Source organism: Limanda limanda, chromosome 15, assembly GCF_963576545.1.
Source record: "Limanda limanda chromosome 15, fLimLim1.1, whole genome shotgun sequence".
Lineage (NCBI taxonomy): Eukaryota > Metazoa > Chordata > Actinopteri > Pleuronectiformes > Pleuronectidae > Limanda > Limanda limanda.
Window position 1 is genome coordinate 4,567,387 of NC_083650.1, and position 144,179 is coordinate 4,711,565.

Here is a 144,179-nt window from a genome sequence, read left to right on the forward strand (position 1 = left end):
CATGGGATGTTTTTAAATATACAGGCTGTGATCCAGATGTGTCTCTGTAGGATTTGCAGCCGTGAGGTCAGGCGTTAATGTTCAACTGAGACCTGGTAAAGCTCGTATCTCCTGCAGGACAACGATTCAGCAAATATAAAGTCAAAAAAAGTGTTTGTAAACTGAAGAGGCAGCACACGTCTTTCTGTGGAGAAATAAAATCCTTTACTTCCAACATTAGAAATCACTCAAAGTTGCACTTAAGAGCTGCCCTGGGATGGATTACCGAGCGAGGCAGTGGTGAGACGGATCGTATGTCAGCTGCAGTAACGGTAGGTCCACAGGGTTAACAGCTTAAAGCTTCTCTGATGTGTTTTCAATCACATGGAAAGTAAAGCGGCGACTGAGAATGGCGGATAAAGGGGAGAACGGAGCGTCGAGAGAACACAGTGTTCTCTGCCGGGTTCAAACCCACGAAGAGGAGATGAGCCTGATTGATCTCGAAGAGAAACTGGGACGAGACAACGAGATGGAAAAGAGACAGAAGGTGGAGGGATGGAAAAAAAAACATGAAAACACAGGAGAACCCGTTCTGGTTTTGCTTCTGACACATTTCAAATATGAATTTAACTTTAAAACAACTTATCGTATGTCGACTGAACTCTGTGTTTGTCTGTCGGCCGCAGTTGCTTCAGAATAAAAGCCTTTTAGTTACTATCAACGATTAATGTAAAATCCTTCGATAGACATTTTAATTTTACTTAATTTATGACTGATTTATGCTGGACTTCATGAGATGGTCACATGTTCGTTAAAACCTTTATATCAAGTTTCTACAACCAAGGCTACGATATGTTTTTAAAAGTAATCATGGTTGCTATGGTTACGCCTGCTGTCCACACTACTCCGAGTTTTCGAGAACGTAAAATAAGAATTTTGTAAACGCTGCTGGTCTCGTTTTGGTTTGAAAACCCCGGGTTGTGTTTCAGACGTCGCTCCTGGGTCAAGTGGGGCTCAGTAACTTATTTCATTTTGGATTCGGACAGAAAATTGCAGCTGGAGCTGAAGTTGAAATCTCGCAGATTCGTCCGTCCTACTAACCTGCTTCACTCTTTCATCTCATCTGGTCATTTTCAATTCCATACATTAAATACCTGCTTTATTTAAACCAATTCACAGCCTCTAAAAACCCATCAGCGCTGTGGATCAGTGCAAACAGGATAAATAATCCACACACAATCAATAATTTACTCGGCAGGGTCACAGCTTTGCATCATAAACACTTAAGGCTTTTTAAAATCAAGTAAATTGAAATGAAAAAAGACTTATCGTGAAAACAAAGGCCTGTTGTGACCATGAAGATGAAGCTGGTTTATGTGAAAAACTCCAGTCAAACCTAGAAATTATCAAATCTGGAGCAGAAACTGATGTTAGGAGATTTTACTCAGCGAGTGAAACGACTTTTCTCAGCTGTGATAACTTTTATAATAATAACAATAAGAATGGGACAGTGTCAACAGTGACTCTTGGACCATACGTTATATTAACTGTGGCTCAGACTCTCAGGTGAGAAAACTATGAAAAGTGGAATTTAATCGTTCACCTCAAGTTTATTGTTTATTAAAGACAGAACGTTTTCCAGTAACTGACGAGTCATCAGAGGAAGAGGAGCGTTCACTGATAATCAGACATCTGGAAACTATGACAATCACAGAGCAGGAAGAGCTCAATCAATGAGACACACACAGACACACACACAAAGATGATTACACACACGCCAACATGTGCACTCACTGTACATGTACACATACAAATATATATTATATATATATATATATATATATATATATATATACAAAGTATGTTTACCTGGAGTCACGTAAATGAACTACAGTCCAGAGACACTGAGGCCATTTCCTGTTTCACAATCACTAAACTAAACCACTTTAACCGTCAGTGACGATAAATACAAACACAAACTAATGGTGTCTGAGTCACGTGGTCATCAGATGATTATTTACTCAGATACCTGCCTCTGAACTTCAGCTCCGAACGTTAAAAAAATCTATTGATTTCGACCTAAAGTTAAAGATCTCATATTTAAACCGATGGAGAAGGGGGCTTAGCTTCATTGTCCAGGATGCTCACAAATAAAAATAATAAATGAACAAAGAAGAATATATCTGAAATTTACACTAAGTTGAACTTGAAGGAGTCAGATGATACATCGATGTCCCACATTGGCATATCTGACGTCCAGAGGCTGGTCTGACTCAGTGTTTGTGTTTGATCAGCCTCTCACATCTTATAGAATGTTTATCTATAAACTAACTACATGTAAAGTGAAAAAGTACAGTACCTGAGTAAATGTACTGAGTTACTTTGTAAGAATTCTCTTGTGTGTTCAGGTTCATCAATAAGTCAGAAAACTGAGATTATTCAGCTCGAGTATGAACATGAAACAGCCTGAGAGACAGTAACACACACACACACACACACACACACACACACACACACACACACACACACACACACACACACACACACACACACACACACACACACACACACACACACACACACACACACACACACACACACACACACACACACACACACACACAGATGTTCTGAAATCAGCCTCAAGGGACGGAGACATAAATAAGCACACACACACACAGACACACACACGGTTGCTCATTTATGTGCTGTATGAGCAGATACACTCGTCTCACACACACACACACACACACACACACACACACACTCACACACACACACACACACAAACACACACACACACACACACACACACAGAGGGCGTGATGACACACATCATGTCATATCTAAACAGAAGAAGAATTATAGGCCAAGAAATAACAGATGATTCCTCTGAGGCGAAAAAGAGTAAATACACACGAGTACAAATCACTACAGGTTCTACTGCATACAACTTGATCCTGATGACATGTGTGCGTCTTCACATAAGATCTGACACGACCACGTTCACTGAACATCTGTCCAAACGTCTCCATCTCAAAAGAACACCTTGCTCCTCCTGGACCTTTCCTCTGGTCACTGATCTCACAGTCGGACTTCAATTAAAATGTAAATCAAAAAAAACATTATTTGTCCCCAGAGGGCAAGTAGAGTTAGTGGTTATCTTATAGCTTAGCATAGCTTAGCATAAAGGGAGGAAGCTCAGGTATTTATCGGCTCCAGCTCTGATTGACAGCGATGGAAATGTGACAATTGAGTGTGTTGTGACGTCAAATCAACCTCGAGGATCAGTCTGTGACATGACTGGTCCCAAAATGTGAAGCCAAAGAGTATCTATCACCCCCTGGTGGCTGCCTACAGTATAGGTCATTAAGCCCTCCTCCTCCCTGTTATCAGATGGGACATGGACCAAACAAAAAAATCAATGTACGCATTAAATAAATGTTTGTCAAAGATGCTTTCTGTGATTTTTGCAAATTCTTATCACATTGATTGTTCAAGTGTTTCTGATCACTTTGGTTTTTAATTATATGATGATATAAAAACAGATTGAGACGTCATGATTGACAGCTGAGCCTTTCTTTGGTTTCTACTGTTTATTAACTCTGATCTCTGTGATGTCAAATGTAACACACCCACGTTTAAAAAATATCACACACACACACATCTGAAACACAACCACCAAATAACCAAATGTAATTCATCCTCTGAAGACCATGAACTTCTCAACCAACGTTTGAGAACTGTTCTTATTTTGGACCAAAGTGCTGGAACTGCAGATCAATACTGCACACACACAGACACACACACACACACGCACACACACTCTGGCTTGGTGCCAGTCGTACCCGCCGTTAATGAGCAGTGAAGCACTGACCACCAATGGACTGTTAATCAAATCAGAACTGACTCAAACAATGGACGGTGCTTCTGATTGCACACAAGCAACCGCACACACAAAGTCGCACACACGGTTACACCAGGGTCTAATGAAACAAGATGGCCGCTGCTGTGGCATAAACACAGAGGTCATTGGGTGTGTGGAAGCTGTTGGAAACAGTTGGGTTAAAAAAATTAAAAGAACAAGAAGAAAAGAAGCTGTATGGGGGAGGTGACCGGGTTGATGGGGTGGGTGAAACCTCAAACACACACACACACACACACACACACACACACACACACACACACACACACACACACACACACACACACACACACACACACACACACACACACACACACACACACACACACACACACACACACACACACACACTCTTGGGGTGTGTGTAGGGGCGACTCTCTTGCAGACGAAAGCGAAGGTGCTGCTGATGTCGTGAAGCTTCCTCCACTTTTGGAAGCTTCAAAATTTCACGAGCAGCATCACATGAAAACGGAAACGGTCCCAGGACACAAAATGGCGTCTGAGGGGGTTGAAGGTGCATTATCGCCATGGTAACGCTGCACGAGGTAGGTGACACTGCGGCCGCCTGACGGTTGTGTTCGGTGCTTTTGGTAAAGGCAGTTTTTCTGCTTGTGGAGGTTCTGAGACGCGTTGAGGTAAAAACTTGTGTTTCTGTTCGTGGATTTTAAGACGCTGTGACGCTGATTTGGTAAAAGACCAAAAATAACCGTCAACTAAGAAATCATTATATTCTGCCACAGCGGTGAGATTTTCTCGCCGGCTCACACACAAATAAACAACATTTTTCTGAATTTTTGCGCATGAATATTCTCAATTTCTTTGTCGCCACGACCAGAAATCTGCAACTACTGATAAAAATTTATATTTTGCAGCTGAAAACGTGTAAATGTCTCACAGAGTTTACAGCTACTATGTACTATTCCATGTTTAAAACCAGACTGTGCAGGTTTGAACTGCTTCATTTCTGTCATAATAACCATCAACCAGCACCAACACTGTGCAGAGGAGGAGTTCAGTGATTTATTATTATTCTAATGCGTCACGACCACGTCAGATTAATTAAACTTCTATTTGTGAGCGTTCACAGCATCCGACAGACGACTGCTGCACTTTAATGGATCTACGTTTTGTCTTCATTTCAACATTAAATATTAACATGAACACAACTTTAACTTGAAGTGATTTCAAATGATGAATTTTAATCACAATGAATGTGTAAACGAGTCAAACAGGCTGTTAAAGGAACAAAGAGCTAAATATGATCAAATTTTGCATTTTTAAATGTGGTCGTTTCTTGTTTGACCAACGTGAAAAGCTGGTTTTGAAAGGAATGTGTTAAAAAAATTTAAAACAATAAAACAAAGTTAAACAATATTGTATGTAATTGTGTCTGTTATATTTTAACAGCACCGTTGTTTCCTCTTTTGTAGAAGAATGAAAATAGTAATATTGAAAGAGAAACATTTCTTAATGAGTGTTTGTTTTTTCCTATGTTGTGGGAATTATAGGGAAATTTCCCATGTCATTTATTAGATAAAGCCACAATTTCATCGCTGAAATCTTCTCTCATTTTTACTGTATTTAAAAAACATTTCCCTATTTTCGAACGATGTATTTTGGATTTAGTTTTAAATATATTATTCTGATTAACACCAGTTTAACATCCTTTGTTCTTATTATTTAAACCACAGTTTAATGATCTGGTGTAGCTTTAACTTTGCATTTGTGTTTATTAGATTTCCTAAAGAAATCAAAAAATCTGTTCAAAATTAGTTTTAATAAATTTGGACAGAATAATTTTTTATAGGTGAAAAATGAACCTTTATAATAAATATATTTTATTTTTCTCAGTGTTTCTTACATCACGTCTCTAAATAAATGATGCAGAAAATACTTCAACATTTGTTTATCTATCTTCCATTTTTTTGGTTCATTTACGATTTTATTATCCATAAATTCTTTCAGTGGCGGTAAACTAATCTTTGTTCTGAATTAGATTTTTTTTATATTATAGATTTAAAGATGCGTCTCTTTACAGTAAACACAGTGTAAATCTAATCATTGCGCTGTTGTTGTAAAAAGATGCAGCGCTGCACAACGTGAGAAATAACCATCGTCCAAAACTCTTCAAAATGATCTGAACGTATAAATCTTATAGATAAACTCAAACATTTCAGGTTTGATAAATAAATGTTGTTAAAAAGAAAAAATGAATCAAAGATGATCGAAGTTGGAAATTGACCCTGAAATCTGGCTGAAAGTCTGAAAGACAAATAACAAGGAAATAAAACGTATATATTTGTATAATAAAAGGATTCTCAATCATCGTTTGAGTCAAAATGTTTTTTTTTTTAAGTTTACGAGAACACAAAGCAGAAAGAAAAAGACGTGACTCTGCTGAAATGACAAAACAAAATGATGAAAATGTTCAGGTCCAGTTTGACGAGACGTCTCACGGTGTTTCTGCAGCTGAGTTTGACCAATCAGAGCGCTCGGCTGAGCTGGCTGTTGTATAAACCTCTGTCAGGTGATGTAAATGTTAGAATCAGTTTATTGAGTAAAAGCTGTGCACATCACAGACCACCTGTCAATCAAACTGTTGGGGGCGGACACAGTGACGTCATCTTGATATATTTATAATAATTATTTATCATTGATCTACTTATGTAAACAGTCTTTCTATGTTTAGTGGATTTGAACAGCAGGAATATTGTTCATAACATACTGTTATATAATGATACATGCATAAGGACATTCAAAGTGTTTAATCACGTTAAATATTGTAAATATAAAGACATATTATCATAATTTATTATAGTTACATAAGTAACATTGGAGCTTAATACGACTTAATTATCATCAGTTGTAAAAGTTTATTCAGTTTTTAAACACCATTCAGCTTTGACATTAAAACACGGAACAGAATCTAATGTTTAAATCAGTATTATTTAATCATTTGGAAACACAAACGACAGAAGAGACATTTTGTTATTTGGGACCAAAACTTAAGACGTCATTTGTCGTTTGGTTTCTTTTTATTTTCTTTAAACTCAGCATCTGATGTCATAAAAAAAATACCTTTTCTGTCAAAGGTCCTTTTATTTGTCAATAAACACCTTTAAATAAGTTTTTTTTTGTATTATCTTTTTTCAGTACGAATTTTCAAGTTGAATCTGTCAAATATGAAAAACAAACAGTCAAACACACTGGATCAGAGGAAACTATCTGCCCCCCCTGCCCCATGTCGCCCCCTGGATGTCAGAGAGAAGAAACCTCAGTGTTAGAGAGACAGTTCTTCATTTTTGTTTTATAAAGACACTGAGCTGGTTTCAGTTTCAGTGGGAACGCTGATTTTATTCTCAGCAAATATTTATGATCTGTTTGATCAGAGGGAGAATGGAATATTATTAATATTTATTTACTTCCAACTGGAGCGAGACAAGTTCAGGGACTGAGATAAATGTGGGTGAACAGGACGTCAACTGGAGGTTTTCTAATAAACGGAAGGGTGTAGAAATATTATGATTCACAGAACTGTTGATTTGTTGTTGGATGAATAAATAATCTTTTATATATTTAGCAGTGGCAAAAATGTGTTTTAAATAACTTTACATAGGAGTTCCTACAGTAATACTTGTTTTGTATTTATCTCCTGCTGCTCCACTTCAGTCCACAGTGACATTTTATAATATATTTACTTTATTTATGTGGATTTACTGTACAGTTTTTCTCTGTTTATTGTGGTTTTAATTTACATATCTTCACACTCCCTTTTGTGTTTTTTTTATTACACTTTAGACCTGTAATATATGTTATGGTATATTCAAATATTATTATAATATGTATTAGTATGTAAAAGTTTAAACTACTTTCATCCAGTACATTTTCTATCTTCTGTTTTCTGATATTGTTTGTTTCAAACTTTTAATTTGCATGGTGTATTATTATTTTGTGAAACAGGTTAAAGATTACGTAGCAGTATATAATCAACAGCTCTGCACGGCTCCAGTCTGTAAACATCTCTAACGAGTAATAATATGTTGTATCATACGTCTGATATGTAAAAACGTACATGTATGTGCAGGTGACAAAGGAACCAAATTATAAAGTACAAATAAAGTCATGAAACCGTTTGAAAACAGAATCATGCGGCAGCAAGAAATTCATCCTTCGTCATGATGATAATCAAGTTCGTGAAGAAGATAAAGTATTTTTGTGTCTGTTGGGAAATTTGACAAACATTGAGCGACATGCAGGAAGCAGCAGGATTGTGGGATCATGTGTGACGACGTATAGGCTGAAAATCCACATTAACTCGACAACATGTAGAGTGTTTAAATGAGCAGATTAAGCCTGATTTTACAGGTGTAATCCAGGATGTGTGTATGTGTGTTAGTATATGTGTGTGTGTGTGTGTGTGTGTGTGTGTGTGTGTGTGTGTGTGTGTGTGTGTGTGTGTGTGTGTGTGTGTGTGTGTGTGTGTGTGTGTGTTGGTGTATTTGACAAATAAACTACACTCACTAGAAATAAAATCCGTACAAAGTCAAAACAAAAACCCTAACCCTGCGATCGAGGGAAAATGTTTTTTAGTCCCAGAGCAACGTCGACTCTTTCTTCTGTTTCACTGTCGTTTGCTTTGAGGACGATCAGGAACTTTTTCAGAGACTCGTGTTGCCGTCTGCTGGAGACTATGAAGATTATTTGTTTCAGTTTGTGGCTGTGATCTGTTCATTTAGTGATTGTGCCATTAATGCAATATATTCTCACTACCTCAGACAGACAGACAGTCAGACAGACAGACAGACAGACAGACAGTCAGTCGTCCTCCTGCAGACAGTCCTGCAGGGACTCTACTGCCCCCTGATGGATCCCAGACAAAATAAATCAACCATAAACATAAACATATGAACCCGGAGCAGAGCAGACACAACATTACAGCAGAGTTTAATCCTTTCATGGACATATTATGAGACAAATGGTCTTTTACAGATTGTTATAATTATGACTATCTTTATTTTACAAATCCAGTTATTTTCCTGAGAGGAATGTGATTTGTTGTTTCATCATTGTGTTGAGGAGCAGAAACCTAAGAGTTTGAATCTGTTATTATTACTATTATTATGAACAAGTTATAATGAGATGCACATATAAACAAATCTTGTACATTTAATGTTCTGTATAAAAGTTAAACTATTTAATTTTGCCGGAATTCTAGAACAATGTGGAAAATATGAATGTATCTGCTGGAGCTAGAAAAATAACGAGGATTTCTATAATTTGTTTTGCCGATTGTCATTTCATCATCGCTATGGTTTCGTCAGCGTCTGTTTTTCATGTGCAAAGTTTTAATTGAATGGACGAATGTGTAAATCTGTACGATCGTAGTTGACTTCATTATTTTGTATTAACATCATCTTTGAACGAACGGTAGATAAACAGGTTTCACAAACATGTTAATAAAAACATTTTACCTGAGTTGACTTCTTCATCACGCACCTGTGCATTGCTGCCATGTCGGCCATCTTGGATTGAAGGTGTTAGAGTGGCTGTTGATCCCCTGACACTGCCCCCAGGTGGTCTGGAGACTCTAATGACCCAAGACAGAGTTTAATTAACTGACTGTAAATGACAGAGTTAACTTAGTGGCAGATTAGTGTATTATAAGTATGTATAATAGATATATATAAACTATAGTATATGAAATACATGAATCCTACAGATAAAATCATCCAGGTCTGTATTTGCTTTTGATAATTTAAATCATTCACATCAATTAATTATTATTTTATCTCTTGTTTTATCTTTAACTTTTTGTTTGAGGTCACATGTCTGATAATTTGAGTTCTGCCTCCATCTCCTGGTGCAGTGCATTGTGGGTCAGCAGTTCTGATCAACATCAATCTCTACCATCAGGTGATTTTGGTTTGACGACACAAAAACTTTACAGAGTTTCTGTCTTACCTCAGAGGAGAATGTCCGTCCTCTCCAGCCAATCAGAGAGCAGCTCCTGACTGGACCGACTGGTTCTGCTCGGTCCGAACTTCCTCCAGCTTCTGCTACTGCAACACAACTGAAGACACAGAGAGGAGGCTCAACACATACACATACACACACACACACACACACATACGCACACACACACACACACACACACACACACACACACACACACACACACACACACACACACACACACACACACACACACACACACACACACACACACACACACACACACACACACAGAGCGAGAGAGAGAGAGAGAGAGAGAGAGAGAGAGAGAGAGAGAGAGAGAGAGAGAGAGAGAGAGAGAGAGAGAGAGACAATACGAGTGTGTAAGTGTGTCTCTGATACAAAAGAAAGAAAGAGGCCCAGAAATGAGAGAGGAATGTCTTAATGACTATGACTGGGTTTGTGTGTGTGTGTGTGTGTGTGTGTGTGTGTGTGTGTGTGTGTGTGTGTGTGTGTGTGTGTACAGTACAGATTATATTAGAGTCATGATATTAAAGCGTTGAACAGAACAAATAACGTCTGAGACAAACCAGTGGTGGAGATATGTAAAATATAAAGTTTTTTGCTGAAGACGATAGACAACAGATCACAGGTTCATTCAAATCAAGGGGGTTCATCCTCTGGAGAGCAGAAATGTGAGGATGTGATGAAACAGAAACTTTTTTTTACTTTTATCAAAAACAACAGGAATAAAAGACTGAAAATAAAGTATGAATATGTCTGTATTTATGTGAAGAAAAGCTCTGAACTTTTGTAGAACCTTCTGAAATATGGAAATGAGTAATAGTAGCACATGTGGTACAGTATGAGTTTGTGTGTGTGCAGGTTTTGGGACGGGGCTCCGTTGTTTCTGCCGTCGAGTCGGAGATGGAGACAGTTTGGCGGGTAGCCAGGACGGACCGGGGCCCTGAGACGTCCTGGAGAGTGACCTGCTGACCTGCCTGTCGCTCTGCATGAGCATCTCTCACACACACAAAGACACACACAGACACACACACACAGACACAGAGAGAGAGCGAGAGAGAAGCCAATGGGGTTAGTCAAGGGTGGCAATAAGCGTCTGTGTTTGCGTAGCTGGCTGATTGTCTATGAGCAGCTCTGACTGTGTGTGTGTGTGTGTTTGTGTTAAAGGTGAAGGAGGCACTTTGTGTTAAACTTCTCTCATGGCTCCCTCTCTTGGACCAGTCACAGCTCTACAAGCAGCTCCAGTTTTCACCTCTGACATGTTTGGATGGATCTTTATGACTTTAAAATAAATATAATTTTCATTTAAAAAGACACAACACACTTTAGAATTACCCACAGTTCATTGCAGTACGGCTCAAAGTGTCTTTGCTGACGCAGTAAGAAAATAAAGTACAGTTCTGAGTTCAAGTCACTTATCACGTGTTTTGGTTCTTCTCCATCATCAGTGTAACAAAGGAGGCGTCTGATTGGTCCAATCCCAGACAGAGTCGTGAAGGACGACTGTATCTTCAGAGACGTGAGCCTGCAGCGGACTGTCTGGACGAGACATGACCTCTAGCTGTGGATCTGTTCGTGAGGGAATCTGCAGTCGACTGGAGGATTTGTTATAGAGCATCAAGATACTGAGGAATAATTAAAGAACGAAACAGGAATATCAGGAGCAGCAGGGAAAAGTCAACTGTAATCATTTATAACAATCAATACTTGAGGAATGGATGTGGATCAATCGATCAGTGTTCGATTAAACGATCAGAGGAAGAGAAGTGTGTCTTGATCTAAAATTAAAAGTTCTGGAAACTTCCCAGTGAGTGAGTGGACGTGTTGATGAGGTTTCTAACATGTGACGGATGTGAAACTGGAAGAACACAAATATCTCAGGATAAAGAAGAAGAGGAGCCATACAAGTAGAAGACGAAAACTTTGACTTGGAAAGACGAAGAGATCCTAGAGCGTTTGGTGATGAGGGCCGACGCCATTGTGGATGAGCTGTAAACAACAACACTGATCTTTCCACAGCAGAATTGTTAAGTCATGTTCTTCTTCATAAGCGAAACACTAAGTCCAGACACGACTTTGTTCTGGACCATCAGGTGACATCACCCTGATATCACAAGTCTCAGAATCATACAAACTCCTCCTCCATGACGATGTGGATCCTCGTCATCATCACGTCTCATCCCCGACTTTCCCAGACAAGCGGTCTGACCTTGAAACCCGAAGATATCCAGGTCACATGTTCATGTTCCTGACCTCTGGGCAATGTTTACCCCTTCTCTCCAACCACTTACTCACACACACACACATGGACAGACACACACAGACACACACCATCCCCCTCTCGGCCTTCTGGCAGTTTGCTGTTGTATGGAAACACAGCTAACCTGCTGCCCTTTAAGTGTTCCTGCTAAACCAACCAACATCACCTATTGTTAGAGGGGGGACGACAACACACACCAACACACACCAACACGCATGCACACAGACCAACACACACCAACACGCATGCACACACACCAACACACACCAACATGCATGCACACACACCAACACGCATGCACACACACTAATGGCATACACACACACCAACACGCATGCACACACACCAACACGCATGCACACACACCAAAACACACCAACACGCATGCACACACACCAACACACACCAACACACACCAACACACATTCACACACACCAACACGCATACACACACCAACGCGCTTACACACACCAACACGCATGCACACACACTAACACGCATTCACACACACCAACATGAATGCACACACACCAACACGCATGCACACACACCAACACACACCAACACGCATGCACACACACCAACACGCATTCACACACACCAATACGCATGCACACACACTAACACGCATTCACACACACCAACACGAATGCACACACACCAACACAGACCAACACGCATGCACACACACCAACACTCACCAACACGCATGCACACTCACCAACACTCATGCACACACACCAACACGCATGCACACACACCAACACGCATGCACACACCAACACGCATGCACACACACTAACACGCATTCACACACACCAACACGAATGCACACACACTAACACACACCAACATGCATGCACACACACAAACACACACCAACACGCATGCACACACACCAACACGCATTCACACACACCAACACGCATGCACACACACTAACACGCATTCACACACACCAACACGAATGCACACACACCAACACACACCAACACGCATGCACACACACCAACACTCACCAACACGCATGCACACTCACCAACACGCATGCACACACACCAACATGCATGCACACACACCAACACACACCAACACGCATGCACACACACAAACACACACCAACACGTATTCACACACACCAACACGCATGCACACACACCAACACGCATTCACACACACCAACACGCATGCACACACACTTACACACATTCACACAAACCAACACGCATTCACACACACCAACACACACCAACAGGCATGCACACACACCAACACGTATTCACACACACCAACACACATGCACACACACTAACACGCATTCACACACACCAACACGCATTCACACATACCAACAGGCATGCACACACACTAACACGTATTCACACACACTAACACGTATTCACACCCACCAACACGCTTTCACACACACCAACGCGCATGCACACACTAACACACACCAACAGGCATGCAAACACACTAACACGTATTCACACACACCTACACGCATTCACACACACCAACGCGCATGCACACACACCAACTTGCCTTCACACACACTAAAGCGCATGCACACACATCAACACACATAAACACACACACACACACATACACCGACAGGCAAGCTCACACACCAGCATGAATGCTCATACACCAACACGCACACCAACAGACATGCACACACAATAAACATGCTCACAAACCAACCGGCACATAGGCACACACACACACACACACAGTGATTACAACTCTGATTCAAAGTGTTTCTGTTTGAACTCTGAGGATTAAGTCGCCGACTTTAATGTTCCCGCAGGGCTCAGTGTGTGTGTGTGTGTGAGTGTGTGCATGTGTGTGTTTGTGCGTGTGTGTGTGTGTGTGTTGGATTAGTCTCTATTTGAAGTGTGAGGTCTGATCTAATCTGCAGGTCGCTGTAAACAGATGCAGTGATCCTGTCTGCACACAGTGTTCACTGCCATCGTTACACAACACATACACACAGACACACACACACACATCTATTGTGAAGTCATGTTCTACAGTAGATGATGCTAGAAAATCTCTGATTCAGTTATTAACCCAAACTAGAGTATCTCTCCAGATGTGACCAGAGATCTTCTGACCTCCCATGTTTCTATCAGGCAGATTCCAGGTGGAGTGTGAGTATGTGAGATTCCCTCGTCAGTCCCAACTTCTCTAAGCTCACGACCCCTGAGTTACTTCTCCTTCCGCGTAATGAAATAACTAAACACTGTGCTAGGTGAGGTGGTGAAGCAGTGAGGGTTGATGGGAGTTGTAGTCTTCTCCTGGTTAGGATTCCTTCAGTGTTGATGGTTCAGGACGTTTTTATCTGGATTCTCCTGAGAGGTCTCTTCCTCTCCTTCCTGTTGAAACTCAGTGTTTCTCTGATACGTCTCCGAGCGGCTGTGAGTTGAGCTGCTGCTAAAGGTTGCTCAGCTTTTCTCTCTGAAAACTTCAGATCCAGACGTCCAACGAGTAAAATTTTTCATCTGCCTCAAATATAGAGATGAAAACCATCAAGATCTAAAAGGTGCATCGTACAAATGTGACTTCAAACTGGATAATTGACTCATCGTTAGGAGGGAAACTTACATATCACACCTTTAGAGATGGATATTGTTCAACCAGGCAGAGGACAGTAACTGGTGTGGGAATCAGAGTAGAGAACCTTCGGAGAACCCTCGTTACTTGAGATGCAACAGCTTTTCAATCGCCACCGGGCCTCATGTGTTGTTTTGAGACGTCTGACAGGTCGAGTCAAAACAGAGCGAGCGAGGGAGGAAGACGGGAGACAAGGGGGGGGGGGGACTGAAGCTGCCGGGGAAGTCTAAGGACGAGTTACAGGTCGTTCTAGAACAAAGACGGATGTAAGTAGTTTGGGGAGTTTTAACATAAAAAGAAGGGGTCATCAGATAATTACTGATGAAGTTCTGAATAAATCATGTTTTTAGATACTGGATTTTTCCTTAATATTAGATTTTTTTGGAGGAAACAATCAGTAATTTTAAATCTTTTGCCTTTAAATGATTTAAATGAGACTTAATAATGTATAGAGGAAAAATGTGTAAATGTGGAGAAACAGATTAATTTTTATAGTTTATATTCCAAAAAGTGATGATCCACCTATTTACTGTTTAATAATAAAACATATCATTACACGTGTCAACTGAACACTTGAACTTGAGCAGGTGTATTTCCACCAGCAGCTGTTTCCTGTTTCCTCCTGGTCGGGTGGCGACATGGACGACCTCTGCAGAGCGAAGCCTCAGCGTCAGGCTGACCCAGAAAAACCCGAGACGCTGCTGCCCACATCTCGCTGGTTTTCCGGGGGATTTTCAGCACAGATTACAAAGGCTCTACCCATTTGTTTTGTAACAAGCAATATGAAGTCAACACTAATACAAACACCGCTGCTCCGAACTTTAAAATGCCAGGGGACCTTTTCAGAGGCTTAGAGCCGTTGAGCACATCCATCGTTAAGCTGCGAGGGCAAAGTACTTCTTTGATTGTTTGTTCAAAATCTCTCCCAAAAGCCACAGAACAAAAACGGACCGAGGATTATCCTCTTTTACAGAGGAAATTAAATTCTTTAGACGAGGCACTTAAACAGGTTTCAGAGTGTGCGTGTGTTTGTGTGTGTGAGAGATTGTGTCTTTAATAGGAGCAATAAACATTACCCCAGGACGTTCAAATTCAAGTAGTCAATCAACCATATAAGGAGAACAAAAAACTATAAGTTTGATGATCTGCGACTGTATGTAAAGAACATCAGTGACTGTTTATACAGACGATCAGTGACTGTATATAAAAGTTGATCAGTAACTGTATATACAGATGATCTGCGACTGTATATAAAGACCATCAGTGACTGTATATAAAAGTTGATCAATAACTGTATATAAAGATGATCTGCGACTGTATATAAAGACGATCAGTGGCTGTATATAATCAGATCTGACTGATGAACAGGACAGCATCGGTCCCCATATGGAGAAATTCCAGCAGCTTTCTGATTGTTTATATATATGTGTGTTTGTTTGGTAAATGTGTCTTTGTGTGAATCCAGAGACGTTCCCTCGTCCACAGTTGCAGCGTCTTCATCACACTTGGAACAAATCTTGTGAACATCCTCCTCATTAAACCCTGCAAATCCAAGTTTCTCTCACAGTAAAATGTTTGTATTTTTCCCCTCAATGGATTTTTTAACAGAATCCGGTGATCGATGAGTACTGGTCTGGAAAAAGAGGAACTTGGGCCCATTAGTGTTTTTCGGAGACCAGGCGGGTTCTTCAGTAGCAGGGTCAGGAGTCCGTTGGCCTCCCGACACGTTGCAGCTCTGCCGGCCTCGGAGCTGTCTCCTCACCTCAGCCTCACAGAGCGGCCCGCAGCGCCGCTCATTCATTTGAATATTTTCTGGGCTGATGAGGATGCAAGGGCGGCAAGCAGCGGCCAGAAGAACAACTTGATCACGGGGGACAAAATAATGACCAGACGCCGCAAAGATGCTTAAGTGTGTCAGACGTTATTATGCAAGCGAGGCGGCATTTGGCTGGCACACAACAAGAGGGACGTTGGTTGGTTTACTTGCCAGCGAACATCCGGAGACAAGATCTGAAGCTTCCGTTAAACTGGGTTTTCTGTCCATTCAAATGTCCTGTTAAACAATTTGAAAGTGTTTGGACAAGTGACTTCTTTAAACTTCAGAGTACGGGTTTAATAAAGCCATGATTTGATAATAAAGATATTTTAATTGTTACAAATGCTTTGTAGTCAGTGAGAAAACACTGAAAACTGGTGATTCTGAGCGTTTTAACATCCGACCATGAAACATAAAACCCCTCAGCAGGTCAGGTCATGTTTCTGTTCTCCGAGAAAACAGAATATCTCACAAAATTAAAGACAAGACTGAAAACATTGAAAATATAAACAGGAACGATCCAACAGAGGCTGCCGTTTCAGAGGCAGCCATGATTTCCAAGAGACGACATGAAAGCTCGTCAAATCATCGGCTGGACCTTGATGCCGCCGCACCATCTCTTCTTCACACGTTCCAAATGAAAATGGCATAATGGATTTCCATTCAAATTCTATTTGAGAGGATAAAGAAACAGACGATGAGAACAAGCTGGAAAACATCTTTCAGGAACCGTTTTTTTAATAAGCACTTTGCAGTTGTTCCTTTCAAACCAACATACATGGAATATGACTCATCAAGGCTGAGCGTCACTGATTCAACAGTTTTAACACGTGATCTGAGAGAAGAGGCGCCGGTTTCCTTGTGATTTGTCGGGTAACTTTAATGTGAATCTGTGGTTTTTTGATGAGAAAGAAACCAGAAAACTTAAGAGGATGGAAACAGAGTTCAGTGACACTATGCCCAGTTCAGATTTAAATATAAATTAAAACATCACTTATCGACACCCATGTCAATTATTCAAAACAGCAGAGAGAAAAATGTTCAACTATTCTCTGACCAAATTATTATATAAATCTGCTAATTATAAATATTGAACCTGCAAACGTGATACAATGTAGAAATAATAAATGATATGTAAGAGCTGCTTGTATTTCGGATCTAAAGTGATGTTCAATGTGAGAAACAGTTGATTAGGTTTAAGTTTTACTCATTGATTGAAGCAATTCTGCAGTAAAATGGCAAATTTTCAAAGTTTACTTAAGAAAAAGAGGAAAAATGGACCTGAATCCCAAAATGAATCCCCAAAAATGTAAGTGGAAAGATACTTTGAAACTAACTATCATCGGTATCAAGCCAGAAACTTTAAATTTTTCAATTTGTTTTGGTTTAAAAACATCACTGTTAATGTGTCATCACCTTGTCTGACCTTTGACCTGCCACCAATTGAGGAGGTTAAATCAGCTGTGATTCACTTTGGTCGCCACATTTAAAAAGTCAAGCTGCATTTTTTCTTTAACAAAAAGTTGGAATATGTGAGAGCAGAGTTTGTTTCTTCCCGTCAAAAGTCTCAGACCCATAAAGATTTTCTTTCCCCAGCAGCCAACCACAGTCGACCTCTTGGTCCCTTTGCCAATAAACACGTCCTCTCAGTTTCTTCTCTTATTAGAGATTTTACACCAGAACTTGAGAATAATTTTTCGTCTCTTAAGTTTTCATGTTGTTGTCACATCGGGAGGAAACACTGCAGCGTCAGGAAACAGGAAATCAATCTCATCAGAGTCTCAAGTATCAGAACCTGGAACAGGCTGTGGAGAAACTTGATCAGGAATCAAGCAACTTGTTTGGCTCAATCAGGGTCGGTACTGTCTGTACTGTGAAGCCGGAGGGTTGCCGGTTCCACTCTGGAATGGGGCCGTGGACCCTCCGAAGGCAGTTCTGTAACTCTGAGAGGAAGGCACTCCGCCGGCACCCACACCAAGTCCAAACCCAGCTCCCGGACCCTGCACGCCAAGTCCCTGCCCGCCGCCGGGCCGCGCCAGGCCTTGATTCATCATCCCTGTGTAGGGAGAGGCACCGTAGGCGAGTCCCAGGCCTCCGTAGGGCCGGTGGGTGTGGTGCCCCGGGGCAGGCAGAACCACTGGCTGCACGTTCCTCCCCGGTGTGTCGAAGGAGAACTCCGGAGGAGGGCTGGTGGGCTTGGAGGGCGTGGACGTCAAATGGTCCAGCTCGCCTCCCGAGGACAACTGCAGAGGAGGCAGCGAGGAGACGGTGGTGTAATCTTCAGTGGCGCCCAGTGGAGGAACAGAGGAGGGGGAGGAAGAGGCGGAGAGCGCCCCGGTGAGGAGAGGTCGGGTCCAGTCATCTTTAAAGATCTGGACGGTCAGCGTGGAGACGACCGGCAGCAGCCGGTTGGTGACGTGAGCCAGAACCAGCTGCTCGTTGGCGTCGCGGCGGATACGAACATGTGCGGAGCCGGCCTGAAACACAGAGGAGCAGGAGGGGGGGGCAGAATGTCATGACAGGCTTTACATGTTGATTTAAAAAATAATAAGACTTTTGAAAAATAAAATGTGTTTTAAGATCTTTTCATAAAAATACATTTCCTACAAGTTAATTTTTTAACATACAGACTGATTTTTTTTTTTTGTTGGGACTTCTTTCAGCGGCAGATTAATCCACGTTTGGTGCTCTAGTGAGTATGTGGGGCAGCAGGACGCAGAAAGGGAGTCAAAATTAGTCTTGCGTATCCAGAACTTCGTTGGTGAGTGGTCTGGCTGCTCCCATTGTCACTCTGCGCCAGGGCTTGTTTATGTTTCTTTAAACTAATCACTAATCTTCGTGGGCGGCGTTTGGTGCAGGGCGCAGCGACAGTTCCACACACAGGGGCTTGGACGCCTTTGGTGGGAAATTAAAATCCACACAAAGGAAAAACAATAGTTGATTGTCTCTGTTAAAGCTTTGTTCTGCTTGCAGTGAGCAAGTTGAAGTTTGGAGGTTGTCGTTATTTCACTGCAGCAAAGACGATTTTCACAACAGGAAGCTGAAGAGGCGGCTGGCAGGATTTACACCCGCGGTCTTCGTCGCTTGAGTCACACACGTCACAGATTTCATGGTTTGGACAACAGAGATCTGAGGCTCACACTGTAGATGTAACATTTACAGATTCTGCTGAGAAAATGTATGTTCTAAATATCTCAGAGTGAATCTTCTTTCCGTTCGCTCATCGTCCTAATTCTGTTTTTCATCAGCGTCTCCGTGAAGACATCAAATTAAATAAACATCAAAGTGACTGGAGCACGTCCGACCTCGGAGTCAGACCTTTAACTTCTGAAATAATGTTACGCACATAACATCGCTCTGTCCTCGTTTCCTAATTTTACCGCCCTCATGGGAATATTCAGTCCGCAAAAGGACACAATGTGCACACACACACACACACACACAGACAGAGGGAGTCCCCCCAGGGGTAGAAGTGCAGTCAGGGGGTCAAATCAGTTTGGACAGCTGCTCTGTTAGCAGTGGGCCAACAACCAACAGTTGTGTAACTGCAGCAACATCAACGACAACAACAACAGGAGCAGCATCGATTACATAAATACAAACAATGATAACTGCAGCAGCAGCACACGCTGCTCCACCTACAGGCAGCTACACGAAGGACTGACTCTAGCGGACAACGCTTTATAAGACTATTTATATGACTGATTTATTCCGTTTATTGTCAGTTATTTGAAAGTTTAAAAGCTCTTTCACACCTTGTTTAGTTTATTTAGTTTAGTGCGATCTCCCTAAATTACAATGTGAAACCAAAACTAGGGATTTCAAGGGGTGGGTGAAGTGTTTGCGTCAACAAACAATTTACAGGTTTCAGGGGAAAACATCGCTTAAGCCAAAGTGACCCCTTCTTCAGACGTAATTAAACAACAGAAAACACACATCGTGCCTTCACGCCCCTCGCCTGGTATCATCCAAGTGTCCGGAACCCCGACAAACAAATTAGCCTTCAAACCGTTTCATCTACGCCGTGTTTTAAACCTAAAAGTCTGCTACCAGAAGTAGCGATGCTAGCGACGTACCTATGCTAACTTAGGCGAGAGTGTGCGCTGTTTTCCGATGTGTCCGTGTTAGTGAACTATCCCTTTAAAGCCTGAGGACGTTTTCAAACCCAAAAGTTTGACTCAAGCTTCATGTTTTTGTTCCATTGTTTCCATTTGATGTCTGTAAAACACAGGACTGTAAATCTCTATAGTTGGTCATTGACATTTGATACATGTAAGAATCATCATCTGATTTATTAACTCCATCAGGATTCGGTCTGAAATTCTAAACTAAGACACTAATATTAGCATCAGGAATTAGGCTTCAAGCTCAATAACTGTCAAGTCCTGATAACTGTTAAAATAGTGACGGTTGATAGTTTGAGTTTCTGCAGCGAGACAGACAGATGTTGGTGCGTGTGTGAGTGCGTGTCTTTGTGAGTGTGTGTGTGCGCGCTTCCAAGGACCTCAGCCGTCCTGAGCCAGCTGGGCTTGTTCGCCGTCGACACAACAACGTGCAACACAGACAACGACAACGACTCAACACAGACGACAGCAGCGACGACAACAACAGTGTTCCCTCCCAAAAAAAAGAGAGAGAGAGAGAAGGGGGGGGGGTTATATCTCCGCATGAATGACTTGTTCCTTCTTTTCGTCTCAGTGAACAAATCCCTGCAAATCGTCGCTCTGAGGGGGGGGCGGGGGGTCAAACAAACACAGACACAAACAAAACAAACAAACTAACAGGAGGGGGGGGGGAGGATAATCACTGGAGAGGTGTTAAGATGGAGAGAGAAAGTGGGAGAGAGATGGAGAGACAGAGACGGAGAGAGGGAAAGAAAAATAAATCAAGAGAGGGCGAGCGAGAGAGTAAGAGAGAGGACAACAGAGAGATGAAGATGGAGGATTTGTTTTTAAATCCACTGCAGCAGGTGAACATTAACGGTTTTAACAAACATGCCCCGGGGCCCGAGAGGAGTAGGGGCTCGGGACACGGCTCCGAATCGCTGGGTTGTACTTCAATTAAATACCAGAAAAAAACGTGTGAGAATTTTAATCCCACAAAAAAAAACATTTTTTATTTCAGCTGAAAGATTTTCTTGAGCAATCGACCGATGATCAAGTCCGGGCTTTTTGTGTGTTTGTGCAGTTTGTTGTCACACTGTATTGTCGAGTGTACACAGGTGCTTCAAGGCGCCTGTCATGTGTTTTGATGTGAGCAGATTGATGCACTTTATCTCTATCACTTTGTATGTAACATAAAAAAGTGCCACTTGAGGTGTAAATTACATTACTTTTCTAATTTTGGTTGCTCAACATACCAGAGAGCCGAAGCCGACGGTCCAGAAGTGCTCGTTGCGAACCTCCAGCACTCCGTCCAGAGTCGACACCTGATTGGACACATTTAACAACAATTAGCCATTAAGAAGCAGTCATACATTTCACATTCTTAAGCCTTTTCAGGAGTCACATCAGGAAAATGACCTTTTCACTACTTCATGTGTGTTTAAAATTCAAAGCAATCAGTTAAGAAGTCACAGCACAGTCACACAAACACGGACTCACTTCTCTCAGCAGTTTGTCGAGCTGACCAATGATGTGCGAAGGCGTCGTCTGTGCATGAGCGAAAAAACACAAGATTAATCCTGTTATAATGCGACTGAGTTTTGTTTATTGTCAACAACAGGGAGAGAAGTGTTTGTTTTACCTGCAGCAGCACTTTGCCGCTGTAGACGCTCATGGGATACATGGTGCCAAAGGTCATGAGAGCAATGGCGATCGCCGACGCTGTGTCCATGCCGTTATAGTTACTGGAAAAACACACAAACACACACCGGGCACAGGAAATAAATATGTGGGACATCAAGTACTTAAACAATAAGGCCAACCACTGCCAGCAGGATGATTCTCTAAACGTGGAAATGAACACAAAAAACATTTTGACGTGATTTGTGGTCTTTAACGTTCACAACTGACTGGTAGTCGTTCATCTTTTAAACCATTTATTTCAGTTTTATCTTTGACAAAACATCCAGATCTCACTGCTGCTGCAGAGAGGCTTTTTGCAGTTTTGTAGAGTGACAGCATTAGACTTTTTTGGGAGGAGATGTGTGGAACCAGTTGTAGATTAGACACCAGAATCGTGAAGGTTACGGTTAATCTGTGTCTCGTGAGACATTTTGTTGTTTTCCAGCAATTAAATAAACTTTAATCTCTGACAGATCGACTCCTGTAGGATTCAAAGACCCGTCTGGTATTTTCCCATCAGGATACATGTGGAGTTCGGTGCAGATAAAAATGAGCACAGTTTAAAGCAGTGAGAGTTTCCAGCTGTGAGGGAAATGTGACATCCCATAAATTTGGGGATTTACCAGCAGAGACAGAGAGAAAATTAATCCTCACTTGATTTCTATGAGCATGTAGGTGATGCAGAGGGACAGAGCTCCGGCCATGTTGATGAGGAGGAACGGGTTCATACGAGGCAGCAGAACGCTGCTGAGACCTGGAACGATTCCACACAAACTGTACACGTACACGTACACGTACACACACACACACACACACACACACACACACACACACACACACACACACACACACACACACACACACACACACACACACACACACACACACACACACACACACACACACACACACACACACACACACACACACAACAAGAAATAGGATTAGTGCACATGATCATATCCTGACTTTTTCTTTAATTCAACTGTTAATGTTTCAGAAAAAAGGGAATAATAACAACTTCATTAAATAACATTACAGATCTCATCAAAAAAGACAAGATATTTGGACAATAAAATGATCAATGTAATGTTAATACAACCGGTTCGTTTCCACACAAACTGAACATTATAACTATGATGAAGGTAGGCTTTATCACAATTATTAATATTAATATTCCTAGCTCCACCAAGTAGCTGAGCAGTACAAACTTTTCTTTTAACTTTAACTCTCTGTTACGTTTGTCAGATTCCGTTTCTAATCTTTGCATCACTGAGGTCAAAGGTCCTCGGCTGTACAAGAGTTTCAATTATTTTCCTTCTAACTGCAGTGAAACAAACTCAGGAGCATCTATGCAGGATCGTGTGCGTCTCCTGCTCTAAGCTGCGGCTTGCATCAGCAACGAATGTTTATGTTTGTCTTTAGGATTAGGCCTTTAACCCGATCACACCATCATAATGTACTTTAGGAGACGCCAAGTGGAGTTGATGGGATCATTCTTGTTTTGTTTCTAAGGTCGACATTGGGTTCAAGCTCTGATGAACCTCTGCTACGTTTCCTCTTCTTCTCCAGTGAGAGCAAAATATTGTAAATCTTCCCTAGAGGATATTTGTGTCCGTTAATTCATGCTCAGACAGAAAAAGGTGATGATTCCTGCTCAATGATGATCTGTAGAAGAAGGATAATTTCTTCTTCTCACTCAGGTAAACAATCATCTCAATTCGGAAGCTGTTTTCATTGATTCATCTGCAGGTAATTTTCACAACCAGTAACCATTTGGATAATGACCAGTCTGCCGTTGAGCTCAAACATCTGGCTTATTATAAAACCCCAAAGAGAGGGCGGTCCACTCAGCTCTGTGTTCCAGGAACCAATGAGTTTCCAGTGAAAACATCTCTGAGCACATGGGCCCTGCTGCGTCAGACCGACTCTCTACGTCAAAGGTCAGTTATGGAGTTGAGCCCAGTCGCAAACACGGAGAAGAGCTGTGATGCCTCGATGCTGGAGGGTGTTCGTCATTAGATTATTTATAAAAATTATAGAGACATGTCAACACGTAATTAATGTCACACAACAAGATCCCAGTTTTACTTGGATTAATGACGAATGCCTATGTGTGTAATCACAGTTTTATGAGTCACTATGTATTTTAGGATCTTCACAGTTACACAACGGAAGAACTGATTTATGAAACTATTCGAATTAAAATAGACGGAAAATAAATAAACGTATTCATTGTTTCATATTTATATGTAAATACGAAGTACGAAAAGAAAGAAAGACAAAAAGAAAGAAAGACAGAAAGCCAATTGATCTCATAATCTCCATCGATGCATTGATATAATTTGACATGTGACCTTGTGTGTGTTTGTGTGTGTGTGTGTATGTGTGTGTGTGTTAATCCAGACAGAGAGCGAGGGATTAGAGCAGAGGAAAACAATCACTTGATACTCTGTCTGTTGGCTCCACACTGGACTCAGTGATGAACAGAACAGAAAAATAACTGAACTGAACTGAACTTTGACTTTATAACGCTTTTTTAAAACTTTAGAATAAAATGAAAGCCTTACACGAAGGCAAGTGAACAAACTGTTCCTGAAAATGTTACACATCTCATCTGATAGATTTCATCATTCAATATCACAGGAAAATTAAGATGAAAAATGTTCATTTATCTCTAGAAATGTTATTCGTTTTTTGTCTAAAGGTGACTTGACGAGAAACAGAATCAGGATTTGATAATCGTCCAAATTTGCTAAAATGTATCTGTGTCACACTGTCAATTTTCTACTTTAAAAAAAAAAATCTGTCTTCTCCCCACTGGCATCTTTCACAGTCTTACACAGACACACGCACACGCACACACACACACACACACACGCGCACACGCACACGCACACACGCACACAGGCACACAGGCACGCACACTCAGCTCTGGCTTCTGGCTGGTGAGGTCGACAGAGCAGCCTGCTTTATATAACCCAGACCCAGCTGAGGTTAAGTGCGGACAGGCCGTTACAACACAGACAGCAACACACAGACACAGTGAAGGAAACACAAGGGAATGCACATACACACACACAGACACGCACTGAGTTAGCAGCTCAGTTGGTGCAGGTTACTCGGGTAGACAGCCTGGAGAGTTGTGCTGCAGAACTGAGCTGTAATTGGCTGAGAGTGCAGAAATGAACAGGACGTCCCAGCCTAGTTTCCACTCTTTGACTCAGTGTGTGCGTGTGTGTTTGTGTCTTTGTGCGTGTGTATACAAGTGTGTGTATGAAACGATATGTCTATGTATACCTTCACTCATCTGTTAGGGGGTTAAGACTTGGTTAAAGGGTCATTGTTAAATTTAGCTTTAACATCATGGGCTGGACAATGCAGTGTCCTCATAGAGACAGAAATGCAGCTCTGTGTGTGTGTGTGTGTGTCTCTGTGTGAGAGCGCTGCACACATCATCCATTTGAGCTGCGATAATACACAGTGGGATGTAATATTCATGACTTAAGTCACGACACTGAGCCTCAGTCTGCAAGTAAGAGCTGGTCTACAAGTTACCATGACGACGCAAAGAAGGAAGGAGTCTTGACGTGTGGACTCACATCTTTTATTGTATTATTCCTTGTCGTGGTAATTTATGAGGCTTTTTCAATCATCATGCAGCAACTCGGTGAATAAAGCTTGTGAGAATACAGCGAGACAGTGTCAAGAGAATTCACCGCAAGCGACAGGACACGTCAATGATGCGTCTAACACATGACTTCATAAGACTGCCGGCTGCTTGAGGCCCAAGTACAAGAAGAGCAGGTCTAACAACATGGCCACTGAAGTCCCTGGGTAATTTGATATCTTTAATTTGATATCATTAAAACTTATAAACTGATATTTCTGAGCTGAATTTGTTCACACGTCGCTCTGGTTCACAGGTTTAATAACAGTTCATTATGATAAAACCAACATGAAACCGTATTTTACCTCTCTCAATTTAAATATTGACGAATCACGCTGGTTTTCATGATATCATCTGTTCCACTTTCATCCTCACTGGTTCACAACATCCAGGAATTAACCCGACCTGCTGACCTGAAAAGTGAGCACCTGAGAGGTGATCTGGCTGAAATCAGGGCTGGAGTTACAGTGACCTTTGACCTGTAGGGGGAGGTGGGCAGAGTGTGTGTGTGTGCTGTTTGTGTATCGTATTTGTGTGTGAGTGTGTGTGTGTCACTGTTCTCTGGGAAACAATAAGAAAACTGATCTTACACATGTTTCTGAGAAGCTCAATCAATGATCAATCTGTTTCCCTGCAGCCGCAATCAGACCTCAGCCGACCCCGTAACCCTGAGACCCCCCCACGTTCTCCAATGGTAACCTTTGACCTCAGAGGACGGCCATATGTGCATGCGCACACAAACACCTGGACGCAGATTGACAGTGTAAGCAGTAACACATAGGACGGACAATTTTAGCAAAGTCAGGAGTGTAGGAGTGTGTGTGTGTGTGTGTGAGAGTTGTTGACTCAGTGTAAGTGGATCCTTCTGGTTCCGACCTGACATCAGCTGATGTAGAGAGAGAGAGAGAGAGAAAATGACTGAATCTGTGTTTTTACCTTCGACTCAGATCGGCCACATGTTCCTGAAGCCAACTGCTGCTCGCCGCTAGAGAGGGAGCGAGAGAGGGAGAGAGAGAGAGACACTGTTAATGTCCATCACACAAAACAACAAGAGACACAAAAGTCTAACACATCTCCTCCACGGCTTTTGGAAGTGTCTGGATTGAAGGCGTCTCCAGAAGGTTTCAAATTATTCCACCCAGCACATTTTTTCAGTTTGGTGCAGTGTTCAGACATATTACATAACTTTACCTCAGTTCCTTTAATTTTTTATTAAACATGAAACCCTTTTGGTTATTATCACCAGTAGCCCCACAAACTCCATTTAGTAGAAAAATAAATGTATATTTAGTCTGACGCTGCAGCTATTAAGTCAAATTGTCGGCAAGACAGATACACCTGAAAAAATTGATGGTGAGGACATTTTGTCTGATAAAGATGGAAAATATGGAAGCAACGTATTTCTTCTACACACGTGGAACCATAAGTCTGTCTGGGTTCTGCAGTTGTTTCATAAATCATGCCTCTTTTATTCACACGTCACAGAATCTCTCTTGAGATCTGTCATTTTGAATTTTGAGCATTGAAAATTTGTATCATCGCAACAGTCATCAATCAATCCGTCTATTTCTAAGCAAAAACAACATTTACAAATTAATAATAAAATAACATGAGATGAACAAAAATTGATTGAAAGGCCGGGAACAGAATTATTTTTTCTTCAATAACAGATGAAGCTTTTCTTCTGTTCGACTAATAAACAAATCAACCGGATATTTGAGCTCAAGTAAAGTTTACATTCTAATGATCATAGTTATGGAAAGTGAACTTCTTCATGTCCCAGATGAAAAACACAGACGTGACTCTGATCCCGACTCTGGATTCAGAAGACTCGAGAAGAGAAAACATCGTTCTGCTTCAACGCTGCGTTAAATATTAAGTCACACAGCTGTTTTCATTTCACAGCTGATTCAGTTAAGTCTGTACGTTGCATATTTAAACATCCGACACGAATTGCTTACAGGGTATTAGAATTACCTGATTTTAGTTTTAAACAGAAACTCCTGTCAAAGGAAGCAGCTTCAGTGTTTGTAGAGATGAAGGATAGAAACTGCATTCATCTTTACCAAGGACCATGGAGGGAGGCAGCAGATCGCCCACTTGTGTTCAAAAAAAGATAAGCGCTCTCGCTCCACCGCGCCGTCCCACCTTTAATGTTTGACGACACAGCAAAGCCTGAAGGCTCAGTGTCGGGTCAAAGGCCCTTCACATCCCATCCTGCTCAGACCTGAGTGTGTGTGTGCTAGTGTGTGTGTGAGTGTGTTTGTTTGTTTGTTTGTTTGTTTGTGCTAGCTGGGTGAGTCAGTCTAAACAAACATTTTAATGGAGTGACTTATTTATGATCCATGTGTGCGAGGAGGACGTACAATGTTTGTAGGTGTGTGTGTGACTGAGTGTGTGTGTGTGTGTGTGAGACTGTGTGTGGTGTGTATGTGTCTTTGTGGAGTGTGTTGGCATGTCTGTCTGCCCGCCTGGCCCCCTGGCACACTACATTACCACTGTCTGGAACATTGTTGCGTAATGCACTTTTAGTCTCGCTCCGTCAGAGAGTGAGTGTGCGCGCGCGTGTGTGTGTGTAATGAGTGAGAGATATAGTGTGTGTTTTACAAAGTTAAGTGCCTGTGTGTGCGTATGTGTGTGTGTGTGGTTTCACCCCCCCTCCCATCCCAAAATGTCAGATGTTAAGTGATGTTGAGACTGCTCTGAACGCAAGAGCAGACAGCTGACACACACACACACAGACATACACACACACACACACTGACCTCATTCATCAGTAGACTGTTCGTACAAATAGTGAGTCAGCCCGAGAGGAGAGGAAGGGAAAGAGGAAAAGAGAGGAGGAATAGGAAGAGGAGGAGTAGAGGACAGGAAGAGCAAGAGTAGAGGACAGGAGAGGACAGAAGAGGAAGAGAAAGAGGAAAAGAGAGGAGGAAGAGGAGCAGTAGAGGGCAGGAGAGGAGAGGAAGAGAAAGAGGAATAGAGAGGAGAAAGAGGAGTAGTAGAGGAAAGGAGAAGACATACAGGAAGAGAAAGAAGAAAAGGGGAGAGGACAGAAGATGAGAGGAAGAGAAGGGAAGAGGAGGATGAGAGGAAATGGGATGAGATGATAGGAAGAGGAAATAAGAGGAGAGGAGGGACAGTTGAGAGGAGAGAGGAGGTCGAGGAAGTGAGGAGGTGAATTAGTAATATACTTCTCCTCTTCCACTCCTGAACTACTTCCTGTTTTTCTGTTTGTCTTTTCATACGTGTTAGTGACAGAACATCTGGTTCTACATGTTTCTATATACTGTGAATACAAATTAGTGTATAATAGAGTGTGTGTGAGTGTCTGTGTGTGTTTGTGTGTGTATGAGTCTGTCTGTATTAGCAGTAGACTGACTCTCAGTGAGGTTAATACGTCCCGGGGTCGACATTAGCCTGGTTTGACCTCCCTCTGGTGTGTGTGTGTGTGTGCGTGCGCATGTGCATGCCCGTGTGTGTCTCCACTGTCTTGGTGCGATGCAATTTTGTGTTTGCATATAGTTAGCACAGAGTGTGGGTCTGTCTGATTGTGTATCTGTGATTTTTCTACCCTTGTAGAACAGTTTTAATACCGATCTGAACCTATCTGGAACATTTTGGACATTTTAGGACTAAACAGGAAAATTCTTCAGTTTAATCAGAAACACGATGTTTATTTGACCCTCGGAGAGAAACACTGACCAGTCCTCCAGTTCATATGTTTGCATAATGTTTAGTATTAATACCCGTTCATAAGGAGTGTTGCATGTCAACTCACACGTCATCTTTTCTATCCTGTTGTGCTGCAAAAACACGCCACCGATAATCTTTGGAAAATAATTTGAAAAAACGAATATGTTTGTATTTTAAAACCACGCAAGCGAGCCTGATTTTATAACTTTCTGCAATTAGGAGGAGACTAACCTCTGATCTCTCTGATGGCATTTGTGATTTATCTACTGGCACAACAGTGAATAAGCGTTTCATTTTGCTTCGGTAATCCCCCCAAAATAAAACAAAAGCCAAATTGTGCCCGTTCCCTAGTGAGTGCGAGGATTAACAAACCTCCACCGTCCAGAGGAGGAACTCGAAACACACAAAAATGACTACATCCACACTTGTTTTAAAACAACTCAGGTGCGATGGCGTCCTAAGGCAAGGGCGGAGGACCTTACCTTCTGAGACGTAGGCGAACGGCTTGTTCCTGACAGACAGCAACGTCAACAGATTGAAGAAGAGAGCGACAAACGTCCCGACCAACAGACGACCGCTGCAGAGATGAAACATCAGAGAAACGTTTTACACTTTGTGATGATAAGTTAATAAGCATATGAATGAAACCCAATGTAAATGTAAGCATGTGATAATCATGTGGGGACACTGAGTGCAGTGCATTGTGGGACATGTTCAGAGTAGTAACAATCGTTTCTATTTAAGTTTAGATTAAGTTTAGCTATATACTATGCATCTTTTCCATGCTAATCTTACAAAATACACATCAACACACAAATCTCTGCTCGCTAGCGCAAAAAAAAAAGAGCACATACACACACACAATCAAACACACACACACACACTCTGTTCAATACACTAATCACTCGGGACAATCCTTTTAAGAGCCTTTAAATTGGTCCAAACAATCAGCGGGACGTGAGCGGCTGCACGACGGTGAGCCGCCGAAACTGGATGATAAACCCCCACCCCCCCTGACCTCACCTCACCCCCCCACCCTCATAGAACAGATTAAAGTGTGTGTCTGCGTGTGTGTCTGTCTACCCAGCAGACACCTGTCTTGTCCCTCTGGTTAGCAGCCGTCTCTCATGCTGTCTACGATCACATCCGTTCACAGAAGAGAGAGAGAGAGAGAGAGACGAGGAGGTGAGGGGGGAGAAATGGGGTGGGTGGGTGGGGGGGGGGGTAATCTCGTCACGGGAGACAGGTTTAAGTTTCTCCGTGTTTTTGCTTCTAAAAGCCGTCGCTAATCTGTCTCATAATGGAGAGAGAGAATGAGTTTGAGCATCACAGGTGATGACTGGAGTCTTAGCATCGGGCGAGAACCATTTCACGTCGTCGTAGCAACAATGTTCGAACTCAAAGACATCCAGTGAGGAAACGATGGTGTGTTAATAGTTTGAGGGAAGTTTAATCAGTAAAGCAAAACCTCTCGACCTCAGTCTTTGTTAATTGGCAGAGCTGATGTTACATGAGGTGTGTTGATCAACTCCCCCCTGTGAAGAGACACACACACACACACACACACACACACACACACACACACACACACACACACACACACACACACACACACACACACACACACACACACACACACACACACACACACACACACACACACACACACACACACACACACAGTGTGAACTGAGTGTGTGTGAGTGTGTGTGTGTGTGTTTCAAAAGGGACACACAAGAGTAAATAATGTTGTATCTGTTTATCTTTTCCTCAGAAATTCAATGTTGTTTTAGAGTTACGACTTGGTTTTAGAGTTAGAATTAGGTTTAGGTTAAAGTTAGGCATTAAGTTCTGATGATTAAGGTAAGCGGCAAAGAAATGTCTTATGTCAATGACTGTCCTCACAACTATAGAGAGAGTCTGTGTGTGTGTGTGTGTGTGTGTGTGTGTGTGTGTGTGTGTGTGTGTGTGTGTGTGTGTGTGTGTGTGTGTGTGTGTGTGTGTGTGTGTGTGTGTGTGTGTGTGTGTGTGTGTGTGTGTGTGTGTGTGTGTGTGTGTGTGTGTGTGTGTGTGTGTGTGTGTGTGTGTGTGTGTGTGTGTAGGGGTAGTACTTACGTGTGGACCTCAGGCTGCTCCATGAAGCGCTCCACACTAACAAAACAGAAACAAACACAGTCAACAATACAGGCCAGGTGGGACTACTCTGTCCGTGCACGGGAGTGTGCACAGGAGTGTGCACGAGAGTGTGTGTGTGTGTGTGTGTGTGTGTGTGACTGAGTCGGAGAGAGTGATCAGGACAAATGAAACGAATGAAAGGAGACAAGGAGAAAACAGGAAAGAAATCAACACACACACACAGACAGTCTTGAGTATTTCCTCTGTGCTGCAGCCCTACTGTGCCATTCATGACATTCACTGTACTGCACCAGCAGAGTGTGTGTGTGTGTGTGTGTGTGTGTGTGTGTGTGTGTGTGTGTGTGTGTACACGATCTCACTCATGCAGAGAAATGTCAGTTAAATTAAGTTAGTTCAGAAATAAAATAACATAAGTAAATAAAGTAATTAAATAAGTTAAGAAAATGATCAGTGGTTCGATGAAGACCCTTTCCATTGATTTATTTTTCCTCAGGTGAGACAGGTGGAGCTCTGTGATTGGTCTATTTGTGGGAACGCTGCCTCGGGGTTGGATATTGTGATGAGTTTTATAGAAGTAAAGTCACTATAGATCGGCCATTAAGGAAGTTTGAAAATTTTGTTAAATGTGATCGATTTAAATGAGCTGGATTGATTTTTCTATTAAAATGTAAGCTGTATGTATTCAATATAGAGTAGGTAATAGCTGAATGGTGAAATAATGAGTTAAACAAAGGTAAACACAAGCGAACTGCAGGTTGTTTTCAGCGACAAGTCTCTTCTGCCTGTTTGACCTTGTCCACTGACCGAGTGTTGGCATCGTTAGCCATGTTTTAATCCGCCTCCATGTTTTTAAAATGCATCACTTTAGTTGTTCGAGTCAGTTCAAAAAGCAGCTTAGCAGCAAACAGAGTCAGACGCATTAACGTGGACTTTATTGGTAGAGGCAACTTGAGGTCTGATTTAGAAAACAAGTTCAAACAAAGTTCTGACGATTTTAAAATGACACCCGCCAGCCAATCAGAGATCAGCATTTTCTGCTGTCGTAGAAGGGAGAAAAATAAACACAATTATACGCACTAAGCTGACGCTGCCACACACACACACACACACAGCAAAGTGTGAGCCGGCATCGTGCCAACTGCTTAAATGTGGGTGTGTGCTTTCATTCTGGTTAATTCACCCTCCCTTCCCTGAGAACTGACCGCAAGACAACCCCACACTGGCCGCCTGGAGCTGTGTGTGTGTGTGTGTCTGTGTGTGTGTGTGTCACAATGACTGACAGAGCCAGGCAGCGACACTCCCTCAGACCTAAAAAAAAATCAGTTCTCTCTCTCTCTTTTAGACAGACACACAAAAAAGCCTTTGCTATAGTGTGTTACCCCCTTTAGGCATCCATGTATCTTTAAAAATATGTCATAATTTAGATGTTAAAGTGAGTTTGCACAAAACTGTGAGGAAGCACTTTTCCAATGATGTAGGTGGAGACTAAATTAAACATAAAACATCTCTTCAGAATTAAAATACATTTTCGTAGCTTTCAGAGCTGTTATTATTTCAGAAATATAGAAAATCCTATATCGAAACACTGACTTTACAATATAATATAAATGACAGAAGTATAATAAAGACCATGTTGTATGTAGAGGGGTTTAGTAGATCTATAATAAAATAAGAATATATTGATTAAATACATATCGATAATTATTTGAGCAAAATGAAACTGAATATTGTTGCAATGTAACCTGAGTTGTAAAACATTTTTGTAAAACACATGCACATGGGGTCTAATTATTGCATTTTCTGAATGTTTTGCAGATAAAGCCGAGCGGGAAGCACAGGAACAACATGCACCCTGTGTGGAGCACAGTGATGTTGTGAAACTAAAAACATAGACAAACTCAAAAAGACACAACTGGAAATATTTTGTGTGCTGCTTTGAAAATATCAACTCTTTTGTTGTGTTGTGAGTCACACGAAGAAAATAATTGAAATTTTAATTGAGAGAGACAGAGAGCGTGAGACAGAGAAAGAGACGTAGAAAAAAACAAAAGCCATGCGATGTTTGTAAAAAATTCTCAGTTAGATTAATTTACTATTCGTGTTTCCAGATAATCTGTGTGTGTTTGTGTGTGTCTGTGTGCGTGAGTGTCATACACACCTCTCTTTCAGGATGAACAGAGCTCCCAGCTGGATGAGAACAGTTGAGGCAAAAACAGCCAAAACCTCGAGTCGGTCAAACCTGCAGAGAAACAGAAAAACGTTGTCGTTCACATAGAGTCGGACTCACCAGGGCTGCGTTCAGACAACATGCAGCAAATTGTTTATTTAAACGTAAACATGGTGCATTGAACCCTGTTGGGATATGCAAGTGTTGCAACTCCGACAGCTGAGAAGGTCAATTCTGTCATTTTTTATTGAAGAAATCTCTGAGGTAGATGATGAGTTGAAATATGTGTTGAATAAAACAAACTTGATGTTACAGGCTCTGTCTTTTCTCTGTAGAGAACTTTAAAATCCACTGTGTCACTGTCTTGTTAATACAGCAGCCTTTATAGACACGTTGCTGTTGATTGGACAACACCTGTGACACACCCACCGAAACAGAGAAAATTAACCTTGAAACCCGTTGACACCGGAGGAAAGAAGTCGTTCAACTTGGAAACTGTAGCTGTTGGACACCATTTCTCCCCTTCCACTTCCTGCGTGTAACCTCTAATTCCCCTTTACAGGAAACAATCAATATCAAATATTTTCACTTCACTTATTTTCACAGATATTTCAATTTCAATTCCAAGGAAGAATCTGGCCTCAATTTAACCTAAAGGACAATTCAACTGAAGCTAAATTCCAGCTTTAACATAACATAAATTTCTCACAGCGTGACCTGGAAACTTGTTTTTTCTCTTTCTGTCTATGTATGTATGGAAACTGAAGTCATCTAAACATTTAAAAGCAGATTGCTGCTGCAGAAATGAGCAGAAGCATCTTTATTATCTAGCTAAATGACTGTTTCCGGTTATGACTCTAATTAATTGACATTAAGTGTTAAAACTGCATCGGCGCTAAAGATGTAGAAAGAGATGAGGGCGTGTCACGGGGACAACGTTAACAAAGCGACAGTGTTGGGGGCCGAGGAGCCGTTAACTGTTGCTGAACCTGTGACCTGTCATAAGGTCAAAGGGTCGATCCTGTTGCAGTCTGTCCAGTCTGATGATCAGCTTCATCTCAGTGAGTGGTCCACTGGGCTTACAGGGCTTAAACCTGACGTTGGCGGTCAGGGATCAGATGGGCTGCCTTCTCAGACGCCGCCGCGCCACCGCAGCGTAATACCAGTAAACTAAAAGCTTGTGTCAGTGAAGAGCGTTATGGATTAATGTGAACGAGATGTGAACATATGCAGAAAACAAGGAGAGGTGACGCGAGGACACAGGAAACTACGCAGATAAAAGCTGCAGTTTAAGTTTCACCAAGCTGATGCTGGAGGAAATCAACAACACTGACAAGGTGAACAGTGATCGGACAAATTATTTTCTTATTAAATGAGAAGTTTCTCTTCACGTCTCTTCATTAAGCTAAAACAACTCAGTTGCAGACGCTGCCATCTGCAGCTCTTGACATCATTAGCAGTCAGAGTCATGGAGTCGTACCGGCGTCCCGCTGATACACACAAGTGACCAGGGGTATGAAATATACAAAATAAGTTATTAAAACCAAACTAATCAGAAACATAAACACTTGAACAAACATCACTATAATAATGTTCAAACCCTTCATCTTCGGATAAAATTTGATGCCCAGAAACATTTCCAATAAACATTGCACCTTTAAGACGTTAGATGTTAAACTGCGTCTGAGGCACCGTTCTGTTCCTAATAGTCCATTATGACACACACACACACACACACACACACACACACACACACACACACACACACACACACACACACACACACACACACACACACACACACACACACACACACACACACACACACACACACACACACACACACACACACACACACACACACACACACACACACACAATAGAGAGCCAAGTGAAGCTGAAAAGCAGATTTCCATTTGATCACTACTCTTCAACACCTCAAGGTCAGAGGTGACCTGTCAGCTGACACACACACACACACGCACTCACTCTCACACACACACACAGGGTAAACACAGATGTAGCATCGACAGTAAAGCTTCTGTTCCTGTCATCTGAATCAGCTGAGCGGCTCAAACTCACAATCATCGCCCAACTCAAACACACCGCTAATTTAGTGTGTGTGTTAGTGTGTGTGTGTGTGTAATAGAAAGCAGTGAATAACATCACATAAATAAATAAACAAACGCAGATGGAGCTTTGACTGAAAAGCATAGGTTATTGACCCACACTCACTGAGCACTTTATTAGGAACAACAAACCAACACTGGGTTGTTTCTCCCTCCGTTCACTAACAAACTAATGTTCCTTTTTTGCAACAAAAACTGCAATGATTTGTTTTTTAATCGATACAGACAGAAAATGTATCTGCAACTACCTGTGACAGCTTTCACTCTTTAATAAAACATGTCACATAACTCTTCCACTTCCAGTTTTCAGACAATTTTGTGTGCATTTTTTCAAACCAGCTCACAGCCACAGTGTACAGAACCGTAAAAGAGATAGTAAAAGTGAACTCACCCAAATGAGTAGACCTGACTGGGTTTCTTCATGTTGACCCAGGAGCTGATGAGACAGGTGATCAAACTGCAGGACACACAGAGGAGATGGAGGAGACAGAAGGAGGAGAAGGTGACGGCAGGGAAAGAGAAGAGCAGGTGAATGACAGAGGGATGTGAGACAGAGAGAAGACGGACAAGAGAGCGGCACATAAGACGAGAGTCAGTGAGGGACAAGTGGCAGCAACGTACACAACACAGAGGTCAGTTAAAGTTCATGTCTTCTGTATTTTTATTTTTCAAGAGGGAAAATTCTCCATCAGAACAGAAAACACACAAAACTGTGGATAGGTATAAAAGCTTAATTGGCTAGGAATGATTATAAATAACTGTTTAATTAACAGACTGTAAATAAAGATGGATGACGTGTTCTTTGCTTTCTTCTGCGATTCCAAAAATACTAACACTGCTGTTTTAAGGTAAAAAAAGGTTTCCATGGTTTTGCTTTAACTCGTCAAACTTCCCAGGTGTGTGAGGATGTGTGACTCCTCATGTTCTAATGCTTATGTTTCTATAAGATATATAAGGACTAGATCCTCTAGTCCTTGAATTAAACGTATCCAAATTAATCCACAGTTTCAAATCCAGAGGGACTGAATTTATTATCACATCTCACAAATAAAACAGGACATCGTCACATTTGCGAAGCTGCGATCAGCTTTTTGCTCAGAGAGGAACCTACATTATTTATCAGGTGTCACTAATTAATATGTTTCTTTCTGCTCTGATGCACATTTGTAAGTGCAGCGAAACTCAGGCAAAAATTTACATTTTGGAAAAAACAATATACAATATTTAAAATAATAGACACTCACCTAAAGAGGTCGAAGATGGTGAGGTACGTGTAGGCAGTTAAAGCTGAAAAGACAAAAACAGAGAAACAGAGATGATCACAACTCAAACCCTGAGAAACAAATCAGTCAATCCATTGTTTAAATGGTGAACATGAGTACAAACATCAAACTTTATCTACAGGACGTGACTTGAACAAACAAACAAACAGAGGTGAAAACATAACCTCACTTTCATCACCTTATCAGACTTCAAAAACCCACTTGTGTAAAAAACAGTTGTCTTTTTCCTTAGATTCTGAATTGTACTTTTAGTGACTCGGCACATTCATACTCTTCGTTATCCATCCAGTCCTAAATGACCTGACAAGTGTGTCGGCCAATGAGCTCGTCAGCGAGCCACTGAGTGAGTCATTCATTTTTGTTCTAATTGGACACAATCTTGGAGAGCAGCCAGTCCGACACCAGGTAAGAGTCAGTTAGTGGGCCACTTAGTCAGTAGGCCAACAAGCCAATTAAATCATCAGTCAGCTAAAGAGAGATTCCAACTGGCCTGGTTTAACTACTCAATGACAACCTGTCTGTCTCTGTCTGTCCGCGTGTCTCACTGTTCACCCGTGTCTCTCTGCCCTAATGCCTTCGACCAGCTTTCTGTAATCAGGCTCCGCTGTGGGGGATGAGGCGAGGGGATTAGAGCGGCTTTGTGCTGAGAGGAACATTTTGTTTCCCCATCACCGGCATCCATGTTGGCCAACCTGACGCCATGTAATCCTGACTAGGAGGCCCGGAGAGACAGGCCAAAAGTGTGTGTGTGTGAGAGAGAGAGAGAGAGAGAGAGAGAGAGAGAGAGAGAGAGAGAGAGAGAGAGAGCGAGCGAGCGAGCGAGAGAGCGAGAGAGCGAGAGAGCGAGAGAGAGAGAGAGAGAGAGAGAGGGACGGACAGGAGGACCCAGACTGAGTGACGGATCGACAGCGGAAAGAGAGAGAGAGTGAGAGAGAGAGGGAGAGGATGGATGGATGGACTGAGAGAAAGAGGCAGATAGACGGGTAAGGAGGGAGAGTTGAGGAGAAGGCAGACAGACAGACAGACAGACAGACAGACAGACAGACAGACAGACAGACAGACAGACAGACAGACGGGCTGATAGAGGGAAAGTGGATGACTGAATAGAGAGAGAGTGAGAGACAACCCACACCACTTGAGGGAGAGAGAGAGTTATTGAAACCAATAACTGTTCCTTTCATAAATATCAAACATGTGAGATATCGAATTGGTCCATTGGGCCGTTTATCCTCTATTGCAGGGGTGGGCAAACATTTTGACTCGCGGGCCAAAATGAGTTCTAAAATTTGGCAGAAGGGCCGGGCCAGGAACAGATGGATTGAGTGTTTTTGTGAACTAATATAAATGACATGGAAAAATCATTACATGAAAGGATTTGGCCTTTACCAAGTAGCAAAGCACTTATTTGCAAGGCCATTTAACAAAAACCCGCCTTCAGCGAAAGGCGTGCTAGCCTTTGCTATTTCGAATGCCCCCCAAAAAACATGCCTTAGTAGATGACTCGTTAATCGCAGTTTGTCTGTGAAAAAAAATGTTGCTAAGTCTGTAAATTAGTCGCCAACCTCTGAGCTGCAGCCACCCATTCTTGCGTTGACTGCTTGCTAGCGTAGTTAGCATGCTTCGTAGCAAAGTGACGGCTGATGTATTCCATGAAAACTGCGACAGTTTTCTCGGCATTATCAGGCATACAGCCTTCGATTGGACTTCAGTGAAAAAGTATTTTGTTGTCGACTCCGTGTCAAACACTCGGCACTCATTGTCCACTTTTCGTTTCCTTGATCCTCTCATTTTACAGAAGGGCTCACAGGACAAAGCTAAAAAGTGAAGGGAGATCATGTGCCCTTTCGAGCCCTATACACCACAGTCCCGGGCAAATTTAATTTAGCTGACGCTTTTATCCAAAGCGACTCACAATAAGTGCATTCGACCCCGAGGGTTCAAACCCAGAACATCAAGAATCAAGAAAGTACAGTTTCTTAAAAAATAAAGCAAAACTACAAAGTGCTATAAGTACGTGCCATTTAAGTGCTACTAAATTGTTAGTCTCAAAAAAAAAAAAAAAAAAAAAAATTCAATTTTTTTTTATTTTTTATTGAAACATTTTTTTTTATTTTTTATTATTTGGACAAATTCGGCGGGCCGGATTTAAAAGCCCAATGGGCCGTACGTTGCCCATGTCTGCTCTATTGCAATGGCCAACAAAATAAGTGTGCCCCCCTCACGACTGTGCGCTTTAAAAGCTGCGGCTCAAACATGTAACTTTGAGCAGGATCTCTCCACAGGAATCAATGAGGCCTCACGTCGTCTTGTTGTGTTGAATTAAAAAGCAGCAGACGATAAAAAGCGATAATAATACAAGCGCTGACATCACAGTGACCCTGAAACAGGCCCGACCAGATCAATACGCCCCACCCCACCGCTGAGCTCAGATAGGTTTACATACAGACCACAACACACAGACACACAAATATAACCTGGTTCAATTCCTTTATAAATCTCCTGCTTACAAACACTGACACCCAGAGGATATGATCCGAGAGCAACAAACAATACACACGAGACGTTATTCATCTGTAACACAAACACACAAACCGACACACACACACACACAGCAGTATATATGATATGTACACTAAACAAAAGTACAAGAAACACAAAACATACACAAACACACAGCTGCCCCACAGGACATGAACTCAACACCCAGAGCAGTATGATGGATTAAAAACCCTGTGTTTGTTTTTCAGAAGCAATCGATGGAGGAGGAGAAGAGAAGAGAGAAAGAAGAGGAGAGAGGGAGAGGGAGAGAGAGAGAGAGAGAGAGAGAGGGAGAGAGAGAGAGGGCGAGCAGAGGATGAAAAGAGAAAAAGTTTTGCGCTTTGCATAATTTTATCATTCCTTTTTTCTTTCGCTGTTCTTCTTTCATTTCTTCTGTTAAAAATGTCCTTTAAAACAGCAACAATGGGACAAACATGGAGAAAGATGAGTACGAGATGCATGAAGGAGAGAAGGAAAAGGTAAGAGTTTAAATAGGAAGGGAGGGAGAAAGGAAGGAAGGAAGGAAGGAAGGGAGGGAGGGTGGATAGAGAGAGATGAGAGAGGAGAAATACGAGCAGGAGGATGAATATTTAATGCTGTCTGCAGAGGGGCAGCCCAAACTCACATACACACAGACACACAAGCACGCACACACACACACTTATCAGCGGAGTTAAAATTAAAGAAACTTAATTTACTATAAACTTCCTAACGTTTAATTCAAATTTAAACTTTCACTCAACTGGATCAAAACACATATAATATTGATATTTTGACAAAAGCCAAACATGACCAGTGCATGTTGATATTTGACTATTTTAGTTTTAATCCAAGACTGTCGACGGTTACTTAAAATCATCTCTTGGTTGATTTTGTGCAGTTTTTAGGCAAAGACAAAAAGTCTGCCAGGTTTTAAACAAAGTCACCACACACACACACACACACACACACACACACACACACACACACACACACACACACACACACACACACACACACACACACACACACACACACACACACACACACACACACACACACACACACACACACACACACACACACACACACACACACACACACAATATGTGCCAACCACAGCAAATAGCAGCTTAGTGTCATTGGTTCCGGTAAACAGTAAACTGAGAGGCGGCGGGTCGTGGTGTCAGGTCAGCTCCTGTGTGCTGCAGATGTAAACTAAAAGCTTCTATCGAACGCCTCAACTGCTGCGGTGAGGACGATCCCCGGAGGAGGAGGAAGAGGAGGAGAGAGGAGAGAGGACAGGGACAGAGACGGAGGTGAGGAGGGGGAGCAGGGGATGGAGTGATGTAAGAGGAGGAGGAGGAGACAGATGAAGAGGAGACAGGGAGCGCTGCCCAGCGCTGACACTGCTGACCATCGATGGAGAAACATGAGTGAAACTGAGGACTACAAACGTACACACACAAAATAACACACTTGACAGGCACACACTCGTACTTACTGTGGACACGGAACAAGTAATCACAACACTGTTTATTAAAATTAACATGCAGACACACACACACACAGCGTATATAACAAATAAATGAAGTTATTGTTGGCTACAGACCATTGAATAAAGAAGCTCACAGACGTTTACTAAGTCTGTCCAAGTTTAGTTGGTTGTATTATTTATAAAATTATCCTCTGTAACATTTTATTCTTATATTTCGGTCCCAATGTTTTTTTAAATGTATATTTTATTTAGGTTCAGACGTAAAAGAGAACTTTTAATTAGACATGAAGAACAATTAGAAATTGGTGAGTTGAACTGGAGCAGTTACTAATCTCACTGGGATGGAACACATGTTTAAAATCCTAATTGTAAAAGATTATTGGAACGTGTTAGGTACACTTTAAGAGTACACATACACAAAAACCAGCCTGTCTGGAAGTGATTAACACACACATGCTCGCTGATGACCCTGGCGCACACACTCATCCTCAGATATGATGAGCGGCTCCTGTCGATATGAAACCAGACCAACGCTCCATTTATGAGCTAGAACAGATTCTCGTGTCTTCACGTGGGATTTTCGAAGCATCTGGCAGTGACATGTTAAACCGAACACACCCCTGTCCGCTCTGTCTTAATGCCCCCTGTGCCCTGACCCTGGACCCTACAGAGACCCCCCCTCAGACAACGCTGATGATAATCAATAACATCATCTGTTAACCCTAAACCACCGTCTTCACAATAAGCACGGGTATGTTGAAGGAGCTCCTACATTTATTACGTTTATTCTCATTTATTCTCAACTTATCTAAGATTGAGACAAATGTGACAATTCAATAAAAATTGAAGATGAAAAATGTGATGATCTTTATTGTCGGCCTGAGCGTTTGTCGCACAATTCAGAGACATTATTGGTGTGATCTAGCAGATGTGAGCTGATCACACACACAGTAACCATGTGTGTGTGTGCGTGTGTGTGTGTGTGTTTGTTAGAGACTGTACCGAAGGCGCTATGGGACGGACTGCTTCACCAGCTGTGTTCTGACACACAGGAACACCAAGGCCCTGGGGACAACACACACACTTAAACACACACACACACACACACACACCTCATATACCACATGGCAGTCTTCATATATTCGTGAGGACCCTCGCTGACATAATGTGTTCTCTTGCCCTGTACTGCAACCTTAAGCATCACGATTAAATGCCTAACCCTGACCGTTAACCTCACAGTAATCTAAACTTAAATATAACCTGAAAACTGAGCCAGAACCATCAAAACAGAAACTGTCCATACACACACACAAACACACTGAATAATCTCTGGATGAGAAACTAACAAACTCATGGATATGCACACAAATGCTGCGACACAGCCCAACACAACAGCCTAAACAAGAAAGGATTATATCAGATGAAGAAAACCCATCTTCACATTATCCGCCTTGTTTTATAACGTAATCCCAACATTCAAAGAGAAATTACACATGAACAGATACAATAAAGTAGTTAGTGGAATTTCAAATTCTGTGCATATCTTTTATTCTAAAATAAAACTGAGCAGAGAGTGAAAAATTTAAATATGAAACACACACACACACACTCACTTCCTAACACTGAGGGATGAGGAGAACAGAGACAAGAGAAGAAGGATAGAGGAGGAGGTTTGTTCATTCATCTGAGGAACAGACACTTGACCTGGTTTCTCAGCTGGAGACACATCCAGTGAAAACACACACACACACCCGCTTTTGGTCAGACATATTGGATATCTTTACCTTATAGTCTCTATGGCTATGTTTTAGTTAGAAAAGTCATCGCTGTTTCTACGGCTAGACCTGGTGTCCACATTACTCCAGAGTTTTCCAGCCTCTAAATCAGAGACTTCTATAAACACTGCTGGTTTCATTTTAGTTTGAAAGCTCCAGGGTTGTGTTTCAGTCTGAACCAACAGAAACGGAGACTTTTCTAAAGGACGATCATGAACTTCTGAAGGGTTCATGTGTTGGGGAGCAGGAATATAGATGATAATCATAGGGTTTTTAAATATTTAGAAAATGTTCTTATTACTCAAGGGCTTAAAAATAAAGGGTTGAAGGTTAAAAGCAGTCGAGATGGAAGACGGTTTATCCTCCATCAGCTCGAAGAAGACGAGGACACAGGAGTTCAGGGGAACGAGTCAGACTGAGGTGAGTGACAGGAGAGAAAGAGCAGAGGTGTGTGTGTGTGCGTGTGCGTGTGTGTGTGTGTGTGAGTCTGAGTCGCAAAGAGAGGGACAGAGCAGGGTTTAAGTGACACAAAGGAGAATTGTGTGTGTGTTGAAGTGGAAAACAAGAAAACAGACAGACGGATGGACAGACACAAAGATCCCTGAAATGCTGCTGTGTGCGCTTGTGTGTATAAGTGTGTGTGTGTGTGGGGGGGGGGGGGGGGGGGCACTGAGACAAAAAGCTGATGTCTGAAAAGCTGCCTGAAAGCTGAGCCAGTTGTCCACTGCACAATTTGATATGGAAGCGCAAACACACACACAGACAGACGAACACACACACACACAGCAGGTTCTGTAGAATCATCATCAGCTTATGTTTCAGCAACAGTGCAACAACGACTCTGCTTCAACAGCACTTCGACACACACACAAACACCCACACAGAGCTGAGCCTGTTATGAGGAAAGTGTAACAGCACACACTCATCGCTGACTCCAATAAAACACAGTACATTTATACATAGATTCAAAAGCAGTAGAACCAAATCACAACCAATAACTACTGAATATATTACCGATAAATTGATCTATACTAACGATTTGATTACAAAAGGTGTAATTTCCAGTAGTAAACCCATTGTGTTATCACAGTTTTAGTAGCTGCAGAGCACGTTTACTGCCCATTGTCCAGCAGGAGGCGACTGTCATTATCTTTAGCAGTTGGCAACAGGTGAATGGACATCACTCGTTCTATTTAATCAAGGCTACGGATTCTCTCACATTGATGTGTAAATGAACTTTTAACATCGACTGTACATGTAAAGTGGACGTACACTGTGGGTCCAGAAGAAGACCAGCAGGGGGCGACGCCACTGATTGTTTCTGTAAAAGGCTTCTTCAAAACAGCGTGATGTTCAATTAGGAAATTATGATCCATTTAGAGTCAGTTTCAGAGCACAGCGGTTCCGTGGTTAAAACCCAGAAGGTCAACGATGACTCACAATAAAAGATCTGTAGATTTTAATAACAACAGACACATCTGGTCTACTTCACAGATCTAATTTGTGAGTCTACACCGTAATATATAAGAAATAATATCATGCACATACAGCAATATGGTCACACAAACGTATGTTCAGCTGCAGTCTGTTTATTATAATCTCTTCCGTCAGCTTCACGGGTCGACAGAGGGTTAACCGCCTCACTGCATTCATCAAGGGATGCATAGACTCTATACTGCTCTGTGTGTGTGTGTGCTCTTGTAAAGATATCTTTGTGGGGACCATTTTGAGCATACACAACCCACAGAGCGAGGAGCTTTTGGCCGGTCCTTAGCTTTTAGGTTAGGGTTAGGATTTAGTTTAGTTGGTTAATGTTAGGGTAAAGTGCTAGGGAATGCATAATGCCAAGGAGTGCCCCCACTAAGATGTACAAACATGAGTGTGTGTGTGTTTATGTGTGTGTTTGCAAACATAGTGACAGTACAGAGAAGAACATGGGATTATGTGTGTGTGTCTGTGTGTACATGTATGTATGTATGTATGCCATAGTGTGTGCATTTACACGTCTGTTAATCCGTGAGACATGAGCTAATGGGGCCATAGTAGCGTGCACGTGTGTGCATGTATGTGTGTGTGTGTGTGTGTGTGTGTGTGTGTGTGTGTGTGTGTGTTTGTGTGTCCATGCATGCAGTAATGGCATGTACAGTATGTACTTTACATACGAGGCTTTGTCTTTGTCAGTGTGGCAGTTGCTCTAGAACATGGTATTAGAGTTGCAAAGGGGGGTCAACGAAGGGAGTATATGTGCGTGTGTGCGTGTGTGCGCTTGTATGTGTGTGTAGACAGACTTCTATATGGGTTATGCTTCATTTAAACCGGAGGCAGAAATCCACTGGAGGCGTTGGATGTACACATTATTCAACCGTTCCAACTGACCGACACGTTCTGGAATAAACAACAGATGCTGCAGCAAATACAACTTCAAGCAAAAAGACCTGAATCGCTGAGTTATCTAAATATCTAAAGATAAATGGAGTAACAATTTAACACAATTATGATAAGCTGTAACCACTAGGCTGCACAGGTTTAATGTTTCAGTGTCTGCATGTCGTCTTCTGACCTTCATTCTGAGGAAGCTGCTGAACAATCCCAATGAATAAAACAGTTTATAAGGATGACGCAGCGAGCACAGAACATATACACACTTCAACCTAGTGTGCATTAAAATCCAGGGAGGATTTTTCACAAGAGAAATAAACAAACACACTAAAAACCCTGGAAATACAAAGGGACCACTGTTAAACTATATTTAAAAAATGTGGGATTTAATTAATGACTAACACACAAGATCGATGAAAACCCAGTTCCCAGATTGACCGCATGAAGAATAAAAGACAACATTATGGATGTAAATAAATAAATGTATAGAGACAAATAACAGTATTACTACAGCACAGACTCTGGGTTGAATTGACTTCACCAGAGCAAGAAAACAGCATCCGTATCCTAACGATTTGGCTTCATCAGTGAGAGGAAGTAGCGATGCTTTGCCCATCTTTATTTACAGTCTGTGGTGTCAACCTGTGAACAAAATATCTGTGTGTGTCCTCTGTCTAATGAGGTGGAAGACAAACACTGAACGCTCCACATCACCACGATCTTTAGCCAAGAGCTAAGGACACAAAGACATCTCACTGCGCGCACATGCATTCACACACACACACACACACACACACACACACACACAGACACAGACACAGACACAGACACACACACACACACACACACACACACACACACACACACACACACACACACACACACACACACACACACACACACAGTGCCATGCCATGCTAATATACAAACACCCACACACACACTGTGGTCAGACTGTCTGTGTGTGATTGACTGAATGAGAATAATGAGAGAGAACCTTGGTTCGGTTTGTTCATGTGTCAGCAGAGTGAGTAACACTCTCAGGTCCTTCAGCCAATCACATGATAAACACACAGTTACAACACAGGCGAGGCGATGGGCACATACTCAACACAACCTTAAGCCGGGCACACGCTGTTCCATTCAGCCTTTTTCTGACCAGATTTTCGAATTCCAGCTTCATCGTTTGTCATTCAGATGATTTACGTGTATTGTGTAAAGTGGAATTTAAGCAGCTTTAACTCTGTCCTTCATCCTCAACCTGCTCTGCTCATGATTTTGGGATGAAACAATTAAAAACATCCACTGGTTTAAAGTCCATTGATCCATATTTTCTTATTATGTCAGCATCATAAGATCTGAACCTGGGAAGTCACAGTAGCTTCATGGAAGTGCAGTGAAGCAGCAGATACTAAAGAAAGCGGAGGAGACTTATCCCTCTGGGAAGAAACTGACGGACAGAACTGAGACTGGGTCGCTGTCTGTCTGCTCCCGTTGTTCCCATCGGGGGCCAAGTATCGACGGGGGGGTCGCCTTCCCACGTTTGCTCGATACCTCTGTCCTCTGTTTCCTGTCTGCACGACACCCGACGCCACCGCTGTGTGTGTGTGTGTGTGCGCTGCAGTATTTGCAGGCAGAGTGAGTGAGGAGTAAAGTTGCATGTTGTTCTCCTCTTGACAGCATTTTTCCTAAATGATGGAATCCCTGAGAGGATTTAAAGTTGGTGACACAACTGTGTATATGGATGGACGACATGACAGCTCCACAGAAAGTGGAGCCAAAACATCTGAACCGCGCCCCGGGTGTCTGGCTGCAGTTTAAACCCCACCGCCTTCTTCCTAGCAAATGGGACGTGAACCAAACTAAAAGTAGACTTTAGTTGAAAATAAATTATTACAAATATAAATTTTAATTAGTCATTTGATGATATAAAAATGGGCTGAGGCTGATTGAGCGTCTGTATGTGTTGAACCTTGATACCAGTGATCCACTTAATGATCACGACCAGTCCGATTCTCAAAGTTCAGACAGCAGCGCACAAACTTGCCTGTTTAGTCAAGGACTTAATGTCCCTCAGCACAACCTGAATTAAAAGTGACACAACATTTCACTCCTGACTTGGACTTTTTTTTTTATATCAGGCCTCGAAAAAGAAAAACAACTGACGGCTGAAAAACTGACTTCATCAATTTGCACTTTTCTAACAGAACTTAACTTTCTCTTTAACCCCAATCTGCCATGACCTTACATACCTGCTTTTGTGTGCGTGTGTGCGTGCGTTTGTGTTCTAAATATTGCATGAGCTTGTCACATCGTCCGGAGCGAAGCCGATGGACAGCTCAGCTGAGGCAGAGAAATGGTTTTAAGTGCTGCTGCTCCACATCCACAAACACACACAGACACACACACACAAGACACCAACACTGATATTTATGGAAGCTGGTGACAACCAATATTTCATACATGCATTGAAAATCTTTAGAAGTGTCAGTGTTGTGTTTCCAGTAGAGAAAATATTTTTCTGCACCAACACTACCAACAACAACACACAGAGATAAAAAACACACAGCTTCTCATGTGCTAAAGGTGGAAAGGATATATATACCACAAAATAAGCAGACTTACAAATAACATAAATTACAATCAGGATAAATGAACACACCCCTGGCTGCAGTGGCATCTCTATCCACCCATAAAACCATGCAATTACATACGTTGAACACTAGGGGGCAGAAACGGTATGAAACGGAACTACGGACAAGAAACATAACTGTATGGAAATGAGATGTAATTATATAACAGACTCATGAAGAAAACAATGAATTAAATATAGGATCTATGTGAAGAAGTCAGAGTCGAACTTACTATCTTATTAAAGTTTAGACTGATTTTAGAAAATGTTCTAAAAGTTTTGTGTCCAGTCGTCTCTGCTCTGCTGTGTTTGTGTTCAGAGGGAAATATAAAAGAATGTGCTTGTCAATATGACAGATATGTTCTCTGTGTTGTAGCGCCAGCGGCTAAAATCACGCTGTGAAGGACTCTGTTTCTTCAACATGCCCTTTACAGTGCCATATTTTGACTGAGGTGAAATACCGACCCACCCATTGAAAAACACAGCAGCAGTAGTTGTACGATCAGTCTGAGCCCCTGTGGTGAGACGACACTGCTAACACACTTCCTAAAGACTTGTGTAAAGCTGCTGCTGCACACGCGCTAACACACACACACACACACACCGATGTGCATGAGTGTAGAAGAGTGTGTACCTGTCAGTGTGTGTTTACTGTGTGTAGACAGGTATCTCCGCCGGTTAATGTCTGTGTCCGAGTCTCAAAGAGGGTTTTTTTCTTTGTGTGTGTCTGCTGCCATCAGTCTGTGTACATGTGTGTATGTGTGTGTCAGTTTGCATGTGTCGATCTGTATCTCCCTCTGTCTGAAGGTTTGTTGTGTGTGTCTGTGTGTGTGCTCACCCATGCTGTTGGTGGAGCTGCACCACATCAGCAGACAGCCGGTACAGAGCAGGTTGAGTGATCCGAACAGCAGGATCCTCCATGACTGAAAACGACAACAAACAAAATCCCTGTTAAACAACAAAAGCATCACAAGGAGCCGAAAGTCTCGACCTTTGGATCGAGGTCCAACACATGATCCATCATATGGACAAGCAATTCGTTTTTGTCGTTTTTTTAATGAGCTAATGGGATGGGTGATCTCTCTGATCACATATGTCAGAATCCATTTACACGTAGGCTGAGGAGAGAGAGAGAGAATAGCTTGATGTGTCCGAATAAAATCGAAATGACTATAAATCCTCAGATGAGACTCAATTGAAGCAGCGATGAACAGAAATGTCTTGATTGAAGAGAGAAAGTTGTAGAAAACACTAAATACTTTCTAATGATTTATGTGGGAAAAAACTTTTAAACTGTTCAATAACTATAACGTAGTCGTGTGTGTGAAAGTTTGTTTGTGTCATTTTGCCTGTGAGCTCAGTAAATAGACGTCTTTATAGAAAGAGAAAGATCTCAGACACGACTCTGGTGTCAAACTGCTGTCCAGGCACTTCACAACCTGATGAACATGACTGGGAAAGGCTGCCGGATGATGCATTAGTGAGTTTCCTAACCTGCGGTCGACCTGCTCTGCCAGAGATTTGGCTGAATTCTCTTACTAGACGAGGCCTTGGCCGTGTGGCCTAACATGTTCACTACAGTCTGAATCGGTTCATCACAGAAACACCAGCTCAGGGGAAGGTCACATTCAGAGCATGTGAGAGCAGAGCAGTGGCTCAGTGCTGTAAAAGAGCAGCTCTGTGGCCAAGTGACATCAGCAGGTCAGAGGAAGTCCAATTATTTATTTTACATCGTCAGACTCAGAAAACAGAGAGAGCAATGAATGAATGAAGACGACAACAAATCTGAAAAACTGAAACGATTCATGGACTTCACAGCTCACTGGAAATTTTCCAGACATTTTCCTGTTGCGTTCTCACAGAGCAACTGACTGCAGAACATTTCAGAAGCATGTTGGGACTTTAATTGCAGGTCTGAAAGCAGCACAAGAGAGGGACCGCAGCTATGACACAACAGATATTCTGTCAGGAAAACGTGAACATGATTGGTATGTGTAACAGAGACAAGATCATTTTACTTCATAGAATCGGTTTCTGAGCTCATTCAGTGCTGATCTAACTCCGGACGAGCCCCCAAATATGTTACGGACCTATAAGAAATGGCTCGTGAGGCCCGGAACACATCAAATAAACGAATCAGAAACAACTGTTGCCACTAAATAATAACAAATGTTTATTGGTTGAAACAAACAAATATTTAGAAAGGCAACAAACCAAAAGGGTTGGAGGTTCCCGGCCAAAACAAACAACAGAGAGGGGAACACTGAGCCAGCCATCGGCCGTCGAAGTCAGTGTTCACCCCCGAACTAAGTCTGCCTAAATAACCCACTACCTAAATGAAAGAAAAAGGTTATCCGAAAACAGGACTACCGGGAACCCCCGAACCAGCTACCAACATAACAAAAGCTCAAAAGGACTTCTGGCATGGGGGAAACCGGAGCCTCGGTCTCCTCACCCGTTCACCTGCATGGAAGAATAGAGAGCGAGAAAGAAATTCACAGCCTCCTTAAGTCAGCTCCAGCTGACGAGGTGATGAGTCTCACCTGAGGACTGGCTGCGTGGAGAGAGAGAGAAAGGTGGAGAGAGGCACAAACACACACACACATTCTCACACAGAGCCCCACCTCCTGGCCACACGTAACAACATCACAGGACATCAATTAAACAGGATTATAATTAAAGAAAAAATAAAACCTTGAGTTGTACGTCAACCTCTAAGGGGAAAAATATAGTGTGTGTGTGTGTGTGTCAGTAAAGAAGAAGAGGAATGGAGCAAGGGAACGAATGTATGAGAGTGTGTATGTGTGTCCTGGCCTGTCACTTTGTGTTGGAGTCATATGCCGTGGTGGGGAACGCCGAGTGCTGTGAAATCTACAATTACTATGGTGTGCTGTGTTATGACAGCACTGGGGCGTCTGGTGACAGCACTAGCCAGCGACAGGCATGGGAGACCCACTGTGTGTGTGCGTGTGCGTGTGTGTGTGTGTGTGTGTGTACATGTGGCCGTGTGTGCAAACAGAGAGACAGCACTCGGCCCAAAACATTCCCAACCCCCAGCGCCTGGAGGAGAGCGCACGCTCGTTGAATCTTGACGCTTTGCTGCCCCCGTCTGTCCGTCAGCAGCGTCACCGAGCAGTCTGGCGGCATGACGGCGTGCCAGCACAGTGAGGGTCCATGTGACACTGGAGTGACAGAGCTGCAGCGACTGTGCCAGTGCCTCAATAGCCAGGTATTAAATTAGGAACCCCGCTGATGCTTGACCTGGTTACATCATTGCCGAGCGCCGCTGCATCATCAGCGCCGGCAAACGTGTGTCATCATGCTGGGCAGAGGGGTGACTCATATTTGCATCCAAAGAAGAAGGATAGCTAGAGAGAGACGACAGTGTGAGCACACTGAGCTGCGAGTGTACTGGAAATTTTAGAGATGTTTTAAACCTGACTAAACCTGCAGAATGCCGCCGCTGCATCCCGCTGGGAGGATCGGTCCCAGTGGCAATGAAACACAAAAAACATCCTCTCCCACTCTTTGTCTACTCAGATTGGAGCCATCAGGGCTATGTGTCTCCAGGGTGGCTGTGTTCTTCTCTCAAAATAAACCTACTTACATAATGAAACGGCGGCGGCAACAGTGCTGGTGTGTTAACCCAGAGTTTTATTGCTCTTTAGTTTTAGTGGCAGAAACGAGAAATGAGAATGTTTTTCTGTGAGCTGATCAGCTTCTTTTTACAGTGTTTCTGTTGGTGAGGAAGTGACTGTAGTGAAAACTGGAAGAATACAAATATCTCAGGATGAAGCAGACAAAGACTTCAACTTGGACAGACGAGGAGATTCCAGACTACCTCTAACTACCTTTAAAGACTTCAGAACAAAATATCAGCCGTCTGTGTAAAAATAATACCTGTACCGACCTGTAAGAACTCCTGCATCGGTCTAACCGTGCCTGAAATCAGATGTTGACAAGTCTGCGTTTTATTTCGAGAAACAAAGGGGAACAGGAGACGTGATGGGGGGGCAATATGCAGTGCTGAGGAAGCACATCTCTGCTTTCGCTGGTTTGAACTATGTTTGGTTCGTAAGCTGTGTACGACACCGTGTAATCCAATCCAAGGCTCTATGGGGAATCAAGACCCCCTGCTAGTGTGTGGTCAAAGTGGATTATAGCACAATAACGCTGACACACACGCACGGACACACATGCACACACATACACACACACACAACAATCATGTCTGAGCTTCTTTCACGTTCATTATCATGCCTCCAGTGGTTTCTCTGTAATTTTTACATCCCAGTATGACTCTACATCTGTCGCTGTTTTGTTCTGATGCATTATACTTTTTTTTTCATGTCATCTAATTTTAGAATAAGAGTGATTTAGAAAATAATTCCCGACATTTGAACTAAACATGTTTTTTTCTGAGTAGAAAAGTCAGTTGTTGTTCCTTGTTTTCAAAGCAGAGAGATTAGTTTGGTATCTGAGGTTATTTACTGTTTGTTTAGGCAGCTGCATTGACCGTTGCACCTTTATTAGCATTTAAATATGTATAAAGCCCGACCACCTACAAACGGAGCAGAACCACTGAACTAGAAAGGGTTTTGGGTCATTTTGATTTCGGACGTTTGGAGCCTCCTCCTCCATGTCAGCAGATGGGACATTGACCAGAGTTGCGTTAAATAAATGTTGTCAAAGATGGTTTCTGTTCTTTTAGGTAGTCCTTATCACACATTTCTTCAAGTGTTCATGGTTCCGATAAGTTTGGTTTAAATTAAATAATTGATAGAAAATGGGCTGTAGAGATGTTTCGATAAAGATACCAGCATCAGAAATCCCTCAGACACTGCCAAAAAAAAACGTGTCAGGCATCGGCGGGTCCCAGATCAATGTACCGGTTTCATACCACGTCTTTAAATTATATTAGTTTTAGATAAAACTGTACTTTTCTTTTACTTCTTCACTGTTGCTGTGTACTGCCACAATCAGCACAAGAGGTCAGCGTTTGTATCCAAGATATAGTGGAGAAAGTGGAGATACATGGCCCATTTGTATTTACAGATTGGTTTTGGTTATTTTGTCACAGTGAAAACATTGTAGCTGACACACAACTTATGTTGTCTGTGAGTTACAAAACAACCCAACAGGGACCTCCTTTAATTGAGAGAAGTGGATAAGCAAACGTTAAAGTTTCCTATTCTGATCCTCCTATTATAGAAGATTGCTTTAAAAAAAAAAAACAGTTAAAAATGGATCAAACTGACAAGGGAAGGATCTACGATCTACTGATAGAAATTAAGACAGGACACAGAGATGAAATCTGGGAAGCTGCTCATGATCACAGCTCAATCTGTGAGCTGGTGGACTTCATCCCTGCTGCTTTCACTGGAACACAGTGACCTACTCTGGAAACAGGATTACTTGAGGTGTTTGGGTTTGACTCCGTGTATGAGACATAGAAACTAACCAGATTAGAGCATAATGGGATTATAAAGTGAGGATTTTACAACACCAACGGTTGAGTGAAAACCAGTAAGAGGTTCAGATGATACGACCGGACCGGTTTGGTCCGTTTACTACTCAAAGCCAGAAAATATCATAAATACAAATAGTAGATCGGGTTTCAGAGCAAAACCAAGTTTGAAATTTAAGTTTTACAGATGCATTTCATTTCATCTCACACACACACGTACACACTTACCCGTCTATCTGAGGCAACCAGTCGGAATTCTTGCCGGAGTTTCCCAAAAACTGATCTGTGTGTCTTCCTGAATGGATGGATGGTGCCCTGTGAATTAAGAAATATAGAAAATAACTATGGGGACCATTCAACCATGAATGAAATGACAGTTGACAGAAAACATTTAAATTTATCAAAGTGGAATCAGATTCATCTCCTCAGTCACAGTGAAGCAGAAGAGAAAACACTTGAGCTTCACCGCCACCTAGTGGTGAGTTAGTGAATAACACTGACTTCAACTACAGAGGAAAATAAGTTTCTAAACTCCATTTGAAAGATGATTTCAGGGTTCAGTGTGTGAACAACACCTTAATACACCTGCTAATAAGTAACAAGTCTGATCTGACAGTGATTTGCTGTCAGGCAGGGGTGTGGTTCATCAGGAGAGCTTTCAATTAATGATGACTATTTTCATTATCCATTGATCTTCATACTTTACTGTGATGTTAGAGGAGGAAAACACCAATTGTCACATTTGAGAACATGAAACCATCAAATGTTTGATTTGAAAACTTAGTTAAACAACTAATTGATCCCTAAAATAATAAAATCATAAACTGTTGACTATTTAATTATGTGTGAGTAGCACACGGGAACCCCTCGTGCAGCTGATTTCCCTCCATGCTGAAAGAACACCACTCGATTTGTCGTAAGTGAGACACGAAACTGAAAGGTAATGACGAGCTGGAGGAGAGATGCCAGTTATTCATCTGTGTTGCAACAAACAAGGTTCTTGTCTTTGTAAGTGTATTTGTAAAAGCTTTCTGCAGAAAGGATCACACAGGCAAGGAGGCAAAGAGGCAATGGAGGTTGCAAGTGTGATGAAAAAAGTGTCTGTGCTCATATTTAAGTCTCTCTGTGTGGGTGACCTGCTGACCCCAAAACAAACAAGGGGGGGATGTATTGTGTAAAGCATAAACAAATAAGTTATTAAGTGAATTTCCATTACATTTCACCTTGGAGACCTGCTTCTGCATCTGTTCTGTGTACTAAAAGATTACAGTTACGCAGTCGGTCGGCACACGTCGGCCAGTGCACATCTTTGTTTGTTTTTTTTCGTCATTTTACTTGACAAAGACTCGTACCATCCAGCAACAGAAAGATAAATGACATTATTCCTTGAGAAAAAGAAAACTCCCTGAAGAGCTGTGGGTCTCAGACTGTCTGGGCTCAATGGGTTTTCTAAAATAAAACTTGTGCGCACAGCTACAGCAGTGATGAGATCATGTGTCTTGAGATAATGGTTCAAATATCAACAACCACCTGAAGAAAAAAAGAGAAGGCAGCAGAGGTGAGACTCACCAGGACGTACGTGTCGTGCTCGTGTTTCTTCCTGTGCACGGAATCATCTGTGGAGGAAAACAGAAACTTTACGTCAAAACTAAAATCAGAGGGAAACTAATCTGAAATGAAAATTTGAGTGTGTTGAAGTTCAGCCTTTAATGCATAGTTTTTTTCGATTCTCTTTCAAGAACGTGGTCTTTCAGAATGAGAGTAGTACTCAAATAGTTCCTGCCTGGGCTTAAGAGTTGCTCTGCTTGTGCACTTGCGCTTAGATTTCTTGCGCTTTAGCTTTTCTTCTGCTCTTCAAAAGTTCCAAAGCAACAGAACAGCAGGTGTAGCGTCGACAAGTGGGTGCGCTTGCCTGTCCTGGCCTCTACGGCTTTATTACAGTTTTTTCCTATCGTTTTCGGTCATGTACCCATACTATGGTCACTTTTCCCTATCACTTAACACAGTGGGCTTTAGAGACACACACCTCTGCATATCTGTTAACCTTTGGTGCAAAATGCACTACAACAACCACACCACAAACAATGCTGCCATAACTTAACACATGTTTCCTCTCAGAACACTATGACCTAAAAAACACTAACATCTTGAAGCATTGCCAATTGCATATATAAAATGTTGCTGTGTCCTCCAGTTTGGCGTAGATTTCATGTAGTGTTGCATTGAAAAAAAGAGAAAAAACACAGACAAACACTTCTTTGGACTACAGTAATAAAGTTTGTAATATTACAGTATGACAATCCAAGCCAAGTATCTGCTGACAGTGTTCATATGTCGGTTTACCTCCCACAAAAGATGTCACAATTGAGTGTGGTAAATGTACTGTAATTGTAAATACAGTAAATACTGTAAGTGTTTTATGAGAAACTGAGAATAACAATTTTCAGTTTTTGTTATGCAAATTACATACAGTAAGTACGTAATATATGATCCAGAAACAAATCACAAACACAACAGTTTTTTTCACCGTGCTTTACTTTTTGGAGATTTTGTCACAGTGCAAGTGTTACACAAAACAGAAAATACATTACAAAGTCAAAAAATGTGTTCTAACAAAAAATGCAATGCACAAAACCTGCACATACTGTATATTACAGTAGCCCAACAGTGGCGCAGAATTGGGCTAATCCCTCCTACTATCCTCCTCTTCCTCTTCCTCTACCTCTTCCTCTTCCTCCTACTCCACCTTCACCTCCACCTCCACCTCCACCTCCACCTTCACCTTCACCTCCACCTCTTCCTCTTCCTGTACCTCTTCCTCTTCCTCCTACTCCACGTTCACCTCCACCTTCACCTTCACCTCCACATCCACCTCCACCTCCACCTTCACCTTCACCTTCACCTCCACCTCTTCCTCTTCCTCTACCTCTTCCTCTTCCTCCTACTCCACCTTCACCTCCACCTTCACCTCCACCTTCACCTTCACCTTCACCTCCACCTCCACCTCCACCTCCACCTTCACCTTCACCTCCACCTCTTCCTCTGCCTCTTCCTCTGCCTCTGCCTCTTGCTCTTGCTCTTGCTGCATCCATTTTCCTATACCAACTACGTAAAGAAGTCCAAAGCAAATGCCAAAGAAGGCCCTTTTTCAACGAGGCACAAATTACATGTAAAACACCTGAGTAGGTCTTTAGCTGAGTAGGTCATTAGCTGAAATGACCACCAGGTGTTTTGCATTGCAAAACTTATCCTCTGTGTTTTGTACAGATCATTGTATGTAGTGTTGCTTTTACGTAAAAAAAGTAATTCCATGCCAATTCACCAAGAACTATGGTGCACAGGGGAAAAAAAAATCTAAATTACTGTAAAATAAAATAAATAAACTATAAACTAAATATTTTTTCTTATTCAAACATGTAACTTCATTTGTCTGTCCAAATGCAGCATCTTTCCATCTACAGTGATCTAAATTACTGATAAGTTAGGTTTTGAACAGAAAGTTCACTGTTTTGAACAGAGTATCTAAACATTGGTAAAATATGCTGTAGTTCCACAGCGTTTTGCCGGTAGTGAACATTGACTGGGGCAGGTATCCATGAAATTTGGAAGAAGGCGTCATTGCCAGCATTTGTATCTTAGCATAGGGGCAAGTAACCACAGTTTGGTTCACATGGTCTACTGGTATGCTCACTGTGTGAAGTGTTTAGGGAATGTGAACATGGTTTAGGTAAATTGCCTAAAACGATAGGAAAAAACTGTATTACACCTCTGGCAGATCTCTGGTCAACAATGAGAGGATCTCCATCATGTTTTATATATATAGAACCAATAACTAAAGGAATCACAATGAGGGCGGGGCAATTTCATTCATCATCTCTACACCTGATATTCTATTGGCTGTGAGTGTTTGGACTGACAGAAACATTTGTTTCACAACTTTTCTTTGACACAGTCCTGAACCAGAGGCTGGAAATATTTCCAAATAAGAATATAATACTCTTGTTTTTTTTGCTCAGATGAACACACACACACACACACACACACACACACACACACACACACACACACACACACACACACACACACACACACACACACACACACACACACACACACACACACACACACACACACACACACACACACACACACACACACACACACACACACACACACACACACACACACACACATACACACACACAGGAGTTAGCTTAGCTTAGCCACCCTGTAAGAATACGTGTTGTTAGCCGTTAGCCGGTTAGCATAACAGACCTGGATCCTTGATGTTGATGACATCCACCGACACCATATCCGGTTTGTCCAGCGGACCCACCTTCCGCTCCGTCATCCCGGACGGCACCACGTCCGGCTTCGGGCCGAACTTTCGGGGGTAAAAGTCTCCAGCGTTGTGGTAAGACAGACCCGAGGACGTGGACATGGCTCCGTCCATCGCCATCTTGGACTTCCTGATCCCGTGAGCCTCTGCGCTTTGTCTGCACCGCGCATGCGCCAGCACAGATCTACAAATCCTTTGAAAAAGGTTCACATGGTATATAGATCGAACCAAAGTTGTAGTAATTATATAAAAATGACTACCAATAATATAAATTATTATTATTACTATTATCATTATTAGTATTATTGTAATAATTCCCATTGTATTATTATTTGTTATTATACTAAATAAACTATGTATTACAGTATCTATCTATTATTGTTACTGCTACTAGCTCTATAATAATGATAATAAAAATAATTATAATAATGATAGTAAGTTTGCAACAGTTTCTCAAGTGACCTTGTGGGGCCCCGGGCAACTGACACTGAAATGTAGAGAGAGAGAGAGAGAGAGAGAGAGAGAGAGAGAGAGAGAGAGAGAGAGAGAGAGAGAGAGAGAGAGAGAGAGAGAGGGAGAGAGAGGGAGAGAGAGGGAGAGAGAGGAACAGGCATAAACAGGCTTCAAAAAAAAGAATGAGAGAGAGTGAGGTCAGACTTTTTTTCAATGTTTTTCAGATTGTGGTCCGACAGTAAATGTATCTTCTCTATCTGGCTCACAGCCTCTATAGCCCCCTGGATCTGATAAATGACCCTTCAGCAGGACCAGCATTTAAACAGTTAATGATCCAAAGTGTCCGTAGAGGAAATGTGAGATGTTTAAAAAAATCTGCACAACATCTGGCTCCATCCGGGGTGTCACTGAGATGCGAACTCAGAGTAAGGAATGCTTAAAGTGTATTATAATAATAACACATTTTATTTATGGGCGCCTCTCATGACACTCCAGTATTCGAGTGCAGTATTCTGTTGTTTTCCTTCATATCCAGTTCTGTGTCGTCTGGATCGGAAGTTTTCAGGGAAACAAGCCGAGCAAATGTTAGCAGCAGCTCAGCCAATCAGAGACGAGTCAGACAAATACTGAGTTCTAACAGGAAGCTGCTTCATTCACTGGTTTTACTGGTTTGATTAAATCCCATGAAAATCTCATGCTGCCCTCAATCTTTTGATACGAGTTCGAGTTTTTCTTGCCACTTAATGATAACAATAAGCTGCACCTTTTGTGCAAATACGTAAGTAAACACTCGAGACTGGATTGTGCAATGATTATCAGCATGTACCTCCCATATGCTCGCCCTGAACAGGCATATCCCGTAAGTCACATCTGTGTGTGTGTGTGTGTGTTTGTGCGTGTGTGTGTGGAGCAGTAGGAGGTGCTTGTTGCCTCCTCCTCCTTTTACTACACACACAAAGTCACGTACAATCCTCGCTCGCTCACAGCAGATAGACTCTAAGAAAGCAGCTTCTTACTGTTCTCATTTTTAAGTCGTGTGTGTGTGTTTAATTAGAGTTGAATATTCTCTTGACCCTCAGTGAGAAGAAGCAGAGTTTCCATCTCGGACTGTTCAGAATCAGGATGGCCGCCCAACTCAACAAGTTCCAGTCCAAGATTCATATGGCAGAGCATGTCAGTGACGAGGACAAGCTCTACAGGTACAAAGGCATCCTGTACCCGACCATCATGTGCCCGGAGGACCACCTGAAGGCTCTGGAGACCTTCGATGCCCGAGAGGATGACGTCATGCTGGTGGCCTATCCCAAATGTGGTGAGTGACAACGAAGAAATGACCACATTTATTTATGCAGAGAAGAAACATCTGATTCTAAACCCGGACAAGAATCTGATGCTGTGACCTCTGACCTACGGATGGTTTAATTTAGGGTGAAATGAGGGGCCCTGGGCCAGAACGTCTGTTGGAGGTTAAGATTTGTTGTTGGAAAATCAAAAAGAGCTCCGTTAAAGTTGTAATTTCCTGAGTGAGGTTTGCTCCTGATCCTCGTTTTAATTTAGAGCGTCCGCCAACTTAAATCTGTCCAACATTTGTTCTTGTAGATTTTACCTTCATGTTTGAGCTGCACGGTTAAATGAGGCGACAGAAGTGAGAGATAAACGTATTCTAGGTCCTCACAGGGAGGATTTTAATTTAAACTGTGGCATTCTTTTTAAATTGTAGAAATGTACGTTATGTAATTTATTATCTTGTGGGGACAAGTTGATTATTAATCTTGTGCACACAGAGTAAAAAGCTGCATCATGATGACTTAATGTGATTACAGCTTTTAAGAGGTCGTTAATTATTAAAGTATAATGATTAATACAAAGTCCTTCCTTTGGCTGAGCCTGTTTTCCTTCAGTATGCTCAGCAACTGATTCCTGACTTACATGTTTCTCTGTGCAAGAGCAACAAGAATCTCAATGTGTGACATTCCCAGGTGAAGATAAAACCTGATGAGCTGAGTTTTCTCCATGGATGATACAAATCTGGTTGCGGTTAGCAAATACTGGAGGCAGTGAAATGTACCAACCATCAGTGTTTGGATTAATTCCCTCTCAGGCAAAGTCTATTACAACAAACCTACAGAGAATTTCTGCAGAGACTTAAAATTAAGAAGAGATAATTGAAATTTTATTATTTGATCAGTGTGAACAAGCTGAGCAAACGTTTGCAGCAGCTTGACTCCAAATCAACTCCGAGACGTGTCAGAGAAAATCTTTTAAACAAAAGTTTTAAACAAAAAGCTGCTTTATTCTGTGCTTATAATGGATTGAATCAGCTGTTTAGTTTCTGTTTTGATCAGGTGGCAGAAAACTGCATATTATATGTTTAATATTAATGTGCACAAACCGTCAAAGCTTCTCATTTACTGAATGTCATTCAATTATTGTATTTTACAAAACGTCTGTTTTTCTAATCGTGCATTAGAAGAGAAAAACGTGAGCACTTCAACCTTTCAACCCACGAAGCCAAAATAACCACTTACCTGACAGGACTTGTAATTGTGGGAACTCTCACTACACGGATACCTGAATGAATGCGGTGAGGATTAATGGTTTGACAGCACCTTTAATCCCTCATCTCTCTTTGTGTGATTTCACTGGAGGAAGTAGCGTGACACATTCCTGCTGTGGCTGCATGCGCTCCAGGAATGTGTCATGACTTCTCTTCCAGATAAGTTACTTTTTGAAAAAGGCTTTTGCACGCAAGCCCCCCGGCGGAGAGACGACACCAAGACAAGCGAGTTAACTACCTTTGGAGGAATGTCAGGTCTCACACGCCCATCCCACATGTACGTGCATATGTAGGAGCCCGTTCGGACGGGGCCCACATTATGATAGCACGGCCGATTTATCTACTGGTGTGAGACGATGCCTGTGTTCTGGCCAATGGGAGGTCCCCGTTGAGCGGCCTTTTGATGTGGCAGCTAGTTGAATGACTTACGCATTATGATCAGATAATGGTTTCCTGAAATCTCTGTTTTATACGACAGAGAAGAGGATCAACCCGATCTTCACCTCATCACGTTCTTCTTCTTCTTCTGCCATTCATGTCACTGTCATGTGTTCTTACTTTAATTAACGTCTTTGCTGCACCACACCATTCCGATGACTGTGATTCTCAATCGTCCAGGATTTGAGAGGTTTCTCTGAAGTTTAATGACTGTTTTCACATTTTCCAGATCTCAGACCAGGAAGGTTTCACGAAGTTTAACAGAGTTTTGTGAGAGTCTTGAGCAGAAACATAAATCACTTTCATAAAGCTCGAACACTGTGAGATCAACCAAAGTGTTGGAAAATGGCCATTGAATTCTGGGATTTCGCTTAGTTTCCACGAAGCAACCTCAAAGTTTCAAAGTCAAGTCAGATTAATTTATACAACAAGTTAAAACGACAGGAGCGGAGCCAAAGTGCTTCAAAAAGAAGGAAGTAAAAACAGTGAGATTAAACAGAGGCAGTATATACATCAGAGATCTGTGATTTAAAGAAAAGTGAACTAAACTGGGAACTAGTGTGAAAGACAAAAGTCAGTAAGGAGCTCCTGGTCACGTTTCCTGGTTCAGTTTAAAAACAGTAGCATGTTCATATGTGCAGGGTTTAACTGGATGGTGGGAGTGTTGAGGAAGATCATCGCAGAGTCCACAGGGATAAAAACTGAATCCAAAGCGCCACCGCTGATCGAGTTTCTCGGACCGGACGTCTTAAAGGTATTTACTGTGTGTGTGTGTGTTAGTGTGTGTGTGTGTGTGTGTGTGTGTGTGTGTGTGTGTGTGTGTGTGTGTGTGTGTGTGTGTGTGTGTGTGTGTGTGTGTGTGTGTGTGTGTGTGTGTGTGTGTGTGTGTGTGTGTGTGTGTGTGTGTGTGTGTGTGTGTGTGTGTGTGTGTGTGTGTGTGTGTGTCTGCATGAGAGCTTGATTCACTGTCAGACAAATGAAGTAGAAAGTAAAGTTCTGTAAAGTTTAGTTTTATCTTTAAGGTTGAGTCTCTTCTTCCTGATTTCAGTTTGACAATTCAGAGAATCAGTGAAATTTATAAATACAGTTAAATTATTGTGACAGTTCAAACCTTGGACTGTGACCAAGCTGCTGATGCTGAATTTATATACTTGACAGTTCTTGTGTTGGGGGGTTTTAGGACTTGTATCTGATTTAACTTGGATCATTTAAAGAAAGTGAAGGGAACAGAGGCTGAAACATCTGGATTACGTTTATTTACAGGTTTAAATGTCACATCTAGTAAAGTTTAAATTGTTCATTCAGGGGAAATGTAGCTGCTCGGTTGGGATGTGGTTTAAACAAAAGGTCAATGAGGAATTCTTTGAAAATAGTTGATGGGAGAAAAGGTGTAGATCAGCTGTTTCTGAGGATCCTGTGTTTAAGTCTCTGACCTGTTCATGTGCATCAAATTAATCTCTGCAGTTTTGTCAAAAACTTTCCTCGCAGCTCACGGATCAGTCTCCTTCTCCAAGGTTCTTGGGAACTCATATGCACCCCGACAACATCCCCACCACCTTCTACACCAAGAAAACAAAGGTAAAAACCCAATCGTCTGCAGAGAGCAAACTCTCTTTTTCCTTCCATGTTTTTATGATTTTCTCTCTATCCTCACTGGCCTCTTCCTTGCTTTAGTTGAGTAAATTGAAAATTGTACTTTTGTATACACAATGTGTTCTCTTGTGCTTTGATCAGATGCTGGTGGTCTTCAGGAATCCTAAAGACACTCTGGTTTCTTTCTATCACTTCTGCAACAACAACCCGGTCCTCCCGTCCGTACAGTCCTGGGAATCCTTCTACTCCCAATTCATGAGCGGAGAAGGTGAGAAAACCACACACAGGGAAACTAAAACGTTCAGTGGAATTATTTAGAAAGTTCAACTTGATGACCTGACCCTTTGGGCATAGAGGTGGCTCAGAGAGCAGCTCCACCTATATCAGAGGACCAATCAGCTCAGGGCTGTTACTGTGCTTCCACATCACAGTAGCTTGGCTTTCTGTGAGGATCAGTGGTTTCCAGAGTCAGAGGCCCGTCCCACATCCGCACGTCGTAACTCACACTGGCTCACACTTGCACTGCGAGCGTCGAAACCAGTTATTTGTGAAGAAAAAACAGAGACATTATCATATATATCAAACTGTTGACAGTCGCACTCCCTTCAGCAAAAGTCAAATTGAGTTATCCACTGAAAACTCTCATTTTGTAGCACAAGGGTTGTTTATTATCATAACTGTGGTAAGGCCGGCCCTACCAGAGCTAGTGGCAGCCAGCACAAAGCTTTCAGAGTTGACTTATTGTAACTCGCTTTGGATAAAATCGTCAGCTAAATGAAATGTAAAATGTAATAAAAGAAACACAATCCTTAAGCACACAAGGCAGGAGATGGCTGCCGCCCTATGTCAACACAATAAAAAACAAGTTTAAATAAACCAAAACGACCAGCAGGTGGCGATGTTAGAGAGGGAAATATTCTCTTTTACACTCAATCAGCTGCATTTTAATTACAATCCAAAAGTGCATCTTAAGGACAAGAGGTAAAACAACATACATAACAATTCAGCAACTTCAGCCTTTTTTAACAGACTCAACAGTGCTTTCATGCACAAATCTGAGAATACTCACACACTGAATCTATGACAACCAACAAAACACTCCTTAACAAATATTGTCTATTCACACTCCTTACCAAATATTGTTAAGGAGTGTGAATAGACGGCACTCCCACTTTTGGGTGGGACCCACCAGAATAAATGAGAATCACTGACCTGTAGTCCACCCTTGTGCTAAGATCACATTACATTTCTCAGCTACATCCACACCAAATTGTGCACACTCATCTATACAACCCCCCTAAATATTTCATTTTTTCCCCCCTCAAGACCTACATATAATTAATTAAGAAATCAAAGATTCAAAATCAAAAATTATCCTGCAAATGAACAGACCTCCTTGGCCGCGATAGTATTAATAATACCAGCAACAACAATAATAATAATTATATATCATCATCATTATAATAATAACAATAAGCAGCTTTAAGCAGATATGTGTGAGTCAGACTTCTTAGATGCACAAGACAGAGTGTGGAAAGTCTTACTGATTCTATAACAGTTGGAACTTTTTATGTAAAGTGTTAATTTTAATTTTGCATTAATCAAACCAAAACTAACACAAAATGGAATTTCAATAAAGAACCCCGTAGATGAAAAATGTTCTTTCTTGAAATGGCTCCTAGGTCCTTCAATTATTTCTGAGGTTTTTAAGAATAATTCTCCACAGGCTCCTTCACCAAACATTCATATTGTCAACATATTCTTTTGCGAAATATCTACAAGCATTTCTCTTGCATATAGTGCAACATATAGAAGAACAATGTGCGTACAATGAAGGATGAGTCATTTTAATAGTGTCAGGGGGTGTATGAAGAATACCTGCTCCATGCTGAGTCATTAGTTTTTCATGTAAGGCTTTGGACAAGTGTTGTGACTCATAAGTTAAAATAAGATTGTTCTTCAGAACATGTTTAGTTGAAAGCCCTGACTTCATCCAGACTTGCTCCTCTCAGATGTGGGTTGGTCTGCAAAAAGTGACTCTCCTCAACTTTAGTTCTCACCTCGGTTCAAGTTTCATGTGGTGTCGAATGAATATTGTTGGGTGTGGTCAGATATGTATTCAAAGTTGACATTTGACAGATGAGATAAAGAGCGTTGCTTGGTGAACCTGAGAGCTGCTAGGAGGAGGATATTAGCAGCTGTTTGGAAACTAAAGCTGTTTCTTATACGTTCAATAAAGCTTAGTAAAGGTAAATCGGCTGCCGGCTGTTGCTTCATATTTACCATACTGGTTTGAGATTAGTATTAATGTGCAAGAAAACCAATTATTGTGTTTCGCAATATGTCCAACCAAGTGATTGAGGTTACTTCTTGATAGAACAGCACGTACAAACTGTGTAAATATATATAGTTTTATTGAACACTAATTAAACCCATTATTATTTGACAGTGGCATTATTGTGTTAATGGTAAATCAGACAATCAGGAATAGTTTTCACTCAAATTTAATATCCATTCATCGCAAAAGACATTCACCAGAAAACTTGCAGCCAGTACTCAGGAATGATGATACTTCAACACAAAACTGGATCCTTCTCCTGTAAACTGTCAGAAATCTTCTACACCATCGCCAGACTCAGCCACTGTGGACGACACACACAACACACAACACACACTTCACTCTGCAGTTCTTAAATTGTTTTATGTTCTTGTTTCGTGATCACAAATGGCTCTTACCTGAGTAAAACCCAGCTCTATGCGACCTGTCCCGTCCTTATCCAGGGCCTCGAAGGTTTCTGGTTTCAAAGAAAATTCAACGTCAGAACTTAATTGACATGACGTTTGGGGGGGGGGGGGGGGACAAAAAACTCACTGAAGAGCGACTCCAGGCGAATCAGGCAGCACACAAAGTTGTCAAAATCGATGGAGAGGTCTGGTTCACTGTAACGAGCCACAATGATCTGATGCAGAGGGTTGTTCAGAGTGAAACCTGCCCAGATTGGAGAGAAACACAAGAGTGAAGAAACTCACCTACCAGAATAGGTCGTGCATGGATGTACAATGTTGAGAAATAAGTTAGAAAAAAAATGTCATCTGTGTCCCAGACTTCTCACCAGCGTCCTCAACGGCCATCCGCATCTCAGAGGAACTCATACAGCCACTTCGGTCTACGTCTTTCCCTTTGTAAAGATCCTGATAGAAAAGCTAGCATTAATATTATACAGCACCAGTTTACTCATGAATGTGTGTTACACATTGTGTGTTAATGTCCACACAAATGGATAAGGAACACACCAGGAACTTCTCAATCTTTGACCACAGGATCTTAAACTCCACCAATCCCAGCTTGTTACTTCCATCTTTCTTTGACGACAATGTTAAGGATAATTGTGACAACACAAAACCCAATACTTAACATAATGTTACATGGAAGTTTAAAATATAATCAAAATACATAAAGTAAGGATTTTTAATCTAGTACCATATCAATCCACACTGATCTTCCCTAATTTTGAGTGTTTTCAGTTATGCATTAGTGACATCTACCTTCTATTCTGAATGTCAGAAAATTGGGACATTTCCCAAAAGGCAGACAATGGCTATGGGATAAACGTTATCGATTTAGTGTATTTCTTCCGACACGCAGTAACTCAGAACCCAAAGCCAGGATACATCCAGCAGGTTGACCATGTTGCGGCAAGTTGCCAGACTGAATCCACTGGTTTTGATGTCGTCTCCTGAGGGTTAGAATGAATAAAACACAATCATTTCAGTGATTTGCTGCGAACCTCCTCCTCGAGTCTCCATCGTCTTCATATACAGTTCCCCAGTCGAGCCCAGCTAGACCCCGGTGGGTTCCTATTCTGTTCAGCCACAACCCCTTTCAACCTCGATGACACGCCAAAGCGCCAATTAGACTAATTTATATAACATCACATTGAATTATCTCCTGACGGAAATAGCTGAAAGATAAGAAAGAAAGAAAGCCTCTTACTCTTGCTCACCACTCTGTTGAGGATTTTCTGAAGCTCGAACACAGAAATCTCCACATCCTAAGAAACACATGACAAAGACTGTAAATCAACTGAAAACCTTTACGATGACACTTTAAAATATCGATCCAGCTTACGTGTCCGGCAAGCTGGTCGAACAGATTCCTGAAACGGTCACCGATGTCATCTTCATCAATATGAATCTATTGATGGCAAAATAAAAATGATTTCTCCTCTGTAAAATATGAATATCAATATTAGTCTTCCACAGCATACATCAGGGGATATGATTTACCTCCTCCACATGGCATTCCACAGGATCATCGATCTCCCTGAAAGCCAAACGTCACATCATATGATCATTTTGAACGCTGCGATTATAAATTACATACGCTTCGTTATCACGAAATAGCTTTTTTCTCTTAATGAAATGAGCGTACTGGAAATCAGCCTCTTTCTCAGAGAACACCCGCACGTAGAAGTCTCCATTTTTGTTGGGCTCGAAGGTGGAGGGGATGATGAGGTATTCTCCAGGGGGAAGACAGAAGCGGCCGCACACTTCTCGCAGGTTGATGAAGGTCTCGGAGCGTGCGGCTGAGGCGCTGTACTTGAAGAAGTTCTTCTTCAGGTGAACCTGCCTTTTGCCAGAGTACTGGAAAGAGACACGTGCAGTTTGGTCACATGAGGGCACTGCATTCACACACATAGATTGGACCTCCTTGTTTTTATATTTTGAATTGAACACTAATGAGACAGTTGCTTTGAATGCTCATTCTTCAGGAAAATGACGGCTCCAAGCGACAAGTTCATTAAGTGTCGTCCTCTTTGCTTACGTACCTCCTCAGGCAGCTGGAAAGATAAAAACAAATCAAACGTAAGAACATGAGAAAAGTGGCTTCTGCAAAATATGGTCACTGACATTGTCGGCTTTGAGGCAGCTCCTCACCTCGTAGATGGCAAAACCAATTGTCTCCATGTCCTCCCCCATTTTTCTCCTGAGACGCTTGTTCTTCTGCATCAAGCCCACGATGAAGGTGCAGCCCTCCTCGCCATCATCAGGGTCATCATCCACCTCATTCAGCTGTATGACAAACTGAGGATTCATCCAGAAGGAATCTAGGAAGACACATACATTAGGGATGGGTTCAAATCTGGAGTGGCAATTATGCCAAAAATTATGAAACTGGTTGTACCTATGAAGTTTCTGCAGCCGCCAGCTGACACGCCCCTCCTCCATGTGTCTTCAAACTCGGACTCTGCCCATTTTGAGAATTCATCCGTGAGGGCATCAGGGGTGAGGTTGCAGATCTCAAGGCGAGAATATTGACGCAGGAAGTCACGAAATGACATCCTGTAGAAAAAGAAGTACAAGGAAAATGGGAAAAAACTATCACATCCTGCACTTTTTCCTCTTTTTGTGTCATTGGAGATTATTATTTTGTGCGGACATTATGTATGTTTGCTGTTCGGAGACTGTTGAAGTGTTTTCAGTGAGATTTACCAGAACTCCCCGTCCTCCGAACGGTTGGTCAGCCTCTTCCGATCGTCATCACTCACGTATCTCCAGTTGCGAGAACTAGAATTTGAGGGTGTGAGTAAGATGAAAAGTGTTTTGCACAAATTAGCAGCTCTGTGAAGTGAACGCCACACAACTCCTCCACCCACACCTCGAACACACAAAAAAGTCTGTGAAACAACAGGATTTACCAGCCACTGGGCGTGCAAACATTTCTCGGGGTTAGATGCATAACAGAAGTGTGCACAGCTAACACCCTCATAAATCAAAGGATGAGTCACTAAGGCTGGGTCCTCTTACAGGTGTGATTTAACAAGGCCAGGGGCATAGTGCCAATTAACTGCAATAGGCCCATTCATGACATACACTCAAAAATGAATTACCTTTGAATTAATAATATTATCACAGTTCCAAAGCTCAGTCTAAAATGGAGCTGAAACACATTCTTGACCTGATAAATGGTTTTTCAGATAAATATATCTTCATATCCTACAGTGGATAGTGAGTCAAAGTGCTGTGAGGTTCAGTGCTGATGTTAGGGATGTTACCATGCTGGTGTTTGATAGGAATATGTGTTATATGTTCACCACATAGTGCATATTAAAATGAACAACATCACTGCTCCCTTACAGTTAAGCCAAAGCCCCTTGAATAACCCCTGGTGGCAGGCAGAAGTATAGGTTACAAATCCTGCCTCCTCCATGTTAGTGGATTGGATATCGGATATTTTATTCATTCTGCTAATCTGGCACTAGAAGAAGTCATGGGATCACAATAGTCATTGCCTAGGAACCATGTGTGTGCCTGTTGTGGGATTTCCTGCCCATAAAACCCTGACAAGTACACAACACTAACCTGTCACTCCAGTCTCCATTCCACTCCACCTGACCCCATGGGTTTCTAATCCTGACCAACTGCACCATGTCACCGTTGTATTCCACCTGACACAGAATAAGGTTTCAGTTAGCCTCAATCAGAAATGAAACAGTATAATCAAATATAAATACAAATATTAAACTTAAATATTGTCGACCCAATCCCCCGATTGAGATCTGGTAAATGTAGTTGTGTCTTAATTCAGGGGCTACATCCTTCGGAGGACATGATCTTCATGGCCCACGAAACCCCCTCCTCCTTTGGCTTCATAGAACACAAGGGCTGAACCGAACTGAGACGGTGGTCTACAGAGGATTTTCTTATCATTGACGTTGTTATCTTCTAACTCCTCATTCTTTGTCACATATACGTAGCCTCCGCAGCTTCACTTGTACCTGGATGGTCTTTGTCTTTTGATCTGTTTTTAGACATTCCCTCACCTGCTCTGCTCCAGTCAATGAATAGGCATGACCCTTCACCAGCTTGCGACTGGTGACAGCTTCTGAATCACTCGAGCTGGTGATCTGGGACAGAGAGGAAAAAGTAGTGAGGTCAAAACTACCAGATCCCGAGAGAACACCAACAATACTCCATGAAAGTAAAACAAGAAACTCAAACAAACATCAATGGAGCATCCCAGAAGGGATCCTCTGTCCAGGGCCTTCTTGATGATTTTGAAGAGATGGGGATCGGCCTTCTTCAGGTCATGGCACTCAGAAATGCCTCCAGTGAAGTCCTCAAAACCCTCGATGGTGCTGCCTCCAGAGAGAGCCTCGTAGCATCCATTCATCCTGAAGGGGGAAAAAGGTTTCATGAGGGACTACACCAGAGGAGCAGGCCACTGAAACAGAATGATCTAGATGTTCTATTAATCCATACTTGGCGTAGGCCTTCTCCAGCAGTGCGCTCCAAAACTCTGATCCCTCCTCTGAGTGAACAAACAGCAGCTCCCCATCTTTGGTGGGCAAACGGTCATCGACCACCACATCCACCCACTCCCCAAACTGCCAGAACTGAACCACAAGAGAAGAGAAGAGAACACAGCACGTAAAATCAAACCTGCCTGCAGCACTTCAAAAGAATGCAGCTGTGGCATGTGTCCATGTACTGCACCTCGAAGTGAAAGATGCCTGCGTAGTTCTTGTCAAAGCTCTGGTCGTGGGGTACAACCCGAGTCAGAACCTGTTTGTTGAGGGTCAAAGATGCGATGGCTGCGAGGAGCCAGCAGTCACCTGAACACAAGTTGACAAAGTCGTAAAAACAAAGGGGACTCTTCTGTGGAACAAAACCCACCAGACACCTCAGCTGTGCACAATTACTGCTTGCTCACATTCTCTGCATTGCTCAGTAGCAGCAAACGCTGAAGAATGAGAGAGTTTTGCAAGAGGCAGTTTGTGCAGAGTGACTATGTTTATGTCAATGCACAGGAATTTACTGAGAGTCCGGACGTTGACATGGGATTTCAATGTATAGTTAGAAAAAGTACATGCAAAAGGATCCAGGAAGAACAAGATGACAGTGATGCATGACCTCATCATATCTGACAACTGATGTGCATGCAAAGTCATTAAAATACTTTGGAGCTGTTGAAAATGGAAATATATGTAAAATAAATACCGCAAATATCAAAAAGCATTTCTCACCAAGTGCTCCTTGGCAAATGTCCGTCCTGGTGGCATTTTCAACTATGAATTTTGGATTGGAGGTCAACTCCTGAAAGAAAAGAGATGGAAATGAATGAAGCAGTCATTATTATTATACTATCTATCTACCTATCTATCTATCTATCTATCTATCTATCTATCTATCTATCTATCTATCTATCTATCTATCTATCTATCTATCTATCTATCTATCTATCTATCTATCTATCTATCTATCTATCTATCTATCTATCTATCTATCTATCTATCTATCTATCTATCTATCTATCTATCTATCTATCTATCTATCTATCTATCTTATTTTAACATTTTACATCATGATTCATTCTAATCATGCATTTCTTTATTCCTAAAATACAACATGTTTTGGATGTTGACGCACTTCAGGCAAATGGTGCAAATATAGTAGATTACACCCTCTCTCTATTCTGCATGGTGTATGACCACACCCATATTAATATTATAAACAAACTGAAGCTTTTAGAGCAAAGCACTTGGATGTTGATAAACAGGAACTGGCTTCATCACTGAACAATAGCAGCACCGACTGCCTGTAAAAACAAGGGTGTAGGAAAAGATGAGGAAAAAGGTGCATATAGTCCCTCCACCAATATTTAGAATGAGAAAAATACCCACCGAGGGTCTCTTCCAGGTGACGCCCCGCACTTTGTAGGAATTTGGCCCCAGCTCGTTGAAGCCCAGGGATGAGGGCAGCGCTTCGAAGAGGTCATCCTCGAACAGGCGCCCTCTCTCCAGGCAGCTGTCCCTCAGGGCCTCGTAGTCCTGGTTCAGGTACTTCACCGCGTGCGAGTGGGTCCCGATCCCGAGTGACCGCTCTCGGTTGTGAGCAAGTTTGCTCGCGATGCCCGACATATTCAGCAGCTTGTGACACGTCCTGTCTGCCTGTGAGTCTCCTGGTGTGTGTGTCTGTGTGCAGTCAGGGTATCTTTGTTGCATCTGCAGTCCAACTTGTTTCCACGCCCTGACCAGGCTGATTTTCTGGTTCACCCAGTTTTCCTCTGTGTGTCTGGATTGGATTGTTGGCTCGGGATTGGCCCAGATGTGGACCACGGTGTCTGTATCAGAGAGATTGTATCTCTAATATATTTCTGTATCATTTCTGTACACTCACAGGAATGTTTTGCTTAAAATGATAACGTTATCTATTACAATTACATATAAAATGTTCATGTAATTTATCAAATACGTTCAATGTAAAGGGGCACATTGAGTATGAGTTCACTATCATGTTGAGTTGAAACGACTTGAAAGTAATTTGATTAAATGAAGTTACACTTATTCATAAAATGTAATTTCATAAAAATGTGAGTGTATCATAGAAAACCCCACAGCCCTTGTTTTTGCAGGAATAATTTGTTACAGGGAAAAACAATGAAAAACTTAGGTGAAGACAATATTGGAATCATTTAATCTGTGTTATCTGTGCAATATTAAAATAAATAGGAACAGTCAAGAGGTTTCTCACTTTTTTATTTTCTATTATCTGACATAGGTTTTCCAGGAGCAAAACACCATTTTTAATAATTGTCTTATATAGGATTTCTCCATTTATATGAAGGCTACAGCAAATGCAATTGAAATGTGTAATATAGCATGTAAATGTGTGATAAAGTGTATTTTAAATGCTTTTTTCATTGGGTTAACTTGTCTGTGTTGTTTCCACAGCTAGTTGATAGACAGGCACAGCCACTGCAAAGAACAAAAACAAGACGTTATGTAACAACACTAGTGTCTAAAGTGGGAGTGCCTTAAAACACAGACACTCTTTTTTCTCACCTGCTGCATATCCAGCTCGATCTTCCCTGACTCATCTCTTTCCAGACACTTGAACATTTCTGGTTGAGAGGAAAAACACAAATACGGGCAATGTAAGCATGCAGGCCACAGCTCTGATACAGATCAATGGGAGATTTTAGAAGTTGTATTTGCTGACACTTACTGAAGAGCATTTCCAGTTTAATGAGACACAAGAGGAGAGACGGGAAGAGGCTGAGCCGGGAAACCTGAAAAGGTTATAAGTCGGACAATTTATGTTTAGTTTAGACTTTATGTTTTGCAGCTGGTTAATAAAATATAAAGTATGCTGGATTGTCTCTGGTTGTTTTTGGGAGACATCGTCACTCGCCACAGATTAAAGAGGTTTACTTTACAGCTTCAAATCAAGTGTGTGTGTGTTTGTGTGTTTTTGTGTAGTGGCTTGGGGGTCGTACTTTGATCACGCTTTGGCCTGGGAGAAGAGAATGAATGACCACAATGTCATGATTGTCACCTATGAGGGATTAAAGCAGGTAACACACACACACACACACACACACACACACAAACACACACTCTTTTTGTTTATAATATTAAAAATAAATTAGATTTAAAAACTTTACATAAGAATCTGAAATGTTGTGATTAAACAATTTTGTTCCACTTACAGAATCTTTTTCTAATCATTGTTGCTGCTTGTTACTGGTAAAATAACTTCTCAATATGAGCTGAAATATCTTATTAAGTCAAAGTTAGATATATTTTGATAAAATAACACAGTTTTTCCAATGCAAAACCTACTCGATGAGATCAGGTTCAACTTTCACTCACTGTGTTTCTGTTTCCTGTCCTGCAGGACCTGAGTGAGGGCATTCGTCAGATCTCCAGCTTCTACGGTTACCCCCTGACGGAGGCTCAGGTCCAGCAGATCACAGAGGAGAGCTCCTTCAAAGCCATGAAGGAGAGCGCGGCCAACTCCCACGGCACCATTGGAAGCGCCATCTTCAGAAAAGGTGCGTGAATCTTGTTTTTTAACCAAAACGAAACCTCCCAAATCCATTTAAACTCCCATGATCCTGCACTACTTTCTCACTAACTGAGACACTGAGCTCCAAATTTTATTGGGCTCTTCTTTGGGTCATGAGAATCCAGAAACATTTCTGGACTGTCATGACTGGTTCTATGGTTTTTTACTAAATCCTGGAGTCACACAAACAAACACAGATGAAAATATGTTTCACTCTTGTCTCAGTTTGACAGAATAAACACACAGTATATTTTCATTTTCCCTTTTGTTTTAATTATTTAAACTTAAAGTAAAACAGGACTTTAACCGTGCCATGTGTTTTTGTTGTTGAGCAGGTGAAGTTGGGGACTGGAAGAACCATTTCACACCTGAACAGAGCCGTGAGATGGACGAGGCCTTCGCCAAACACCTGGCAGGAACCAAGCTGGGAGAGAAACTTGACTACCAACGATACTGTCAGTAGGAAGCGGGAGAGGAGAGAGGGAGGGTCAGACAGTCCTCCCCTCAGACGGGTACCTCGCCACCTTGTTTCGACTGAAACACCAACCACCACATCAACATTTAACAGCTCTCACCTCAGTCAGTAGCGGACGCTATCACTGCCACAGTTTCAGTTCAGGGCCAAATTGAAGAAAGAGCGTCTCAGATTAAACACGGTCGAACACAGGAAGACAGCAGGTTATCGTTTTGTCTCTGTGCAGATAAAACCGCACAAGATAAAACATGTTGATAATTGAGCGATGAAGTTGCTCTCAGATGGATTTTTTCTTCTCATCAAACAGAAGATTTTCATATTTGTTCGAACTGTTTCTTCTCTTGTGCAGCTGCACTTCACCTGACGTCTCAATGTGAGTCAAACATCAATCAAACAGTCAAACACCACAATGTCATAAATTAATAAACATGGACGACAGGACAGGTACCAAAGGTGAAACCTGTTGTCTCAACTGCTCCCTGGCTGGCTCCTATCTCCTCCTTGTGAGCAGATGCAACATGGACCAAACTGAAAATGTTAGTGTTTTTCACCTGCAGATGATTGTTTACATCCTGGTTCTTCTTATTCACTGATGTTTGACACCTGATTAAAACACCTGAGTTGCCTTTCTTCAGGCAGCATATGAACTCATGAATGAAGCATGGTAATTAGAATCAGAATTATTTTTATTGCCACGTATATTTGCATATATTGGAAATTGCCATGGTGTGGTTGGTGCACTGTACATAAAAACAAAACAGCAATATATACATTAAGAAACAATACGTTACTTTAATCTGTGGCTTTGGAACAAAACTGTGATCAGATTATGGGCTGTCACAAATATACACAAACCCTACATTGTACTGCATGATTTTTGTATTACACATGGTACTGTACTTACTGAGCAGGATGATGGTGAGAAATTAAAGTCTTTTTCCAGAATGATTTTGGTTCTGTGATTTCTCATCAGTGAGGTTAACATGTGTTCTGGTGTATAATATAATATACTATAATATAAGTCTTACACAATAACAAAATGTTTTTAAAAGCATTTGCGCTTTTCGGACCGGACCGGAAACAGAAGCTCTTTGCTTTAATTTGAAGGGGCTTACAGGATGTGTTTCCCTCTCTAAATGAATCTGTGACCCTCTCCTCTGGAGGAGTGACGTCATGCGGCTGCCTCCTCGGTGTGTTTCCGACATGATGACTCCTCCGCACGGTCACAGTTAAACCTTCACTTCGCTGCCGTTCATCCTCCGCCGGTAAGAACCGGAGCCGAGTCCCGGTGATGATTAAGCGGCGATTTCACATCTGAGCGAACTGAGCTAACAGAGCAGCTAACTGAGCTAATTTAAGCTAACAGAGCTAACAGAGCAGCCAATAGAGAAGCCACCTGAGCTAACTTAAGCTAACAGAGCAGCCACCTGAGCTAACTTAAGCTAACAGATAAGCTAACTGAGCTAACAGAGTTGCCAATAGAGCAGCCACCTGAGCTAATTTTAGCTAACAGAGAAGCTATCAGAGCTAGCATTAGCCAACAGAGCAGCTAACGTTAGCTAATTGAGCAGCTTGTTATTTTTCTGCTAATCAACCAATTCATCAACTATGTTTCAACTCTACCAACAAATGTGTAAGTATTGAGAATTAATCATTAAGTCTAAAGGTTTTAGAAAGATTTCAGTTCCCTGGGATCAAGAAAACGACTTGAAATATACAATTTATAATTATTTAAAACAGGACAGCAAATAAATTAATACGGATAAATAAGCTAAATAAACATTTCCCTTGACAATTTCCCATTGTCCATTGATTAAATTATTTATTTCTTGAGCTCTACTCATCAATTTTCTCTTTCCTTTTTGCAGGTGTAGCGTGATGCAGCAGAAGTTGTGTTCCAGAGGTTGTAGTTCTTTCCTCTTAGAGAGGAATGGCCAGGCCTGCGGCGCTGTCACCGACCCCATCACCTGCTGCGACCTCCCCTTCCGCTGCCCCCGCTGTGGCGAGCTGGAGCGCTTCCACAGCCTGGCCTCACTCCGCGCCCACCTGGAGTACCGCCACTCGTACCGCTCACCGGACGTGGACAACAGCAGCTTCAGCATCACTGGCCAACTCCCCGACCCACTGACGGCGGCGATTCCCTGGCACGACATGAGCCTCCCGACACGCAGGGGGCAGCAGAGCACGGGGCGGCCACCCCACGTACGCTCCCTCAGTGACAGCAGGGACAGCGGGTACCTCCACTCCTACAGCTCAGTGAGGAGGCGGACCCAGAGCGTCGGGGTGGGTACGCAGGCAGAAGATGAGGAGGCAGAGGAAGATGAAGAGGACGAAGACTCAGAGGATGAGGATGAAGAGGATGAGGAGGAAGACGAAGAGAGAGATGGAGGCAGAAATGATGAGGATATAAAAATGGAAAAGTCCGATTCAGGATACCATAACTTCCTGTTTCGTCCTCTTGCTCATCTCGGACAACCGGCAGACCTGGACACGGATCTGGATCTGGACCTGGTCGGTGCGTTCAGGTTTTCTTACTTCACTTAATCTGGGTTTTCAGGCCGTTTAATATTGCTCATAAGACTTTTCAGTGAACAATAATCATGGTGACACCTGCAGTGACTCATTTCCTGTCCTGTAACCACCAGAGCAGAACTACTACTCTGGTCTGGAGACAGCGGCAGCCTCGGTGGCAGTGCGGCGTCGCCTGGCCAGCATCCTGCGGGCGGCCGACAGCACCATGCAGCGGCGCCTGGCCAAGGTGAGCACGGAGCTGGCCCAGACAGACACAGAGCTGCTGTGTGAACGCGCTCACTCGCAGCACCTGGCCCAGGAGAGGCAGGAAGTGGCCGAGCGGGAGCGGTCGTTGAGCCGGCAGGTGGACGTCGCCGTCATGGTGATCGCCGCGCTGAGGGAGCAGCTCAACGCCTCCGAGAATGAACTGGAACGACGAGAGAGGTGAACAGGCAGCGGGGTTGACTGAAGTGGACTTACTGTGTGTTTGTGATGAATGAACATATATGAAGCCCATAGATAAAGCACATTATGGGTAATGTAGGAGCTAGGTTTTGAGAGAGAACGTCTCCTCTAACCTGTTAATTTGTCTGTGCACGTGCGGGAGACCAATGGAATTAAGGGTAATTTGCTCCCAGGACATGCTCAGTTCACCTCTACACTGAAATGTATACAGTAATAACCAGAGTGAAAAAAAATTCATGATGTTAATCACTTAGCCATGATAGCGACGACTGAGTTCAAGATTTAGTCTCTTTTTCCTTATTCTCAACTCAAGGAGCATTATGGGTATTATTGTTGTTATTATCTGCTCACATTGTTTTTGTTTTCCCAGGGAGGTGATAACCATCCAGAAGTTTTTGGAAGCGGTGGCTCGACAGGAGACGAGTGGTAAAGTTCGAATCCAGCGCTTCATCGAGGACCTGCTGAGACGCATTGCTCTGGCCGAGAGGCTGGTGGAGTACTACCAGGTTAACGGCAGTCCGCCACAGTGCAACCACTACAAGGTACAACGACATGAACACACACGCACAAACACACACACACCTCAGCTGTGCACAATAACTGCTCGCTCACATTCTCCGCATTGCTCAGCTGCAGCAAACGCTGAAGAATGAGAGAGTAGTTGCAAGAGGCAGTTTGTGCAGAGTGACTATGTTGATGTCAATGCACAGGAATTTACTGAGAGTCCTGACGTTTACATGGGATTTCAATGTATAGTTAGAAAAAATATAGCAAAAAGATTCCAGGATGAGAACGATGACAGTGACGGACAGAAGGAAACATCAACATGACTTCATCATATCTGACAACTGATGTACATGCAAAGTCATTGAAATACTTTGGCGTTGTTGAGGATAGAAATATATGTAAATTAAATACCGCAAATATCAAAATGCATTTTTCACCAAGTGCTCTACAGGTTAAACAACATGAACACACAAACACACACAGAGAACCTCAAATTTAGAGAGTTTGTGAAAAGTTGTTTACTGCTGGTCCTTGAGTCATGTCTCTTGTCTTCTCAGCACCACCAGCAGCCAACTGATAACGGACCTCACAGAATCACTAAAAGCAGGTGAGCAACCCGTAGCTCTGTGTCTCAATCATCACCAACGACACGGGATTAAATCAGTTGTTTTTTTGTGTGCAAATTAGCTCAAATTAAAAACCATTTGTATGTTTCAACCACCTCACGGAATAATTTTGGATCTCTGGTATTATTAAATTAGAAGACACACATGAAGCTCCCTTTTAAGTCCTTGTGGTTTACACTGACATGTTTTCTTCATTTCCAGGTCAGCAGGAGGTCAACTGTCCACGTCTTGTTTCCACGACAGCAGGACCCCCCAGTCCTCCCAGTGCAGCGGCTGCCCTCCGTTCTCCTCACCGAGTGGTGAACGAGACCGGGAGCACCTGGAGCGGCTGGCCCAGTCGTCCAGGCTCTTCTGCCGACCCGAACACAGAGACGACATCTGGAACCACCAGCGCCGCCGGTCCGCCGGGTACGAGGCCTAGATGTGTAGGCAGACACCAGGGAGGGGGGAGTCAGTGGGTAAAACCTTTTTACACAATGACTTTATTTCAGTGTGATAATCTGTGGAAAAGTTCAGTAACGTCAAAGTCACATCAGGATTCTTTGGAATAGTTAAGTCTCAATCAATCCTTACTGAAGGAACATGTGCAGATTATTATTATTATTATTATTATATTTGATATATAATTATTATTATTTTGACAATCCTCATTTTCCCATATGCTGGCGACTCGTCCTCTCCTCTGGTCGAACCCTCACATCTCGGCCTGGTTCTCCCTAAAACTCCCCATCAGTCCAGCTATCTTCTTTCTGTCTGTGCTTATTAAGGTCAAACTGCTGCAGTTATCCTGATTTGTTGATTGAACTATCTGGAACTTCATCCCCAAACAGAACTTTCTTGAGACTCTGAATGAAGATTAGGTTCATTTAAACTTGGAGCGTTGCCCTGTGATGATAGAGGAAACCGTGGATTTCCTGTGGTACTTCTGTTATCATCATCCGACGAATGAGGCAGGAAATCATTAAGTCAGTGATGGGAACATGGACCATTTCTAAAAAATGGACGGAGACTCCAAGTCTAGAAAGTGGAGCCAACGAAGTCCCCGCATCCTTTATTCTGTGTGATGACTGCTGTCCAATGAGTGCAGGTGAAGGTGGGCCTGCAGTGTCCTCCAGCTCGAAGTCAGGCTCCACCCCCTGCTCCTCCAGTAATGGTTACCTGTGGTTTCACAAACCATCGAGTGACGTCACCTCGCTGCTCTGATTTGCTTTGTTAGGCACAGATATGACTTGATGACATCAGATCTGGGTCGAGCTTATTTTTCACGTGATTCTTGGCTTTCGCTCGAGTGCGTGAGCTTCACTACATGAGGACCAACATGGAAACTTTCTGATAACTGTACATAACGTTAGATACATGTTGACAATTATTTATTGTGATTTATATGCTTCCTTACAGTTGGTCCTTCTATACACAGCTAACCCGCCCGCCAGTCTGTTCCCAGAGCAGGATGTTAAACCAGAGATATGGTGGAGGCTAAAATCAGATATGCACAAGTATAAGCCGCCTGTTTATAAGGAACAGTGCAACATTTCTGGGAAGGAAAGCTTGCGTCCCGCCCTAGATCAGCGTCAGATGAGAAGATAGAAATCAGTTTCATCTCTGCGTCCAGTGCACAGAGAGATTCAGGCCCTGTTAGCCTAGCTTAGCACAAAGACTGGATGGAGAGGGAATCTGCTAGCCTTAGTCGATGACTGCAAAGTAACTGAAAAGCTTTCTCATCGAGCCACTAACTAATTCAGACATTTTACCAATTTTAAAGAATAAGGCTGCTGATGTTCAGTATTTTTATTCTTCTCAACAAATCTCAGAAAAAACACAAACAGACAGACAAACAAACAAAATGAATGTCGAGCCTAAAAGATTAAATTCCTCTGAGCCACATGTTCCTTCATTACCATGATCACGATACGATCAATGAAGAATAAATCAGACTTATCTATAATCAAAGCTTAAACCAGTCTTTGTGCTAAAGCTTTGGAGAACTGGAAAATAACCTGTTTGGTTTTATCCTCCATTACATGATTTTCTGATAACAGAAGCCACGTTCATGCAGCTCGGCCAAGTTCTGCAGGACACCACACACGCAGTATAACGAATGTACCGAGTTAATATTGTAGCTCATTCCGAAAGAGACGCTCCGTTCTAAGACCTGACTCTCGTCCTGTCGCTCCTTCAGGCTTAAACTTGCGCCCTCGTCGGCACAGAAACGGGTGGAGATTCTCCGATCACAAACCGAATGACGTATCAAACACTTTCATCCAAAGTGACTTATCAGTGCCGTGAATACTTTCAGGTAATCTGCAGTAAACTAAACGAGTCGTGGCGGCTTCTTTAATACCATCATTCCTCTGTTTACGCGCCATGTTTTTGCACTCATCCAATCATAAGAATGTAAATGTAAAGATGGTATTTGGTGTAAAATGTACCTTTAGTTTTCGTTGACAGTGTTAATAGATATTTTATATTCAAAGCTATTATGTGTCGTTAAGTGGAAGTAGTCGTCCTTTAACTTGGCAGAACATTAACCTGAGTCACAACGCATTTTTATTTTTTTGAGCAGGGTGTCTGCAAGGTGCTGTGAACGTTTTCAAATTAGTGTTCAACTTAAACATGTATCATCAGTGGATAGTTAACTTCAATAAGGTGATAAAAAGTGTTTATTGGATCTTGCGGACACCTTCCAGAGGCCAAGGCGAAGTCCACACTGACAAGTCTTTATTTTTTAAATCAAAGTTATCTCTGTTCACGTGAACGTTTGAGCTTCGTGCCAGAAAAGATTAATCAGGAAGTAGATGGTTTCCTCTGCAGTTGGTTGCTTAGTTACAGAAGATAGGAGGTAGGAGGAACAGCGATTTCTTTTCCTGGACGACGACGGGTGGAACTGTTACTAACAGTCGCTGTTCCTCATTCGTGTTATTTTCTAAAACTAAGCAACCATCTGCAGAGTAAACAATCTACTTCCTGTTTACAACATATGACCAGTGTAGGTGAATGGTCATGTGACATTTGTTTTCCGGTTTGTAAGTGTGGACAGAGATAATTTCTGGATTGGTTCTCATTTAAAAACGCTGTTTAAATCCTGTCAGTGTGAACGCAGCCTGACCAGTGGTTGTGCCAATCCTACTTTGCTTATTTTAATATTTATTAAAAACTAATATATATATTATATATATTAAAACTTTTTAATTGTATTTATTGGATGTTGCTAATATTATTAAACCAGATAATGTTCTGTACTTTTGTTTTTCATCACTTTAACCAAGTTGGACTGAATTTGATAATTTGTTGTCACCTGATGCTACTTGTTAAATGGAAAACCGTAGATATAGAATATAAAGCGGTAGTTTTCAGTTGAAAGGCTTCGTGGGGGTGAACAAGGATTCGTTAAGGTTTCCCTTAATCTGCTTCTCAACACGAGAGAACCTGATCTGATAGATTTGGATAAATTATCAATGAGGATGTAAGAGATTTGTGTCAGTTAACTAGAATTTAGCAGTGATGATGTGATGGTTGCTGCTGCTGTGGAGTAAAAACCCTGCTGCTCTTGGAAGAACCTGAAAGAACCAATAACACAGAGACTCTGTCTTTGCTTTAGATTTGAATGAACTGATGACTTCATGTTAACTCAACATGTGTCAGACGTAATAATAATAAAAACTTTTATTCTTTTTATAATCTGTGAAAAACACACCGACCAGCCGTCCTTGGCCGAGGTGATCACTGAGTTGAAGGGTTTTTATACAAACAGCAGCTTCACTCTTGACATGTGTCTGGTAAACTGATTTCTGTTGTTGAGTTCCTGGTGCTCAGTCTTTGGAAGTTGGTAGAAGATGCATGACGCAGCTCAACAACTACTACATATGTAGCTATTGTGTTACTGTGAAAGCATGCTCCATATGTAGCAAAGAGTACTTATAAAATACTGTTATCTTGTACTATGTGTACTTTTGTAGCAGAGCGAGGTCTATTTTAAAGGTGTTTGAAGGAGAGTTGCACTAAACCAACCGAGGGCACTTGGAGCATGGAGCTGTTGGGTTTGACACGACGGTGGAGTTGTGTTCTGGACAATCAGCACGGTTCATGCACAGGTGTGGAAAAGAATGGAAAATACACTTTATTGCTTCTGTGGAAAACGTGCAGGATCTTTGAAAGGAAGAAGAAACAGACGAGGGTGAAAACGAAAATCGAAAGCAAGTTAGTTTCGGATATTTCCTCCCTCGCGCCGGTGGAGATGAAGGGATTTTTATGTTGTGTGAAAATGTTTCCCGGCCGAGTTTAAACCTCCTTGAGTTCGTCATGGTTGTCCGTAGGGATTTCGTTTGCAGAAGTAATCTCTAGTTTTGTGCCTTCACTCCAAACCTCCGTTGTCTGTATAACACTGTGCAAAATGCAATACTGTGAAGAGCTGGATAACGTTTTCTGTTCTGTGTGGAAACCATGGAAAATTAAAGAAATAACATGACACCAACAAGAGTTTGTGTGGTTCTCTTTACTAACAGCAGGAAAACAAAGTGTTGCAGTACTCACAGACGACAACATGGTGTCACCACAGTCACATTGACTCTAACTGATGGTGGAGTCACCACCATCATGGAAAGTTAACAGCGGGTTTGTGATTTATAAACTTTCACTGACTCACTGATCTGAAGACAACAATATATGTGGATTATAAAACTGCAGTTAAATTATCTTTTAGAAAACATTTTTAGATAATTCTTTGAAAAATGGGACAAAACATTCCATGATTTAGTACCATTTAAATCTTATTAAAGAAAATTTAGGACAATGAAAATCTGGTGGTCGACAAGTTGAGAAAGAAATAATCTATTAATTTGTCCTAAAATAAATCAAAAACATTTCCTTCCATTTGTTATCAATTAAAGCTGAAATTTAAAAACACTGTCATAAATCACAAGTATCTGTATATTTCAAATGACAGCTGATGTGGAAACATGATTCTAAGTTAAAACCCCTCGGGAAAACTTCAAAGTTTGTTTGGTTGTGAGAAAAAGAGAAGTTTCTGAGTCAAGGGGTTTGGTGTAAAACTGAGGAGGATGATTATGAAACCAGAGCTTGTTCGTCCACAGACACAAACACAAACCACGAGATGATGAGACCACATCTCCCCACTGCTCATATTTACAATGTGCATCAGGTCTGAGCTCAATCAAATAAACAAAACTGTGAAAAGAAACGATGCAGCATTGAAGTATAATATCGACTGAAATGGAAGAAAACATCAGCGATATCATAAAAACTTCCTTCATGTTAAAATACATATATATGACATATCCTGTGGTTTTATTTCAGTTTTCCCACTGAAACATGTTGAAGCTGCCGTGTGTGTGAAGCCACTGGGTTCTGAGGTCGGTGGAGGAGTCGAGGGTCACAGCACGTTTCTGCCCCAGAGCCTCGGAGTGGAGAACATAAGGAAGTGATTACCATGACAACACGTTGGTTATGTTTAAGCCTGAGGGAAAGGACACAAATATGTAAAAGTGATAAAAATTCCACTGTTTTACTCAGTTGTGACTAAACGAAATTATGTGAGAAAGTCCATGGACAGCCTGTGTTTCCCTCCTCCTCCTCCTCCTCCTCCTCCTCCTCCTCCTCCTCCTCCTCACAGCTCTGAATCTCTGACATGGAAGTGAGTCCAGTGTTTGTGTAGTGATGACATAACAGGAAATTGTCTGATATGGAGAAACAAAATTCTGCTGTTGGAAGACGAGGAGTCAGAAAAATCAGAAACCAGAGAAAGACTGGAAATAAAAGAAAATGTCAGATTCACTAAGATAAATGTCAACATCAGAATAAAGTGGTGTAATATCCTTTTAAATGTGAAGAACACATTAAAAAGGCTCCGTCTCTGTGCTCCTGTCATCAAGGTTCGACTTTTAACAGTCGCTGTCTCCAGCTCCTCGTTACATTTCAGACGTTTTAAATGAACAGAAGTTAATATAAATGCAAATAAGGGCAATCGTGATATCACGCTGATAATGAGGAAGCTCTGTGCTGGACGACTGACGAGGAGTTTCAGGACCTTCAGGGTTTTCTGTGTAACTTTACAGAACTTTTACATTCAACAAAAACCCTCATTACACACGAGAGGAAAGAAAAACTGAAAAATCATCACTTGTTTCCTTTAAGAAATGATTAGTACATTTTAGATTCCTCCACAATCAGCTGAGACGACTGTGATGAGCAGTGAACTAGGATCCTTGGCATCGTGATTTTCACATGAGCAGCGTTACCTTCACCTGATGGTCAGATTTCCTCATTTTAGAAAATCTATAAAAAACATGTTTTTATTTAAGCCCTTTTCAAATTTTTCACCTGATTCTTCTAAACCATCTGTGCATTGGGAGAAAAACAAACCCTCAGGCCACAGCAGAATGTTAAACTGCTTGTTATGTTACGGTTCCTCGCCGCTCCACAGCGTGTCAATAAATACTGAGCTGGTGTTGATCTTTCTTGGAGCGAGTAAACCAGATAACGCTTTGACGTCAGGGCGGAGGCTCACACGATGCTCATGTCCTCACGCTCGGCCGTGAAATCGACGCTTTGACGTTGGACAGTCTCTTTCTGAAAAGCCCGTCACACGCCTGTATCAGGGTGAGCATCTACAGGCCGTCACCCTGCAGGCCGGGCACAGACTGAGGCCATGTGGGCAGATAACAGGTTTCTGTGAGCAGACACACGGCTGAACGTCACACTGAGCTGTTGTTTCACAGATAAGGAGCAAAAGCTGCAGGACGACACGTTTACCCAAAACCACCAGAGAAAGTAGCAGCAGCTTTTATTTTGCAGTTTTTAGACTCAAGTTTTGACAAAACCAATGATCACGCTGAACTTCAAGTTCTTGATGTTGATGCAGTTGACGTGTCAACACTGTGTTTTTGTGGGATTAGCTTTGCTTCCAACAGCTGAGTTGTGTGTGATGTCAGCGGCTGCATGTGAAGTTTCCCTGTGGGATTTTCGGGCCTCCACATCCAGCTTCCTGTCTAAGCCCTGTGGACCCAGGCCTCTGTCACAAAACACATTTGGATCCACTCAAGTCGAAGCGTCGGAGGAACGACGGCACGCAAACCTCCGAGTCGGGATCTCTGCACAGCGTCACGGTTTTCAGGAGAAAGAACAAAGTGGGGAACATGATTTCTTAACTGATATCTTGTTATTGTAATGTTCCAGTAGTGTTACACAACACATGAAACCAGGAAGCTTTGCATAAACCTGAGTTTCCACCTCATTGACCAGGGTCTGAATAAAGTTCTGGGTAAATCTGTTTAACCCCCAAAATGTTGCTGATTGGGGGAATAATTTACACAACTGGAACCTTGGTGGGGAAAGCTGCACTAAAGATGTGAAAATGTGTATCTGTGTATACACAGAGAAATGTTTCATCTTTTATAAACAAAGTTGCACGTTAGTTCATCGTCATATTTTACTTTCATTGATATCATCTCGTTAGTCAGACAAAAAAGGTCAATAACGAAATCCAGGTCAAACATTAAAATCCACTTGTGATAATTGACGTTATATTCACGTAATTTTCCTGGAAGCTGCAGTCATTTTCTTTGTTTGCCTTTTTGTGTTCTTGGAACTTTTTACTTTTACACCAAGGAACCAGATGTTTTCTAACACAGTTGTTGATGCGAGAGGAAGAATTTCACATCAGTGTCTCTACAACTTTATTCATTTTAGCCTCCGAGACAGCAAACCTCAGAGTCTGTAGTTTACACACAACAACTGCTGCTGTTTACTGTAGTGTTATAAATATACAAGGCCCTTTGTGTGTGTGTGTGTGTGTGTGTGTGTGTGTGTGTGTGTGTGTGTGTGTGTGTGTGTGTGTGTGTGTGTGTGTGTGTGTGTGTGTCTGTGTGTAACTCATCCTGTTTATTTTAATTGGAGGACGACCTCCTGGACGCGGGGCTTCCACAGTTTGGCTCGACACCAGGGCTAAAACAGTCCGAGCTCTGATTCATGCCGTCTATTTTCAGCCTGCTTCCCGGTCCTTGTAAAAAACAACACATAAATTCAGGAGAACTTCGACATCACGACTGCAAACACACACTGGAGTTTTCTGGACGTAGGATTGAAGCCCTGGTGTCACGTCGTGAGGAGGTGGGCGTTCGAGGCACCGGCTGAAGATTGCCGAGTCGAGAAGTGAGAAGTTTGAGCTGCGTGGGAGCAGGTGAGGACGGAAAGACGTCCGTGTCCTCGTGATCACAAGGACTCAGCTAACTCTATATTTATTATGAGTGTAGGGAGGTCGCCACCAGGGCGTCAGGGTGTCGTGTCGGCAGGAGGAAGTTTCACACTCTGGTTCTGTTTGACGACGACAACACTTGCACATGGTCGAGGTAAAGAGATACAAATAGCTAATTAAAGCCCCAATATTTAAGGGTATGTTGGATTTAAGGGGACTGTGCCTCACCACTAGATGGCACTAAATCCTACAGACTGGTCCTTTAATGATTTGAATTCTCAGATTACATAAACTGTTAATAAAGATGGCCGACATGACAGCTCCCATCGCCCACTGCTTCCTGTTTTTCTCTGCTTTGATTTCAGCAATAAACACAAACAAATGTGTTTGACGACAAATTCCACCGAACAAGGTTTGTTTTCATCGGGTTGAGATTTACATGAACTGATCTGTTGTCGCTCTCTTCTGATGAGCATGTGTGGGTTTGTGTTTCCCAGGAGAAACGTCCAAATTAACTTCCTACGTCTTTATAAGCAAGTGACAAACACAAACGCCACAACAAGTGAGTCACACTCTCATCCATGAGTCATTGTTGACAACAAGGCTGAAGTGAGTTCCTCACTCACCATGAAACAACATCAGACAGTTTTTAATCCTCTGAGGAATCATTGAGATTTACAAACTGTTGCATGACCTCCTGACCCCTGAAACCTCTGATCCTCTTTATATACAGTCACTGGTCGTCTTTATATACACTTACTGATCATTTTAATATACAGTAACTGGTCGTCTTTATAAAGACTAACTGATCATTTTTATATACAGTCACTGGTCGTCTTGATATACAGTCACTGGTCGTCTTTATATACACTTACTGATCATTTTAATATACAGTAACTGGTCGTCTTTATAAAGACTAACTGATCATTTTATATACAGTCACTGGTCGTCTTGATATACAGTCACTGGTCGTCTTTATATAGACTAACTGATAATTTTTATATACAGTCACTGGTTGTCTTTATATACACTAACTGATCATCTTTATATACGGTCACTGGTCGTCTTGATATACAGTCACTGGTCGTCTTTATATAGACTAACTGATCATCTTTATATACAGTCACTGGTCGTCTTTATATACAGTCACTGGTCGTCTTTATATAGACTAACTGATCATTTTATATACAGTCACTGGTCGTCTTTATATACAGTCACTGGTCGTCTTTATATATACTAACTGATTATCTTTATATACAGTCACTGGTCGTCTTTATATACAGTCACTGATCATCTTTATATACAGTCGCTGGTCGTCTTTATATACAGTCACTGGTCATCTCTATATACAGTCACTGGTCGTCTTTATATACAGTCACTGGTCATCTTTATATACAGTCACTGGTCGTCTTTATATACAGTCACTGGTCGTCTTTATATACAGTCACTGATCATCTTTATATACAGTCACTGGTCGTCTTTATATACAGACACTGATCATCTTTATATACAGTAACTGGTCGTCTTTATATACAGTCGCTGGTCGTCTTTATATACAGTCACTGGTCTACTTTATATACAGTCACTGATCTTCTTTATACACAGACCCTGATCATCTTTATATACAGTAACTGGTCGTCTTTATATACAGTCACTGATCATCTTTATATACAGACACTGATCATCTTTATATACAGTAACTGGTCGTCTTTATATACAGTCGCTGGTCGTCTTTATATACAGTCACTGGTCGTCTTTATATACAGTCACTGATAGTCTTTATATACAGACACTGATCATCTTTATATACAGTCACTGATCATCTTAGTAACTGGTCGTCTTTATATACAGTCACTGGTCATCTTTATATACAGTCAATGGTCATCTTTATATACAGTCACTGGTCGTCTTTATATACAGTCACTGGTCGTCTTTATATACAGTCATTGATCATCTTTATATACAGTCACTGGTGGTCTTTATATACAGACACTGATCATCTTTATATACAGTAACTGGTCGTCTTTATATACAGTCGCTGGTCGTCTTTATATACAGTCACTAGTCTACTTTATATACAGTCACTGATCTTCTTTATACACAGACACTGATCATCTTTATATACAGTCACTGATCGTCTTTATATACAGTCACTGATCGTCTTTATATACAGACACTGATCATCTTTATATACAGTAACTGGTCGTAATATATACAGTCGCTGGTCGTCTTTATATACAGTCACTGGTCATCTTTATATACAGACACAGATCATCTTTATATACAGTCACTGATCATCTTTATATACAGTAATTGGTCGTCTTTATATACAGTCACTGGTCATCTTTATATACACTTTATATACAGACACTGATCATCTTTATATACAGTCACTGATCGTCTTTATATACAGTAACTGATCATCTTTATATCCAGTCAATGGTCTTCTTTATATACAGTCACTGATCATCTGTATATGTAACGGGGTAAATATGTTAATTGTTAAAATCCTGTTCAACTTGGAACTGCAGTCATTGTTTTTTGTGTATTTCTTTTATTTTGCCGTGTTTATTTTATTTTGAAGGGCCACAACAGGAACTTCCGGGGATTAGTGGGGATTAGCGGGAGAAAACCTCTTTTTTTCCTTCAGATGCAGTTTCCACTACACCGAGTAAGTTGTGTCCCTTCTGTCTGTCAGTGTTTTAGTTAATTATGGTTAATTTAGTGTTTAATAATATGCATTTTTTGTAACTTTTCTTTTATAGATGATTGTGTTCCATTTGTGATTACAGGTATGTTTGTTTATAGTAGTTTAAGGCAAATCTATACGATCACGTGTCAGAAAGATGCAGTTTCCACTACACCGAATGATTGTGTTCCATTTGTGATTACAGAGAATAAAGTTTAATTGTTCTACCAAGCCTGAGTCATGAGAGATGAGTGAAAAGAGCAGCAGTACAAGCACAGACCGTCACATTGGTGCCGTGACCCGTCGATTCTCCTGCTGGATGGTGGATTCTTCAGCGCCGATCCGGGGATTTTTCTGCTGCTGCTGATCTTCTCTGCGTGACCAGGTGGACTTTTAACTTGAACTGTGTTGAGCTGGATGCACATATATTAAGCATTTTTTTCCCTATTTGTCTGTGCTTAGCCTTTTACACTTTTTTTCTTTTTACACTGAGTGTTTCATTTTATTTCTGATATTGTATATTTTTTTATTTGATGATGAGTGTTGGTGGGGAAGATACTAGCACACCCTATAGCTTAGGCAGGGGTAGGGGAAGAGGATTGTTGAGTTCTCCTAAATTCTTGCAGTTTGAAACTCCTGTTAGGGGACATGGTAATGTTGCGGGGGTTAGTCAGAGCAGACCAGAGCTCCTTTCCACCAATAGGGATGTAACGTTTCCCCTAAGTCGCCCTGTAGCTATTACACATGAATCTCAAAACACCAGTTCTAATATTCCTAGCCCTGATGCCCTTGCTACTGAGATTGTCAGTCAGATGGGGGATGTGATCCAGCAGGTTAGCCGGAAGGTGTTACAGAACATTATAACCCAACTTAGCCCATCTGTTAGTGCACCTTTGACCTGTGCTCCCACCCCACCGACCAAAGATGACATGTCAACCTCAAACACACTTGATGCCTCTCATGTGCAGCTGGTGTCTCACAGAAAGCTGAAAGATCCCCCATGCTTCAGAGGGGACAGCTCTGACCCTGTTTCTGTGAGGGAATGGGAAGACCTAATGAGGGCTTTTATTAAGAGGGGAAATCTGAGACCTGATGAACAAGCAGAGGAGATCCTCATTCATCTTAGAGGCAAAGCTAGAGATGTTGTCAAGTTTGGGACCAGAAACAGTGAAATTGACCTCACCCGTGACCCTGAGGCAATCTATGGTCTCCTTCGAAGGCACTTTGACTGCCCCATGCTCACCACTCCCATTAGCTGACTTTTACACCACTTTGCCTGAGAGAGGTGAGGGTGCATTTGACTACTGGCTCAGGCTGCACCGTGCTGTTGACCTTGCCATTGAACGTCTTAAAGAGCAGGGCAAATCGCTTGACTGTCCTGGTACTGAGGTGACGCGCATGTTCATAAGGAACTGTCCTTCTCCTGACCTTTCTATGACCTTTCGCTCCAAGATAATGGAAAAGTGGACAGCTAATGAAGTTCAGGACATTTTATATGAGTATCATTCAGGTTTGACCTCCACAGTGAGCAAAGCAACTAAGGAGAGGGTGACAATGAACACGCAGCACACTGCCACTCCGACAGCCTCTGGGGGGCAGGGCTCACCGCAGCCGCAGACCACAGACTCTGCAACCCTGGAACGCCTTATAGGCATGCTGGAGAAGGTGCTGCTGCAGAGACCTGTTCACTCTGGCCCAGCCAGACAGTCTGGCCCACGGCGGCCTAGGATTGAAGGGTTACATGAGATGCCTTGTTCTGTTTGTCATGATGCTTCTCACTCCACTTTTACCCACTGTCGCGACCATAGACTCTGTTTCCAGTGCCACTCACCAAACCACTCTAGGCTTGCTTGTCCTGGCAGGACGTCGTCAGCCGCTCATCAGCAGCAGGGAAACTAGAGGATCCGCACCTTAGGGAGGATAGTGTGGATTATGATAGTGACCCTCCCAGTTGTGATAGTGATGACATTGAATCCTTGTATGAATCTCTTTCTTCATTTGCACCGTCTGGAAAGACTGTTATTTTTCAATTGACACACAGACTTCAGAAATCTGACAGCTTGTTCTACACAGGTGTTTGTACCGCAGGTGGTGTTCAACTGAAAGGAATGATTGATAGTGGTTCTATGTCATGTTCTCTAAGTGAAGCTGCTGCTTCACGCCTTTTGCTGCAAAGCCCTGATTTGAAGAGTAGTCCTGCTGATGATATTGTTGTTGTGGGTGCTGGAGGACACCATGTTTACCCTACAGCTGTCTATGATTTGGAGGTGGTTATTTATGGCTTCAAGTTGCTCATCCCAACACTGGTCATCCCTGGACAAGTGGATGATATGATTGTTGGTAGTAATGCTATCAAGCTGTTAATACACTTGATGAAAGAGTCTGAGGACTATTGGAGACTCCTGGCTGCACCAGTTGACATTGCAGATGATGAATGTGGCCAGTTCTTGTCCCTGCTCTCAAACACTGAGAAATGGCGGGGAGGGCCCATGCCTGAAAAGATCGGCACGGTAAAGTTGAGGCAGAATGTTACACTTGAACCCCTTCGTGAACACCTTGTCTGGGGTAAACTGCCCGCATCTGCACCTTTATCAGTGGGGAGCACAGTGATTGTTGAGCCGACACAATCAAGATCCAGGCCCAGAAATGTGATGGTTGGCCGTGTTGTCACACCTATGTGGGGGGATAGGTGGGTTCCTCTTAAACTTATCAATCCTAGTAGTAGGGCAGTGACTCTTAGGAGAAACTGCAAGATTGCAGATGTCTTCCCATGTGTTGCAGTAGAGGAGCTGTCTTGACCTGAGAAAATTTCAGTCAATAACCATGGTGTTACACAGGCCTCTGTAACAGCAAAGTCCCCTGAGCAGAGAAAGGATTCTTTAAACAAGTTGGAACTACAAGACTTAGACTTAGAGGGCTGTGAGGTTTCTGACCAGTGGAAAGATAGACTTTTGCAGCTTGTTGAGAAATATGAGTCTGTTTTTTCGAGGGACAAGATGGACTGCGGGGAGGCTACGGACTTCGTCCACAAAATACACCTCGTGGACGAGAGACCATTTCGCCTGCCCTACCGCCGAGTACCACCAGGCCAGTATGAGAAGCTGAGAACAGCACTTAATGAGATGGAGGAAAGAGGCATAATCCGAAAGTCGTACAGCGAGTATGCATCCCCACTGGTCTTGGTGTGGAAGAAAGATGGCAGTCTGCGCATCTGTACTGACTTCAGATTGCTCAATGCAAAGACTGTGACAGATGCACACCCACTGCCTCACCAAGCAGATGCCCTTGCTGCGCTTGGAGGGAATGTGTTCTTTTCCACTATGGACTTGACTTCTGGATTCTACAATGTTCCACTGGATGAGACACACAAGAAGTTCACAGCGTTTTCTTCACCCTTTGGCCTCCATGAGTATAATAGGATGCCCCAAGGTCTATGTAACAGCCCTGCGACCTTCATGCGGATGATGTTATCGATCTTCGGAGATGAAAACTTCAGCAGCTTACTTTGTTACCTGGACGACCTGTTGGTCTTCGCCCCCAACGAGCAGCTTGCTCTTGAGCGTCTGGAGATGGTGTTTTCACGTCTGAAAAATCACAAACTTAAGCTGGCCCCCAAGAAATGTCATCTCCTGAAGAGCTCAGTTAAGTTTCTCGGACATGTCATCTGTGCAGATGGAGTTAGGACAGATTCTGACAAGGTGAAAGTCATCGCTGATGTAGGAGAGGCAGAGTTGATGGAGAGTGATGGTGTCACGCCGTCCTGGAAAAAAATCAGGTCTTTTCTGGGCATGGTCTTTTACTATCAGCATTTCATCGCTGACTGCTCTGCAAAAGCCAAACCTCTGTTCAGGCTCATGTCTGGGCGACAAGTTCAATCACAGGCCAAGAAAGGCAGGAAGCCGAAGAGGAAATTCTCCGCTCCACCAGCTCTTACACCAAGCGACTGGACAGCTGCATGTCAGGAATCCTTCCAAACCCTGAAAAATGAACTTAGTCATGGCGTCACATTGGCTCACCCGAACTTTGATGAGCCTTTCATCCTTGCTGTTGACGCTTCTTTTGATGGCATTGGTGCTATCTTGTCACAAGTGTCACCTGGTGAGACAGTTGCGCGTCCGGTCGCTTTTGCCAGCAAGACGCTGACCCGGTCTCAAATGAACTATCCGGCACACAGGCTGGAATTTTTAGCGCTGAAATGGGCCGTATACGACAAGTTTGGTCATTGGTTGAAGTGGAAACACTTCACCGCCTGGACAGATAACAACCCCTTGTCCTACATTCTGACAAAACCACGCTTAGATGCATGTGAACAAAGATGGGTGGCCAAGCTGGCAGCGTACGATTTTGATCTTAAGTATGTTCCAGGAGCTAAAAATATTGTTGCAGATGCTCTGAGCCGCGAACCATTTGTGCAGTCATGTGTCGGTTACCGTTTGTTGAAAGAACCCTATGTTGCACTATTAGATGAAGTAAATGGCGTTGTCAGGGGTACGGTGCAAGATGCTTTTAGGCTCACTAACAACTGTCAGATTTTCCAGAGCACAAGGTCAAAGACACAGGACCCTGGTGCTGATCCTGTTGTTCAGCCTGTTGGAAGTTCCATCAGTTCAGATGAAGTGTCAGCTGCGTTGAGCGCTCATGCTGGTTGTGGTCTGCTCGGAGCTAATCTACCACTACCACAGCTGCCTGAAGAAGACGCTTCCACTGCTATTCCCCAGAGCCAGCTTTTGAGTCTCCAGGAGCAAGACCGAACAATAAGCAGGGTCCTCTTCTATGTGCGACGGAAAAGGAGAGCTACCAGACGTGAAGCCGCATCTGAACCGGATAGCATCAATAAGCTCCTCCGACACTGGAAAAAGCTGAAAATACAGAATGGGATTCTGTACAGGCTAAGAAAAGATAACCGGCTGAACAAGAAGCTGTCCCAGTTCATTGTGCCAGATGGCCTTAAGTCTCAGATTCTCCTTGGGCTCCACGACAATGCTGGTCATCAGGGCCGTGCACGAACCCTTTCCCTCGCCAGGGAGAGGTTTTTCTGGATCGGAATGGAAAGAGACATAATTAACCATGTACGTCGATGTGAGAGATGTGTAGTTGGCAAGACCCTTGAACCTGAAGGCCGTGCACCTCTTGAAAGCATTCAGACATCTGAACCAATTGAACTGGTGTGCATTGACTTCTGGACCGCTGAACTGAGTGACAAGAAAACCGTTGATGTTTTGGTCATCACTGACCACTTCTCTAAAATGGCACACGCCTTCCCCTGTCAAAGTCAATCTGCGAAACACGTTGCACGCCGATTGTGGGATGACTTCTTCTGTGTCTATGGCTTTCCCAAGAGGATTCACTCAGATCAAGGTGCCAACTTTGAGAGTAAGCTCCTGAAGGAACTTTTGGAGATGGCAGGGGTGCGGAAGTCTCACACCACACCTTACCACCCGATGGGTAATGGTGTCACAGAACGCTTTAACAGGACCCTCGGGAACATGTTAAGAACTCTTCCCCCAGTAGCAAAAGCCAGATGGCCCCAGGTGTTGCGGACGCTCACTTTTTGCTACAACTGTACGATACATGAGACAACCGGCTTTGCCCCATTTTATCTCACATTCGGACGGGTTCCACGTCTTCTTATCGATATCATGTTCCAGTATGTGTTACAGGATGACAAAGTGATCTGCCAGAATGAGTTTGTCTCTCGGTTGAAGCAGGACTTGTCTGAAGCATCGCGGATGGCTCGGAAACACAGCTTTGATGAGCAAGCACGTCACGCCAGGCTGTATAACCGCAAAGTCAAAGGCTCTCCACTGGCTGTGGGTGATCGAGTTTTGCTGGCCAACCGTGGTGAAAGAGGCAAGAGGAAGCTCGCTGACAAATGGGACTCTACACCATATGATGTTGTGTCGGTGAGGTCAGGAATCAACGTGTACAGGATAAGAGATGCTCTAACTGACAAAGAGAGAGTTGTGCACCGGAACCTCCTTCTCCCAGTTGACTTTCTTACCTTGGATGTGCCTGAAACTCCTGCTTCCCTTATCGACTCAGATGACGGGGATGTGGCATGTGGAAGTGGTCAAGGCTCCGAGGAAAGGAACAATGTGGATGGCTACAACCGGACTATGGACTGGCTTATGGACTCACCAGACCCAGATCCTGTCAGTGTAGTTGACTCACCAGACCCAGATCCTGTCAGTGTGGTTGACTCTCCAGACCCTGTCAGTGTAGTTGACTCACCAGATTCAGACCCCGTCAGTGTAGATCACTTACCAGATCCAGACCCTGTCAGTGTAGCTCACTTATCAGATCCAGACCCCGTCAGTGAAGCTCACTTACCTGATCCAAACTCAGTTAGCGTGTCTCAGTTAATTCCAACAGATGATGTTGATGAGAACCCTGCTATTTGCACACAGCCTGATAGTGTTCATACAGGCCTTGAGGGTTTAGTTACAAGCAGATATGGGAGACACATTAGACCTCCTAAAAAGCTGATTCATAAGATGTCACACAAGGTTGAGAATACCTTCCCTGTTTCAAATCCTGTTTTTGCATTCTTCCATAGACTATTTGAGGTTTAGACGAGGTTTAAACAAGGATTTTTTTTTTTCATTCCAGTTTTGTGTTGGTAATGTCCAACTAGTATTTGTATTTTTTGTAAATTTGGAGTATGTAATGTGTATTGCCTTGAGTGTGATGTTCAGGAGATGTAAATGGCATCTTCTACTAGTCTGTTAAAGGTATTGGGCTTGGTACCTCCCTATCCTTTTACGCTCCTTCCAGGAGGATTTGTATCGACTGTATTTGACATCAGTGATTTGGTTTCACTTAAAGTAGCTCCAAATTTTTTTTTTTTTCTTTTCTATTGTTGTTTGGATAATGCTCAGGATTTGTCTGGGGTTGAACAGAATTTTAGGGGGGTGTATGTAACGGGGTAAATATGTTAATTGTTAAAATCCTGTTCAACTTGGAACTGCAGTCATTGTTTTTTGTGTATTTCTTTTATTTTGCCGTGTTTATTTTATTTTGAAGGGCCACAACAGGAACTTCCGGGGATTAGTGGGGATTAGCGGGAGAAAACCTCTTTTTTTCCTTCAGATGCAGTTTCCACTACACCGAGTAAGTTGTGTCCCTTCTGTCTGTCAGTGTTTTAGTTAATTATGGTTAATTTAGTGTTTAATAATATGCATTTTTTGTAACTTTTCTTTTATAGATGATTGTGTTCCATTTGTGATTACAGGTATGTTTGTTTATAGTAGTTTAAGGCAAATCTATACGATCACGTGTCAGAGAGTTGCAGTTTCCACTACACCGAATGATTGTGTTCCATTTGTGATTACAGAGAATAAAGTTTAATTGTTCTACCAAGCCTGAGTCATGAGAGATGAGTGAAAAGAGCAGCAGTACAAGCACAGACCGTCACATATATACAGTAACTGGTCATCTTTATATACAGTCACTGATCGTCTTTATATACAGTCACTGGTCATCTTTATATACAGTCATTGGTCCTTTTTTAAATTCCACATGAGGCTGTGTTAGTCAGTTCAGCAGGGATCAACGAGCTGCCTACATTTCCCACAATGCACCAAGTGTAACGTGAGAAGAGCAGCGTGGTGCGGACGTGTTTGGCAGAAGGTCACTAATGGAAGAGTAAAAATCTGCAGATTCTCACAAATGTTTCATCTCTGAAGGGATTCATTACAATATAAAACATCCTCAGTTCACAACTAAAAAAACTCATCAAAACAACCGTGTGGACCAATGAGCGTGGCGATAAACTGATCGAAGAGGAGAAAAAAACACTGATGTGTTACTCCGCTCTCATTTCTGAATGTCTTCTGAAAATCAGCTATGTGTCTATATCAACTAAAACATAAATTAACCCTGAACTATTTCATATATGTTGGACACATTTTTATCACTGACTATTCATAATCATTTTAATACATATTTTATAGCATTTGCTAATTTGTATATGATAGGTTTGTGGAGAAATTATTCATATTTTGTATCAAAATACTTATAAAATACTTGTTAACCTGTTAGGTTTACATCGATTGTGCACATGAAAAAACTATGAATCACTCATATCGATTTTCATTCATTTATTTTCTTCTTTGATCTCTTTCTGATGTTTTTAAGTCTATTTTTCCTTGTGACTTGTCTGTTTTTGTCATTGTTGAGTCTCTTTGAAATAGTTTTGTGTGTCTGTGTGGTAAATCTGTGTCTTTTTGGTTGTACGTGTATTTGTCGTCACTTTATTTTGACTTTCCAACAACAATAAGTATTAACCGCCTCCAGGTACCCGGGCCTGAGCCTGTTTGACCTGTTCTGTCTGCAGGATTAATATAGATTATATAAACACATAATAGCAGCTGTTTATATACATGTGAAGAGCACTGATTCTTTTAAGGTAATGTTTCTTTCCCAGTGTGTGTGTGCGTGTGTGTGTGTCACCACCATAGACTGTATATAAAGGGTCACCACCTTCAAGAACGCTTGGACCGCGGAGTGAGTCATCTCTCCACTAGACGATCTGTGCAGCTAGCAGCAGTGCTAAGCTAACCAGCGGTCGGTGGAGTCGCTGGTGCCGGGGCAGAGTCGTTCCTCCTCCGGTATGATGCCAGGTGACAGCGACATGAGCTCCATCGTCCAGAGAATCGCCCGCCAGGCCCTCGTCACGTTCCGCAGCCCGCCCCAGGTCGGAGGGCCCGACGCCGGGAAGAGTTTCCTGGAGAACCTCGGGAAGCTCCAGACCCTGATGACGGAAGTGCGAGCCGGGGACCTACAGCTCGCCCCGCGGAGAGCCGAGGACAGTCCGCCCGGTGTGGCCCCGGTGCTGCCCTACCCCCACGGAGCTCCGCCGGTCACATACATGCACATTTGCGAGACGGACCACTTCAGCATGGGGGTGTTTCTGCTGAAGAGCGGAGCCTCCATCCCGCTGCACGACCACCCGGAGATGCACGGGGTCCTGAAGGTCCTGTACGGGAAGGTCCGGATCCGCTGCTTCGACCGGCTGGAGCCGAACCCGGCCCCGGCCCAGGTGGGCTCCCTGCGGCGCTCCGTGCTCCGCTCCACCGGGGAGTTCACGGAGGAGTGCGGGCCCTGCGTCCTCTCCCCCGACCGGGACAACCTCCACCAGATCGACGCGGTGGACGGACCCACGGCGTTCATGGACATCCTGGCCCCGCCGTACGACCCGGACGACGGCCGGGACTGCCACTACTACCGGGTCCTGGAGGCGGATCCCGCGGGGCCGAAGGAGAAGGAGCTCTGGCTCATGGAGATCTCACAGCCGCCGGATTTCTGGTGCGGAGGAGAACCGTACCCGGGCCCGGAGGTCTCCCTCTGATCCGGCCGAATAACGTCCTCTTCTCTCGGCCTGGTCTGGTTCAGTGACCTCGGACAAACTGGGGCTAATCCATGTGTGTGGAGCATGTGGAGCCGTGCCGGGCCGTGCCAGGCCAGACTGAGGGTCAACACCACATGAATGTATCGGTGCAGGTGGAGGAAACAGCTTGGGACCTGGGGGGGTCGGTGCTGCAAAGATAGAATTGAATTAAATTTATAATCACATTTGAGAGTTTCCTCCATCAGCTTCTGATGCTCCTCTAACCTCCTCCATCAGAAAGGGAATCAAACCATTTTCATTAGGTTTTTCTCTTTCATGAATAATTCAGTTAGAAAACAGTTCCGCCTCTGAGTTGAGGAGCAGCTAAAACTCAGTTTAACTAACACACACACACCTCTGTCCTGGATCCGGTTTGATTCCATGAAACTGAAGAGATGTTTCATCTTTAGGTTAAAGGGTTCAAAAACAGAAAAGCCCCCAAAATTGGACTTTGAGCAGACGACTATGTACAAACAAAATAATCATAAAAAAGACCCTTGAGAGTATTATTGATGCCAAGAACTGAAAGATTGATGATGTGCAGGGGCCTGGTGCTGCGTTCAAGAAGAGTCGGAGGTCAGAGGTCGCTGCTTCAAGTTTGTATTCCAACCAAATTCAGAGGAAACTCAATGAAAGAGTTGCTGTAAAATCTAGGGACGTCCTCCATGAAAGAACACTGAATTATATGGTTAATTATCAATTTTTCTGGGATTTCCAGACGTGTGACTGCACCTGAACGCAGCATTAACCTGCTCTGACCTGAAATGTCCCTGCTGCTGGTGGACATTGCCCTGGACCACTGAGGTTAAGGCGTCCATGTGTTTTAATCGTCTTCCTGCTTATGGTTTTGTCCTGTTTGTCAGATTGAAAAAAAAACGTGTGAATCTTCAGGTTTATTCTTTAGTTATGACAGAAAATCATCTGAAGCTGCAGGTTTTCTTGTGATTAGGCCTCGAGAGTTTGCTCCTCAGGACTGTTTGTGATTCGCTGACTGATTGTTTGTAAAGATGTGCACTAAGTTCCCACGTTTGAAAAGAGACGTTTTCACTGTTCGCTTGAGCTCCAGCGTCAGAGAAGTCCGAATAAGAAGCTGTTCATGTCACAGCTTGAGGTTTTGGATTTAATCAGACATTCGAGGAGATTGTGAAGCTGTTTTCAGATGTGAAATATCTGGAGAATATTGTCTGTTGGTCCTTCTCACCAAAGCTCTGGAATCCAAGTCGACGTCTTCATCTTCTGCGTGCACGGCTCCTCCTCTTCTTCATCCTGAGATATTTGTATTCTTCCAGTTTCACGTCCGTGGATTTTCAAGACATTCGAGGCTGCAGGAAAAGTTCCAGAAAAGGGCCAGAGACACTGACTCAGACATTTGTTCTCACACACAGAACCTCCAGAACATTTCAGGAACTTGTCTAGACTTCAGGTCTGAATACAGCTTGAGGGTGTGATTTATTATAATTGAAACAAACTGCTGAACAAATCTGCTACTAAAAATTCAGCACTTAAAAGTGAAATAATATGAAGGTGCAGTGAAACGTGACAGAAGCACTTAGAGCCACGTGAAGAGTTCAGCTCCTGAAATGTAGGAGAACGAGACTTTGAAATGAGAAATGATTAATCTTATATTCTACTCTATTTTTGAAAATTGGTGAAAAAGTATCAAGAGTTGCTGCATGATTGAATTTGTGAACACTGAAGACGTATGTTCTGAATGTTGGATCGCAGACGACAGGTCCTTTAATCAGCTCTTTAAATCAGACCCGAGAATCTGATTCTGTATCGATGTTTCTGCCATGAAGATTTTCTCTGTTCATATAAAGCGTGTTGTTTATTTTGCTTAAACTCGTCGTCTCCTTAATTCATCTCAAAGTTACATGAGCAGGGAAGTGTCTCAGCCAATCAGGAGTAAGTCCCAGCTGTCAATCATGACGTCTGTTTTTAACTCATTAAAACTAAACTGATAAGAAACATGAACACTTCAGTTTGATAACAACGACCTAAAATGACAGGAACCATCTTTGACAAACATTTATTTAACATCTACTTTGAACTTTGGTCCATGTCCCATCTGCTAACAAGGAGGAGGGATTATGACCTGTACTGCAGCCAGACACCTAATGCAGACAGTACTTTATCTTCTATTTGACTCTGAATTATCATAATTTACTAAAATGAACATCATCTGTATTGAAGAAGACTTGAAACTAGAGATTGAGACACAAACTCCGTAGGAAAAATGTTTACTGACGTTATAAAGTGAGAGGTAGAGTCATTTTCTCATAGACTTCTATAGAAATAACTAGTGGAGACGCCCTCTGCTGGTCATTACACACAATACAGGTTTGAGACACTTCTGCAGTGGCTTCACTTTCAGACCCAGAGTCTACGTCTGTATTTATAAAGAGTTTGATTGTGTGTGTCACAAACCGAAGTGAGAGCAGCAACTGAGCATAACATTTATTTCAAGAAGCAGCGGTCGAGCAGAAGAGCTTGACTTGTTTTCATAAAAGTTACAAAACACAAAACCAGAACACTCTCTCTCTCTCTCTCTCTCTCTCTCTCTCTCTCTCTCTCTCTCTCTCTCTCTCTCTCTCTCTCTCTCTCTCTCTCTGTCTCTTACCAAAATAAAAGCATCTGTCCAGAACCTAACAGATTATCAGGCAGCACTCTCATGAAACCAGAACCAGGTAACGTTTTATGTTTAGTGATGATAAAAACACCCGAGTCAACTCTTCATCAGGTGTAAATGAAATTCTATTATCATGGAAAACAAGATTTTCTTTAATAAAATACTTTGCTATATCCAGCCAACGACATTTTCACAGACGCTCCTCCATTAACTTGTTCACACTCCAACTTATGAGCATTTCAGTCAAAAATAAATAAATTAGATCTTATACAGGAAGTGGATTCTCATCTGGAACCATAGATTGCAAATTAAAAATGCCAACTCCACTTCCTCCATCATGCAAAAATGAAGCCAAAATATCTCACATACAAATGCTGCCATCTTGTGGTAGTGACATAATTTGCAGTCGGAGTTTGTGCAGAACGGATCGAGTCCCACCCACACATATCCTCAACCAATCCTCAGCTAGTTACATCTGTCAATCATGATTCATGACGTCTTAGCTTGTTTTTATATCATCATATAACTAATACAAAAAAAAATCTGAAACATAAACACTTGAGCAAACATCAGTGTGATAAGAACAACCTGAAATGAACAGAAACCATCTTTGAAAAACATTTATTTAACTTTTACTTTTAGTTTGGTCCATGTCCTATCTGCTAACATGGAGGAGGAGGGTTTATGACGTCATGTCGTCCATCTTTATTTACAGTCTGTGTTGTGAACCGTGTCGACAGCTTATGATGTCATCGTTTTAGTCTCTGAATTGATAATGAACCAAAAGGGGCGTCATTTTGGCAAAGAACAACACTTTAAAACATGAATGACTTTATATCTTTATCCTCACAACAGTAGAAAATAATGTTTATCTTTAAAAAAGTTCATATTCATTCAATCTTAATAGAGGAGAGGATTGGTTTCAATTAAATTAGAATTGGCAGTTTTTAAGTGAAACTTTTTATTTATGGAATCGAGTTGAAAACCCTCCTGAATCCCACTCATCTGCAGGATCTTGGTCTGAAGTGAGGTTGAATCCCTGAGAGATGCCTTGCCACAGAGTCCTGGCACCACCTGTCTTTCAAAATCTAGATTTCACTGAATTTAAGCCACAAATGTTCAGTTTTTGACCGTGGAGGAAAATCCATATTCTGCATCACTATGATAAATAAGTCTGATTCTCCCTGATTTAGGATTTCAAACAACTTTCTTCTGAGAACAATAAACCACCTGTTAAAGTTTGTGTTCTGACCAGATGTGGCTCACACAGAGGACCAGGGGACCAGAGGACCACAGGACCCGAGGACCCGAGGACCAGGGGAACCAGAGGACCCGAGGACCAGAGGAACCCGCGGACCCGAGGACCAGAGGACCCGAGGACCAGAGGACCCGAGGACCAGGGGACCAGGGGACCAGAGGACCCGAGGACCCGAGGACCAGAGGAACCCGAGGGCCAGGAGACCAAAGTACCCGCGGACCCGAGGACCCGAGGACCAGAGGACCAGGGGACCAGGGGTCCAGGGGACCCGAGGACCCGAGGACCCGAGGACCGGAGGACCAGAGGAACCCGAGGGCCAGGGGACCAGAGGACCCGAGGACCAGAGGAACCCGAGGGCCAGAGATTAGGACGCAGAGGTTTTCTTCTCTTTCTGCCGCAGGTGGATCTTCATGTGTCGCCTCCTCTCGTCGCTCCGGGCGAACTTCCTCCCGCACTGGTCACAGGAGAAGGGTTTCTCCCCGGTGTGCGTGCGGATGTGCGTGGTGAGGTGGTCGCTGCGGCTGAAGTTGCGCATGCAGATGCGGCACTGGAAGGGCTTGTGGCCCGTGTGGATGCGCAGGTGCCGGCTCAGCTCGTCCGACCTGGAGAACCTGCGGTCGCAGCCCCCCGCCGGGCACGGGTACGGCCTCTGGTGCACCGGGGTCTTGCTGGGCCGGTTCGGGTACTTCCTGGGTCTCATGATGGGCCTCAGAGGGAGGTTCTGGTGGCTGGGGAAGGCGGCGGCCAGTGGCCCATCGGAGGCCGGCGAGGGCGCACCGTGCGTAAAGTTCCTGATGGTGTTGAGAGGCGTGAGAGGCGGAGGCATCCTGAGGGAGTCCAGAGGGTACGGGAGGGATTTCCTCTCGGGGAAGCCCCCCTGGAGGTCTCTCTGGCAGCTCTGCGGGTAAAAGCCCCCGTACTCCGGCAGGATGGAGAGCAGCGCGGACCCGTCCACGGAGGGTTTGGGCCCAGAGCTGTAGGACGGAGGCGCGTGGTAGTATCCACCCGAGGGCTGGTCTGGGTACATGTCTGCGCTGCACGAGTAGGAAGGAGCCGGGTGGGGGTGCGGGTGGGGGTGCGGGTGTGAATGTGGATGAGAGTGAGGGTGAGAGTGGGGGTGAGGGGGCGCGTACATGTGGCTGATGTCCGGCTGACCGTGCGCCATGTCCACGGCCTCTCCCCCTCCTCCTGCGTAAAGACCGGGAGATGCTGGGGTCGACCCGGGCTCGGTGGTCGGGTCAGGGGACACGAGGTCAGCGCAGACCACGTTGATGATGTCCCCGGGTGTCCACGGTCCCCCTGCAGCTCGGGACTCCACCGAGAACTTCCCAGAAAACGCCAAAGGGTGCGTGCGTAAAGTGGCCACGTACTGCGCCAAGTCCCCGTGGAGCTGCAGCTCAGGTGAAGCGCTCCTGTCGTCCAGCAGAAGATCACCTGGAACACGTGGGGAAACACAGCCAGTTAGAAACACAGTCATACAAATGATCATGCTTAGCTTTTCATGACATGGATCGCATTTTACGCACAAATCTTCCCTGAATCATCTTTTTTTAAACTATCCTCAGAGCAGATTCTTACCGCCTCCATCATCACCAGGTTCCCCATCATGCTCCTCGACCTCCTCTTTAAAAACCACGGAGCTGTGTGAGCTCAACTCTCCCTCCGCCACGTAAACATCTTTATTCAATAAATTGCCCACGACCCTGAGACACGCAGGAACCTCGTCCACTAACTTTGCGCTCATTGTGTCCTGGAGACTCGGATCAGCCTGGTTCAGTTGTTTATAAACCTGCTGCCTCACTGACTCCAACATGATGAACTATCATCCTCCTGATGCCGCTCCACGGTTTTAAAGGGGATCTCTCTGTGTCCCGTTGCGTCATTCAACAAATATGGACTTGGGTTATGACAAAAAAGAAAAGAGGGGACTCCAGGAATAGGTCTGGAGCAGCAGATCGTGACGAAACGTGGGACCAGTGAAAAATCACATGTTTGAGTTTAAATCCTAAATCAAATCCCATCCAGCGCACGGATCTGATTTCATGATTTGACTTGAGCACGTGCTGCTCTCTCTCCTCCTGTGAGGGGAAATTAAATCATCAGTTCCGGTGTCTCTGTGTCCATAAAAGGTTCCTCCGGTGCGAGCAGCTCCATGAGGAGAATATCCGGACACACTGGTGATGATCCCACACACTGACTCCTCTGCTCTCCTCTCTGTCAGGAGCAGATTCGCTTTTGATGCATCGATTACTGAGAGAATTTCATCACCGAGTGAGAAAATCAACCTGTGTATCATTTAGTCTTTAGGTGTTAATGAGGTTCAAATGAAATCCACTTCCCATGTTTAATATTCACATTCAGAATTCATCCTATTAAACACACACATAGTTAAGATGAGCGTTTGAAAAGACAAAACCATATTTAAAACACATTTTGACTGTTTTCATTCAAACTTCCCTTCAAATTTGAAATAGAGCACCACTCGTCTCCACAGTCCTTTGAATTTGATCTGCACTAAAACACACTCATAGATATCCGTCCTCTAAACGATTTCTAACGCATGATTCATTAAGTCTTCTGAAATCTATAAAACATTTGGAAATGTTTAAAGAAAGTGATAAAAACCCTGGATGCAGATCAGCTCCAAAGTTGAATCTCTCCTGACTCATAAAACATCCTTCCATCAACTTTCATGATAATCTGGCTTTTGTGTAATCCTCTGATGAGACCTCGGCCCTGTTTAATGTTCTGTATCATAAATCCATCCATCCTTTGTCTGTGATGCTTTTACTTTGAGGGTTGCTTGGTCAAATCCCAACTGAGTCAGGACACATCCCAGGACCGACATAGAGACAAGCAACCAGTCACACTTACAGTCAAACAAACAACTGGGAGTCAAACCAACAACATTCTGCTTGTGGCCCATTAGAACCAATCGATGATTAAATTATCTTCCCATGGTGTTTGATGTAAACTGGTTCTCACTGGCTCTGTGTGGATGCTGTTGCTGATCCTCGTTGATTTAAAGCTTTTATGACTTTATTTTTCATTCTAGTTTTCTGGGATAAAAATGAATCTGACATCTGAACAAAGCGTTGACAGGATTTCATCGGCTGTTACAGACGTTTGAGACTGAACTCAAGATTTAGATTCTGTTTAATCTGAGCGTAGATGAAGCTTCTGCTGATCTCGGAGCTGTGGAGACGAGCAGGAGGACGGCAGCTCTCTGAGCCTTTTGAACGCCCACTGATACAAAAATGTTGGTGTGTATTGTCGTTGTGTGGCGAACCGCCCACCCTGTGGCAGATGGGGGTTTGGTGTGTCGCACACACACGCACACACAAACACGAAAACACATGCACACACTGAGGAAACACACACTCTTTCTGGCGCTTCAACTCATGAACACTCCCACACAAACACACACTCACATACACACACACACACACTCTCTTTCTCTCTTTTTAACATATAGATACACACTAACCCACACACACACACACACATAATAACACACACACACTTTGTCTGTCAGAATCTGTCGAACAAAAACCCACAAATAAATCTTTCTTTTTCCACACTCACACACACACTCTCTCACACACACATACACACACACACACACACACACAACCTCACACATACTCACACACTAACACACACACACTAACACACACACACACTAACACGCACACACACACTGCTCCGTGGGGACGGTGCCCTGCTTCCACCCTTCGCCCACGCTCCTTCGGGCCGCTGAGGCTCTTGGGGGTTCCTGGTTTTGTGTTTGGTGGCTCTGGGTGTCAGCCGGGGGTCCGGCGGCTCGGCAGACCCCACCACGCCGATTAATCATCTGTCACATGCCGTTTTTGTTAATATGGATCTTTGTCTTGGCCCTGGAACGACGCGCGGGTCGAGTCGGGCCTGCTCGCTGCCTCCTTTCCAATTCTGAATCTGAGCGACGACGAAAACCAACAAAACCATTTAATGTTTGTTTCTTTCTCCACATTGAAGTTTGGTTTTAATGCAGTCGTCATCTGCAAATCGTATGACCTTTGACCTCTTGAATCCCCTCAGTCACATTAAACTACAGCAGCAGAAACGAACAATGAGCAGCTTTAAGATATTTGACCTCTCACACCTCGGTTTTCTGTATTTCACTTCCCCCATGTGACTCCTGCTAACTGCGGCTAGCTGCTACATCCACTTCTCACATTTATCTCAGTGTTTCTGCTTTTGTTCATTTAAAAACATCAGTTTTTTTAACGTTTCACAACGGATTTCCTTCCATCACATGGTCTTCGTTGATGTAATGTCCTGATTTCTCTCAATCACTAGTTTCATCTTTACTTTGACTAAAGCAAAGAATTAAATTTTCTCAGGAGAAAAACAAAGAGACACTTTCTGAATAAACGAATCCTCGTCCTCTGAAAGACGCGACCAGACTCAGACTGAATGTTCAACAAAGGACGCTGAGACTTCAAATAAACGCCATAAATCACGTGAATGTTCTGTCACCACTGTAGGCGTCTCTTTTTAAAACAGCTGATGACTCAATCCTGGATTTTCCTGCAGAGAAAGCAATGGGAAATCTGGATTTAAACTCAGAGTTCAGTCATGAAAGAGGAGAAATGAACGTTTAATGAAAGATTCCTCAGGAAACCTTAAGATTTAACTTGAGGTGTAATTCAATTATTTCAAGTTAACCTGTTTAGACATGCAGTTGATGAATAAAACATTTCTTGTTTGTCATTTCAGGAATAAACCTCTCGACGGGCCGGTGGGTGAGTTCTGGTTTAGAGGTTTTGGAGGTTTCGGGGGAAGATGACCTCACCGACAATCAGTGGAAGCGATTGCATATTCATGGGAAATGTATTGACTGCTGAGTGTGGGATAATAGACAGACACATCAATGAGCCGCAGTGAATCCCTCCATCATTATCTGTGGGAGCAGAAAGTGTCGTCGGTTCCAGGCTGAGCTCGTCCACTGATCTCAGGATAATTAGCTTCAAAAATCACACATTTCATAAAGAACCAGACGAAGAGTGAAGCTGCACTTTCTGTCGTTCTGACGCATGATTGATTGAAAAATATACGTGTGTCATGTCAGGATGATTCAATAAAATAGGAATCAAAGTAAAGGCTATCTTTTTTTATTATTATTTTATTTTATTTTATGTTGTATAACAATGTGTATAACAACGGAAACAACAATGACACCGCAACCACAAAAATACTGTGGGTTTTCTGTGTTTTGTTTCCATGTTGGATTCATGTTTGAGCTCAGTCACAGCAGGAAATCTCAGATTTTCTACTTCCTGGGGAAACATTAAATTAAAACAATTTATACACTTACATGACATTTCATGAAGAAAATAAATTAGCAAAAGATCCAATGAAAGCTGTAGAGAACTTTTATTTTCAACATAGATCGATCTGCTGAATATTCTCTCGGGTTAAATAATCAATAAATCTTTTTGTTGATATTGAGGCAGAATGTTTTCCAGAGATTGAAATGTTTTGCCCAAAGAACCAAGAGATATTTTTCTGTTGATGAATAGTAGCAGCAATGATTGAATCAACTGATAAATTAATTGAAAAATCATTGAATCTTTATGTTTAATCAAATATCTACAATTCGCCATAAAAAACAGAAAGAATGAAAAGAGCTGATTCAGTTCTTTTGCAGTTTCTGATCCAGAAAACAGACGTGAAACACATGAAAACACTTTGAATGTTTCTCTCAGAAACAGAAATCGTTTGCGTCCTGAAGAAACTTCTTGACGTTTGTGTCGTAGAATTTTATGACGAAAAGACCCAATTTCACTCAGTTTACAGATATTTCAGTGTACTGGACATTTTTCCTGCTCATAAACACAACACTACTGAATAAAACAAGGATTATTTCATGTAAAAGTTGATTATCATACGACACATGGAAAGAAATCATCTTTCAAACAAAGAAATACACGTTTTTCACTTGTATCTTTCATCTTTTTGACGTCACACAATGTGATTTGTTCAGTAAATTCATAATTTTCTTTGTAAAACTAAATATGAAACTATAGATTCTCCCGCCTGGACGTCCCAGATAAGAAAAGTGGGTTTACAACTCACTCTGAAATCTTCCTGCACCTCGGTTAGGGGTCCTACCAAGACCACGTCCACTGGGGCCTCCTCCTCCTCCTCGTTCCCCAAAGAGATGGACGGAGAAAGAGACCGAAAGAGAGGGAGAAAGAAAGAGAAAGAAAGAAAGAAAGAAATATAAAGGAGAAGGATCTGCAGCCTGAGGTGAACGAAACCTAAACCATGTGCAACCGCAGAGTTACCCGCTCCTCTGGGTTTGTGGCTCGGCCCCGGAAAGGGTCATCGTCACCCGGGGTCTGAGTGGGCCGGCGATGACAAAAAGAGAGAGAGAGAGAGTGAGAGAGAGAGAGAGAGAGAGAGAGTGGGGGGGGAGAAACAATACGATTGTTCCCACCTCACTTTGCTTCCACCCTCACAGTTAAAATTGTTATGGTAATGAAGTGGATTTTTCTCCGGACAGCAGAGAGATGTTTCTGTGACGGGACGTGGGAGGCCGGAGGTGTCCGGGTCAGCAGCAGAGCCCTGCCTCGTCCTGGAGCAAGGCAGCTGCTGCTCAGCACACCAACACGACAGCAGGGATGTGATGATGATGATAAAGATGAAAACAGATCAAAAATAATTATGTCCGGCACTAGAATCCAAAGTGGAGAAACATTTCTCTCTGCAGCAGGGACCTGGGATGTTTGACTCGTGAGGTGAGCAGAGTTGATGTTTTCATCATGAGCGTCTCGAACATCAGTTCGTCTCCTGTGACCTTTGACCTCTCGTATAACATCAGTCAAATTAAACTGGAGCTGCAGAAACAAACAACGAGCAGCGTCAAAATATTTGACCTCTCACACCTCAGTTTTCTGTCTTTCACTTTCTTTTCCTCGATTTGTCTTCTGCTAACAGCAGCTCACTGCTACATCCACTCTTTAAAAACAACTTAAACTTTATTTTTAAAAGCCGTTTAGTCATTACAAATCTAAATCACTGTTTCTCCTCGGTCCTCAGCAAACTTATTCATATTTATCTCAGTGTTTCTGCTTTTGTTCATTTAAAAACATCATTTTTGATAATGTTTCATCGCGTCGTCGTCAGTGCTGTAACGTCCCGATTTCTCTGAATGCATCACTAGTTTGATCCTTACTTTAATTTTTGTCCTCTGAAAGACGTGACCAGTGTTAGAGGTGATTTTAAAATGGTTCAAGACTAAATCCTCACTCAGTAGAGCTCATACCTCCACCAACACTAGATTCACTAGATCCAGATCCAGATTTTTCCTCACCAAAGATGAGGAAATCCGCACCAAATTATAAATACAGTAAAAATACCAGTCCCTAAAAAATTCAAGATTCATTCATTTTCTCTGAGAAATAAGGGAAAATGTAAAAAAAATCTCACAATGTTAAAGAAAAATAAAAATCACTGGATCTGAATGAAAATGTATATCCAAGTCAGAAGTGTATTAGACCCTGATTCTGAGAGTTCCTTTAAAGGTTCCTCTGGGGAAACTGTGGATTGTTCGGCAGCTGAAAGGTGGTGGAGACCAAAAAAGTTGTTACACCGACACAAATTAAACCTTGAGCATTTGAAGTTGTAAAATAAAAGTTTTGAATCGTATTTTGGTTGCAAAGTTTTGGTTTTTAATCAGACATGACGCAGATTCATGCCAAGATGAGACCGGCCTGTTCGGACTTTGAGCCTCTGTGAGTTTCGGCAACAGACGAAAGTCTCTTTGAAACAAAGGGCCCCGCGTTCTGCTGACTTTGCTTATTTACACTGAACCAAACAAAGACGCCATATTAACGCCGCCATAGTGCCGAGATATCGTGACCACGTTGTAGAAGAAGACAGAACAATTGGTTCTTACCCTAAACACCCCATTACATGTTTGTATGCTAAATTACATGTTGGGATGTCAGACACAGAAATAACACAGAATAATTTAAAAACTGTAAAATGGCCGAAGCCACATTGTTACTGACACAACAAAACATGTGTGTGTTTGTGTGTGTGTGTGTGTGTGTGTGTGTGTGTGTGTGTGTGTGTCTGTGTGTGTGTGTGTCTGTGTGCGTGTGTGACTGTGTGTGTGTTAAAGGGGTTGCCAGAGCAGAAAGGGCAACCCCCTCCTCCTCATCAGGGCTGAGTGGGCGGACGGTCCAGATGGATTACTGCGGTCACCTCGTAAACCTGAAACACACAAAGTGCACAGATATATCAGATCATCTTATACTTTACTGTTATTTGTTTGTTATTTAATTTAATCAGTGTTCACGTTGAAATTTATTTAAATGTATGTTCTGTGCCTTTGTGTGTGTTTTTTAATTTTATTTAAACGTCAAACTGAAAAATCTTTGTTGAAAATTTGTGCTTTTTTATTTGAATTCTAAAACAAATTTATTTGTTTATTTATGTCATTATTTGGACGCTCTGTCCTCTGGATCCACAGGAAAAAAATTATGTTTGTATAACATGTTTGTGTGTTTTTATTTAGTAATTAATGTGAATAAAGAGTTTTCTCAGTTTTAACTCAGTTTACTGCAGCAGATTAAAAATATTTAAAATTGACAGAATCAATTACAAGCACAGACACAAAGGAGAGGATTATTCTTAAATTAATTTAAGTGTAGAATATTAACAATATATAATTAGACTATAACACAAAAAGTTAATAAACTACAAACAAATAAAAAGAGGAGTTTAGTTCATGATGATAATACAGAGGCCAAAGAAGGAGGTGGATCTTCAGATGTGTTTCAGAGTTGTGAAAACAGAGGATCGATGTAAATCACCAATTAAATTGTCAATAAAAGGTTTTGTAATACATCAAGTCATATCAGCGACTGTGGTGTCAACTGTTAATAATCAGTTTTGTTCAGGAGCAAAAGTTAAATCTGGAGGAGGATTTTCAACACCATGGCAACGCAAACATTGTTCCATTGGTTTATAACTGATCTGTGAATGAAAAGATGTGATAATCATCAATAAATATATTGATTCCTGCTGATAAATGGTTTCTCATCAGAGGGTACAGGTACGGAACAATCACATTTCCCAAGAAGCATCAGCAGGACACAGAATAAAAATAACAAAATAATGTTACGTCCAAGCAAATTTATATCTATATTCATTAATTTGAATCTGCTCTTTTTTATCAGTGACTCTTGCGTAAGAATTAATGTTGATTAATTTCACAGAATAAATAATATGTAAAGAATATAATAATAGATAATAAATAAACAATATGTAGCGAACAGTACATGTTAAATTTAAAATACGAAAAATAATAAATTATAAATTATATGTAGAGAATAGTCCATGTTTAATATTAGATTTAAAAATAATAAACCAACACACATTAAACAGTTTTCGGAACAGTGTCGCCACCTGTCGGCAAAAACATGTTTTTTCACTGCTTCAACCTCCCGTGATGCTCCGCGGTGCCACCCGTCACGTGCGCCCTCCCGACCAATTGCGTCGTTTGTTTGCCCGTTACCCCCCTGCGATTGGCCGGTGTAAATTTAAAAGTACAGTTTGAACACAGTGCGTGTCGGGAGGATTGTTGAGCGCCACAGAGGAGAAGTGTGTGCTGCGGGGGAAAAGAAAATACACACACAGGAAGAAGATATATATCTGTGTTTTACGCGTTTTATTCACGGACTCGTTGCTCGAGAAGAGGCCGAGAAGGGAGAGACGTGAGCGGGGTGAGTTCGCCCGAGTTGCCGCGGATCTGTGGCTGTTAGCCGCCGGAAGCTAACGGAGCTAACGTCGTCAAATCCATCACATTTTAAAAACCGGTAACGTGTCGTTTGAACCGGGGAAACGTTTCTAAAAGGTCCGTGGTCGTTGTTTGTTTCTCTGGGTCAGAAGCAAACATGGCGTCGCACAACACCAGCGGATTGAAGCGAGACGAGAAGGGACGAAACATCCAGGTCGTGGTCAGATGCAGGTAAACTTTTCATGTCCTCTGTCCTAACTTCATCTGTGTGTGTCCTCTGCGACCTGACAGATGGGGCGTGTGTGTGTGTTTTGTATAGAATCGTGTTAAAGTGTATTGCATTTCCCGTTAGAAGATGTAGATTAGATTAGATTCAACTTTATTGTCATTGCCCAGTACAATGCAGTTAGCATCTAACCACCAGAAGTGCAAAAAAAAAAAGGCAGTAAAAGTGCAGAGTATTGTGCATATTTAGAGTGGAACATGTAAATAAATAAGATATTATGTACAGTAATAAATATATATGTATGAACAGTATTAAGAGGTATTGTATGATATAAGAACGATGAATATACTATAAGCAAGATACATTTATATAAAAATGAATACACTATAGGTGGGATAATACAGTAGTAAAAAATAAATAACAGTGTAGTGCAAATGTTCAGAAATGGTGCAAATAGAGTGAGTGGAGGGACATGAGGGAAACACACACACACCTAGGAGGTTTAACACATAAATAAAGTTTCTAGTATAAGATCACAATCTTCACTCTGGAGCAAAAGCCAGATGAAGTTAAAAATAATAATGTGACATTTATTGTCATCATCGACTGCTGTGAAAATTATCTTGATATCTTTGAGATTAAGTGTTTTTCTGTCCTTTTGGACAATTTAATCCTGATATTTAAGTTCATAGTCTATCAGACTAATTCCACCAACAGGATCTAGATCTGTTTTAATATGTGTTTTCTCACTGACATGAGAGTTTCTAAAACCTGTGTGTCATTAACATGTTTAATTTTGGTCACAGTGATAATATAATAAATAAAGGGCAGTGACAGTTTGAGGCAGATTTCTGGTGATAACCTAAAATTACCGCTTTAGGATGGAGCAATAAAACATTATCAATAATTATCTCAAGAAGATTTTCATCAAAAACATATGATGAAAATATTGTTTATGCATTGTATAAACACAGTGAGGGTAATCATATAAGAATAAAAGGTTAATTATTTGAATAGTAAAGAACAGAAATGTTACACACAGCATCACAGAACTGACAGATAAATACTTCTCAAACCCGCCAGCTTCTGATGCAGATTTGCTTCTTATTCCTGTTTTTTTCTGTTTGAATTTAAATCCACATCAGACTTCACCTTGGACAAACCGGAAATCCTGTTGTCTGCGATTGTCAGATAAGTCATCACTGCTTCGTTCTGCTTTCAGGCCGTTTAACACAATGGAGCGGAAGTCGTCCCACGGCGTCATCGACTGCGATCAGAACAGGAAAGAGGTGCTGGTGAAGACGGGAGGGATGAACGACAAGGCCGCTCGAAAGACCTACACGTTTGACATGGTGAGTGGATGCAGATTCATTTACATAGACGTGTTGTTAGATACAGGGTTCCTACAGTCATGAAAAACCTGGAAAAGTCATGGAATTCTAAAATGTTTATTGCCATGCCTGGAGAAGTCATGGAAATTTGTTCATATTTTCATGTCGTTAATTTACGCTGAGTTTTAAATTAAACGCTTTTAAAAGAAATCAAAGGCATTAAAGCAGGCATACGCTCTCATACTAATTGAAAAGCTCGTTGGGGAAGCAGTCGGGATAATGCACTATGCCAGGGAAGTGTAGATTTAAATATGCTTGGCTACAAATGGAAAAGTACATGCTATGGGTTACAACAGACAAAGACCTCAATCAAACTATTGTCTCATTCATTTGTGTCATATAAGGTATACTGTATGCTTTGGAATTCTCATTGTTAGCTTAAATACTAAATTGTCACTTTTTCATGTATACACCGAGATTTCAAAAAATGTTTGGTCATGGAAATTTGGTTTAAAGTTATTGAAAAGTCATGGAAAGCCATTGGTCAAAATGTGTATGAACCCTGTAGATACATCAGGTAAAGTACTAATTCACCTGAACCTGATGTGTCCACTGAGGATCATTATATCATTTCTGCCTTATCTTTTAAATTGAATTATTCTGTGCTCAGGTGTTCGGTCCGGCAGCGAAGCAGATCGACGTGTACCGGAGCGTCGTTTGTCCCATTCTGGACGAAGTCATCATGGGATACAACTGTACCGTGTTTGCGTGAGTTTGTTTGAATGGTTCAGTAAAGGCATGAATGTGTTACTTCTACAGGAAGGTGAACATAGTTATGGAAGTTATTACAACAACAAACCCAGTGATGTGATCAAATCTAATCCTTTGTACTGGAAACGTTTCTTTTTGGAGTCAAATATTTAGATTTTTCATAATGAGATTTGTTGAGAGATTGTTTCCTCTGCTGTGGCTCAGCTACGGTCAGACAGGAACAGGAAAGACGTTCACCATGGAAGGCGAGAGGAGTCCAGACGAACAGTTCACCTGGGAGGAGGTGAGTTCTCAGCTCCTGCATACGAGTTCTGTCAGAGGTCGTTGAACACAGAATGGATCGAATTAACGTCTCCTCTGCGTTGTTAGGATCCTCTTGCCGGCATCATCCCCCGGACGCTGCACCAGATCTTCGAGAAGCTTTCTGAGAACGGCACAGAATTCTCCGTCAAAGTCTCTCTGCTGGAGATCTACAACGAGGAGCTGTTCGACCTGCTCAGTCCCAGCGAAGACGTCACTGAGCGGCTGCAGCTGTTCGACGACCCGCGCAACAAGGTGACCCGAGTCAGAGAGGGAGATATTTAACTGCTGTTCCCAGGATACTGTTTGTCTGCAGAGCGTTTCCTTTTTGCTCTGAGTTACTTTGGGTGTTTCAGGGAAGAGAAAATGACTTCGGTTTTATCAAGAGATAAATGTACAGTTAACACAGAGACTCAGAATTCAACCTCGAACGTGGCTCTTTAGTTTCAAAGAGACTTAAATTGGGATAAAACATCTTATACAGATCAATTAAAATGTCCCTGCAGCACAAACAGGGATGTTGCTGCTGCTCATGTGATTTCTGTCCTGACCCGTGTGTCGTGCATCGCAGCGTGGCGTGGTGGTGAAGGGCCTGGAGGATGTGACGGTCCACAACAAAGACGAAGTTTATCAGATCCTGGAGAGAGGATCCGCCAAGAGGAGGACGGCCTCGACACTGATGAACGCCTATTCCAGGTCAGCATCAGCAAACGACTGTGGACGGTATTTAATCACCTCGGCTGCTTGTGTGGCGTTCACGCTTCCTTTTTTTTGTGTCTACGCAGTCGCTCCCACTCCGTCTTCTCCGTCACCATCCACATGAAGGAGATCACTCTGGATGGAGAGGAGCTGGTGAAGATCGGGAAACTCAACCTGGTATAAATCCTTCATGTTTGATAAGAGGTTTTCAATGTAGAGTAATAAAAGTTTCATTTCAAATCTCTCAGTAAAACTTTCTCTGAAAGAGCTGCTATGACTTAATCATACGTTTGTAGATTCAAGAATGTTGACAACATCCTGTGGATTTTCAAACAATTAAACACCTGTTACCCTCACACACACACACACGTCTCTAAGAGCCCTTCCTCATTAAGCCTCTGCCCTCTGCAGGTGGACCTCGCCGGCAGCGAGAACATCGGGCGCTCGGGTGCGGTGGACAAGCGAGCTCGCGAGGCCGGAAACATCAACCAGTCTCTGCTGACGCTGGGCCGAGTGATCACAGCGCTGGTGGAGAAGAGGCCGCACGTCCCGTACAGGTACGAGCTGGGACACGCACAGGGTTGTTTTATGTTGTGTGAACACAAGAAGAATAATGGATGAAACTAACACAAATGTGCATTTACACATTTCTATTCCTTTGTTTGACTGCGTTCCTTCATTTTTTTTATATTGGATAAGAAAAGTAAAACCACAAATCGTCACATTGGGAAATCAGAGCCAGAGGTTTTCTGACAATCGGTCACTAAATATTTTCAGCCTCAGAACAATTAAAGAGTTTCCTGCAGAAGTTTAGATGAATAGTATAAATAATAAGAAGCTCCTTAGCCTAGCATGAAGACTGGAAACTGTCAGAGGTCGAACTAAATTAATATACGAGCAGCTTTGATATCAACAAGTGAACGTGTTTTCATTTCATTTTTAAATATAGTGAAAAAAACAGAGTAAAAACTGACCAGTTGTGGCTTCTTGTTCAAGGTGTAAAATGGTTTTGGTGGGAAAAATGCTCCTAACCCATATGTGAATATCTGAAAACTCTTCTCTTCTCACAGAGAGTCCAAGCTGACCAGGATCCTGCAGGACTCGCTGGGAGGACGGACAAAGACGTCCATCATTGCCACCGTGTCGCCTTCATCCAGCAACCTGGAAGTATGTCCTGCTGTCTCTGCACATCTGTTTTATCATTCATAACGTCACACTGCTACAGAACAGTTTCCTCCTCCGCCTGAGCTCGTGTTCATCAGTGTGATTCTCTCTGTGCAGGAGACACTGAGCACACTGGAGTACGCCTGCAGGGCCAAGAACATCATGAACAAACCCGAGGTCAACCAGAAACTCACCAAGAGGACGCTCATCAAGGTAGACGAGCTTTGGAGACTTTGTATGAGTGTGAGATTATTTCAAGCTCAAATATTAACATCTCATCGGCCTGTGTCTGTGTTCAGGAGTACACGGAGGAGATCGAGCGTCTGAAGCGTGACCTGGCCGCCACTCGAGACAAGCACGGAGTTTACCTGTCCTCAGAAAACTTTGAGTAGGTCACAGAAGGTGCTCCTTGCACTGGACAACATCCTTTATCTCTTTCACACCTGCTGAGTGCAGAGCTCCTTCTCTGTAACAGCAACTTCACATTTATTTAATCCATAAAATGCGTTTGAAATGGTGTTCCCTCATATAATTTATTTCTTGTGTGTGTGTTTTATTTCAGGAGTATGAAGAGTCAGATCAATGCTCACGAGGAGCAGATAGTAGAGTACACAGACCGGATCGCCGCCGTGGAGGAGGAGCTAAAGAAGGTTGAGACTTTTACCACGTGTTTACCTTGTGTTCTAATAAGTCCTGACTTCAGTGTTGCAGCAGTGACATGTTAGGAGCCAGGTGATGAGGCAACATTTATATTAATTTATATATCACGTTGTAGATGCTGCGAGAGAGAAAAAAAGAGAAATGCTTCCATTTCACTTACAACTCAAAGCTACAACCTGCTAGACGACAAGTTAAACTTGTCACGTACAAGTTGTCCTCACACGTTTTCTCCTCTGCAGGCGACGGAGCTGTTCACCGACAGTAAAACCAGACTGGAGCAGTGCTCCGTGGACCTGGAGGAGAAGCAGCAGAGGTGAGTCGTCGCTGAACGAGAGCAGCATCCAGCTGGGAAATCAACAACTTGTGAAACTCAAGTGTCGTGCGTCTTTTTTCAGGCTGGAGGAAACCAACCGTTACCTGCAGGCGACCCAAGAGAAGCTGAGTCAGGAGGAGTTCATCTGCTCGGAGCTCAGCTCAGTCCAGGAAACCCTGTACGCGACCGCTGACCAGGTACGAACACGCATCACTGATGCTACTGTATCACAGGTTTTTACCATGTTCAAAAATAGAATCTGATCAATGTGAGTGAGATCTCTTTTTATATTTCTCCTCATTTTAACGTTTTCGTCTGTGTGCTTTTGTGATTCCACGTGTTCAGCTGCTGACGACGGTGGACGCCAGCACCAGCGACGTGTCTGGTCTCCACGACAAACTGGACAGGAAGAAAAAGGTCAAACACTCAACTGCTATATACACTGAATATAATGAAGAGGATTCACAGTCCTGCAGTTTCGAGGACGATTACTTTCATTTTGTTTAATTAGTTTATGAATTGACTAAATTTATTTAGCCTCTAAACTGAATACAGTAATTTATCATTTTCCCTTAACTAACTCAACACCTCTTCACTTCTTCTCCACTGCCCTACATTTTTAACATCGCGTCACATTTTCACATCATGTCCTTCTGACCTGAGATGTTGACGCTCTTGATTTTGAAATCAGGTGGAGCACCACAACATGCAGATCCAGCAGACTTTCTCTCAGCGTATAGACGGAGCTTTCAGCAGCATGCAGAGCTGCGTTCAGCAGCACGGAACCAAACACCACGACATGATGAGCAGCTACTCGCACGCCATCGGTAAGACCAGAGAGCTCTGCTCACAGTGTAATGTCCCAGACTAGTCACATAACTTGTGTCTGACCCTCCATCTGTCTCCTGCTCAGATGGTTTACTTGTGATGAACGAGGCTGTGCTGGAAGGAGCTCTGACCACCGTGGAGTCCTTCGTGGGCAGCGTGGGGCCGCTGGTGGCCGAGGGCGTGGCTCGCTGTCAGGAGAAAGTGCAGCAGCAGGAGGCGCTGTGTCTGCAGGACAAAGAGAATCTGCTGCAGATGCTGGTGAGAAACAGACGACCTCCTGTGAAGTTTCATACAAAACATGAGGTTTTTAAAGGGTTAATTTGTTTGTCTGAGAATTAACTGATTTATAGTCAGACGGATTCTGAAACGCTAGTTGTCCTCAGATTGTAATCTCATCTGTTTTACAATTCATAAGGTCGCACTGCTCCAGAACAGTTTCCTCCTCCGCCTGAGCTTGTGTTCATCAGTGTGTTTCCAGCTTTTCCTGATATGAGTTTTTTACTTGTCCTTCTGTGTGACGGCAGGAGGAGCATCGACAGGACATGGAGGAGGTGTTGGTGGTTCGGACTCTGATGGGATTATCAGCCGTGAAGGAGCTCGGTGACACTCTGAGGGCGTCTGTGGAGGCACAGCGAGCTCTGGCCGACAAGGTGAGAACATAATTGTGTTCTGACGTTTAATTGATCAAATATTTCAATGAAATCCAGGAATGACCAGTGTCTCCTGTTGTAACCCTCATTGTTTTCACGATCTCAGGTGGAGGCGATGAAGGAGATGGGGGTGTTTTTCAGCAGCCTGGTTCGGGAGCTGGGGGGGCTGCGGGAGGCCGCTGTTCAGGGTCTCAGCTCCGTGCAGACCGAACACGAGCAGCTTGAGGATAATATCAGACGAGCGCAGGAGAAACACCAGACGGTACGATTTATTTTCTCTCCGCACTGGTGACACACAACAGGAAGTCTTTTCAAGAAATTCATTTGACAAGGCAACTTCCTCAAAAAAACGCCTGCAATGTTTGACGTCATTGAGAAATGGAGAAGAGCATAGTTTGTCACGTTTCTAAAGGTTTGATTATATCGCTCACAAACCTTTACAAAATGTGAGTAAAATTGAATGTAACTGTTTCGCTCCATCAGAATACGAAGCAGACCATCCAGTGCCTGCAGGACCAGCTCAACCGGCTGACCCTGGAGACCCAGAGCGACTACACTGATCTGTGCACGTCCTCCAGAGCGCTGCTCAAACCTCTGCAGAGCCTCCAGAAGAGCATCAGCACGTGAGTCACACGCAATAAAGTTTCTCCTTCTATCCAACTACTACAAACCGAAATCATCAGACCTAGAGAATGAATTTCTAACATGTCTCACCTTTTTATTTATGTCACCTCCTCATCCTACAGCGGCTGCAGCACAGTCGAGCATCAGGCCTCGACCCAGGCGGACCTCCTCTGCTCCACCTCCTTATCCCTCGCCTCTTCACTGCGTCTCAGCGCAGACGAGAGTCAACAGACGCTGGAGGAGATGACGGGCTGCTGCTCCCACCTCCACAACTCTGTGTCTGGTACGACACCGATCGTTTCCTCATGTGAACTCACAACCTAACGGACGTTCAGGGTGAGTTGGTGTTAATGCTGTTGATGTGTGGCTGCAGGTCTTGTGGAACGTGACCTCCAGTGGAGCTCCGGAGTCGGGGAGCATGCAGAGACACGAGCCCAGGAACATCTCACCCTGATGAGACAGAGTGTCGCTGAAGCTCAGAACCTGCGACAGGTAAGAAAAAGGTCACCATCGGAGAAACATCAGCTGGAAGATTTCCTATCTTGAAATTTAACCATAATCTGATCCTCCTCCAGAGCGTTGATACGCGCTGCACCAAACAGCTGCACAAAGCCACGGAGGAGCTGTCGTGTCGGCAGCAGGAGGTGAAGCAGGTTCTAGTGGCCGTGCAGGAGCAGAACTCCTCAGACAGGATTGTTCTTGACGAGCAGCAGGCGGAGCTACGTGACCACGTGGAGACGAGCCAACAGCTGGTTTATGGTTTTCTGCAGGACGAGCTGCAGCAGGATGTTCCCACCGGTAAAATCTTCAGCCACCAACTGTTTCTGCTTTTATGTTTGGTTCTGTCCCAAAATCAAATCCACCCTGTGCCCATCTGAAAGAAATTAAATCGAGTCTTGCCTTCGTCACAAACTAGCTCCGTTGTCGCCTTCAGGTGCCACCCCTCAGCGTCGGCATTTTTCATACCCCAAGCAGCTGGTGAAGTCTCAGAGCCGTGGCGAGCTCCTGGAAAGCCTGAGGAGGCAGCAGGAGGAGCTGCTCGCAGCCATGGAGGAGGAGGAGCCCGAAGAGGAGGACAGACACAGCCAGGTGGAACATGTACGTTCACCTTTTTCCTCCTCAGTGACGGTAACTCGTCTGCATAGATGGCGATAACTCGTGTAATCGGCTTCACAAGACCTCAGTTAAAACTCGACGGCTTCATTTCACTGTGTTTTTCTTTGTTTTTAACGCTGCTCCTCTTGGTTTCATCCAGGACTCTCTGGAGGACGAGCTGAGCACTTATAACGAAAGCTTAGCCACGGAGCCGTCATTCGTCGACGAGAACCTTGTCTTCAACGAGAGTAAACGTCTTCCCTTCTTCAAGGTGAGCAGCGAGAATGTTAAACCAAAATGCTAAACATGTCTGGTTGTTTGGGGAGGAGTTACATTTTTATTTCTGCAGATGATAAAAAAGATAACTGAGGTTGTTTTTTTTTTTCTTGTTGCCCACCAGCAGAAGGGCAGTAAGAAGGAAATGAAGATCCAAGGCCGACAGAAGATGTTAGAAGCCGAAGCTGCGTTGACGCCGCAGAAATCCAGGCTGCCGCTCCGCTCCCAGAACTAAGACAGTTTTTAATTTTATTCTTTTAAACAATGTTGTTATCGCTAAACTCTTTCCAATATTAATCTTTTGTCTTTTTAAACATTACGATGCTGTGTCATAAACTGTCTCTTGTTGTAGCACCGTGATTGTCCCGACATTTTCAAGTTGCAATTGTAAAATTAAAGAGATTTATACTTGTTTTATTCCTTTTGTTTGTTTTTCAACTAAGAAAATTAAGTCTGAGCGGGTTACAGGTACGCTTCTGTTTAATTTTAATTTAAGTTTGGTGAAATTGTAAATACACAAGTCGGCTCCCATAAGTCAACCCAAAGTGTCTTGATTGCTCATAAACCCCACCTCCTCCATGTTAGCAGATTGGAAAACAAAAAAATTGACGTCAAATGTTTTTCTTTTCATTTCTGTGAAGCGGGAGGTTGTCCCACATTCTTTACAGTCTGTGGTTAAACAGTCGTTTTAATGTCTCGATGCTCACACGTGGTCAACTGATTTCTAACGGCTCAAATTCAAGCATGAATTACGTCATAAGCAATTCATGCTTATGACGTAATACATCTACCTGTCCATACCACCGTGATTTGTTTTGCGTTGCAACTGAAAGCTGGGTTTTTTTATTTTCTGAGTGACTATAAGATATAACAAATGTACGAAGTGTTGACAATACAGCACTGTTCACACACATACACACACTTTAACGTGTAGTCAGATACACATAGCGTAAACACACAAACATAACACATAGTTCTTCTCCTGCTTCTCAACCTCAGAATGTTTCATACTCCTTAAAAAGGTAGTCTGGCATAGCGGACAGATAACAGGTTTTCAAACCTCTGGCTTCATGAATCACTTCATTATATTAGTTCTGAGACTCCCTCACACAGCGGACAGATTAGACTAGAGGTTTTCATGCCTTGCTCACAGTTTTCTATGACCTCACTTCACTTCACACACACATAAAATAAGCGCACACGCGAGGCAATATGCTCATGAACTTTAGTAACCGCAACACGGCTTGCACGTCATCACGCAACGCCAGGAGGAGGACCAAACGACGCCAGGAGGACGACCCGACGAGATCCGACCAATCCCAATCCAAGAAGAACCTCTGTCATGCCCAGTATCAATATATAAGCTTTCTGCGTACTCTGCCTCACTGCCATTTTTCCTGTACAGGATCAGTGGACCATGCATGATCATTTGCTAGACACCGCAGTTTCCTGACCTGTGACCTCTGAATAAACCTGCTTAATTTTAACTTGAGAACGACGCCTCCTGCCTTTGATTTCCACCCGCAACAAAATGGTAGCAGAGGATGGTTTAAGACGATTGGAAGAGCGGAGTGGAAACAACAGGTCGGGGAGGAGGCCGTCTCTCGGACGGGAAAGAACCGTCCTGAAGTGACTTGTATCGCCTTGGGAAACTGATCAAACAGCGCTGTACTATTAAAAGGTGAGCAGAGCCTATTTAATTGAAATCTGCATATTGTCGTGATAGAAAACCCAAATTTTTGATCAGTAGTACTGAGGTGTATACAAGTACATATGATAAATTTAACAAAGTAATTAAAATGGTCTGAAAATGCTGTGTATTATGCAATGGTGACGGTTGTATTTTAGTTCAAATTTTACACAAACACTGTAAATAACTGTGCCTGATCTCCAGGTCTGTGTTTGAGTACTAGTTTCAATTTTCACACCAATAAGGTCTCTCACTCTAAAATAAAATTTTACACAAACACTGTAAATAACTGTGCCTGATCTTCAGGTCTGTGTTTGAGTAGTAGTTCAAATTTTACACAAACACTGTAAATAACTGTGCCTGATCTTCAGGTCTGTGTTTGAGTACTAGTTTCAATTGTCACACCAATAAGGTCTCTCACTCTAAAATAAAAATTTTACACAAACACTGTAAATAACTGTGCCTGATCTTCAGGTCTGTGTTTGAGTAGTAGTTCAAATTTTACACAAACACTGTAAATAACTGTGCCTGATCTTCAGGTCTGTGTTTGAGTACTAGTTTCAATTTTCACACCAATAAGGTCTCTCTCTCTAAAATAAAATTTTACACAAACACTGTAAATATCTGTGCCTGATCTTCAGGTCTGTGTTTGAGTAGTAGTTCAAATTTTACACAAACACTGTAAATAACTGTGCCTGATCTTCAGGTCTGTGTTTGAGTACTAGTTTCAATTTTCACACCAATAAGGTCTCTCACTCTAAAATAAAATTTTACACAAACACTGTAAATAACTGTGCCTGATCTCCAGGTCTGTGTTTGAGTACTAGTTTCAATTTTCACACCAATAAGGTCTCTCACTCTAAAATAAAATTTTACACAAACACTGTAAATAACTGTGCCTGATCTTCAGGTCTGTGTTTGAGTACTAGTTTCAATTTTCACACCAATAAGGTCTCTCACTCTAAAATAAAATTTTACACAAACACTGTAAATAACTGTGCGTGATCTTCAGGTCTGTGTTTGAGTACTAGTTTCAATTTTCACACCAATAAGGTCTCTCACTCTAAAATAAAATTTTACACAAACACTGTAAATAACTGTGCCTGATCTCCAGGTCTGTGTTTGAGTACTAGTTTCAATTTTCACACCAATAATGTCTCTCACTCTAAAATAAAATTTTACACAAACACTGTAAATAACTGTGCCTGATCTCCAGGTCTGTGTTTGAGTAGTAGTTCAAATTTTACACACACACACTGTAAATAACTATGCCTGATCTGCAGGTTTGTTGTGTGAGCAGTATCTAACCCAAATTCGGTATCCCACTTAAAAAGACAATATATATGACAATCAGTGTTGGAGCCCTGACACCACCCAGGGATGGAGGTCACGTGCCACCTGTGGATGTTTTGAGATTGAAATGTCAAGTTATATGAAGATTTTAACTGCTCTTACTGCAGCTCTCTCCAATCAGGTCACCAGGGCCCTGGCGACTGATCCGGAGGAAGCTGCAGAACCGAAGGTAAAAGTTGGTGACTGGGTAAGAGTCAAGGTTCACGATAAAGAGAAAGTGGCCAGAACCCAGGTGGACTGGACCGTACGAAGTGAAGGAGGTTACTTCACACTCGGCCCAGGTCAAAGGTAAATCAGGCGCAACTTGGCACCACCTGACACATTGTACCCCAGCACCTTCACCTTCCCGCCCATTGGCTGAAATAAGAACTGATTTGAATAATGCAACAGGAGCTTTACAAACCAGACACACCATTGTTTCAATTGCGCACAAATAACGGAAGGCTGTTACAAATAAGGATTTGAAAGAGGAAATTACTTATATAAAAATTATTATACTACTTTAGATTATATAATATAGAGAGGATGTGAAGTAACTAGTATGAATGGAAGTGTGTGGCTGTTGGACTGAGTGACTGGTAGAAAACGTTGGGTCGCGGCCCGTTGTATCTCAAAAGAGGGAGTGCGGTCTCTGCCCGAAATTTAAAAAAAAAACGTGGCAGAGAGTGCGCTTGGGCTGTGAATGTTCGTGTGCTTGTGTGCAGGGAGATAACTCCAAGATGTGTGTGGGAGTAGGAGTGTTTGTGTGTGTGGAAACGAGAGAAAATATGTGTCAAGGTCAGCTAGCTGACTGAAGACAGAAAAAACTGACGGAGCGACAAACTGACTGGAAAACGACTTTTTCCTAAAAAAGAGGTGGTATATGCGCTTGCCATCTGATATATGTTGTATGTATGGGTAGGAGGGGTAAATGTGTTTAGGACTTGCCAAAGAAAGATTAAGGATGTTGACTGAAGGTTTGAGAGATGAAGTAAGACAAGAAAGTTAAAGTTTAGGAGGAAGAAAGATCTTTAGGAGTGAGATGAATCTGGCCAGTGATATCTTGCTCTGAGATGGATAATAGAATGTAAAGCTTGAGTGGTTAAGAAAGTAGGGAAGAGAAGTGGGAATAGAAAGATTTAGTACATGCACATCAGAGGATGAAAAGGGGGAGATAAGAATGTTTGGGAGTCGGGTAAACCATCTGTGGAAGGCCAGCAGCCTTACAGCTTACAACTGGCGTTAAGATCACAAAGAGTCTTGGTTGTTTGTTTCTATGTTGTTTGTTTGTTTGGTTTTTACTATTGCTTCATTCAGAAGTAAAGAATTCCAGAGGGAATTGTTAAAATTACACTTTTTGGCACAAATTTGTTCTTTCAGATATTTCCAATATATCTATAAGAGGAAAGGAGAAAGGTTTTGGCCTCTAAAGTTCTACATGAAATCCAATCATTTAAATATCTTATTTAGTTTCTACCTGACACAGGTAGTTGGTTGTTGAAATGCTGTTTCATTGACTTTTATTTTCTTAGAGCTGAATAATGTGCTTTCTATATGAGCTGAATCAATCATATTAGGATGAGAAATTCTAACTTAACTTTAAACTAAATTCTGTGCTGCCTAGAATTAGATATTTCTTTGTTTTCACCTGTAGTTGCTTTAATTCCATATTCAAATCATCCATTAAGAATTCAATAGTCAAGACATGTCAAATCTATTTACAGTTGGAATTTAAACTAGAAGTTTGATTCAACCCCCATGTAACGCTGGAGAGTCCTAAAATAAATATGTTTCACCATTGAAGAAGAATAAATTAAAATCCAGTTAAAGGTCAAATACACTTTAACTCATAGCCGGTTTCATCTTAAATGAAAAGCACAAGCCATAATACAAGCCCCTCTGTTTACACAGTTTATAGAATGTCATATCTTTAATTAGATTTCAATTTATTTTGGACCCTTTAACTTTCAAACTCTGGAAAGAAGGTTTTTATTTTGTTGTTTTGTTTCACCAGTTATCTTAACATCTAAGGCTCTTAATTTGAAAGGTGATGTTAAGCTCCAATTATTGTTTTTATTTCATCATGAAGGAAATTGTGGCAGAATAACTTTTAAATTGTTTTGAATTGTTTCAGCTGTCGTTTGATTGAATCTAATCTCTCACACATTTGTATTTTGTATGTGATTCCTGTTTTATCACAGGACAGTTTGACGTCAAAGCTTCTGAATTATCGTGTTATGGAGCAGTCAATGAATTTTGGAAAATGGTTTGAACTCAAATACTCAAACACTGTCATATATGTTGCATATTGAAATTCAACTTGTTTAACCTTTTATTTTTAATGTCCACTGATTTGGCCGACCACACCTCAAAAGTTTTATGAAATTGTTGAATACCAAAAGAGGGTATGTATGTTTTGATTCGATTATTTTGTTTGTTTCTTTTAATTATAAATATATATAATCTACTTTAATCTCAATTACGCATCGCAGTAAATTAATAATTTTTCTGTTTGTCTTCCTTTCAAACTCTGGGAACTGGGCTTCATGAATTCCACAACTCACTCCCATCCGGTGTTAACTCCACCTCCTCCACCACGACCGACAATACGCCCTGCGCCTGGCTTGGTACAGTGCAAGCTCAAACACATGGCCTGTTGGCAAGTATTAATTCCACGAAAGGATCTTTACAAGGCTAAGATCCAGATCATTGACTCTTAAAGACTGAAAAAGCCTCACTGACAATTCTTGATAATTTTGTTCTTGGAGCAGATCTGAAAAAGCTGAAATCTGCACAGCTCGCTCCTGTACCCTGTTTGGTCACACAGAAATGAATGGCCCTGGCCCCTTCTACTGGCAGGAAGGGTTATGTGTGTGTACTGATAGGAAGTGATTGAAAGACACTTTTTCCAAACTGACCCTGGTGGCTGGGTGACCAGTGCCCTCTCCACCTCTACGCACCATGACATGACATGGTTGTAGACTCTGCTCTGATGAAGGAAAACGTGCCATATCCCCAGCTGTTCTGTGGATGCTGAACTGGGGATGGGTGCTGTGGATGCGATGGGTGCTGTGGATGCTGAGTATGCTGAAAGGGAAAATGATGCTGTACAGCTGAAGCTGAGGAAGATGGAGATGACGACGCGACGATGATGATGAGGAGGGGGACGGGTTTGCACTGGATGGGATAAAGGTTGAGGGGTACATGAACTCGCCAGTAAGTGGTCACACCCTAAAGGGGGATTAAGAGAGAGTCTGGAGGGATTTCAAACTTTTAACTATAGTCTGTGTCTGACAGAACTCTAAACAAATAAAGATAGAAGTAGTTTTAGTTAGATATTAGGCCTTCATACAAATGATTTTAATAAATGTTGCTGCTTAGTGTTAATAATTAACTTTTCTGATATTAAAGGCTTATTCCCTTAGATTCATTAAACTCACACAGAGATCCAGGAAATGCCTCTCCTGGGGCAAAGTCAGTATGACATTGTTTGGGTTCAGTTTGTTCCGAATGTTTACAGTCAGGTTTGTTTTGAGATTTTTTGTTTGCTGGTCACAGCTATGTTTTGACGTTTTTGTTTTTGTGTTTTACTGAGTATTAAGTTGGGTTTGTTTTTTCTGCCTTGCCCTTTTCTGCCCTTTGCCTTCCCAGTGTTGTCCGCACCTATCAGGTGCGGAAAGGGGGATTTGTTGAAAATACAGCACTGTTCACACACATACACACACTTTAACGTGTAGTCAGATACACATAGCGTAAACACACAAACATAACACATAGTTCTTCTCCTGCTTCTCAACCTCAGAATGTTTCATACTCCTTAAAAAGGGAGTCTGGCATAGCGGACAGATAACAGGTTTTCAAACCTCTGGCTTCATGAATCACTTCATTATATTAGTTCTGAGACTCCCTCACACACACACAGCGGACAGCTTAGACTAGAGGTTTTCATGCCTTTCTCACAGTTTTCTATGACCTCACTTCACTTCAAACACACATAAAATAAGCGCACACGCGAGGCAATATGCTCATGAACTTTAGTAACCGCAACACGGCTTGCACGTCATCACGCAACGCCAGGAGGAGGACCAAACGACGCCAGGAGGACGACCCGACGAGATCCGACCAATCCCAATCCAAGAAGAACCTCTGTCATGCCCAGTATCAATATATAAGCTTTCTGCGTACTCTGCCTCACCGCCATTTTTCCTGTACAGGATCAGTGGACCATGCATGATCATTTGCTAGACACCGCAGTTTCCTGACCTGTGACCTCTGAATAAACCTGCTTAATTTTAACTTGAGAACGACGCCTCCTGCCTTTGATTTCCACCCGCAACATAAGGTTCCAAGATGGAAAAGCATTTGCAAATTTTAACACTACCAACACCTCAGATATTATGGTGTATGGCAAAAATGTGAGTCGCTTGCAGCTAGCGTAAGGGAGGGGGAATTCTAGGTGGCATCAAAAGCATCTGCCTATAAACGGTGTGGCATCAAAGACCGCTGACTTTACATATCAGTGGCAGGTACGGTGCAAAAAAGGGAGGGGTCATAAATCCAATCCAAAAACAGTTATCTTTAATTAAAGGAGAATCTTACAATTATAAGTGCAATGACATTAAACATGTTAAAAATTAAACACGTCAACACAACATTTAAGAACTTTTGGGAGGACATGTCAAGACATGAACCACATGACAGCTAAAATAAAAAGTTCAAATGCCGCTGTCCCACTACATTTAAACTTTTGGTTAAACTTTGGTGCACCTTTAGAGCACTAGTCTACAAACTTCTTGTTGAGTTTGAGCATCATATAGCTGTTGCACTTTTTCGTTTGAAGGCAAACTGCTTGCTGAGATGTGGCCATGGGTTTTTTTCTGCTTTAATCTCAACTGGCGGAAAGTTTGATGCCCCTGCTTGTTGGTAGTCCGCAATATCATCCTTCTCTAGCTCTCGTGACTCGGCACCGGCAGCTTGCATCAACTCCATTATCCATTCTATCCAGCATCTACCACCATTGTTGTGCAAGTTCACACCTCTCATGAACTAGTTCAAAGTTCAGTTTATACAGGTAAACATGAATAGTTCACGCTCATAGTTCACCATTTAAATTCTGAACTAGTTCAGTTAATTTCATAGTTTTGAGGTGGAAAGTGAGAAGACTTAACTTGTTTTTTAAAGAAAATTTTATCCATCACTACCCCTTGCCTTAAACTGTACTTCATATGTATCAATTACTAAAATACATTTTTTTTTATTTTGTTTTATTGCTAATTTTGCCTTTTTTATTTATTCATATCCTGCATACAAATGTCAGAACAAATCAAATTTTTGATTCATTTATTTTGAAATGTTTTCTTTTATTTTGAAAAGCCACTTCCTAAAAAATATTTAAGTAAAAGTAAATTACCCATTTCAAAAACTACCCAAAAAATTACAAAGTACACACAAAAACTACTCAATAACAGTAACGTAAGTAAATGTGATGTGTGTTATTTTACACCTCTGCCTTTGGGCCTCAGACGTCAGTCCACTGAGTATGGTTAGTTTAACGGCTCGATGGCTGCATAATGATTTCAATATAAAACTGCCCTCACGCCTGTCAGTTCTATAAGAGCCTTCATTATTTAATGAAAGATGCACTTTGTATTTTGTTTCAGCTAATTGTGTTTAAAACATTTCTGATCAGTTATTTGTAATCTATTTTGAATTTTTATGCAATATTCTTGAAAGTATAAAGAAACCGTCCTTACTCTCATGCACTAAAAGATCATAAGCTATCCTCAACCTTTTTCCATTTCTTTCCATTAATATGATGCATAAAATACAGTACTTTTCCAATTGGAGAAGTTTCGATGACTTTATTGCTTATTCAAAGAGAAGCTGAAGATTGGACCCAGAACAGATGTTTTCAGGTGGTTTACTGTTTTCTGAAAAATATCAATGTGTGAATAACTGAGAGCTGGATCTAATGTTCTTCCCTATTCCTTCAATCTAAATAATGTCCCTCTTATTCATGCTAGTTTTATTATAACCACCTGAAAACTGACTGAGTCGTAGAACTATAATCGTCTTTAAACTCTAAACCCTGAATAAATGTGCTGTGATATGTATTTTAAATCAGGCACAGGCACAAAGAGCTGAAGAACTACCGGTGCCTGGTGATTTTGAACCCTGGACGGAGAAGGGCGGTGCCGCGCTAAAGGAAGTTCCTACTTCCATCAGTGGCAAGAGACTCAGGGAGTGTCCGCCTCACAGCTCGTGTTCTGAGGCTTATATGAAGTTTGAGTCGCTCCAGTTCTGAGTCGTGGACATGGATGGACACTCGAGTTCCAGGCCGGTCACGGTGCTGCTGCTCGCCGCCCTCACGAGCTCCGCGCTTGGCCAAGGTCCACCACGGTACATCCAGCATGGAAAACCCCTGGTCCTGACTCCTCCGAAGTACAAAGACGTCATCAGCAGCATCGTGTGGAACCACAACACGAACCTGGTGGTGGAGTAGGTGAATAAGGAGAAGGAGTTCTTCGGCTCGTTTATAGGAAGGACCGAACTGGACGAGAGCACCGCACAGCTGACCGTGAAAGACACCACGCAAAGCGACGGGGGAGAATACAAGGTGGAGATCAACAACGAGCTGCAGAGTCAAGTGTACAAGGCTGCTGTGATCAAGAAGGTGCCCAAGCCCAAGGTGGAGGTGACCCCGTCATGCGACCGCACATCCAGTAAATGTACCTTCACCTGTCAGGGAGACACCGCTGGGACTCAGCCCCTCAACTACAGCTGGGGGACGGACCAAGGTGTGTGGGCGCAGGAGCAGCAGAGCATGGACCTCCTCATCTTCAAAGACGAGAAGACGCAGCGTGTCAAATGGATCTATTGCACGATGAAGAACCCAATCAGCAAAGAGGTGAGCTCCGCCTTTTTTAACCCAATGTACTCTGGACTGTCTCCAGGCGAGCTGGCTGCAAGTATTATCATCCCCATCATCATTATAGTTGTGGTCTTGGTTGGACTTGGAGTTTGGAAGCGAAAAGCCATCAAGACAAAGTTCTGTGCAGAGTCAGGGCCTATTTAGGGGAGGTCTGGAGTTCTGCTTTAACTGAAAGAGATAGAAGTCCATCTGTTAATCGACCCCTGAATGGAAAGCCAAACTAGAGATTTACATTCCTCCACCAAGGCCATTAGTCTGTCTCACTATGAAACACAGAGAGAAGAAGAAGCCTAGATTTGCCCCAAAATGAATTGAGCTCTTCCTTAAGTCGTGCCCCCGCCCTCCTCTAAACTTCACAGGACTCTGTTCAGTGGTTTCTTTGTGTTTCTGCTAACGAGCAAACGCAGGCAAAACCAAGACCTCCGTCCAGCTAATGAAGCTCCAGCATCACATCTGGTCTCTGGTTCCTTCAACAACTCACCTGTTCATCCCTGAATTCTTCTTCCTGCTGCAGAGGTCTTTTCAGTTTTTTATATAAAATCACAACAGTAGAGCTGAGGGCAGAAGCTAGGACATTTTATAATCTGACTCTATTGTCTTGTTTTTTTTGAGCAGCCACCTGTGTACAGTCTGTAGCTGCATAGAATAAAAAATATGAGATGGGTGAGAAAAAGAATTCAGTAACTGCCTGTCTCAATTCATAGTATGACAGTGGTGGAAGAAATTATGCTTTTTTTTAAACCAAAGAAGCAGAAACAGTTTAGAAATATTATTTAACTATTATATGTAAAGTCAGGGAATCAAAATTAAGTTGAGCAGCTTTCAGACCTGCACTAAACTGATATTCAGTGGAAGTTCTGTATGTGAGAACAAATGTCAGAGTCAGTGTCTCCCTGCAGCCTCCGAGTAAAATGTCTTAAAAAATCTCAGAGAGAGACCATGTGAAAACTCAGCAGGAGACGAGTGGACGTGTTGATGAAGTTTCTAACACTTGACAGACATGAAACTGGAAGAATATAAATGTCTCAGGATGAAGAAGAGGAGCCGTACACGTAGAAGATGAAGACGTCAACTTGGAAAGACGAGGAGGTTCCAGAGCTTTTGGTGATGAGGGCCGACGCCGGTGTGGATGAGCTGTAAACAACACAGCGGAATTTATACATCATGTCCTGCCCCCTGCTGTTCTACGGGCTCCGCCCCTCGCCTGAATGTTCCCCACATGTTCCTGTTGTTGTGAACGAGTTTGACCCGGAACAATCTGCTGCTGCTGCTGCACAGGAGAGACAGAAGACTCCAGAAAATGTTTGGTCAATTGTGTGCGGACATTATCAAATATCAAAAGTAAAGGTACTTTTAATTTAATTTTGTAAATTGTAATGACATCACATGCTTCCACTTAGCCTGTGAATTAATATCTTAGCAGACACGTTTCCATGGACACCAACATTCTAACATTAACTAGAATAAGACAATCTGAATAAGGCACTGCATGTAAAGGGCATGTTCTGATGAATTGACCCTGAATGAGATCATACTCAAGACTAGGGTTGCAAAATTTACAGCCCTGAGGAAACTTTGAGCACTTGACTATACGCTTCTGCATTGTTGTGTCATTCTTAACATAAGTCTTTGCACAGTATTTGCAAATGTACACAGCCTTTCCTTCTACATTGGATAGGGTGAAATGTTTCATCACGAGATAGTGCTCATGGCATTGTTCTGTAGAATAAGATGAGAAAAAAGTATGTAAAAAAACACTAATGCAATGCCAGAGATATAAATAGTTACCCAAACATTTGGAATCTTCTGTAAAAAATCAATAGATAAATGTATGGAAATAGGCTAGATGAACAGATGAACAATCCTCAATCAGCATGCTAATATATTTTCCCCAGTCATATCATCGAAACGTACCTGACTAGTCCTGCACACTACAGCCGGCCTCAATCAGCCCTGCTGTAGTGTGCAGGATGCTGGGAATTATCTGTGCATGTGATGGAAGAATGCACAGTGGAGGGTTGAAACTCAAAATGCAGCGTGTGCTTCATTCCATACATCTTTAAAATCGAGTTTTGAATGATGTTTTTATTGCTCAGCGTTTAATTTGGGAATTTTTTTTTTTTTTCAAAATTCCCAATATACCCGAGCTTTACTTCCCATGGAAAGTTTCTGGAAAGTTTCCGGAAATTTACTGGAAACTTTCCGCCCCTTTGCAACCCTACTCAAGACTAATCAATAATCAAACTAAGAACTATGGAGTATTCTGACTTCAGCCTCATTATGTTTATGTGTTAATCTCATTGTAATGTCCTATTAGAGGTTTCACAGCATTTTGTGTCATCAACATGTGACAGTTACCAACTGATGACAACATGTGTCCTGGATTTGAGTGTAAACAAGATTAAAAAACAGGAGTTGAAATTTTGTTAAAAACAAACAGAAAACTCTTACGAGGGTATATGACAGTATCGGGCATTAAATAATTCCAGTTTGGAGTTTTAAAATTCTACTGGGAATGTCAGACGAATGACATAGTGGACTCAATGTTGACATGTGACATCATCAGTTTAACAAGTCACAAGGATTATGAATGGGATATTCTATAAGCAAGGTGTGTCAACATTATATTTATATAATTGTCTTATTCTGAATAAAGCCAATAGTCAATGTATTGGTGTCCATATAAACGCAAGTACTAATATAATAACCTCCTAATTGATATGTTGATTGAGTAATCAGAGTATTATTGTGATGGAAACTGGAATGAGTACTTCAAAGTTGTACTCCTGAGTAAATGATCTTCATTACCTTCCACCGCTGCACAACTATGACTGAACCATGTAAACTGAAGGTGAAAATAGTTCCTGGCTCATTATGTGCAATCTCATGTATGTTGTTAACTAATGTTTCTTCCTTTTATACATTTTTATCCTTCACTCGAGGCAGAATAATTGAAGTTATTTTTTAAAAGCGCAGCTGTTTGTGAGTCAGAATCAATTTTCTGATTATTATTCCCACAATATGCACGTACAGGGTCAATGTGAAACATTAAGATGCATGTGTGTGATTAAATTCAACAACGAAGTCATTATCGAACTATCACCATGTCTTATACACTGACTGCTTCTGTGTATTTAAAGTTAATCCCTGTCTGCTCTGAAAAACAACTTCCTCTCTTAACAAAATAGATATCTGTTATGAAAACCTCCATTTTGTCTTTGTTATAGCATCTCACATTTGAAATGTTTGATGCTGTGGAGTTGTGTGCTTTGAAATAAAATGTATTTTGTTGTGATACTAAGAAAATTAAGTCTGAGCGAGTTACAGGTACACTTCTGTTTAATTTAAGTTTGGTGAAGTTGTAAATACACATGTTGGCTCCCATAAGTGAACCCAAAGTGTCTTGATTGCTCATAAACCCCACCTCCTCCATGTTAGCAGATTGGAAAACAAAACAAAAAAAATTGACGTTAAATGTTTGTCAAATATTTTTTGTCATTTAATTTCTGTGAAGCGGGAGGTTGTCCCACATTATTTACAGTCTGTGCTTAAACGATCTGTTTAATGTCACGATGCTCACACGTGGTCGACTATGGTATCACTACCAACACCTTAGAGTTCCTCATAGGAATTATGGTGTATGGCAAAAATGTGAGTCGCTTGCAGCTAGCGTTAGTGAGGGGGGGCGGGGGGAGGGGATTCTGTGGCAGTGACAGCTGCCTCCAAACAGTGGCATCAAAGGCATCTGCCTATGAACGGTGTGGCATCAAAGGCATCTACCTAAAAACGGTGTGGCATCAAAGACCGCTGCCCTTACATATCAGTGGCAGCTTCTGTTGACACCAGAACTGCCTCTACGAGCTACCGCTGCCACGATTTGAGCTTGTCCTTACTGACCTTTGGGCTTCAGACATCAGTCCAGTGAGTATGGTTAGTTTGACGGCTCGATGGCTGCATAATGATTTCAATATGAAACTGCCACCACGCCTGTCAGTTCTATAAGAGCCTTCATTTTTTAATGAAAGATGCACTTTGTATTTTGTTTCAACTAATTGTGTTTAAAAACATTTGTGTTCAGAGTTATTTGTAATCTATTTAGAATTTGTTTGCAATATACTTGAAAGTATAAAGAAACCGTCCTTACTCTCATGCACTAAAAGATCATAAGCTATCCTCAACCTTTTTCCATTTCTTTCCATTAATATGATGCATAAAATACAGTACTTTTCCAATTGGAGAAGTTTCGATGACTTTATTGCTTATTCAAAGAGAAGCTGAAGATTGGACCCAGAACAGATGTTTTCAGGTGGTTTACTGTTTTCTGAAAAATATCAATATGTGAATAACTGAGAGCTGGATCTAATGTTCCTCCCTATTACTTCAACCTAAATAACGTCCCTCTTATTCATGCTATTTTTATTATAACCACCTGAAAACCGACTGAGTCGTAGAAATATAATCGTCTTTAAACTCTAAACCCTGAATAAATGTGATATGTATTTTAAATCAGGCACAGGCGCGAAGAGCTGAAGAACCACCGGTGCCTGGTGATTTTGAACCCTGGACGCAGAAGGGCGGTGCCGCGCTAAAGGAAGTTCCTACTTCCATCAGTGGCAAGAGACTCAGGGAGTATCCGCCTCACAGCTCGTGTTCTGAGGCTTATATGAAGTTTGAGTCGCTCCGGTTCTGAGTCGTGGACATGGATGGACACTCGAGTTCCAGGCCCGTCACGGTGCTGCTGCTCGCCGCCCTCACGAGCTCCGTGCTGGGCCAAGGTCCACCACGGTACATCGAGCACGGAAAACCCCTGGTCCTGACTCCTCCGAAGTACAAAGACGTCATCAGCAGCATCGTGTGGACCCACAACACGAACCTGGTGGTGGAGTGGGTGAATATGGAGAAGGAGTTCTTCGGCTCGTTTATAGGACGGACCGAACTGGACGAGAGCACCGCACAGCTGACCGTGAAAGACACCACGCAAAGCGACGGGGGAGAATACAAGGTGGAGATCAACAACGAGCCGCAGAGTCAAGTGTACAAGGCTGCTGTGATCAAGAAGGTGCCCAAGCCCAAGGTGGAGGTGACCCCGTCATGCGACCGCACATCCAGTAAATGTACCTTCACCTGTCAGGGAGACACCGCTGGGACTCAGCCCCTCAACTACAGCTGGGGGACGGACCAAGGTGTGTGGGCGCAGGAGCAGCAGAGCATGGACCTCCTCATCTTCAAAGACGAGAAGACGCAGCGTGTCAAATGGATCTATTGCACGATGAAGAACCCAATCAGCGAAGAGGTGAGCTCCGCTTTTTTTAACCCAATGTACTCGGGACTGTCTCCAGGCGAGCTGGCTGCAAGTATTATCATCCCCATCATCATTATAGTTGTGGTCTTGGTTGGACTTGGAGTTTGGAAGCGAAAAGCCATCAAGACAAAGTTCTGTGCAGAGTCAGGGCCTATTTAGGGGAGGTCTGGAGTTCTGCTTTAACTGAAAGAGATAGAAGTCCATCTGTTAATCGACCCCTGAATGGAAAGCCAAACTAGAGATTTACATTCCTCCACCAAGGGCATTAGTCTGTCTCACTATGAAACACAGAGAGAAGAAGAAAAAAAGCCTAGATTTGCCCCAAAATGAATTGAGCTCTTCCTTAAGTCGTGCCCCCGCCCTCCTCTAAACTTCACAGGACTCTGTTCAGTGGTTTCTTTGTGTTTCTGCTAACGAGCAAACGCAGGCAAAACCAAGACCTCCGTCCAGCTAATGAAGCTCCAGCATCACATCTGGTCTCTGGTTCCTTCAACAACTCACCTGTTCATCCCTGAATTCTTCCTGCTGCAGAGGTCTTTTCAGTTTTTTATATAAAATCACAACAGTAGAGCTGAGGGCAGAATCTAAGACTTTTTATAATCTGACTCTATTGTCTTATTTTTTTGAGCAGCCACCTGTGAACAGCCTGTAGCTGTATGGTATTTCAAATATGAGATGGGTGAGAAAAATAATTCAGTAACTGCCCGTCTCAATTCATAGTATGACAGTGGTGGAAGAAATTACGTTTTTTTTTTTTACACCAAAGAAGTAAAAACAGTTTAGAAATATTATTTAACTCTTATATGTAAAGTCAGGGAATCAAAATAAACTTGAGCAGCTTTCAGACCTGCACTAAACTGATATTCAGATGAAATGTTGTGGAAGTTCTGTATGTGAGAACAAATGTCAGAGTCACTGTCTCCCTGCAGCCTCCGAATAAAATGTCTTAAAAAATCTCAGAGAGTTCGAGTGAGAATTCAGCAGGAGACGAGTGGACGTGTTGAGGAAGTTTCTAACACTTGACAGACATGAAACTGGAAGAATATAAATGTCTCAGGATGAAGAGGAGGAGCCGTACACGCAGAAGATGAAGACGTCAACTTGGAAAGACGAGGAGGTTCCAGAGCTTTTGGTGATGAGGGCCGACGCCGGTGTGGATGAGCTGTAAACAACACAGCGGAATTTATACATCATGTCCTGCCCCCTGCTGTTCTACGGGCTCCGCCCCTCGCCTGAATGTTCCCCACATGTTCCTGTTGTTGTGAACGAGTTTGACCCGGAACAATCTGCTGCTGCTGCTGCACAGGAGAGACAGAAGACTCCAGAAAATGTTTGGTCAATTGTGTGCGGACATTATCAAATATCAAAAGTAAAGGTACTTTTAATTTAATTTTGTAAATTGTAATGACATCACATGCTTCCACTTAGCCTGTGAATTAATATCTTAGCAGACACGTTTCCATGGACACCAACATTCTAACATTAACTAGAATAAGACAATCTGAATAAGGCACTGCATGTAAAGGGCATGTTCTGATGAATTGACCCTGAATGAGATCATACTCAAGACTAGGGTTGCAAAATCCGGGAATATTCAAAGTTGGAAACTTTCCATGGGAATTAACGGGAATATACGGGAATATACGGGAATTAACGGGAATATACGGGAATTAACAGGAATTAACAGGAATAAACTGGAAATGTTGTGGGTAATTTATACTAACTGTATTTACCTTGTCATACACAGACATAAATATAAACATTTTGTTTTGTCATAGGCTAATTTGAGCCCTGAGGAAACTTTGAGCACTTGACTATACGCTTCTGCATTGTTGTGTCATTCTTAACATAGGTCTTTGCACAGTATTTGCAAATGTACACAGCCTTTCCTTCTACATTGGATAGGGTGAAATGTCTCATCACAAGATAGTGCTCATGGCATTGTTCTGTAGAATAAGATGAGAAAAAAGTATGTAAAAAAACACTAATGCAATGCCAGAGATATAAATAGTTAGCCAAACATTTGGAATCGTCTGTAAAAAATCAATAGATAAATGTATGGAAATAGGCTAGATGAACAGATGAACAATCCTCAATCAGCATGCTAATATATTTTCCCCAGTAATATCATAGAAACCTACCTGACTAGTCCTGCACACTACAGCAGGCCTCAATCAGCCCTGCTGTAGTGTGCAGGATGCTGGGAATTATCTGTGCATGTGATGGAAGAATGCACAGTGGAGGGTTGAAACTCAAAATGCAGCGTGTGCTTCATTCCATACATCTTTAAAATCGAGTTTTGAATGATGTTTTTATTGCTCAGCGTTTAATTTGGGAATTTTTTTTTTTTTTTCAAAATTCCCAATATTCCCGAGCTTAACTTCCCATGGAAAGTTTCTGGAAAGTTTCCGGAAATTGACTAGAAACTTTCCGCCCCTTTGCAACCCTACTCAAGACTAATCAATAATCAAACTAAGAACTATGGAGTATTCTGACTTCAGCCTCATTATGTTTATGTGTTAATCTCATTGTAATGTCCTATTAGAGGTTTCACAGCATTTTGTGTCATCAACATGTGACAGTTACCAACTGATGACAACATGTGTCCTGGATTTGAGTGTAAACAAGATTAAAAAACAGGAGTTGAAATTTTGTTAAAAACAAACAGAAAACTCTTACGAGGGTAAATGACAGTATCGGGCATTAAATAATTCCAGTTTGGAGTTTTAAAATTCTAGTGGGAATGTCAGACGAATGACATAGTGGACTCAATGTTGACATGTGACATCATCAGTTTAACAAGTCACAAGGATTATGAATGGGATATTCTATAAGCAACGTGTGTCAACATTATATTTATATAATTGTCTTATTCTGAATAAAGCCAATAGTCAATGTATTGGTGTCCATATAAACGCAAGTACTAATATAATAACCTCCTAATTGATATGTTGATTGAGTAATCAGAGTATTATTGTGATGGAAACTGGAATGAGTACTTCAAAGTTGTAATCCTGAGTAAATGATCTTCATTACCTTCCACCGCTGCACTACTGTGACTGAACCATGTAAACTGAAGGTGAAAATAGTTCCTGGCTCATTATGTGCAATCTCATGTATGTTGTTAACTAATGTTTCTTCCTTTTATACTGTTGTGGCAATTTCTACAATCCCACTACCAACGAAGAAACGAGTCTCAAAAACTCTTACAGTATCGTCACCTTTAATGCTCGAGCATGGTGCATACCACAGGGTTTAGTTTAAGTAATGCACACCAGATAGGAAACAGCTCACTGTCTTTATACATTTGGCTAACCACTCCCATACTGGATGGGGGTGTTAAACAGGAAAAGGTTGAGATCCTTTGATCACATGAATACAAAGATGCCTAGTTAAAGCAATCGGACCAATATGCATTCAGTAGTAAAGGGCTGTGTCTAGAGAAAATCAGGTTACAGTGGCTATGTTAATCAGGTCAATACACATTCAAATAGTACAGGATGCAGCATGATAAAGGTTACATCGTCATTCAATCATGATCAAACAGACGGGAAATATATGCCATTACAATCGGCCCTTTTGATCAGAATTGGATCAACGATGCTTTATAAGGTGGGGGAAGTCCCACTCTGTCTGGGTTACTTAAGTTATGTGCTATATTAAAAACAAAACGATGTACCCATGGATGACAGGGGCCAAACATATATACACCACCACTTTGTGGATGATATGCGCAGTGATGTTTCAGATTTATACCTAAAAATGTTGAAAGTTGAGTAATTGCAGTATTTACAAAATGAGTTCCATTGTCACTGCTGATTTTATGGGGAATTCCCCATCGGGGAATGATTTCGCGTATTAACACCTTTGCTACTGCAGAGGCATCTGCTTTACCTGTGGGGAAAACTTCAACCCATTTAGAAAACATGTCCACAATTACAAGACAGTATTTATTTCCTTCACATGGTGTTAATTCAATGAAATCCATTTGCAAGTGATCAAATGGTAGGGCAGGGGGAGGGTGGCTTGAGGTTTATATGTCCTGGCCTCTTGTAATGTTGTTTGTTAGATAAATTAAACATTTAGAGCAGAAATTGTGTGAGAAATTTGTGAACCCTCTTGTGAACCAGTGTTTGTTAACTGCATCTACCATTCCTTTTTTTGATACATGGTCTCTCCCATGTGCCAACTTTGCATAAAAAGGAAACAAAAACTTAGGCAGGGAAGGACGACCGTCTTGGTATTGCCACACATTATTAACATATGTACATCCAGCATTTTTCCAAGCGGCTTTCTCTATTTTGTCAGCATGGCCTTGTGCTTCTGCTAAATCTGTGAGTGAGGCAAGAGGAGTATCAATGAATTGTGACATTTGCAGTATATAGGTTTGTTGCGCTGCCTCCTTAGCTGCCGAATCTGCTCGAGCGTTTCCTGTTGAAACAGAGTCAGTACCTTTAGTGTGAGCTTCACACTTACTGACAGATATCGCTGTAGGGAGTAAAATGGCTGTTAACAGATTGTGGATTAGAGGTCCATGTGAAATGGCCTTGCCTGTTGATGTTAAAAAGCCTCTTAGTTTCCAAAGTGTACCAAAATCATGAACGACTCCAAATGCGTATCTGCTGTCAGTAAAAACACTTAATGTTTTCCCTTCTGCTAAAATGCATGCTCTGGTTAAGGCATACAATTCAGCTGCTTGTGTTGAGAGTTGGCCTGGAAGGCGGGCACTTTCAATGATGTCATGGTCACTTACAACTGCATATCCAACCTCATTTTCTGATGTGAGTGGATTCTTTCTGGCAGAACCGTCAACATACCATACATAGTCTGAGTTGGAAAGAGGTGTTTCCTTTAGATCTGCTCTTGGGCTGCAGACCTGTGTTATAGCTGCTAAACAATTATGTGGCTCACCATCATCTATGGTGGGTAGTAAGGTAGCAGGGTTTAGTGCTGTACACCGTTGAAGTTTGACATTAGGCAGAGATAAAAGAATATTATTGTATCTTAGCCAGCGTGCTGGAGACAAATTAGATGTTTTTTGTTCGAGCAGAATAGAAGATACCGAATGTGGTACTAACAATGTAACCTCTTGATATCCAACAATATCACGTGAGGCGATAATAGCTTTTTCTGCTGCGGCTACTGCTCTCAGACAGAGTGGCAGACCCAATGCCACGCTGTCTAATTTAGAGGAGAAATATGCAACTGGTCGTTGTTTCCCACCGTGTTCCTGTAACAGTACAGATGTCATGATGCCACCTCTTTCATTCACAGTTTGAGTAAATGGTCTGTTTTGATCTGGCAGTCCCAGTGTCGGTGTAGTAGTCAGAGTCTGTTTTAGTTGCGTAAATGCTGTGTCAGCGTCTGTCGTCCAAGTCAGGTCGTCGGTCGGTCTAAGTCCCTGGCCATGCATAACAAACAAAAGCGGAGCCTCCATGGACGCATAATCACAGATCCACTGTCTACAGTAGCCTGTCATCCCTAAAAATGACATTAATTGTCTTTTGGTACGCGGTTTCGGAATCTTGAGGATGGCTTCCACTCGTTTCGGGCTTAATGTTTTACCGCTGGTAGAAATTTCGTGTCCTAAAAAAGTTACACTCTCCTGGACAAATTGCAGCTTAGCCAGGCTGGCCTTGTGGCCCTGGTCTGCAAGATATTTTAGCAATGCTATTGTGTCGACTTTACAGGCCTGTTTTGTTGGTGAACAAATCATCAAATCATCAACATATTGTATCAGCGCGCTTTCGTGCTGGTAATACGAAAGTCCTCCAGACTTGCCCTCAATACCCGTGACCTGACTGCGGGGGATTCCACAAAACCTTTGGACATACGTCTGAACGTTTATGATTTTGCCCAGAATTGTGAAAGCAAACCAATACTGAGAGCGTGGATGAACTGGGACACTGAAAACAATGCATCAGCCAAATCAACAATTCCAAATAAACAAAAACCACGTGCTTTCTGGTGGATATTATTCTCTCTTTTTTTTTTTTTATTTAAATTTAGTAGGCATTCTTACTGGTGAGTGTGCACATGGAATGATGACTCCGGTTTTTTACCAGTTTTTAAAATACTGGTGTTATCCCTGCTACAGCTTCTGTTTTGAGTGGATGTTGTGTTTTGACATTAATGGTTTGTGCTCCTTGGTGTCACAATGAGAGGTTCAGTTTTAAATAATCCCAGATCATATTTATCATTAGCCCATACATTTTTTGCACTTCTTGTAACTCTGAAGAGTCAATGGTTAACTCCAAACCTTATGTTTTAAATTTAGCAGTTTGTTCTAAATACACAATTTGATTTCCCCCAGAAAAGTGGTCTGAAATGGGCATCTTTATGTTAGTGAACACTGAGTGACCATGGGTGCCAAATGTTCCCACTGCACATTATTTGCTTTAGCTAGAGACACATGTGGTGATGAGTTAAATAAAGAATTTGGCAATTGTGGGGGTCAACACAACAGTCAATGCGTACAGTGTATTATCGTAATACACACCCAATAACTGGTAATACAATCACTTTCTTTATCTTCCTAAAACCATTTTTATTTTTTTTTTTACTCTGTGTCTGGTCCTTAACTAACTTTGGCTGTTCAATGAAATCAGATGCTTGCATGACGCTGTGTGTGTGTGTGCTATTTCAAGCAGATCTGAAGTTATGTTCCTGTGCCCAGAGGGTAACAGGTCCCATTGATATACGTACAGTGGCTGACCATAATCTGGTTGTACATATTCACTTGGGATATCTCATGTTCTGGTGACTTTAACCCCTTCCTGTTTACAATGCAAAAATCAAGCCTAAAACACGCATTTGGTGTCTTGCTAACAAATTTACAAGTCAACAGGACTTTTTATATCCCCATCTGTTTTGGTAACAGACAGTTGTGTGGTATATGATTATTTAATTGTGGTGCCTGTTGCCCCATCAGTGAAAATATATATACCACCCAATTTAGAAGATAATTTGTTTTATGGCCCCAGAATCAACCAGAAATGTGATATTTTGCCTGCTACCTGTAGAGTTATTTCAGGTAAAACTTCAGATCCACTTGCCTTTTTGTCATGTTAAAAAAAAACACTTCTATGTAATGTTTGTACATGTATGTGGTGTTAGGGGTGCGTTCACCTGAATCTGGAGTCTCCTCCGCCTCTGCCGCAAGCCATGCGTCATCCTCGGTGCAGTCTCTGGGATACGTGAAAAATAAGTCCAGTGGATCCCCTTTTCAGCCTTGTTCTGATACAGTCTCTCGCAGAATTGTCAGGTTCTTCTGGTGGCAACATTCAGCGGTTTTCTTTGAAGACTTTAATCAATCTGACCACCTTTTCAGCAGGCTGTTCTCATAGAGTCTCTCCACATGTCCGCGAACAGCATTTGTTCTCCAGTCATAGCACATGTGTGTCTCTGGCCAGTCTCCTTATACTCTGCCCAATTTTAGTTTCATGCTGTGGAGCAAGAGACTTCTGGTTTGTCTCAAATTCTGCCTTTGTACAATGTGGGC

General features: G+C 42.3%; 7 protein-coding genes across 7 annotated transcripts; 5 read left to right on the forward strand and 2 right to left on the reverse strand.

Annotated features, from left to right (window-relative positions):
- Positions 1-17,282: 17,282 nt before the first annotated feature.
- On the reverse strand, positions 17,283-58,172 carry slc30a6 (solute carrier family 30 member 6). The gene is made up of 15 exons (XM_061087276.1): positions 57,984-58,172; positions 55,278-55,324; positions 53,937-54,023; positions 49,080-49,164; positions 37,402-37,444; positions 36,549-36,614; positions 34,020-34,100; positions 31,841-31,876; positions 30,208-30,302; positions 26,966-27,014; positions 23,014-23,133; positions 22,319-22,421; positions 22,177-22,224; positions 21,933-22,001; positions 17,283-19,050 (listed from the first exon to the last, which is right to left on the reverse strand). Exons 1-15 carry the CDS (start codon positions 58,165-58,167, stop codon positions 18,424-18,426), a joined length of 1,740 nt encoding a protein of 579 aa, XP_060943259.1. The 5' UTR covers positions 58,168-58,172; the 3' UTR covers positions 17,283-18,423.
- Positions 58,173-59,433: 1,261 nt separating this feature from the next.
- sult6b1 (sulfotransferase family, cytosolic, 6b, member 1) lies at positions 59,434-75,362 on the forward strand. The gene is made up of 7 exons (XM_061087278.1): positions 59,434-59,812; positions 62,137-62,249; positions 62,984-63,073; positions 63,230-63,356; positions 73,351-73,445; positions 73,769-73,925; positions 74,275-75,362. The coding sequence occupies exons 1-7, from the start codon at positions 59,623-59,625 to the stop codon at positions 74,400-74,402; spliced, it is 900 nt and encodes a 299-aa protein (XP_060943261.1). The 5' UTR covers positions 59,434-59,622; the 3' UTR covers positions 74,403-75,362.
- A 243-nt stretch (positions 75,363-75,605) lies between these two features.
- Positions 75,606-82,997, forward strand: znf365 (zinc finger protein 365). The gene is made up of 6 exons (XM_061087277.1): positions 75,606-75,679; positions 76,283-76,929; positions 77,060-77,369; positions 77,761-77,932; positions 78,455-78,504; positions 78,725-82,997. The coding sequence occupies exons 2-6, from the start codon at positions 76,293-76,295 to the stop codon at positions 78,942-78,944; spliced, it is 1,389 nt and encodes a 462-aa protein (XP_060943260.1). The 5' UTR covers positions 75,606-75,679; positions 76,283-76,292; the 3' UTR covers positions 78,945-82,997.
- Positions 82,998-97,922: 14,925 nt separating this feature from the next.
- Positions 97,923-100,645, forward strand: adob (2-aminoethanethiol (cysteamine) dioxygenase b). The gene has a single exon (XM_061086935.1). It carries the CDS (start codon positions 98,033-98,035, stop codon positions 98,768-98,770), a length of 738 nt encoding a protein of 245 aa, XP_060942918.1. The 5' UTR covers positions 97,923-98,032; the 3' UTR covers positions 98,771-100,645.
- Positions 100,646-103,060: 2,415 nt separating this feature from the next.
- LOC133020979 (early growth response protein 2b-like) lies at positions 103,061-104,509 on the reverse strand. The gene is made up of 2 exons (XM_061087750.1): positions 104,275-104,509; positions 103,061-104,130 (listed from the first exon to the last, which is right to left on the reverse strand). Exons 1-2 carry the CDS (start codon positions 104,507-104,509, stop codon positions 103,061-103,063), a joined length of 1,305 nt encoding a protein of 434 aa, XP_060943733.1.
- Positions 104,510-112,349: 7,840 nt separating this feature from the next.
- On the forward strand, positions 112,350-121,840 carry kif11 (kinesin family member 11). The gene is made up of 27 exons (XM_061087482.1): positions 112,350-112,472; positions 112,636-112,717; positions 113,935-114,064; positions 114,714-114,811; positions 115,019-115,097; positions 115,184-115,369; positions 115,686-115,810; positions 115,900-115,990; positions 116,225-116,370; positions 116,884-116,980; positions 117,095-117,190; positions 117,277-117,365; positions 117,540-117,627; positions 117,877-117,950; positions 118,033-118,147; positions 118,296-118,367; positions 118,642-118,777; positions 118,864-119,036; positions 119,303-119,428; positions 119,535-119,690; positions 119,912-120,051; positions 120,175-120,335; positions 120,426-120,544; positions 120,628-120,850; positions 120,987-121,150; positions 121,308-121,418; positions 121,548-121,840. Exons 2-27 carry the CDS (start codon positions 112,644-112,646, stop codon positions 121,656-121,658), a joined length of 3,180 nt encoding a protein of 1,059 aa, XP_060943465.1. The 5' UTR covers positions 112,350-112,472; positions 112,636-112,643; the 3' UTR covers positions 121,659-121,840.
- Positions 121,841-136,075: 14,235 nt separating this feature from the next.
- Positions 136,076-136,908, forward strand: LOC133020980 (uncharacterized). The gene has a single exon (XM_061087751.1). It carries the CDS (start codon positions 136,076-136,078, stop codon positions 136,835-136,837), a length of 762 nt encoding a protein of 253 aa, XP_060943734.1. The 3' UTR covers positions 136,838-136,908.
- Positions 136,909-144,179: the final 7,271 nt, after the last annotated feature.

What these genes read in the sequence shown, in the direction of transcription:
- slc30a6 (XM_061087276.1), bottom strand. Translation starts at nt 58,167, where the DNA reads ATGGCGATGGACGGAGCCATGTCCACGTCCTCGGGTCTGTCTTACCAC. An exon ending in GCGGCAAAGTGCTGCTGCAG is followed by an intron (nt 22,225 to 22,318) that starts GTAAAACAAACA and finishes GCTCATGCACAG; the next exon opens with ACGACGCCTTCGCACATCAT. An exon ending in TCGACAAACTGCTGAGAGAA is followed by an intron (nt 22,002 to 22,176) that starts GTGAGTCCGTGT and finishes GTGTCCAATCAG; the next exon opens with GTGTCGACTCTGGACGGAGT.
- sult6b1 (XM_061087278.1), top strand. Translation starts at nt 59,623, where the DNA reads ATGGCCGCCCAACTCAACAAGTTCCAGTCCAAGATTCATATGGCAGAG. An exon ending in TCGGACCGGACGTCTTAAAG is followed by an intron (nt 62,250 to 62,983) that starts GTATTTACTGTG and finishes CTTTCCTCGCAG; the next exon opens with CTCACGGATCAGTCTCCTTC. An exon ending in AAGCGCCATCTTCAGAAAAG is followed by an intron (nt 73,926 to 74,274) that starts GTGCGTGAATCT and finishes GTTGTTGAGCAG; the next exon opens with GTGAAGTTGGGGACTGGAAG.
- znf365 (XM_061087277.1), top strand. Translation starts at nt 76,293, where the DNA reads ATGCAGCAGAAGTTGTGTTCCAGAGGTTGTAGTTCTTTCCTCTTAGAG. An exon ending in TCTGGATCTGGACCTGGTCG is followed by an intron (nt 76,930 to 77,059) that starts GTGCGTTCAGGT and finishes TGTAACCACCAG; the next exon opens with AGCAGAACTACTACTCTGGT. An exon ending in GAACTGGAACGACGAGAGAG is followed by an intron (nt 77,370 to 77,760) that starts GTGAACAGGCAG and finishes TTGTTTTCCCAG; the next exon opens with GGAGGTGATAACCATCCAGA.
- adob (XM_061086935.1), top strand. Translation starts at nt 98,033, where the DNA reads ATGATGCCAGGTGACAGCGACATGAGCTCCATCGTCCAGAGAATCGCC.
- LOC133020979 (XM_061087750.1), bottom strand. Translation starts at nt 104,509, where the DNA reads ATGTTGGAGTCAGTGAGGCAGCAGGTTTATAAACAACTGAACCAGGCT. An exon ending in ACCTGGTGATGATGGAGGCG is followed by an intron (nt 104,131 to 104,274) that starts GTAAGAATCTGC and finishes CACGTGTTCCAG; the next exon opens with GTGATCTTCTGCTGGACGAC.
- kif11 (XM_061087482.1), top strand. Translation starts at nt 112,644, where the DNA reads ATGGCGTCGCACAACACCAGCGGATTGAAGCGAGACGAGAAGGGACGA. An exon ending in CTGTCCTCAGAAAACTTTGA is followed by an intron (nt 117,366 to 117,539) that starts GTAGGTCACAGA and finishes GTTTTATTTCAG; the next exon opens with GAGTATGAAGAGTCAGATCA. An exon ending in CAGCTACTCGCACGCCATCG is followed by an intron (nt 118,778 to 118,863) that starts GTAAGACCAGAG and finishes TCTCCTGCTCAG; the next exon opens with ATGGTTTACTTGTGATGAAC.
- LOC133020980 (XM_061087751.1), top strand. Translation starts at nt 136,076, where the DNA reads ATGGATGGACACTCGAGTTCCAGGCCCGTCACGGTGCTGCTGCTCGCC.